The following is a 109,990-nucleotide window of genomic DNA, read 5'->3' as shown; positions in this document are numbered from 1 at the left end:
ATTTTTCTAAAACAAAACAAAAATAAATAAAATAGATCTAATCCTCATTATCAAAGTTGGCCATTTTCCTTTTTAATTACCTTTTATTTGTAGTCTCTGTCTCACAGACCAGTACTTGATTATACTCTGTCTTGTGTTATGCCTGAATTCTGATCTTTCCAGGAGATATTCAAGAGGACAGAATCCTGGAATCGTCAAATTGGAGAGATACTTAGAGGTATCTTCTATAATATTCATTATGTACAGTTACCCAGGCTCTGCTAGAATACTTCCAGTACAAGGAAACATTACAAGTCAGCCCATTAAGCTACTGGATAACTGTTAGGAAGCTCTCATTTATATTGAACCAAAACATGTTTTCCTCTTTCTACTTTCCCAAGAGAAACACTTAATCTTAAAGAAAGAAAAGAGTGTTGTGGGGCCACTGGGTGGCTCAGTGGGTTAAAGCCTCTGCCTTTGGCTCAGGTCATGATCCCAGGATCGTGGCATTGAGCCCTGCATCTGGATCTCTGCTCAGAAGGGAGCCTGCTCCCCACCCCCACTCCCCACCCCTCCCGCCTCTCTGCCTACTTGTGATCTCTATCTGTCAAATAAATAAATAAAATCTTTAAAAAAAAAAAAAAGAAAGAAAAGCGTGTTGTATTTGGAGCCAGAAGAAATCTTTTTTATTAAGGTGAAGTTTACATCACTGATACAATATTATGTCAATTTTATCTCAATAAAGTAAAAAAGAGCAAAAAAATAAATAAAATTGAGAACATTTTTATTTATTGTAAAAGACATAATTAAGACAGTGAAAAGGCAAGCTACAGGTTGGGAAAACAGACTTCTAATCCACGTAACCTACAAAATCTCATATCCTGTATAAATAAGGAACTCCTAAACTTGCAATAAAAAGATAGGCAACTCAGTATGTATGTCTGTGTGCACATACATACACATATACACACAGTAAAATATTATTCAGCCATAAAAAAGAATGAGATCTTGCCATTTGTGACAATATGGATGCCTTTAAAGGGTTTTATGCTAAGTGAAACAATCCGAGAAAGACAACTAACATATGATTTCACTTATATGTGGATATTAAAAAAAAAAAACCCAAAAACTCATAAATATAGAGAACAAAACTGGTGGTTACCAGAGGAGAGGGGAGAGGGGAATGGGAGAAATAGGTGAAGGATGTTAAGAGGTACAAGCTTCCTGTTATGATATGAATAAATCACGGAGATGAAAAGTACAGCATAGGAAATATAGTCAATAACTTTGTCATAACGTTGTATGGTGACAGATGGTAAGTACACTTATCATGGTGAGCATTGCATAACATACAGAATTGTTGAATCCCTATGTTGTACACCTGAAACTAATATAACATTGTATGTCAATTCTACTCCAATAATGAACAAATTTTTCTGAAGTCTGCATACATATTAAAAAAAAAGACAACTCAATTTTTTTAATGGGGAAAATACTTGAGAGGCACTTCATAAAAGAGTATATCCAAATGACATATAAGCATATGAGTAAGTGCTCAACATTATTAGTCATCTAGAAAACTAAAATTAAAATCACAATACACACCCACCAACATGGCCAAAGTTAAAAGGACTGACAGTACAAGGGGTTTGGCGGAAAGCATCTCAAATTCTCATACACCACTGGTGGAAGGATATATGTTTTCTATTGCTGCATAAAAAACTTTGCCACAAAGCTATCAGCTGAAAACACCACACATTTATTGTCTTCCAGTTTCTGCAGATCAGGAATCCAGACAGGACTTAACAGGGTCCTGGGCTCTGGGTCTCAGGAGACCCAATCAAGGTGTGTTTATCTCAAGACGATTAGGGAAGAATTCGCTTCTAAGCACACCCAGGTTGTTGTGAAATTCACTTCCTTGCAGCTGTAGCACTAAGGGCTTCAGTTTCTTGCTGGTTGTTGGCCAGAGGCCACTCGAAGCTATCCTGCTTTCCTACAACATGGCCCTCTTCATGGGCAGTTCACAATACTGCCACTTACTTGATTCTTCCACACCAGCAGGAGAATGAGAGCCCAAGAAGTGGTTTTACCAACATGGACTATAGTGGGACTATTATTTTTCTGTGATGAAGTCTACACTTACTTTTCAAAATTAGAATGGTTTCTTTTTCTGATTTAAAAAAGTACATAATCATTATAATACATTTAAACTGTACACAGAAGTAGAAAAAAAGAAGGTAAAAATCACCCAAAACCCAAACAAAGGCTAATCCTCTTAACAGTGTGGAGAACCTCCTTCTAGTCCTTCCTCAGTGCATACCCATAAACTTATACTATCATTCTTGGGATGTACATGTTTCTGTCACATGTTCTTACAGGGTGGCCTCTATGCTGAAGTCAGTGTCCCCTGCTACCTCTTATGGTCCTCCTACATTTCCCCAATTTAAAAAAAATTATTTATCTTTATAGAAGGAAAAAGAAAATATGAAAACCATAAACAAGAGGCTAAAATGCAAAAAAAAAAAAAAAGTAAAAGGAAACATCAGCCCACTACCCAGATAACACCATTAACATCTCTATATGTTTCCTTCTAGTCATCTCCACTACTCAGATAACACCATTAACATTTCTATGTGTTTCCTTCCTGTCTTTCCATCTTTTACATAACTGTATATATACCTCATAAACCTGGCCTTCCCTCCTGGCTTCTCAAAATCTCACTTCTCTACTCATTCCCCCTCTCCCATCCAGGAGAGCCAACCTCTCCCTCCATTTATCCTTCCTATCAGCTTCATGTTCTCCCCAGGGTACAGCGGAAGGGGGAAAATCTTCTAACCCTGGGTCACCCTTCAGATTCCGCCAGATCATCTTCCGTTCATAGCCCTTAATTTTTTTTCCTTTAAAATTTGTTTAACAGTATTTTACTTAACCCACCCAGTATATCCAAAATAATATCATTTTGGAATGTAATCAGTAAAAAAGTACCGAGATATTTCACAGTTTATTTAGAGAATAAATTTTTGCGTATTTTACATGCACAGCCCAACTCAGTTCAGACTAACATTTCAAGTGCTCAACAACCACATGTGGTGAGTTGGCCACCATACTGGGCAGCAGAGCTCTAATTCATTGCTCCATTCTCCAGCATCCTCTCTGCCCAATCCCCCACACCCACCAAGAATCATCTAGCACCCGCTACTCAAATGTGGCGAATTGTTAGCATCAGCATCATCTGGAGCTTGTTAGAAATGCAGACTCTTAGGTCCCACACAGGACTTACCTAAATTTGAATCTGCATTTTCACACTATGTCTAGGTGAACTGTTTACACATGAAACTTAAGTCTTTCTGGCTTCCAGTAGCAAGAAACTCCCCATCCCATCCCTAATTTTTAAATTAGTTCCCTTCTTTAAATTGTTCTAATTATTAGGAAAACATTTGTTCTTCCTTTATTGAGGGTTCTCTGTAAGCCTGGCATTGCATTAAGAACTTCACATCAGGGCGCCTGGGTGGCTCAGTGAGTTAGGCCACTGCCTTTGGCTCAGGTCATGATCTCAGGGTCCTGGGATCGAGTCCCACATCAGGCTCTCTGCTCGGCAGGGAGCCTGCTTCCTCCTCTCTCTCTCTGCCTGCCTCTCTGCCTACTTGTGATCTCTCTGTGTCAAATAAATAAAATCTTAAAAAAAAAAAAAAGAACTTCACATCAATTATCTCATTTAAGCCCAACACTCTATGAGATGGTTGCCAATTTTGACTCCTTTTGTTGTTGTCACCATTTATTGCAATAAAATATACGAAACATAAAAATCTGCCAGTTAACCATTTTAGGTGTACAATTCAGTGGCATTAACTACATTCGTAAATTTGTGCAACCTTCACCACATACCTCATATAAGTGAAATCATACAATATTTGTCTTTTTGTGTCTGATTTATTTCACTTAGCATGTTTTCAACATTCACCCATGCTGTACACTGTATCAGAATCTCCTTCCTTTTTACAGTAATTATTCCATCGTATGTATGCACCACATTTTGTTTATCCATTCATCTACTGATGGACATTTGGATTGTTCCCACCTTTAGGCTATTGTGAATAAGGTTGCTATGAACAGTGGTATACAAGAATCTTTTGAATCCTTGCTCTGAATTCTTCAGGGTAAATACCTAGGAGTGGAATCTGGGATCGTATGGTAATGCTATATATTTGACTGAAGGAACCACCATCCTGTTTTCCACAGCAGCTGTATCATTTTATCATAGCCTTTAAAAAATAGGAGTGATCATATGTGGAATATAAGAAATAGTGCAGAGGATCATAGGGGAAGGGAGGGAAAACTGAATGGGAAGAAATCAGAGAGGGAGACAAACCATGAGAGACTTTTGTTTCTGGGAAATAAACTGAGGGTTGCTAAAGGGGAGGTGGATGGGGGATGGGGTAGCTGGGGGATGGACATTAAGGAGGGCACTTGATGTGATAAGCACTGGGTGCTATACGCAACTACTGAGTCGTTGAACACTGTATCTGACTGAAACTAATGATGTGCTATATGTTAGCTAAGTGAATTTAAAGTAAATAATGAACAAATAAATAAAATTTAAAAATAGGAGTCATTGTGGTAATTTTTCTCATCAGAAAATTTTTTATTGCTGTTTTAAGAAAACTGGACTATAGAGAGAAAAAAGTTTTTTTAAAAAAATTGTAATCTCATTATCCAATAAAAGTCTTCACATGTTCATACAGATTCTTCCAGAATTTCTTTTTATGACAATTGTTCCTTAATATAAAAGTTGTATGGGGCACCTGGGTGGCTCAGTTGGTTAAGAATCTGTCTTAGGTTCAGGTCATGACCCCCGGTGTTGGGAGGGAGCTCTGCGATGGGGGTCCTTCCTCATCAGGGAGTCTGCTTCTCTCTCTCCCTCTCCCTCTCCTCCTCCCCACTGCTCACATGTTCTCTCTCACTCTAGAGTAAATAAATAAAATCTTTAAAAATAAATAAATGAATAAATAAAGGTTTTCTTTGTTGCCATGAAATTCTAAACATACTTTTGAAGGAACAATATTTTAGAAATGTACTTGCCTTAAAAATATACCATTTTTCTCCAAGATGGGATTGGGAGGGAGACAAACCATAAGTGACTCTTAATCTCACAAAACAAACTGAGGGTTGCTGGGGGGAGGGGGGTTGGGAGAAGGGGGGTGGGGTTATAGACATTGGTGGGGGGTGTGCTTTGCTGAGTGCTGTGGGGTGTGTGGACCTGGCAATTCACGGACCTGTACCCCTGGGGATAAAAATATGTTTATAAAAAATAAAAAATTAAAAAAAATACCTTTCAATACCACAAAAAAGTGAAAGAAAATAGTTTTAAATTTTGCTTTAAAAATCATGTATACACTCTCCTTTATAAATTAAATTAAATTAAAAATCATGTAAAAATATATATATATACCATTTTTCAATATGCAGCCATCAGAAATTATGTTTGTGAGGACTATGCAATCATAATTATAAGCTTTATCTTCTAGTGAATGTCTACGATATTCCAGAAACTTCACACATGCTGACTATAATTCTCACCACAACCCAGTGTAAGCTTTACCACTGGATGGGCCAGGTTTTGCCAGTTGTGTGGTCTTGAATAAGTACCCAACCTCCCTGTCCCTACCTTGCCTCATTTGTGAAAACAGAGAACCTTCTAGCACCTGCCTCTGGAGTTACTGAGCATTCAAACGAGGGGATCTACATAAGGCGCTTGGAACAGAGGGCTCCTTATCAGCACCCAAGAAATGTTCACCAACTAAATTTCAGGTTCCCTGACAATTTAAACATGCGAAATAAAATTGAACCATGACAGTAGTAGAAGAAAGTGCAGGTGAGCACTTTTATAATCTGGAGGGTGGGCAAGACCTTCTAAGCGCATTATCAGAGGCAGAGGTAATCAAAGCAAAGGATTATTAGAACTGAATACATAATGCAAATCATGGCTGAGAGACAGAAAACACCAAAAAGCTAGAAGATAAGCAATAATTAGGGGGAAATTTTTAACTAATTTGACGATTAAAAAGGTCTTTAATATACAACAAGCTTCACAACTAAAAAAAAAAAAAAACATACAAGCAATGGTATTTTCCTGGAAAAGTAGATAAAGGATAGAAATAGTCAAGCAAGACAGTTCAATGTGGCCAATTTATGCCTGGGGACATTTTGATGAGCCCTCCTGGCACGGCTGCCCTGACAGCTGACACAGCCACCGGTTTCACTGTCGCTGTCACGGCGCACCTCTCACCCTCCTTCTCTACTCTATCTCCAGTCCAGAGAACTCTCACTTTGTAGTTTAGTTCTTTCTGCATTATGTGCCTGTTCTTCCACAAACTGTTATTTCTAATAAAAAAGAAAAAAGAAAAAATATTAGGGCTAACCTCCAAGAGGAAACTAAAATCATCTTTCTAAGAGAAGTTTTTTAGGTTTTTTAAAAATATTTTATTTATTTATTTGAAAAAGGAAGACACGGTGAGAGAGGGAACAAAAGCAGGGAGAGTGGGAGAGGGAGAAGCAGGCTCCCACTAAGCAGGGAGCCCAATGTGGGCTCCATCCCAGCACCCTGGATCATGACCTGAGCCGAAGGCAGATGTTTAGCGACTGAGCCACCAGGTGCCCCAAGAGAAGTTTTAGGATATTAAATATAATGTTTGCATACTCAAATCCTGAGAGAAAAGTTGAGAATTTCATTGAGAATTTCCTCTACATTCTGACATTCTGGAGCTGAGAATAAGGAATCTTACATGTTCCAAATACCTTCCTTCTTCCCTTCCACTCAATGTCAATAGACAGATAGATAGATAGATGCAATTTATTCATATAAATTTATTCAAATGGTCAGGAAGGCCTTCTCTAATGTGGTAGTATTTGAGAAGAGGCATGAAAGAAGTGAGGGAGTAAGCTATGAGGATTTCTGAACATTCCAGGTAAAGAGAACAACAGGAAAGGCCCTGAAGCAGGAGATATGTTTGATGAAGCTTGAGGTCACCAGGGTGACTAGAGCAAAGGGATGAAAGGAAAGAGCAGTAGGAGATGAGGGCAGAGAGGTCATAGGTTAAGAGAGATCAGATGGAGCTGTGTATATTACAGTAAAAACTTTGGAATTTATTTTAAGAACCTGGGGAGGTTGACATAATAAGGAGAAAGCAAGCCTACAAAAAGCAGAGGTGTCTATCCTTTATATTTTTTAACAAAAAAGAGAGTAATTTCCATTAAAACAAATGATTCCTAGTTATATGTGATTATAGACCAAGTGGTGCCCAATCCCTAATCATCCTTCACTTCCCCATCACTGAGACCTTTACCTCAAATGGGCAGGGTTAGCAATAGGGAATTTGGGTTAGGAGGAAAAAGTTAAGAAAAAGGAGGAAAAAGTTAACATAGCAAGTTTGGTGGTTTTCTTCTTGCGTGTCTCCAAGAGGACCAGGATAGACCCTTAGGCAAGCCATGAGAATGTATGTGTCAAAGTGTACTTTATAATACCAAAGGAATGCTGTCTCACATTTAGGTCTTTCATCCATTTTGCGTCTATTTTTGTGTGTGGTGTAAGGAAATGGTCCAGTTTCATTCTTCTGCATGTGGCTGTCCAATTCCTCCAACACCATTTGTTGAAGAGACTGTCTTTTCTCCATTGGACATTCTTTCCTGCTTTGTTGAAGATTAGTTGACCATAGAGTTGAGGGTCCATTTCTGGGTTCTCTATTCTATTCCATTGATCTATGTGTCTGTTTTTGTGCCAGTACCATACTCTTTTGTTGATTACAGCTTTGTAATAGAGCTTGAAGTCTGGAATTCTGATGCCACCAGCTTTGCTTTACTTTTTCAACATTCCTCTGGCTATTCAGGGTCTTTTTTGGTTCCATACAAATTTTAGGATTATTTGTTCCAGCTCTGTGAAAAAAGTTGATGGTATTATGATAGGGATTGTATGAAATGTGTAGATTGCTCTAAGTAGCATAGACATTTTCACAATATTTATTCTTCCAATGCATGAGCAAGGAAAGTTTTTCCATTTCTCTGTGTCTTCCTCAATTTCTTTCATGAGTACTTTATCGTTTTCTGAGTACAGATTCTTTGCCTCTCTGGTTGGATTCATTCCTAGGTATCTTGTGGTTTTGGGTGTAATTGTAAATGGGATCAACTCCTTAATTTCTCTTCCTTCTGTCTTGTTGGTGTATATAAATGCAACTGATTTCTGTGCATTGATTTTATATCCTGCCACTTTACTGAGCTCCTGTATGAGTTCTAGCAGCTTTGGGGTGGAGTCTTTTGGGTTTTCCACATAAAGTATCATATCATCTGCAAAGAGTGATAGTTTGACTTCTTCTTTGCCAATTCAGATGCCCTTTATTTCTTTTCATTGTCTGATTGCTGAGGCCAGGACGTCCAGTACTATGTTGAATAGCAATGATGATAGTGGACATCCCTGCCATGTTCCTGACCTTAGGGGGAAAACCTCAGTTTTTCCCCACTGAGAATGATATTCGCTATGGGTTTTTCATAGATGGCTTTTATGATATTGAGGTATGTACCCTCTGTCCCTACACTGTGAAAAGTTTTAACCAAAAAAGGATGCTATACTTTGTCAAATGCTTTTTATGCATCTATTGAGAGTATTATATGGTTCTTGTCATTTCTTTTACTAATGTTATGTATCACGTTAATTGATTTGCAGATGTTGAAACAACTTTGCAGCTCAGGAATAAATCTCACTTGGTCATGGTGAATAATTATTTTAACGTACTGTTGGATCCTATTGGCTAGGATTTTGGTGAGAATTTTTGTATCCATGTTCATCAGGGATATTGGTCTGTAATTCTCCTTTTTGATGAGGTTTTGTCTGGTTTGGGGATCAAGGTAATGCTGACCTCATAAAATGAGTTTGGAAGTTTTCCTTCCATTTCTGTTTTTCAGAACAGTTTCAAGAGAATAGGTATTAATTCTTCTGTAAATGTTTGGTGGAATTTCCCTGGGAAACTATCTGGCCCTGGGCTCTTGTTTGTTGGGAGATTTTTGATTACTGCTTCAACCTTGCTGGTTATGGGTCTGTTCAAGTTTTCTATTTCTTCCTGATTCAGTTTTGGTAGTTTAAACATCTCTAGGAATGCATCCATTTCTTCCAGATTGTCTCATTTGATGGCATATAGTTGCTCATAATACGTTCTTATAATTGTTTGTATTTCTTTGGTGTTGGTTGTGATCTCTCCTCTTTCATTTATGATTTTATTAATTTGGGTCCCTTCTCTTTTCTTTTTAATAAGTCTGGCCAGGGATTTATCAATCTTATTAATTCTTTCAAAGTACCAGCTCCTTGTTTTTTTGATCTGGTCTACAATCCTTTTGGTTTCTATTTCATTGATTTCTGCTCTGATCTTTATTATTTCTCTTCTACTGCTGGGTTTAGGCTCTCTTTGCTGTTCTTTCTCCAGCCCCTTTAGGTGTAGGGTTAGGTTGTATATTTGAGACTTTTCTTGTTTCTTGAGAAAGGCTTATATTGCTATATACTTTCCTCTTAGGACCACCTTTGCTGCATCCAAAAGATATAATACCAATGGACTGATGATTCCTTTGTGTGCACCTAGAGTAATAGGCCATGCCATGCCATCTTGTTAGGATTACATTTGCACAAACACAAAGATAGATGATGCAAACCTGGTTTCGTTGTTGGGGTCAACACTGTTGAGGTCCTGAGTCTCCTGCTCTTGGCTAGTTATCAATAAGATGTACATACGTGACCAGCCCTCCCATCTGTGACCCAACCCCTGAGACTCAAAATGGGCTTTACTGGGCATAGATATTCTATATACATCCTTGGATTTCACTGCTATAAACCATTAAAAGGGAAACTAGAAATTCAATGAAAATGAACACATAACAACATAACAAAAGCAGTGGAATGCTGCCCAAGCTGTATTTAGAAGAGAATTTATAGCACTAAATTCCTATATAAGAAAAGAAGAAGGGCTTCAGATCAGTGACTCTAGCTTTGATCCTCATGAGCTAGAAACATTAGAAGAAATTAAACTAAAAGTAAGCAGAAGAAAGGAATTATTAAGATAAGGGCAGAAATCAATGAAATAGAAAACATGAAGAAATAGAGAAAATCAATGAACCCAAAAACAGGTGATTTCAAAAGGTCAACAAAATTTATAAACTTACATCTAGTTATATCTAGTTTCTCTCTCTGACAAATAAATAAACATCTAAAAAATTAAAAATAAATAAAAATTAAAAAAATTTTAAGATGTAGTTCATATATATAATGGAATATTACTCAGCCATCAGAAATGATTAATACCCATCATTTGCATCAAAATAGATGGAACTGGAGGGGATTATACTAAGTGAAATAAGTCAAATATTGAAAGACAATTATCATATGGTTTCACTCATATGTGGAACATAATGAACAGCATGGAGGACATTAGGGGAAGGAAGGGAAAACTGAAAGGGGGTAAAGCAGAGGGGGAGACGAACCAGAGAGACTATGGACTCCAGGAAACAATCTGAAGGTTTCAGAGGGGATGCAGTGTGTGGGGATGGGTGAGCCCAGTGATTAGGGAGGGCATGTGTTGTAATGAATACTGGATGTTATACACAAATAATGAATCATGGAACACTACATCAAAAACTAATGATGTACTGTATGGCAACTAACATAACATAATAAATAAATAAATAAATAAATAAATACACTTTTTGTACCTTAATGGACACTACCAAGAAAGTGGTAAAAGAACCCACGGAAAGGGAGAAGATATGTGCAAATCATGTATCTAATTATAGTTTAGTATCTAAAATGAAAAACTTTCACAATTCAACAAAAACTTAATCCAATTAAAAGGGAGTACTACAGGGCGTCTGGGTGGCTCAGTGGGTTAAGCCACTGCCTTTGGCTCAGGTCATGATCTCAGGGTCCTGGGATCGAGTCCCGCATCGGGCTCTCTGCTCAGCAGAGGGCCTGCTTCCCTTCCTCTCTCTCTGCCTGCCTCTCTGCCTACTTGTGATCTCTCTCTGTCAAATAAATAAATAAAATCTTTAAAAAAAAAAAAGGGAGTACTACAGGGACACCTGGGTGGCACAGGTAGTTGAGAAAACCACTCTTGGTTTCCACTCAGGTTCTGATCTCAGGGTTCTGAGATCCAGCCCCACATTGAGCTCTGTGCTCAGCACAGAATCTGCTTGAGATTTTCACTTGAAATTCAGCCATCCCCCCCAGATAAATAAATCTTTTTAAAAAGATTTTATTTATTATTTGACAGAGAGAGACACAGTGAGAGAGGGAGCACAAGCAGGAAGAGTGGGAGAGGGAGACGCAGGCTTCCCGTTGAGCAGGGAGCCCAATGCAGGGCTCGATCCCAGGACCCTGGGATCATGACCTGAGCCAAAATTAGATGTTTAACTGAGTGAGCCACCCAGGCACCCCTAAATAAATCTTTTTTTAAAAGAATAAACAAATACAAGTGAGTATTACAGGCAGAGATGGATATATTGTGATTATGAAAGGGATGAAAGGGAGAGAGGTAAATTTTGCAAGAGGACGTACAATTCTAAACTTTTATATACCTAATAAGAAAGCTTCAAAATACATGAAACAAAAACTGATAGAATATAAATGAAAAATAAACATATACACACTTAGAGATTTTAATACATCTTTCAAAAATTGATAGTAAAGTAGACAGAAAATCTTTAAGGATATATAAGACTTGATACTGTCTACCAACTTGGGGTGCCTGGATGGCTCACTTGGTTAAACATCTGCCTTCGATTAGGTCATGATCCCAGGCTCAAGTCATGATCCCAAGGTCCTAAAATAGAGCCCCACCTCAAGCTCTTTGCTCAGCAGGGAGCCTGCTTCTCCCACTCCCTTGGCCTGCAGGTCTGCCTACTTATGCTCTCTCTGTCAAATAAACAACAACAAAAAAACCCGCTATCTACCAACTTGACCTAATAGAAATTTATAGAACACTCAATGAACAACAGAACATACATTATTTTCACAAGTCCAGATAAGGTTTACCCAAATAGACCATATTCTGGGCCACAAAACAATTTACAACACATTTAAATAGTATTAGAATTATAAAACTTATGTTCTCTGAATCCAATGAAATTAAATTAGATTTTATTGGATTAAATTAAATCAAATCAGTATACCAAAGATTTCTGGAAAATCCCCAAATATTTGAACCTAAATAGCGAACTTTTTTAAAAAAGATTTTATTTATTTATTTGACAGACAGAGATCACAAGCAGGCAGAGAGGCAAGCAGAGAGAGAGGAGGAAGCAGGCTCCCCGCTGAGCAGAGAGCCGGATGCAGGGGCTCGATCCCAGAACCCTGGGACCATGACCTGAGCTGAAGGCAGAGGCTTTAACGCACTGAGCCACCCAGGTACCCTGAACTTTTTTTTTTTTAAGATTTTATTTATTTATCAGAGAGAGAGTGGGGGGAAGAGCGAGCACAGGCAGACAGAATGGCAGGCAGAGGCAGAGGGAGAAGCAGGCTCCCTGCTGAGCAAGGAGCCCGACGTGGGACTCGATCCCAGGACGCTGGGATCATGACCTGAGCCAAAGGCAGCTGCTTAACCAACTGAGCCACCCAGGCGTCCCTACCCGGAACTTTTTAAAAAAGATTTTATTTATTTGGGAGAGAGGGAGAGAGATAGGAGAGAGAGCATGGGGGGGGGCAGTGGGAAGGGGGAGAAGGTGACGCCCCCCTGATCAGGGAGCCTTGTCACTGGGCTCCATCCCAGGACCATGGAATCATGACCTGAGCTGAAGGTAGATGCTTAACTGACTGAGCCACCCAGGTGCCCTGAATAACAAATTTTAAATAACACGCGGGTCAAGGAAGAAATCAAAAAGGGAAATTATAAAGCATCTTGAATGAATATGAAAACAGCAAAAGGGGCTACTGGGTGGCTCAGTCATTAAGTGGCTGCCTTAGGCTCAGGTCATGATCCCAGCATCCTGGGATCAGGCTCCGTGCTCCAGAGGGAGCCTGCTTCTCCTTCTCCCTCTGCCTGCTGCTCCCCTACTCCCTGCTTGTGCTCCTTGTCAAATAAATAAAATCTTTTTTGAAGAGTAAAGGAAAACAGCAAAAATTGTGGGATGCAGTAAAACCCATGGTTAAAAGAAATTTTATAATAGTAAATACTTGTATTAGAAAACATTAAGGATCTTGAAACAATGACCTCAACTTTCACCTTAAGAAACTAGAAGACAAAGAGCAAATTAAATCTAAAGTAAGAAAACTTAAATCCAAAGTAAAGATGACAGAAATCAAACACACTGAAAATTAGAAGGAAAAAAAAGAAAGAAAGAAAAGCTGGTTCTTTGAGAATGTCAATAAAATAGATAAACCTCTATAGACAGACTGACCAGGAAAAAAAAAAAAGGAACCAATTAACCAATATTAGAATGGATTAAGAGAAAGAACATAAATTATACATCCTACAAATATCATAGCAGGTAGACTCTAAAAGAGTCCTTATTTATGCTTGTCTCCTGGTATTCATGCTCCTGTGTGATCCTCTCCTGTTGAGTGTGATCTGAAGTAGTGATTTGCTTCTCATCAACAAAAATACAATAAAGGTAGTGTGATATTACTTCCATGACCAGACTATGACTACCATCTTATTATAGTCTCTCTGTTGCTGACTTTAATAAAGCAAGCTGCCATGTTGGAAAGGCAGCATGGCAAGGAACTGAGGGCAATCTTTTTCCCACAGCCAACAGAAAATCAAGGCCCTCAGTCCAACAACCCACAAAGAACTTAATCCTGCCAACAACTATGTAAGTTTGGAAGTGAATCCTTCCCCCCAGTCAAGTCTTTAGATGAGGCTCTGGCCCTGGGTTATAGCCTTATGAGAGACCCTAAACAGAGGACCCAACTAAGTTATGCCTGGATTCTGGGTCTGCAGAATCTGTGAAATAATAAATACCTGTTGTTTTAAGCAGCTAAGTTTGCAGTAATTTGTTATGCAGAAATAGATAACTAATACAAGTGTTAAGATAAAGAAATAGTATCAACAACTTCATGTTAATAAATTTGTGAACTTTGATGAAAAGGAAAAATGGACAAACTTCTTAAAATACACAAACTATCAAAACTCATTCAAGAAGAAATCAATAACCTGAATATTCCCATTAATATTATAAAAATTAATTTATAGGGGCACCTTGTTAAGCGTCAGACTCTTGATGTCAGCTCAGGTCATGATCTCAGGGTTGTGAGATGAATCCAGGCATTGGTTGGGCTCCCTGATCAGCAGAGATTCTGCTTAAGATTCTTTCCCTCTGCCCCCCCACCTCTCTGCTCATGCACCTGCACTCTCTCTCTTTCTCTCAAATTAATAAATAAATCTTTTTAAAAAGCAATTTTCAGTTAAAAACTTTGTCACAAAGAAAACTTTGGGCCCAAATGACTTCACTGGTGAATTCTTCAAGCATTTAAGAAATAATTATAATTCTATACAAACTCTTCCAGAAAATAGAAGATAATAGAGTACTTCCCAACCCATTCAATGAGATAAACATTACTGTGATACCAAAATTAAAGACATTATAAGAAAGAAAACAAAGACCAATACTGCTCAAAAACTTAGATGCAAAAATTCTTTGTGAAATTTTAGCAAATTGAATCTAACTATATATACAAAGGATACTTCATCATAACCAAATGAAGGTTTATCTGAGGAATGGAAAGGAGGTTGAACAATCAAAATCACTGTAATTCACCACATTAACAAAAGAAAAAAGAAAAAAACATATCATCATCTAATTAGACACCAAGAAATCACTTGATGAAAGGCAACATCTTAGCATAAAATATCTTAAATAAAATCTCTTAGCACACTAGGAATAAAAAGGAATCTTCCTTAATCTGAAAAAAGGTGCATGCTCTCTATCTCTAACAAATAAATCCTTAAAAAGAACAGAGAAATCCAGCAATAAACAAATCTCTTTAATTTTGTTAAGTCCAGTAATACACAAATGTATTTGATAATGGAGCTCTTTATTTGCAAATTAGTAATAGTCTATGAAACACACTTTGGAAACCATGATTTTGTTAATCACTTTTGCTTTACTTGTGAGGAATCTGATACCCAGAGACAGTAACTCACTTAACCAAGACCACTTGTCTAATGATGTGTCCAGGCACAAATGCTCTGCTCCTTATATTATGCAACAGATTATCATTTTCATTAGGTATGGGTTATGTCTTGAAGGTTTCATAAGCAAGTACTGCTTCTACTTCTGTCCTTCCACTACTCCAGGGCCTGTCCCTATTATAGCACTTACCATCACATAGTACAGTCATCTGTCTTCCCCATTAGACTGAGCACTCCCTCTGCCCAGGGAATGTGGACTGATCATTTTTGTTTTGCCCAGTTAGTTCCATGACTAGAATAGAGCAGAATCTCAGTAAATGTTTCATGAATAAAAGGACTTGGGGTTGGGGAAGGACTTCCATGTGAACAGCCCAATAACAAAAGTACAGATATCTAAGAGAAGAGTACAAGACTCCAAGCTGGGGGGAAAAAGATACGGAGGAACAGTCATATAGGGGAGGGAGACAGGATTGGAGAAAAATTAAGAACAGTATTCTTACAACAAGGAATCAGGAAAGTAGACCCAATGAGATATAATGGTGTCACCAATGCACAGAAGATATTTGGTTCAGGACAGCTGGTGTGTTATTGCATAATCTCTAAATAATTAGCTGTACTAAATGCCAAGAAAATGCTCTGATCCATGCCAAAAGAAAAACACATTATGACATAACCACATTAAAATAATTATTTCAGGGGCATCTGGCTGGCTCAGTCAATAGAACATGGAATTCTTAGTCTCAGGGTACTGAATTCAAGCCCCACGTTGGGATGGAGCGTGCCTTAAGAAACAGATAAGTAATCATTTCTGTTGGATAGCACTGAATATCTATCATAAGTATCAGTTAAACATGTTGAGGGAAATCATTTCAAGCTTGTTATTCTCAAAATAAAAATCAAATATATGAAAACAAAATTACATCACAAAAAGAACATTATTGATCACAACAAGTTCTTAGCATACATAAGCTCATTTAGGTCAAATAACTACCCTGTAAACATGTAATGTAAACTTCCACTACATTTTACAAAAATGTAAAATTTCCCTGTTCATTTTAAAAAGATTTGAAGAGGGGTGCCTAAGTGTCTGCCTTCAGCTCAGGTCAGGATCCCAGAATCCTGGGATCAGTCCTGCACTGGGCTTCTTGCTCAGCAGGGAGCCTGTTTCTTCCTCTCACTCTGCCTCTCTCCCCTGCTTGTGCTCTCTCATTCTCTGTCTCTCTCTCAAATAAAGAAATAAAATCTTTTTGAAAAATAATTTAAAAAATAAAAAGATTTGAGGAACTAAATCTTCTCTTCCAAGAATCTGCATTGTCATAAGAATCCGGGTTGCCCAAATCCCCCCCCCCCAATAATTTCCAAAACCAAAGTTGTTCTAATGTGTTGAATTTCTCCAGTGACCTTAATTTTATAAAGAGAGTTTAATTTTCCTAACTCACATAGCCTCTTGTTGAGCATTTCAAAATGATAACTGGTGCATCATCTTGTTCAGAACAAACTGTAGGAATTCAAAACAGCTGCCTCTCTAAGGAACATCCAAGACTTTTAAGAGTTCCTAATATGGGGTGCCTGGCTGGCTCAGTGGGTTAAAGCCTCTGCCTTCAGTTCAGGTCATGATCTTAGGGTCCTGGGATCGAGCCCCACATCGAGCCCCACATCGAGCCCCACATCGAGCCCCACATCAGGCAGGGAGCCTGCTTCCCCGATCTCTCTGCCTGCTTCTCTGCCTACTTGTGATCTTTGTCTGTCAAATAAATAAATAAAATCTTTTTTAAAAAAGAGTTCTTAATATGGGTTTTATATCAAAATCAATTTGTAACTTTTCACAGGAAGAGAAGAAAAAGAGGAATGAATGCTTATAGAGTACCTAATAAATTCCAGATATTATGATAAACACTTTATAAAGTTTCCTGGATATAATTCCCATATCCTCCTTTTGAGATAAAATGGACCTTGCTTCTGGAATGTTTATAAAAAATTATGAGTTTTAAAAGTTAAAAAAAAAGGACACAAACAAGATAAATGTTTAAGGATGGAAATTAGTCATACATAAAGCAAACTTAAAGACAGCACTACTACAGGAATAAAATCTAATTTAGCTTTAAATATAAATTTCTGGGGCGCCTGGGTGGCTCAGTGGGTTAAGCCGCTGCCTTCGGCTCAGGTCATGATCTCAGGGTCCTGGGATCGAGTCCCGCATCAGGCTCTCTGCTCAGCGGGGAGCCTGCTTCCTCCTCTCTCTCTGCCTGCCTCTCTGCCTACTTGTGATCTCTCTCTGTTGAATAAATAAATAAAATCTTTAAAAAATAAATAAATAAATAAATAAATAAATATAAATTTCTGTTCACTTATATCATTCATTAACATTTTAAATAATAGTCCACAAATATAAGGCAAATATACTGATACTATTTGCTAACACCACTTGGAAATATTAGGTATGTTCTATTCTAGAAAACCTGTCACTTAGATGAGAGATCTTAAGATTAAGTTTAAATGGTGAAGTTTACCCTATGATCTTCGCTTTGGAACAAAGTAAATTTCATTACATTTATATTTACATAGATGCAGACAAAGCCGTGTTCAAGAACTCTATCTCAGGAAAGATTCATTTTAACACAGTTCTATATAGAGCAGGTGTTGGTCCTGCCTCCTACTCAACACTTAACAACAAAATTCAACCCATCAAAAGTTAAGGGCAGGCCCTCTGGTTTGAGATGATATAGTTTTTTAAGTCATTAAATTATTCCCCCCCGCAACTGCCTAAAATTTCGAAGCAGTCTTAAAATTAAAGTGCCCAGCTCAAACGGCTGGAAATTCCAGCCCTGTACTGGCTTTCCCATAACTGACATTTCAGGTATCATAAACTATATTAATCTGATCTTAGGAGGAGAATGGAAAGGGATGTTGAAAAAAATTAATATTCCTTTTGCATATGAGACCCTATCCCTAAATTCCTAATAAACAGCAGGATCAGAGGGTGACTCATAATTACACAGTTATCCTTTTTAACTGGTTAAATCAAATGACCCATCTGGCATTCACATTTAAAATCTGCAAGTCTAGACATTACATCAAAATTTTGATGTCCAACTTGGGGAAGCTGGACTCTGGCCCCAAGAACTACCACCCAAAGCAGATGGGAGTTCACGCTACCTAGTCTCCACATCGCCCTTTTTGCATTTTTCTTTATTTTTCTTTTCGTAAACTTCAGCAGAACTCCAAGATGCTGTGGAAAATTCTCGTAGGGCGCTGAAGTCCAGCAGGTCGCTGAGCTGCTTATTGATCTTTATGAGCGGCCATGCGCTGCTGCCGTGATTCATCTTTGGCCCCTTCGAGAATAGCTGAGAAGAGGGGCTCAGTAGGAGACCACCAAAGCCCAAAGTAGAGAGTGGGGAGATGAGACAGGGCGTCAGGAAAGAGGAAGAAATTTGGGGGCGCTGGGCTGACTTCCCATGTCCCCTACTCTTTCCCAACGCAGCGTGAGCAGGAGGCGGGAGAGCCCTGGATGGGTGAAGGCTCAATTCGGCGTCCTGCCAGCTGGACGGCGAGGACAGACGAGAAGTGACCCGCCCGCCGCACAATGAAAGAATTGACAAGTTTCAGGGAACATGTTTCCCGCAGCCCTGGGTCTGAGTTGCCTGCTCACATCCCCAGGCAGGTCTGCAGTCGGATAGCTTCCCTCTGCAGGTCCAAGGCGCGTTGTTAAAAAAAGAGCCACCGACCACTAGTGTCACTCTCGCCTGGCCTCCTGCTTTTGCTGCCCTGTCCCCGAGCGACCATCCCTGGACCTGCAGAGCCCACGAAGCTCGCAGCGCGCCAAAGCCACGTGCTCTCCCACTTGCCCCAGAGCCCCGACACCCGCCCCAGCCGAGTCCCGCCGCCAGAGGCTCGGGACCGAGAGTCGCCGCCCCGCTCAGCCGCGTTGTCGCCAACGTGGAGACAACTCCGAGTTCGGCACCCTGCAGAGGTGGCAGGGCCTGCCCCCACCCCCCGCGCCTGAAGTTGCCTGCCACCCGCAGGCCGCATCCAACCACCGGGATTAAAGTTCCTTTTGGCTGGGATCTACTTCGCGCCAAAGGGCTCTGGGTCCGAGGGAAGGCCGGCAGAAGTGCCCCTCCCCCGGGAACTGAACCGGTGGGTCTCGGGCGGGCAATTGTTCCCTGGGGTGGTCTTAGCCAGGGATTGGCCTCGGCTCCAGCTCCGGCGCCTCTTTGGCTGGAAAAAAAAGGGGGGGTGGCGGGGGGCTAGTTAACCCATTAGTCCCCAGCTCGCTGGCATCACCTGCGCTAAGGAAGTAGGGTCGGTGGGGGGACGCAGGAAGAGCGGACCTGAACCCGGAGGAACCGCTGTGCGCGCCTGGACAAAGCCCTCAGTGTTGGGAGGCGGGGCTGGAGGGAGAGGCTCGCAGGCCCCTGCGGAACGCAAAGCGGCGGGCGTGGGCACAGCCTGCCTCCCGCTCTTCTCACTCCTTACTCTGCCCGGACACGGAGCGAAGGAGAAGCAGCTGTGGACGCATCTGGATCCGTTGCCCGTGGCAAGGCCGGCTGTTGTCCCCCAGCAAGCTGCGCTGGATGCTGGAGATTCACGCCCCGGGAGGTTGCGCTGCGCTCAACGCTGAAGATGCGTGCATGGAAGATGGGAAACCAGGAGCTGTCGGCCCATCTCGGCCCACTCTTGGAGTAAGTTTTGGTTGGTCAAATTCGGTGCAGAACCCAACGCACAATAAAGGACAAAACCACCCTTGAACTCCACAAAGCAGTGAGGGGTTCATGCTTCCAAACGCTACAATCACTCAACCTCTTCCGTGTCCACAAACCATGTCCTCCCATCCGAATCCTGCTCAGGGCCACAAGACTGAGCAGTGGAACCAGTCTGTGGAAATGGATCAGGCCAACCCTTTTCATGTCACAGAGGTGAATAAGACAGGTCTTGTCACAAAGCCTCTATCTGGCACAAGTTTTGAACTTGGCTTTAGGAAGAAGCCTCAAACAGAGAAAGAAAACATTACTAAGCCTCTATATTATGTTCAATTCGGGGTTGGAAGTAAAGACTTCTCCACTGACAGCCAGTCACTTTTTTGGTCAGTGAATGCAATAGAACTACTAAGGCTCAAGCAGAAGAAACAGTGCAGAAAAAGAAGACACACCAGAGTAATAAATTCAAGGAAACAGTCATAGCTGAGGGCAATACCATAGCAAGAAGGAGCCATTGGTACTCTGAACTAGCTGAAAATAGGGAGGTAGATTCAATGGAAAATATATGGATATATTCCTTACAAAGGAAAGTGTCTGGAAGGGAAGGCAACTGTAGCTTGGGGATGGGGATTTCCAAGATATCAATGGCTAAACCAAGACCCTGAGACAGACCCTGTGCTAACTTCCCCAATATCCTCTTCTCCTTGTTGGTAACCACTTCCTGCTCTTGAATATTACATCCTTGCCTGACTCCCTTCTGATAAGTATAATTTCAATCCTAGGGAATTAGCACAATTCAAATCCAAAGTAATCAGCATAATCCCATTCCCTGCCATTGATTGGCTATGAGCTTGACCCAGCTGGGGCCAGTGAGTGTAGCAATTTCCTGGGGGATTTGGGAAAAGTTTTTCTTTCATGTTCTGGAGGAGTTTCAGAGGCAATCGCCTCTACAACATGTGCTCAAATAAACAGGAAGCCCCTGATATTGTGGGCAACTGTATCTCAACATAACAAAGAGCCAAGCTAAAATAAAGCAGACCTCAAGAAAACAGGCAGAAAGAAATCTGACTTTTGTGCCATTTTTGATCCTCTGAATAGTGGAGGTTTTTCATATCTATTATGGCCCAAAATATTTTATTTTATACTTTCTTTTCCTTATTAGACTGCAAATTCCATCCAGGTTTGAGCTGCCAGGCCTCATTCTAAAAGATACAACACAGTAGACACTTCAGACATTGGGGCTGGAATGATAACTATCAATCACATGACATTATAACAGAAATAATTTTTATGCTGTAATACAGTCTTTCCATGTGTCATTGTTAATGTTTTTATTGACATATTTTATTAATCCCACCAATGGATTTCCTATAATAGCTCTGTCCACTTGGGACTAGAAGGAACAATATGGCATAAAAATTAATAACAATGAAGTTCATGCTTTTAGTTCACGGCATACCAATCACCACTAAACTAAAATCCAAGATTGAGATCTATTCTATCATTAGCCAGCTTTAGCATTACCAACAATTCCAAAATGGAAACACCTAAATATCCATCAATTGATAAACACATTAACAAAATATGGTATAGCCATACTGTGGAATACTATATAGCCTAAAAGAGGATAAAATACTGATAAATGCTGCCACATAGATGAACCTTAAAAATATTATGTGAAGATGCCAGGCACAAAAGCCACATTTTGTGTGGTTAAATTTTATGAAATGTCAAGCATAAGCAGATAAAGAGAGACAGCAAGGAGATTAGGGGTTTATTAGTGCTGAGGGATGTTAGTGTTATTATGGCAATACTCCCCAAATTAACCTCTAGATTGAATGTAAGACCAGTCAAAACACCACCTGCTTCTTTTCTTTTCTTTTTTTATTTTTTCAGAAAGGGATGAGCCGGTCATAAAATTCGTATGAAATCACAAAGGACCAAAAAAAGCCAAAACAAATTTGAAAAAGAACAATGTTGGTGTCCCATGTCTCCATTCCAAAACATTCTACAAAGTTACAATAATCAAAAGAGCATGGTCTTGACATAAGGACATACATACAAGTGGAATAGAATTAGAGCCCAGAAGTAAGCCCACACAATTATGGTCCATTGATTTTTTACAGGGGTGCCACAACCATTTAGTGAAGAAAATTAGTCTTTTCAATGAATGCTGTTGGGACGAGTGATACCCACATACAAAAAGATGATTTAGTCCCCTGTCTCATACTATATACAAAAATTAAAACAAGTCAAAGACCTAAAACCATGATTTTCTAAGAATGAAATATATGCATAAATCTTGATGTTGGATTATTCGGTTTCTTTTTTTAAAGATTATTTATTTATTTTAGAGGGAGAGAGTGAGAGAGTGCACAAGCAATGTGGATGGGAAGAGGGAGAGGGAGACGCAGACTTTCCACTGAGCAGAGAGCCTGATGTGGGGCTAGATCCCAGGCCCTGAGATCATGACCTGAGCCAAAGGTAGCTGCTTAACAGACTGAGCCACCTAGTTGTCCCAGATAATTCAGATTTCTTAAATATGACACCAAACACACAACTAACAAAGGAAAAAAGTAGATAAATTGCACTTCATCAGAATTAAAAATGTTTGTACCTCCAAGGAAACTAATAAGTGAGAAGACAACCCACAGAATTCAAGAAAATATTTGCAAATCCTATATCTCATACAGGGCTAGTTCAGAGTACAGAAATAACTTTCCAAACTCAACAACAAAAAGAAAAACAATCAACTTAAAAACAATCAAATTCAAAGGACTTGAGCAAACATTTCTCTCAAAATGGCTAACAAACACACAAAAAGATGTTCAGCATCATTCCAAGGCAAATAAAAACTACAACGAGATACCATTTCACATCCACCATTATAAGTACTCAAAAAAAGAGAAAATAACAAGTGTTGGTAAGAATATATATACACATAAAATGGAATACTATGCAGCCATCAAAAGAAATGAAATCTTGGGGCGCCTGGGTGGCTCAGTGGGTTAAGCCTCTGCCTTCAGCTCAGGTCATGATCTCAGGGTCCTGGGATCGAGCCCCACATCGGGCTCCTTGTTCGGCAGGGAGCCTGCTTCTCCCACTGCCTCTGCCTGCCTCTCTGCCTGCCTGTGTGCTCTCTCTCTCTCTCTCTCTGACAAACAAATAAATTTTTAAAAAAAGAAAGAAAGAAAAAGAAATGAAATCTTGCCATTTGCAACAACGTGGATGGAACTAGAGGGTATTATGCTGAGCAAAATAAGTCAATCCGAGAAAGACAACTATCATATGATCTTTCTGACATGAGGAATTTGAGAGGCAGGGCGGGAGGTTTGGGGGGCAGGGAAGGAAAAAATCAAACAAGATGGGATCGGGAGGGAGACAAACCATAAGAGACTCTTAATCTCACAAAATAAACTAAGAGTTGCTGGGGGGTGAGGGGTAGGGATAGGGTGGTTGGGTTATGGACACTGGGGAGGGTATGTGCTATGGTGTGTGCTGTGGAATGTGTAAGACTGATGATTCACAGACCTGTACCCCTGAAGCAAATAATACATTATATGTTAATAAAAATAATTTTTGAGCTCTCTGCTCAACAGGGAGACTGCTTCTCCCTCTGTCTGCTGCTCCCCCTGCTTGTGCTCACGCTTTCTCTCTCTGTCAAATAAATAAATAAAATCCTAACCAAAAAAAAAAAAAAAAGACACTTTATTCTTTTTTATTTTCTGGGTTTTAAAATTATGAGTTGGTTCCCTCGCATTATTTTAGAGTATCAGTCTGACCTAATGCACTGAAATAGATTTGATACAGAAATTATGAAGTGTATTTATAAATTTGCCAATCTAAACAATTTCGGTGTAACAGTTCACAATTGGTTACTACTTAATTTTCACTGGAGACTGTTTCTAAGAGTTAAAATTCTGCTAAATGTAATTAAGACTGCCAGAAATGATAAGAAAAGAAACTCCATATGTAGGGAAGTAGGAAATGTGTAAGGTAGGTATAAGAAATGAGAACACATTTTGCTGAAGGAAAAAGAAAGTTGTAGAGGGTTTGTGAAGGGAAATCTTTGGAAAAGAATTTTACATGTGGTCAGGACTGAGATTGAAATAAATGGATTTTAAAAGTACAAACAAGCCAAACAAATGTTTTCTTTATTTTTTAATATTTAACGAAAATCTAGTTACTTGACTTATTTATGGCTTGACTCATATATTAGTGTGCATCATTAACCTATTAGAAACATCTGCCTCGGGATGCCTGGGTGGCTCAGTTGGTTAAGCAGCTGTCTTTTGCTCAGGCCACGATCCCAGGGTCCTAGGATTAAGCCCCACAAAGGGCTCCTTGCTGAGTGGGGAGCCTGCTTCTCCCTCTGCCTTCCATTTCCCCTGTTGTGCTCTTTGTCTTCCCCACTCTCTGACAAATAAATAAATTAATTAAATCTTAAAAAAAAAAGAAAGAAACATCTGCCTCTAGAGTGAGGCTTGCAAATAATGAACTAAAACGTGGCAGAAAAAAAGGAATAAAAGGTGATAACAAACATGAAATAAAATCTCTTAAGGAAAAATATGTATATTTAGTCCCTAATACTCTTTAGTCCTTAAGAATGTTCTGCTTCCTGGAACAATAATCTGTTGACAGCCTCTGGACAGTTCATTACCAGAAAAGCAAGGTAAGACTTGGTAGGAATAAGATAACTGAAAGCTTTTTGTTGTTAAGCTTCACTGGAGGTGGCTTACTTCTTATTTATCTCTGCAAGAAGCTTTTATTTATAAAACTACTCCCTTACTCCTAAGAATTATAAACAGAAAGTCCTTCTCTCCCAATCACCCAAAATTCCCTGTTTGGTTGGTTGGTGATATTTGTATTGGCTGAAATGTTGGAGTGAATTAAGCCATCTCATATATATCAAGGCAATTGATATATACTTTGAAGTACAAAAGTTTTCTTTAATTTTGGGGTTTTTGGGGGTGTTTTTTGTTATTTTTTAAAAGATTTTATTTATTTATTTGACAGAGATCATAAGTAGGCAGAGAGGCAGGCACAGAGAGAGGGAGAAGCAGGCTCCCCACTGAGCAGAGAGCCCCATGCGGGCCTCGATCCCAGGACCCTGGGATCATGACCTGAGCTGAAGGCAGAGGCTTTAACCCACTGAGCCACCCAGGCACCCCTCACTTTTGAATATGATGCTTCTAATTCCTATTGATACATTATAGAATCTCTCCCTTTCTCAGACAGACTGTTTGAAAGCTATTTTTCTAAGACTCCTAGACATAGGCAACAACTGTTTAGGAGGAAAACGAAGCATTCTCCAGAGAAACACTAGCATGTATTTTCAAATTTTTTAAATTTACCACGTGTTTTATTTACTTTAAGACTCATTTCATCCATATTTTGAAAGAAATGTAAGTCAGGTTCTATGAAATAAAGGTGTTTTTGATCAAATTCCATTAAGTAAAAGTAATTGCAATTCATAGTGTATTTGGAGTGAGGGAAGACTTCATTCTATGGAACAGTTGATGGGGGAAGCCACTCGCCCTTCAGATTACAGAGATCCCAGGCATGGACTGCTTAAAACAGAACTCAGTGTGCTTGAATCTATGTAGAGCTTACATGTTCTGCTCTCACGCTGTCTATAATCTACCATACCAAAACAGAAAACTGGTTTGCATGCATTTCTGTAGGCTATGTTAATTTTTCCTTTTGTTCATTTTGTTAATTGCGGGGAGAAGGGTATATGGATGAGGGCAGTTGCCAGATAAAATAGAGAACATGCTTATACTAAAAATTATTTATTGTTTATCTTGAAATTCAAATTTAACTGGGAGTCTTATATTTTTGTTTGCTAAATCTGACAGCCCTACTTATGAGTAGTGACTCATCATCTCCAGAAATTAAAAAGTGGCACTTCTTTTTTTTTTAAGATTTTATTTGTTCATTCATTGGACAGACAGAGATCACAAGTAGGCAGAGAGGCAGGCAGAGAGAGAGGAAGGGAAACCGGCAGAGAGCAGGCAGAGAGCCCAACGTGGGACTCGATCCCAGGATCCTGGGATCATGACCTGAGCTAAAGGCAGAGGGTTTAACCCACTGAGTCACCCAGGCGCCCCTAAAGCGGCACTTCTTTTTTATTTTTTATTTTTATTTAGAGAGAGAGACCACTCAAGTGGGGATGGGGGTGGGAAGGATAGAGGGAGAGAGAGACTCACAAGCATCCACCTTGCCAAATACAGAGCCCAACATCAGCTGATCCCTCAACCCCCAGATCACACCCCAAGCAGAAATGGAGTTGGATATCTAATTGAATGAGCCACCCACGCACCCCTAAAGCAGCACTTCTAGACTTTAATGTACATATAAACTATCTGGGGGTGCTTGTTAAAAACAAGATTCTGATTCTGAGAATCTGCCCAGGACCAGAGGATTTGCATTTTTAATAGCCGCTGATAATAATGCTGGTTTGCAGATCACCATTTGAGCAGATTGTGGTGGAAAATTGAGTGTGTGTGTGTGTGCATGTTTGTGCAAATGTTTTGGCTGCCCAGCATCTGAACTTTCTGCTCATAGGGAAATCACCGGTATATGATTCTTGGAGGAAAGTAGAGCCTGATTTCCACTATGGAAGCTGATAGAAGCTGTCAAATATTTATTTTACCAGCCTGCCTTGCAGCCTGGATTTAGCTGTATGATTTACACTGGATCAATCAGAAGCCCCTACAATGTGATCTGAATCAAGAATTACTGTCACATAAAAACTATGACAGCAGTAAGTTCTCTCTCTTGCAAGAGCCATAGTTGTGGCCAAAATGAGTTCCCAGAGCAGTAGGGTTGGTGGAGGAAGGGGCAGAGTCTAGGATGAGCAGGAGCATCAGTAACAGCACTCCTCTTGCAGAGCTGAATGTGCAGCATGATTCTAGGCATTGTACCTGACTGCATAGCTCTGAACTTGGTTCCTAGTCCTTATAATGAGTCTGTGAGCTGCTGGATTCCTTTCCTACCTCAGTCACTCAGAATTGATCTTTGTGGCTTGAAACGAAGACCTCTGTCTGATCAAGCCAAAAGATCTGCCAAAGGCTAGCTGGTTTGTATGGCCCTGTCAGTCGGCAGCATATGTGTGAGATACTATCAGGTCACTACTCCAAGTCATCTTTGCCTCACAGGGCGAGCTTCATTCCAAGAGAGAGGCAACCTCCACCCATGGGAAGTTTATCTATTTCTTGGCATAACATTTCTATGTCTCTTCTTTTATATTCTGGTGAGGATTAGTCTTGGCTTAATAAGACAAGGTTCATATACCAACCTTTCACTAACCAGTTATGTGATTTGGACAAACCACTTAAACTCTGTTTCCTTAGCTGTTAAAGGGGGACAAGCCTGCATGATTATACTGATGCCTTATTCACATTATTGCCTAATTTTTGTTTTTCTGCAACCTTATTGAGATACAAGATACACATCATAAAATTAACCCATTTCAAGTATACAATTTAATGACTTTTAGTAAATTTAGCAAGTTGTCCAACCATCACCATAATCCAGCTTTAGAACATTCCATCATCCCAGTAAGATCCCTGAGGCCCATTTACAATTAGTTAATCCCCATATCCACCCTCAGGCCTGGGCAACCACTAATTTACTTTCTGTGTCTATAGCTTTGCTTTTTCTGGCCATTTCAAATAAATAGAACCATTCAATCATAATTATTTGCTACATAGGTTTTTTCCGGCTATATATGAGTTCCCGAAAGGCCTGTGTCTGAGAGAAGAAATCAACAAAACTGAAAACAGAAAGACAATAATCGATGAAACAAAGAGCTGGAGCTTCGAAAAGATCAGTAAAATTGACAAATTTCTAGCAAGTCTGACAAAGGAAAAAAAGGGACAATTACCAATATCAGGAATGAAACAGGCAATACCACTACAGATCTGCAGACATCAAAAGGATAGAAAGGAAATATTACCCCAAAATCTACAAACCTGTATTTTATTTTATTTATTTTTTTAAAAGATTTTATTTATTTATTTGACAGAGAAAGACCACAAGTAGGCAGAGAGAGAGAGAGGGAAGCAGGCTCCCCACCGAGCGGAGATCCCAATGTGGGACTCTATCCCAGGACCCCGAGACGATGACCCAAGCCGAAGGCAGCGGCCCAACCCACTGAGCCACCCAGGTGCCCCCAAACCTGTATTTTAGAATTTAGATGAAGTAGACCAGTTGCTTGAAGATCACAAACTACCAAAAGTCACTAAAGACAAAAGAGTTACTCTAAATGCTCCTGTAACTAATAAGTAGTAATAATTCAAAATTTAAAATCTCCTCAAAAAGAAATCTCCAGTCTCAGATGGTTTTACTGAATAATTATACAAACATTTAAATAGAAATAATACCAATTCTACCCAGCCTCTTCCAGAAAATAGAATAGGAGGCAAAACAATACAAAAAAAGAACTTCAGAATAATATCTGCCATGAGCTTAGACACAAAAACTATCAATAAAATACTAGCAAACAAAATCTAACAGTTTATCAGAAGAAGTTTACGCCACAACCCTGCGGGATTTATTCCATGTACAAAAAGCTGTTTCAACATTTAAAAATCATTCAACGCAACCAACCATATCAAGAGTCTAAAGAAGAAAAATCCTCTGACCGTATCAATTGACAATGAAAAGTATTTGTCAAAATCCAAACTCCATTCAGAATAAAATCTCTCAGTAAACTAGGAATAGAGGGAACTTCCTTAGATCATAAAGTACATATACAGAAACCTACAGCTAATATTATACTCAACAATGATAGAGCATCATACTTAACTGTAGAAACTGAGTGCTTTGCCCAGGGAAGCACAGTGCGCCCATGTGGCCCCAAGAGAGGATCATCAAACCAGTCCACTCACCTCCCTCTGGCCCAGCCTCTGGGCAGTGTAGCAGCCCGAGAGAAACATTTGTCCTTTTGCAGCGGGGGTCCAAGGCTCTGGGGTCCCAGAGCCCTCGTCTGCTTGTCAGGCAGGATGAGTGGCAGGAGATTAGCCTAGGGCTAATGCAAAATCTCTTGATCCGCCCCACACTTGTTCCCCTTCCCACTCGGCATCCTTTCTTCCACAGCGTTTCTCTTTTGAACCTCCTCCAGTTCTGTACCTGGTCGTCTCAACACCTTGATATTTCTCTCTACAGCGAAAATGAATGAACAAAGAGGGTGTTTGTTAGAAGAGTAGTTAGCATTTCTGTCAAGGTTTATACTAAACGTTCCATTGCTGTCCAGGCTTTCTTAACAGATTGCATTTAAAGCGATGCCATGGAGACTTCTCAGTGAGAAGGGGGAAGGAATGCATCTCTCCTGATTCTTTAGCGACTCTGTGATGAACCCTTTCAACATTCTTGAGTGTTCTCTATTAAGAGAATCTTAAACTGGTGGATTCCTCACTTGGTTTTCAGCTGTGATCCATTCAGAGCATTTGATACATCTTTTACTTTTTATATCTGGGAGAGGGGAGAGCATCACCACTCCCTCCTACACACATTTTCAGGCTTATGAACCACAACTGATGTGTCCTTTTGAAAAAGGAAAATGCTATATTGTGCCTTGTTTTCTCACTTGCATTACATCCTCCTGAGACTGTGGCTGCCCTGTAGCCTGTGGTGTGCCTGAACTTGATTGCCATGAGTAATCAAGCTAGTGAGAAAGAACAAGGAAAGTGATATCAAACAAGTACATACAGGGACATTAGAACAATGGCTTCAGAGCCTGAGGACTTGGGGGACCGCTCTAACTCTGCACAGACACCCTCTGGGACCTTGGCCAAGTTAGATCAACTGGATGTATCTTCGCTTCTTCTTGACTAATTAAATTAAATTAAACTCTTCTTACCATTCTTTATCTCACTAGTATGTTATAAAAATAAACTTACATAATAAGTGAAAATTTCATGGTTTTGTTAGGCAAGGGAAAGGAATGGTGTGTGAAAGGAGCTGTCTGAATGGAGAATTCAGTAGAAGAAAGCCATTTGATTTTCAGTTTACAAGCCATTCATTTAATTAAATTCAATATGCATCTATTAAGCAATAACTCCATATATGCAGCATTTGGGGTCGTGTGCTATGTGATTTTCATAGGAGTTATAAACCAAAGGTGCCATACTAATACCTGGATACTCTGACCTTCACTTATGCCTCTGCCAGTTCACAGCCCTGAGTCTGGCCCATTTTCATTCTCTTTCAAAGGCTGCAGAGCATTCTAGACACAGGCACAAAATGGTGTGGAAGTTGGGGCCCCCCACTTGAGCCTAAGTTGTGGGTTGAGATTCAGACTTGTCTGATTAATCCAGTGACTGAGGAACCTCCTGAGAGAGCACATGTCCTCAAGGAAGAAGAAGCCAAACACAATAAGCTTGAGCCAAAAACAAAGACTAGGTCATCAGAAGGGAGAGATCCTCTGAGCCCAGTACTATATCCTGGCCCTTGTCTGAGTCCAGAGGGCCTTGGGGTGGGATGCGGTGAAGAGAAAGAAGCGGGAGGGGGGCTATAAGTAAAAGCTGAAGTATCTGTTTCAAGCTTTTAAATCCCAAACTTTATATTTATCACACATTTCTTACTTTGTTTGAAGGAGCGAGGCATCAACACAGCTGCAAACAATAGAATACCTGACTAGAAGTGACTTTTTTCAAAAGAAGAAATGTATTATCTCACAAAATAAGTTTGTGGGAAGATGATTCCAAGTTGGTTGGTTGAGTAGTTCAAGTACACAATCAAAGATCCAAGTGGACTTCTTCTTTCTACTCTGCCACCCTCAGAATAATGGTAATACCTCCTGTCAGTGCTACACCATGGCTTCAGCATTCCTGGGCATCAGATGCAAAGGGAGACATCCAGCAAGGAGGGGTGATGCCTCCCAGATCTGTGATTCATTCCCTACACCCTCTCTATCAACAAAGGACAGACAGAACTTTCAGGAGTCCTCTAGCAGAATTCCCCTTGGGTCCTGTTAGGCAAAATTGTGTCATACACGCATCCGAAACTAATTCCTTGTCAATGGAACAAGACTAACCATAATCAGTTCCTCATACCAAGGAGGAAAATCACCTTCCCAAAACATGCAATAGAGAAGGCTCCAAAAACATCAAACTTCTCCAGGGATAAGGAAAGGTAACTGTGGCTTAAGCCTCAAGTTCGTTCACCTTCCCTCTCCTCCACTTCAAAGGTTTATACATACTCCCTTCTACTGTAAAATGTTTGCGGATCTAACTCTCTTCATCACCTGCATATTTTTCTGTCTTCACCCAGATTCTGTACTATCTCAATCTGAGAGGTAACACCCCTCTGTTTCAAGACCTGACCCTCTGTGTACCTGATAGCTCCTCAACCTTGCTCTTGTCCTAGCCCCTCACAGTGATTCCTGAACCACACCTACAGGTTGCTCCACCTGGCACTCCATAACTGAAAATCAGAGAAGATCTGAAGACCTTTTTTTGGTACCGGATGAATACAGATTTAAATATTCAAGAGCATAGGGATGCCTGGGTGGCTCAGACTGTTGAGCCGCTGCCTTCGGCTAGGGTCATGATTCCAGGGTCCTGGGATCGAGTCCCACATCCAGCTCCTTGCTCGGCCGGGAGCCTGCTTCTCTCTCCGCCTCTGCCTGCTTATGCGCTCTCTCTCTCTCTGTGTGATAAATAATTTTTTAAAAAATAATAAAAATAATAAATATTCAAGAACACATTCAAACCTTATGAGGTGGGCCAGGAATGAGGGTAGAGAGGCGAGGACCAAGAACATGTTTTATTGTTTCCTACTAAGATTCTATACCCAAGGATTCTCTGTCCCACTCTAGTATGTAGGAGTGTCATGTGGTGTCCACAGCCACTTGACTGGGGTCTGTTTTAGGGCCCCCTCCTTTCCCCACAACCACAATCCATTGGAAATTGAGTTTCACTCTAATTTTCTGTGTCCCATCCTGGAGATCCAAAAATGACGGAGAATGACTGGGCTTGAACTTGAAACTTGTTTCATATTCTTACACTCCATTGATGTGTTTATTCATTCAACAAATGTTAACTCTGTTTCAAAAACTATGTGCTGGGGAGACACTGGTAAATGAATCAGCGTTCCCAACCTTCATGGAGCTTACATTCTGGTGGAGGAAATTGTTTCTTTCTGACTTGGCTTGAAATTCATGGCTCTCTGGCAGGGACCAGAATGGAAACAAAACCTAACACCAATGCTGAGTTATTAACCCAATATAGTATAACTCATATTTTAATCCTTCACAAACAACTACTATTGTTAGTCTAAAGTATTTCGATCTTTGTACAACTCATAACATATCGCATTTTTCACTGAGGGCGTTGTTTCAGTCAATTACAGTTTCTAACAAGATAAACACTGTAGGGCAATGTACTTGTGGTACAATATGCTTTATTAACAACATACTTTGTCATCTGAGTATGTGCCATCAAAGTTGTTACCCTCTCTCTGCTCCTGGTCAGGAATTGATCTGATTATGTAACAGAACAGTTTGTAGATGATTTTTTAGAAGATAAAGTATTTACTGTTACCTACCCACCTACCTCCTTTTGACTACCCTTACCAGAGAACATATGGTAAAATAGAATTTTATTTTCTATTTTAATGTTGCAAAATTCACCCAAGCTTGTCATTCCCATTTTTGCTCAGAAAAAAAAAAGTGTTTCACAAAAAGTGCTACACTATATGGAGATACAATACTGCTGCTTTATATTTTCTACTGACAGTAGTTTTGCTTCAGATAGTATCATGGACCCCGGTTTTGAATTTATTCTGACAGTGTCCAAAGTGGAACTAAACCAGTTCAGAAATATGAGCCGAGGAGATGGAAATGAAATGAGAACATTTAAATGAAATATGAACCCCAGGCAATCTGAATGAATTCTCCAGCACCTTGGTTCAGGAAAGAAACTATAAGGGTCTTACTTCACTCATAATGAAGTGTATGACCCCAAGCAAATCACTTAATTTATCTCTTTTTCCTGATGTCCCTGCTTTTACAATGAGGTTAATAGGACCAACAGTGCAACTGCACTTACAGGAGAAAAGAGAATTAATTACACCATTTCTGAAAGGTACTTGATAATTATCAATCAATTATCAAGAGGAATTTACTGAGCCTTGGGTGTACTCACCATTATATACCCAAAGCTGAGTACATACCTTATGTATAAATACTCAAGAAATCTTTGTTGCATGGATGAATAAGAAAACGAATGAATGAGCCATTTACTGAGTGCCAGGTCCTGTTCTAATAAAAGATCTAAGATGCATCCCTGCCTTCAAGGAACCAATAAATCTAATCAAACAAAACATGTATACATAAGTTATTTAGCAATTTAGGGTAGTAAGTACTAAATGAATGTTATAGTTCATCATCTTCAAACCAGAATTTCCAGATTCTCTGTTTCATTATGAATTCTTCCCTAAAATTTATCTGCTTGAGGATGCACCTATGATTTTATTGCATAGAAGTACTTGAGGATGGTTAATTAAAGACTTCCAAATATAGAAATATAGGTCATTAGTATAAAATTCTGTAGACAAGCATAATGAAAATATAAGGTAAACAGGAAAAAAGAAAGATATAAAACATTTCCATCACTCCCAAAGTTTCCTCATGCCTCAGTCTTGTGCATTTCACCCTTCATCCCCAGCTCCAAGCAACCACCGATTTTGCACATGGTCACTATAGGTTAATTTGCATTTCTAGGATTTTAGAAAAACGCTATCACACACTATGTACTCTCTTTTCTGGCTTCTTTAACTCAGAGGGGTGATTTTAAGATGCATCTATATTTTTCCATGTATTTATTATTTATTCCTTTTTATTGATGTATTCGATTGTATGGATATGACCCAATTTCCATTGTATACCACAATTTGTTTATCCATTCATTTGTTTATAGACATTTGGGTTGTTCCTAGCTTGGGCTATTATGAATAAAACTTCCATGAACATTTGTGTACAAATCTTAATAGACACATACGTTTTCATTTCTCATCGTGAATACCTAGAAGTGGAATGCCTGATTCATGTGGTAGGTATATGTTTGTTTGCTTTTTTAAATTTATGATAGGTTTATTTTAAACTTTTTTATTTGAGTATAGTTTGCATACAACATTACATTACTTTCAGGTGTACAACATAGTGACTTGACATATTTATACATTATGCTGTGCTCACCACAGGTGTAGCTACCATCTGTTACCGCACAATGCCATTACAATATCAGTGACTGTATTCCTTTTGCTGTGCCTTTTAGGCCTCTGACTTATTCATTCTCTAACTGGAAGCTTGTGTTTTCTACTCCCTTTCACACATTTTGCCCATCTTCCACCTCCCTCCCCTCAACTATCCATTTGTTCTCTGAATTTATAATTCTGATTCTGCTTTTTGTTTATTCATTTTTCTGATTCCACAGATGAGTGACATCATGTGGTATTTGTTTTTCTCAGTATGACTTATTTCACTTAGCATTAATTCCCTCTAGGTCCATCCATGTTGCAACGGATGGCATTATCTCATCCCTTTTTGTGACTGCATTATATTTTAGTGTTGTGTATGTGTGTGTGTGCGCACCACATATATAAATAGCACATCGTACATATATAGTATATATGTATATATTTATATATACCACATCTTCCTTATCCATTTGTCTATCATTGAACACTTCATATCTTGGCTATCACAATAAACATAGGGATGCATATATCTTTTTGAATTAATGTTTTCATTTCTGGGGGGCAAATACCCAGTAGTGTAATTGTTGGATTATATGGTATTTCCATTTTTAATTTTTTTTAAAGATTTTATTTATTTATTTATTTGACAGACAGATCGCAAGTAGGCAGAGAGGCAAGCAGAGAGAGAAGGGGAAGCAGGCTCCCAGCCGAGCAGAGAGCCCGATGTGGGACTCGATCCCAGGACCCTGAGATCATGACCTGAGCGGAAGGCAGAGGCTTAACCCACTGAGCCACCCAGGCGTCCCTCCACTTTTAATTTTTTTGAGGAAACTCCATACTGTCTTCTACAGTGACTATGCCAGTTGGCATTTCCTCCAACAGTGTACAAGGGTTCCTCTCCCTCCACATTATTGCCAACACTTGGTATTTTTGGTCTTTTTGATTTTAACCATTCTGACAAGTATAAGACAATATCTCATTTTGGTTTAAGTAACATGTTGAATAGAAGTGGTGATAATGGTATCCTTGTTCCTATCCTAAAAAAGAGTAATTCAATCTTCCACCATTAATTATGATGTTATGTGTTGGTGTTTCATAGATGCCCTTCATTCATTTGAGGAAGTTCCTTACCATTTCTAATTTTCTAAAAATGTTTGTCAGGAATAGATACTGGATTTTGTTGTGTACTCTCTGCATCTATTGGAATCATCATATGGGTTTTCTCTATCCTGTTAATATGGTGAATTACACTGATTGATTTTTAGATGTTAAATTAACATTACATTCTGGGATAAACCCTGCTGAGTCTTGAAGTATAGTTTTATATGCTGTCTCTTTTATTTGTTAATGTTTTGCTAAGAAAATTTGCCTCTACATTCATGAAGGATATTGATCTGCAATTTTTTAAAAATGTTTTTCTTTTTTAAGGTCTTTTATTTATTTATTTGAGAGAGAAAGCAAGTACAAGCAAAGGGGAGGGGTGGAGGGAGAAACGGACTCCCCACTGAGCAGGGAGTCCAATGCGGGCCTTGATCCCAGGACCCTGGGATCATGACCTGAGCCAAAGGCAGATACTTAACCGACTGAACCACCCAGACACCCCTTAAAATATTTTTCTTATATTTTGATATGAAGGCTATGACAGCCTCATAAAATGATCTGAACTGTGTTCCCTCTTTTTCTGTTTTCCTGGAAAATGTTTGTAAGATTGGTGTTATTCAAAGTGAAGCCATCTGGCTTTTTTTCCCTAACAAATTCAATTTGTTAAACAGATAAAGTGATATTCAGAATTTCTGCACCTTAAGTCTATTTTGATAAGTTGTATTTTTTCAAGAAATTTGTCCTTTCCATCTATGTTGTTGAATTCTTGACATAATGTTATTCATAATGTTTACTTCTTATTCTTCAATGTCTACAGGATCTATGCTGACAACCCTTAGCCATAATCATAATAATTAATATACATATATTATCATGTATTTTAATATGTAATAGATTTATTATTGTTAAAACAAATTAATAAATGATTTTTTAAATTCTCACACACTTCACTTAACAGAATTTGACTTAGGAAACACCAGTCCAAGACAACATGGTTCAAATTTCAGTTATCACCCTATATGGAAGGGAATACTATGCATAATTTATTTATTTATTTATTTACTTACTTAACTTATTTAAGTGCAAGAGAGAAAAAAAGCAGTGCAAGTAGGGAGAGGGACAGAAGAGGAAGGGGAAGGAGAGGGAGAGAAAATGTGAAGCAGATTCCATGCTTCCATGCTGAGGGTGGAGCCCCACATGGGGTTCAAACTCCTAACCAAGAGATCATGACCTAAGCCAAACCCAAGAGTCAGACACTTAATGGACTGAGCCACCAAGATGCTCCTATGCACAATTTTATGTGAACAAGTTAGATAATCTGGATGAAATGGGCAAATTCCTAGAAAGACACAAGTTATGAAAATGAATGCAAGAAGAAATAGAAAATTTGAATAGGCCTATAATAAGGAAAGAAGTTTATCTAGTAGGTCAAAATTTCCCACACAGAGAAGTCCAGGACCAAAAGGATTAACTGTAGAATTCTACCAAACATTTAAAGAAGAATTAATACCAGTACTTCACAAATGCTTCTAAGAAATAAAAGAGGATGTGATGCTTCCCAACTCATTCCATGAGGTCAGTGTTACCCTAATACCAAGACCAGAGAGAGACATCATATAAAAAAGAAGAAAAATAAAAGGAAATTTCAGACCAAAGTCCCAATGGATATAGACTCAAAAAATCCTCAATAAAACTTAAATAAATGGAAAGACATCCTGGATTCATGGGTTAAAACACTTAGTATTGTTAAGATGGCAATGCTATTCAAATGATCTATACATTAAATACAACCTTATCAAAATTCTAACTGGCTTTTCTCCCCCCTAGGAATGGACAAGTTGACTCTAAAATTCATGTAGAAATACAAGGGACCTTAAAATGACAAAAAAAAAATCTTGAAAAAAAAAAAGAACAGTTGGGGCACCTGGGTGGGTCAGTGGGCTAAGCCTCTGCCTTTGGCTCAGGTCATGATCTCAGGGTCCTGGGATCGAGTCCCACATCGGGCTCTCTGCTCGGCTGGGAGCCTGCTTCCCCTCTCTCTCTGCCTGTCTCTGCCTACTTGTGATCTCTCTGTCAAATAAATAAATAAAAATCTAAAAAAAAAAAAGAATAGTTGAAGGATTCTTCAGTAATCAGAGTGTGTGGATGACTCAGTCGGTTGAACATCCAATGCTTGATTTTGGCTCAGGTCATGATCTGAGGGTTGAGGGATCAAGCTTTGAGATGGGCTCTGCACTCAGCAGCATGGAGTCTGCTTAAAATTCTTTCTCTCCCTCTCTCTCTGCCCTTTCCCCCACTTGCACATGCTCTCACTCTCTCTCTCTCTCATATAAATAAATAAATAAATAAAATATATTTTAAAAAAGCTACAGTAAACGGGATGCCTGGGTGGCTCAGTGGGTTAAGCCTCTGCCTTCAGCTCAGGTCATGATCCCAGGGTCCTGGAATCCAGACCCGCATCAGGCTCTCTGCTCAGCAGGGAGCCTGCTTCCCTCTCTCTCTCTGCCTGCCTCTCTGCCTACTTCTGATCTCCCTCTCTCTCTGTCAAATAAATAAATGAAATCTTTTTAAAAAAATAGCTACAGTAATCAAGATAGTACAGTACTGTTATAAAGACAAACAGAAATGTCATTGGAATAGAATTGGGATCCCAGAAATAAATCTTTGCATTTACAGTCAACTGATTTTTGACAAGAATTTTTAACTTTCCATACTTGTTATTTTGATTATTCTGTCTTTTCCTGTAAAGATTATTTTCAGGACCGGTAGCAAAGGGCAGTATAGATGAGGAAGAAGAAACTAACCCAAATAGAAGAATTGGTAGGATTCAGTGACTGACTGAACTTGTGTGTGTTAAGGAACTACTGAAGGAAGATTTGAAATCTGGGTAACTTGAGAGCGGGACTACTGGTGCCATAGACCTTTTGAAGGTCTATTGGGAGAAGAAACTTTTTTACTCTTCAAAATATACATGTTTAGAAAATGTTTGTGCAAGTGGTATCTTGATGGATGTTTTTCTTGTTGATGTATATTTTCTTAACATTTTAATAACTATTCTAGACTTTTATATGACAAGAATAACAAAGAGATGCAAAGCTATATTATTTAAAACAAATTTGGTGAAATTAACCAATAATTTAAATAATCTGACTTTTGTTCCCTTTTACTCATCAAGTTTATGTCTTTGCCTCTCAGGTACAGTACTTCTTTTTATTGGTGTTCCTATCTCCTACACACAAGGAAGACCTGGAATTCACATTTTCATGGTATGCAGGCCAAATTTCAAGATTGCAACTCAGGTTGAACAATGAATTCACTAAGGAGATCCGCATCAGCGTGAGACCCTTACCCTGGCCCTCCCCCTACGGCCGGTGGCCCAGAGCGCACAGCCAGAGTGCCTCTGCCTTCGAGAAAGTGTAAGACCATGCACATGGCCGCACCGCCCTCCGTCGTCGGTTAGAAAAGAAACCCGGATGTGCAGGGGCGGGGAGGAGTTGGCGTCTACCCATGAGGCAGTGCGCGTAGTTATATACTTTTGCCTTGGTCTGAGGCGCTCATTCCGCGCTGGGAGTCGCCGCAGCCGCCACTATTTCTGTGGCCGCCGCCTAGCGTCTTCGCGCTCCTCCCTTTCCTCCTCCTCTTTCTCCTCCTCCTTCGAGTCCCAGTCACGGCGACCTGCTCTGCTCACGGTAAGTGATCCCCCCGCCCCCGCCTGATTCTTGCTGAAGCCGGCAGCGGCTCTGCCACAAGGCTGTGGCGGCATAGCTCTGAGGGTGGCGGCGCCGGCTTGGCTCTGAGGGGGGCAGGTTGAGGGTCCGGATGCCGGCGTGTGTTGCTAGGATCGCCCAGGGAGCGGGGGAGGGGACGAACTTGGCGCGGTGGCGGGTGGGCCACCATCTTGAGCCAGCCCCGGCGGGGCGGGGGCGGGGGGGAGGAGAATCTCGGAAGGTAGCTGCTCGGCGGCAGGGTTTGGCGGCCCTCTCAGGATTTGGGGGCCTTCTCAGGCCGTTGGCCCGGCGGGCTGCCGCCGCTGCCTCCTCACCACTCAGGGCCTGCGTGTCTGTCAGTCCTTAGCCTGGTTTTGGCTTTTCTTTCTGGAGGCAACTCCCTTTGGTCTTTTGTATATTTGATACCAATGTTTGGAGAGACCCGCCCACCCTCAAGTCTCTTCGGTCTTAAGAGACCAGAGAAGGTTCCGAACTTTCTGGTTTCTGGGCCCCTTGGGCCCCTCTTTTCAGTCCCGGTTCCCCCATCCAGATTACTGGTCATTCAGTGCTGATACCCTTGTTCTTGCCAAAGGGACTGTGCTGCTCGTTGTAGAAATCGTGCTCCATTCAGTTATTGTCTAGGAGAGAGGAGCTCTAAGGAGAAACATGGAGTTAGATGCACAAATTTTTAACAGTGAGCTTTGCGCGTTTTTCTGAGATGGAAAAATTATTTCATTTGGGGGTTTTATCCTTTTCTAGACACAGGGAGTTCCTCTTGTTATCTCAGTATAAGTGTTTTTTAAAGGAGAAATCATAGAAGAAAATGTCAAGTGAGCCAGCTTCTTCAAGCACAGGAGATCTTCATCCAAAGGATTGTCTTTGTTTGCAAAGATTTTTTAGTTTGGTTTTTTTTTTAATCTGTGAACTTAAATTTTGCCTTTATTGTTTTCAAGTGTGGACTGAATTTTAATGTGGTTTTGTGCCATTAAAAATAAAATTGAAACCAAGAAATAGAGTTTCAAACTACAGAACTCTCTTAGCATTTGTGAGATGTCCTGTTTGGGGGGTTACTGTAAAAACTCAAGCTGTCTACTTAAGCAGAAACTTCACTTGGGTTTATGAAGGAACTGGTTTGCATATAAAATTAAGTTAGGGCTGTGTGCCGTGGTGCTTTAACATCGGTACAAATTCCACTATAATTGCGTTTTTCATTTGTATATTCATTGATAATCGTTCCTTTTGAGGTGAGCTGTGGAGTGTTGGTAGAACTGTTTAGAAGGTGAGAAGACAGCCTCGAGGAGAAGACTTTCCCTGAGGCCACTTGGTTAGGAAGTGATAGAACCAGTTCTTGAACCTAGATCTTCTGACTTCTCCAATGCTCAGTTCACTGTATCATGCATGCCCCAATTCTCTTGGGAATGAGGTGGTCAGAGAGAATAAGCAATGACACTTTACCTTAAAAAAAAGATATTCTTCAATTCCCCTTTCCTTTATATTTTCATTTTAAGATCTTCATATCTTTTCAACTTTTTAGTATTTAAATGATATTATTATTTCCAGCCAGGTTGAAATGTTGAAGAATAGCCCATTCTTCCACTAGCACAGTTTTCCATCAGAAAAAGTTGTGATGTTGAAGGGCTCCAAATTTCAGCTTCCCTGTTAACCCATTTTCCTCACTTAAGTTTTCTACACCAGTCTGATTTCTTCAGCCCAGTGTTTTACTACCCAGCACCAGCTTTCTTAGTAAAAAAGAAGAGTTAAGTGGAAAGAGTATATAATTAAGTATTCTTGCTTCTCTTTGTTTTCTTTATTCAAGAGGACATTTAGAACCATACCAAAAAAAAAAATTGTTGTTGCTGCTGTTACACTGATTGCACAGGAAAAATATTTAGATGAAAAGTGTGTTTTGTGAATAGAAAGTAATCCATAGTTTTAGTGACTGGATATAGGAAACATATTGAAAACAGTTTGTTATTTCAAAAGTAACTTTTCAAAGAACAGAGATATTTATGATATATTCACTAATTAAATATATTACCCTGAATATTTTTTCTGTCCTCCCGCTTCAGAGAGGGACTTGAAAATGTTTGGTTTTCATAAGTTTTTAAATAATGACTCAGGAAGATGTGGTTTACTCCGTAATTTGTATCAAAATGTGTTTTTGATTCATTCTCTGCAAAGCAGTTTTCTTTTAAGGAGTGGTTTTATTAACCCACAATATGTCAAGGAAAATAGTGATCACTATCATCTAGATAAAGTGGACCATTTTTATTTTATTTTTTATATTTTAAGTCCTTTTACAAATAATATTCATAAAAAAAAATCAACTTTATTAAAAATTTAATAAGGATTGAAACATGGTGTACGTCTTTGTGTATATTTGGAAAAGATAAATTTCGGAAGCTGATAAAAGAATGCAGCTATCTTTTATTAAACAGATATTAAAGACATTTACAAAATGTATATCAGTGCCACTTTTTTCATTAAATTTTTTATTTTAGAATAGTTATTTTCATTAAAAATATTTATATGAACATGCAATGGGCTTATTACTACTTTAGATAAATTAATACATATTTAATTTTTTCTCATTTTCAATTTCTAATACGGTAAGTATCAATAGATATAATCTATATAAGCAAGCTCATTTGAGTCTTCAAGGTTTTTTTTGTTTGGTTGGTTGGTTTTTTTTGGGGGGGTGTCTTCAAGTTTTAAGAATGCAAAGAGGTCCTGAGACATCCTGAGACCAAAAAACTTGAGAACTACTGATCTAGTATACGTTATTGGTGACAGTATCTTAACAGTTCGTTGGGTTTTTTTTAAGATTTTATTTATTTATTTGAGAGAGAGAGAGACAGAGTGGGAGCGCATGAGAGGGGAGGTCCGAGGGAGAAGAAGACTTCCAGAGGAGCTAGAAGCCTGATATGGGACTTGATCCCAGGATTCAGGGATCATGATCTGAGCTGAAGGCAGTCGCTCAATCAACTGAGCCACCAGGTACCCTTTAACAGTTCTTTATATGAACTCGAATTTCGTTTTCTTTTAATGTTTATATTCATCAACTTGTAATACGAGTTCCAGTAAAGAAGGAAAAGTTGAATAAAATAATGTGAATAATTTTTCTTGTGCTTTATTTAATCTTCCTAAAAGTGCTGCAAGGAAGATACTGCTGTTTTTACTTTATAGGTAGTAAAACTAAGCTCAGAAAGGTTGATTAAACATCCTATAGGTTTGGCAATCAGAAAATGGTAGATTCAAAATTCCCAGTTACTCAGCCACTATGTCATGTGTTTTCATCATCATACTCTACTCTTACTTGACATTTTCCGTATTGGATAAGTTTTATTCCTATAAAATGTGAAGTAATTAATAATACTTCTTGAGGTTACTTTAGTTATTAGTGTTTATGAGTATCTTATGAAACTTATATAAAATATTTATAATTAATTTGGCTTTGAAAAGCCAATTTGTCTTTTCTGCAGATTATGCCTTTTATATATAATGTGCAACAAAAACATATTCTTGTAGGTAAATTCTTTACCTTGACTATGATATAAAAATTACTTTGCAGAAAGTAAATTTTATAGCACCCCACCCAAAAAACTAACATAAAAGAAAATGTTTTAAAATATAAGCAGTCTTTGCAAAGTATTATTCTAATGAACGTTAGTCATAGTGCCAACTAGCTACTTTCCACAAATAGATGAAATCTGGACGTCGACAGAGAAAAAAATTGAAAACCTAAATAAAATAAGGGGAAAATAGAGTTATTAAAGAAATATCTTCTCAAAATATGCCAGGACTTCATGTGTTCAGACTTTCAAAAAAGTAATTCCCATAATAAACAAAGAAACGAAATGGTGAGCCTAGGTTTTCCTTCTAAATTATATGTGATTTGTTCCCAAAACCTGTTTTGAGAGTTTGAATTATTTAGATGTCAATGTAATTGTCTAAGGATTCAAGGTGTAATGCAGTGTTTCTTGCATTTGAGTACTGTAGCAATTAATTTCTGTTATAAGAAAACATTTTCATAAACATCTTCCTACTTAAAATGTTTAAAGTATTTCTAGAGCTCTTACTCAATCATAAAAATATAATCAAATTGATGCTATTTGAATCAACTTTCTAATATATTGAGTGAATAATACCTTTTGATGAAACAAAATCACTGCCTACTTTTATTGCATTTTCATACCTATCTAAACAATGGCAAGATTTTTCTATTTGAATCTTTTAAAAACCATCATTTTTATAGCTAGCCATACTATCATTTGTCAATTTAGTGAAGATGCATCGTTTAGATATTGTCTTCCTATGTTCTTTAGTTTGTTATTAACCAGCAGCAGTAAAAGTGATAGTACTTGATGAAAATGCAGTAGTAAAGACAGACAAAAACAGCAGTACTGATGTGATCCAACAGTTTCCTCTTCTGCCTGTTTATCTGAAGGAAATGAAAACACTAACTCAAAATTATGTTTGCATCCTCATGTTCATTGCAGCATTTTTTTTTACAATAGCCAAGATATGGAAACAATCAAAGTGTCCATCATTCGATGAATGAATAAAGAAAATTTGGTATATAAATATAAAAGGGACTCTTATTCAGCCATAAAGAGGAAGGAAATCCTGCCATTCATGACATGCATGGACCTTGAGGGCTTTATGCTAAGTGAAATAAATCATACAAAGACAAATACTGTAGGATCTCATATATGGAATCTTTAAGAAAAAAAAAAAAAGGAACTTACAGATACAGAGAACACATTTGTGGTTGCCAGAGCTGGGGATTAGGGATGGGCGAATTTGGTGAAGATGGCCCAAAGTTACAAACTTCCAGCAATATAAGCCCTGGAGATGCAATGTATATCATGTTGATTACAGTTAATAAGATTGTATTGTATATTTGGAAGTTTTTAGATAGCAAAACAATATATTGCTTTAGATAGAGCTCTCTTGCACCATCTACAATATATCTTTTCCCCAGAGGTCTATTAGTTTGAAAAATATGGGGGTAATAAGCCACTGGTAAGTGTGTTATTACTCTCGAATGCAAGTACTAGAAACCTTGCTCAAGGTAGATAAAACCAAAAATGAACAATTATTCCTTCTCTTTTTAAAAAATTTTTTAAAGATTTTATTTATTTATTTGACAGAGACACAGAGAGAAGGAACACAAGCAGGGGGAGTGGGAGAGGGAGAAGCAGGCTTCCTGCTGATCACGGAGCCCAATGTGGGGCTCCATCCCAGGACCCTGGGATCATGACCTGAGCCAAAAGCAGACGCTTAACCAACTGAGCCACCCAGGTGCCCAATTATTTCTCCTGTTAACTGAAAAGTCTAATAGTTAATTTACTTCAAGAATGGCTAGCTTCAGGTATTTAAATGGTATTATCAGAATTTGAATATCTCCCTACCTTGCCCTCTCTTTCTCTACTCCAGAATCTTACAGCTTTTCTATTTTCTTTGTTGGTTTCTCTCTTGGACATTTCTTTCTCCACATAGTGACTCCATCACTGCCAGGCTTATATCCTACCAGCATATTATTTTCTTAACTTTATTAAGTTTATTAACTTTATTAAGATAAAATTCACGTAATAGGGGCCCCTGGGTGGCTCAGTTGGTTTAGGCTTCTGACTTGATTTCAGCTCAGGTTATGATCTCAGGATCCTGGGATCGAGCCCAGCATTGGGCTCCATGCTCAGTGGGGAGTCTGATTGAGATTATCTCTCTCTCCCTCTCTCTCTGCCCCTCTCCCCCCAGCTCCCACACTCCCTCTCTAAAATAAATAAATCTTTAAAAATTCACATAACCTCTAATTCAGCCATATGAAGTATACAGTTTAATGGTTTTAGTATATTCACAGTGGCATGTAACCATCACCATGGTCAATTCCCAAAAGAAACCCCATATCCACTAGGAGTCACTCCCCACTTCCCCCCCAACAGTCCCAGCCCTAAGCAGCCACTACTGTACTTTCTGTCTTTATGAATTTGCCATTTCTTGACATTTCATGTAAATGCAGTCATGCAATACATGGTCTTTTTGACTGGCTTCTTTCACTTAGTATGTTTCAAGGTTCACCTATGCTATATATGAGTATTTTATTCCTTTTATGACTGAATATTATTCCATTGTATAAGTATATCATATTTTGTTTATCCATTCATCAGTTGGGTGTGTGGGTTGTTTCCACTTTTTGGCTATTATAAATAATGCTGCTACACACATTCCGGTGTACAAGTTTTTGTATGGGCATATGTTTTCAATTCTCTTACTTGGAGTGGAATTTCTGTGTCATATGGTAACTATGTTTAACTTTGTGAGTGACTGCCAAAGTATTTTCCACAGTGTCTGCACCATTTCATATTCCCACCAGCAGTGTATGAGGGTTCCAATTTCTCCATATCCTTGCCAACACTTGTTATTATCTGCCTTTTTGATTACAGCCATCCTAGTAGGCATGAAATGCACATAATATACAATTTACCACTTAACTATTTTAATCTATTAACGTTTTTTGAAAGTTTTGTAGATTTGAACTCTTAAAAGGTAGGTGAATTTTAAGTATATAGAAACTGAAGCCAAAAATATCTAAATAGTAATTATAACCATTTATACAGGCAGTCTCCAAAAACTGGATTATATTCCAAGAGGTCTTTTGTTAGTTACTTAGAATTCATTTTTCCCCCATAGGAACAGTGTATTAAATATGGACATAGTATTCCTACCTGAGTCAACAGCTGAAGTGTGGAGAGTTCTTTGCCTATTTTGCAGATATGCCTATCTTGGTGCCAGCTCTGAGTTGCAGAACCTAGAGACCCTCTGGAGCTGATATTATGGAAGCTCTAAGATCCTCACTGCACCTTTTGCTGTGTATTCCATTTCTTTGAGAGATTACTTAAATCTCCCATATAATTCCTTGCACTGTCACCAAAACTCTGAAATTATGACTTGAGAGATTTTTTTGTATGTGTGGTGATAGTTTTGGAGGGCTTGAATACTTTATTGGATTGTGCAGCTTTAGATGAAGTTATGGTTCTAATGGCATCTGGGGATTTCTGACTTTTTGGAGTGTTTGTAACTACCAATTGCAGTTCCTTGGTGGCTGTTACAGGCCTCAAAATCCATCTCTGCAGTCATAGACAGTGAATATGAGTTGTTTATTAAACTTCTTTTATGTTTCATAATGATTTTAGACTATTTGTGCTAGTAGATATTTTTATGAGCATTTAATAAAAGTGTTATACCTGAGTCTCCATAGGCTATGTAGTTGTGACTCTTTAAAAAAATTGTGTTCCTGGTAGCAGTAGGTCTTTAATGCTAAGCAGGAATTGACATGTATTTATCTAATTGACATATGCATTACCTTAATTTGGTTTAGATTTCTGTTCAAATAATTGAGTAAAAAGAGATTTGAATAGTCAAACCTCAGACAGAACTGGGGAAATTTACTTAAGTACAGAATTCACTTGAGACCCTTATGATAGTAATTCAAACATTCATACCAATAACATCTTCTGGAGTTAAAATAGGTTTTTTTCCTTTGGTCTACTTCAGCCCAAATAATTTGGAATAGAAAAAAGCAAGAAAGCTTGCTTTTATCAGTCTGAAAATAAAGACAAATGTGAAGACTCAGCTCTGTTCATCCTAATACTTTAGATTTCTGATGACTAATTTTTTACATTTTTGTTTTATAACTGAAATAATTTTTTAAAGCACATTTATTTTGAATGTAAAGAATATGCATGTATGAGAATTCAGAACACAAATTCCTGCTTTAAAGAAAGCAATTCAAAAAACAATTTTTGATAATGTTTAATACAACAGCTTTTTTTTAAAAGCCCAAAGAACTGTAGATATATTAGACTGCAACCATCTGAATGCAAGGACTGTGAATTATTCATCTTAATTTTTCCTTCTAAAACTGAGCATATCACTTCAATGAGTAATTATTTTTTAATGAATTAATCTATGATGAAGTTTATCCAATTAATTTTCTATTCCTTACAGTTAGTGTTAATAAGAAATAAAAATACATAAACCAGAAGTCTTTTATATGTGTTTTTCTTGTAATAATTACATTTATTTCTGAAATATGGATAATAAGTCATGGTTAAAGAGTAATGTCATTTAGCATGTCAAAATTGAGATTGACTAAAACATGTAGTACAGGGTGATTACTCATATTTACACAGAGGTGCTTTTCAAAACTTATTTGTAATTTAATAATCCATCAGACTTCTTCAAATAATAAATGCTTAATACATTCAGCATTTTATTTACTACATTTTCATTTACAATTAGGTGAAGTTATTAGCATATGTGTATCAAACATATCAAACTCAAAAGATAAGCTTTTTGTAGGAGAAAATGATTAAATATGAATACTTTTAACAAATCCACCCTAATAGTAGTATCTTTATTTTATAGGGCAGAAAATTAAGACTTAATTTGCTCTTCTCTGGAGTCATATGGTGAGTTTGCTGAGATCAAAATTAGAACCGGAAGATTTCTGAATCCCAAGTTTCACATTTCAATATTTGGTGTTAAAGTAACTCATAAAATTGATTGCTGTCATTTGTTAGTGCCTAGGTGACTCTGCAACTTGATGGATGACGACAGCCCTTTTCAATCAAAAAGTAAGTACTGCTGCTGCAAATGGTACTAGTATGCATGACTTTTGTACTGATGACCTTGCCTCATGAGAAAAGGTAAAAGAAACAGAAGTATGTATATTTAAAAATAACACTTAATTAAAAAAAAAAACTAAGTTAATACTTGCTTGTAGTAAAAAAGAAGAATATACAATAAAAATCTCAGTAATGTAGAATGAAGTGTTTCTTCCTGATCTCCAGAGATAACTACTGTTACTGGTTTGGTGTATATAATCACAAATTTTTCTTCTTTTTATTCTTTTTTTAAAATTTAAATTTAATTAGTCAAGGTAGAGTACGTCATTGGTTTTTGATATAGTGTTCAGTGATTCATCGGTTCAGTGTAACACCCAGTGCTCATCACATCATGTGATTCTTAATGCCCATCACCCAGTTATCTGTACCCCCACCAACAAACTTTTTTCTATGCATAGTCAAAAAATTTCTAAGTAAGACCATACTATATATGCTATTAGGTGCCTTTAAAAAATTTTTTACTCAACAATCTTACTTGAATATATTGACAATGATAGTACCTTGTTAAAAAGAATGAGGAAGATCTATGGGTCAGATATGGTATCAACAGGGATACAAATTATTTTTTTATTATCTGTATACATGAGTGTCCCTCATTTTTTATAAAATTTGGCATTGCCTCACTGCCTTGTTTCTTAATTCATGGTTTATCATGTTAAGTGCTGATGCTTATCCAGTAGACTACTCTGTATAGGAGGAGATACAAAAGAAGAAGAAAATAAGTTCTTCACTCTGACTTTGGATCTTACTTTGGAGTTAGACATGTACAGTAAAGAAATAAACATTAAGAGGGGTGCCTGGGTATCTCAGTGGGTAGAGCATCTGACTCAGTCTCAGGGTCATGAGCTCAAACTCCACATTAGGTGTGGAGCTGACTTAAAAAAATACATATTAAGAAATAGTGAGCAGTTTGAAATCATATATAGTAAATCTTGAACTGAGTTGCATAGAATACCAAAGTAGTAAAAGGAGGAAGAAAAATATGGTCTACTGGTTTATTGAGGTAGTTGTAACTGAACCAAGTTGGGAATTAAGATTTTGTTGAGTATTTGCTGGAGGTTAGGTTAGGTACCTTATATGACATTTTTCTCAGTCTACGTTGCCACTTCTATTAGGTAAATATTGTACCTAGATTAGAGGTGAGAAAACAAGATCCAAGTAATTTCTCTAGAGTCACATGATTAGAAACGGTGCAATAAAGATTTGAACTATTCAATTTGATGCCAAGTCCATGCTCCTACCATACTTGAATAATGTGGACAGTATACGGTAAGGGGGAAGAATATTTTAGATAGAGTAAACACTACAAAGAAAGTCTCCAGGGGATACAATGAGGATGGTGTCTTCAGGTATTCAGAATATGCAAATGTTAAACTGTGAGTTACTCTCTTAATTATTTGACTTAGACCATTCTGTATATGTGTTTTTGAAGCAAAGTTAGAAAAGAAAGTTCATAAACTGGTTACATTTGGAAGGGTGAAAAGTTTTTTGTTTTGTTTTGTTTTATGTCTACTCATCAGTAGACCACTAAACAGCATTATGGCAAGAAATTATTTTGGCATCCCTATATAGACAAAATTAAATTTAAATAATTTTAAAGAATAGTTGCCTATTTGTTATGGTGTTTCTTTTGTAAGCCATCCCCAAATCATTGTTAAATGGCATTTAATCTAGTAAAATTACCTTTAGAAATGATTGCATTTAAAAAATAAAGATGCTATTGTCTAAAAAAAACAGATGATTATTTTCTAAGCCAGAATCCTGGAATTGTTATTTTGTTTTGTTTTGTTTTAGTTGTTCCTCCATCCACATCTCACTCCACGTATCGAGTACCACTTGTATCCATTCCCATTGCTAGTATATTAATTTAGGGGCTACCTTAATACTTTTTGAAGATTCTATTTATTGTAGAGAGAAAGAATGTGTGAGCACAAGTGGGAAAGGGGCAAAGGGAGAGGGAGAAACAGACTCCCCAGTGAGCAGGGAACCTGACCTCGGGTTCAATCCCAGGACCCTGGGATCATGACCTGAGCTGAAGGCAGGTGCCTAACCAACTAGCCACTCAGGCACCAGCCCCCCCACAATGCTTTTTTTTTTTTTTAAGATTTTATTTATTTTATTTGAGAGAGAGAGACAGTGAGAGAGAGCATGAGCGAGGAGAAGGTCAGAGGGAGAAGCAGACTCCCTATGGAGCTGGGAGCCTGATGTGGGACTCGATCCCGGGACTCCGGGATCAAGACCTGAGCTGAAGGCAGTCGTCCAACCAACTGAGCCACCCAGGCGTCCCCCCGCAATGCTTTTTTAAAAGCAGAACAATACATGCATAGTTTAAAAAAATAATCTGAAAGTTATAAAGTTGCATAACCACAGTTATTTGAAGCATAAGAGTGAGAGAGAGTGGTATGCATGTGTTCTGGGCCTGTTACTCCCTGTTTTTGCAAGGAATTCACTTTCAGTAGTTTAGTTTTCTTTTCTAATAATTATTTTCATATTTCTAAATAAATTTTTTTTTAAGATTTTATTTATTTGAGGGGTATCTGGGTGGCTCAGTGGGTTGAGCCTCTGCCTTCGACTCAGGTCATCTTCTCAGGGTCCTGGAATCAAGCCCCATGTCAGGTTCTCTGCTTGGCAGGGAGCTTGCTTCCCTCTCTCTGTCTCTGCCTGCCTCTCTGCCTACTTGTGATCTCTGTCAAATAAATAAATTAAATCTTATAAAAAAGATTTTATTTATTTGAGAGAGTGAGCACAAGCGGGGAGAGGGGGGGAGGCAGAGGGAGAAGCAGACTACCCACTGAACAGGGGGGCCTGATGTGGGGCTCGATTCCAGGACCCTGGGATCACAACCTGTGCCAGGGGCAGATGCTCAACCAATTGAGCCACCCAGGTACCCCTCCATATATCTTTTTTTAAAACATATACACATACTGCTGTAAGTCATCATTTTTTTGCCATTATCTAATAATTTTTCTATCAACAGAAAATGATGATTTTAGTTTTCTTACGCTTACGCCTCCCTCCACGCATCTCCCACTGCATTTATTTCTCAGTTTTAAATCATATTAAGTGTTTTTATTATAATGACCATAATAAGTATTGTTCACTGATGAGTATAGTACTATGTTGTTAATATGAATACATCTCCTTTTTCTCTTTTTTGTGTATACCCAGATATTTAGACTTTTAATTTTTTAAAAATTTGCTAAATTTTATTTTATTTTTTATTGACTAAAAAATTTTATTTTATGTTGACTAAATTTGCTAAATTTTATTAAAGCCTATAGCCAAGTCTTCTTACACCCTTCTGTAGCCTCTTTACTCAATTTTTCTACATGGTAAAACTTGTCAGATAATCTAACATTTTAATTTTTGAATGTGTGTGTGTCTGTATGTCTGTGTGTGTCTGTCTGTCTGTCTGTCTGTGATCTCCTGGAGACATTTCTCCTGGGAGTAATGTTCTCTTGCTCTGCTCTGGCTGATTATCTAGACCTATTGAACAGCTATTATCCTGGGACCTTCCTTGGTCTTTTTATTGTATTGAATGTCATGTTTTCTGCATTCTGTATCTTCCTCCTTCTTAAGTCCCATATTTTGGTGGATTCTTCCTAAGAATGAAAGAGTGAATGGGGTAAATTTTGCATGATGTTGGTGATCTTTATTTTTGATGAAAGAATATGTACTTCATGCTTGATGAAAACCTTGGCTGGGGGCATCAGGGTGGCTCAGTGGGTTAAAGCCTCTGCCTACGGCTCAGGTCATGATCTCAGGGTCCTGCAATCTAGCCCCGCATCGGGCTCTCTGCTTAGCAGGGAGCCTGCTTCCTCCTCTCTCTCTCTCTGCCTACCTCCCCACCTACTTGTGATCTCTCTCTCTCTCTCTCTCTGTCAAATAAATAAATAAATTCTTAAAAAAAAAAGAAAGAAAAAACCTTGGCTGGGGGGTATAGAATTCTAAAATGAAAATTATTTTCACTAATACTTTTGAAAGCATTATTCTGACTCTCTATCTCTCTATCTCTGTCTCTCTTGCTGATTTTAGGTTAGTTTTCCTCTCCCAACATTCTCAAGTCTCATGAAATATTCCTCTACTGTAGATTTTTTCTTGATTTTTGTGCTGGGTCCTGGAAGTACTTTTCAATCTGGACATTTATGTCCTTTAGAACTAGAAATTTCTTTTGTATTTTTCCTTTGATTACATTCCCTTTCCTTTTTCTTTATTATTATTCTGGAGCTTTTATTAGGTGTATTGTACCTTTCTTTTTTTTTTTTAAAGATTTTATTTATTCATTTAACAGAGAGGGAGAGTATAAGCAGGGAGAGCAGCAGGCAGAGTGAGAGGGAGAAGCAGGCTCCCCGCTGAGCCAGGAGCCAGATGTGGGACTCCATCCCAGGACTCTGGGATTATGACCTGAGCCAAAGGCAGCTGCTTAACAAACTGAGCCACCCAAATGTCCCTGTACCTTTTTTTTTTTTTTAAGATTTTATTTATTTATTTGACAGAGATCACAAGTAGGCAGAGAGGCAGGCAGAGAGAGGGGAGGGAAGCAGGCTCCCTGCTGAGCAGAGAGCCTGACTCGGGGCTCCATCCCAGGACCCTGAGATCATGACCTGAGCCGAAGGCAGAGGCTTAACCAACTGAGCCACCCAGGCCCCCCTGAACTGTACCTTTGAAATTGATTTCTAATCTCATCTGTTTCATATTTGTATATTTTTTGTCTTTTAGTTCCACTTATGGGACAGTTACTCAACTTTGGCATTTGGGTTTTTGGGTTTTTCTTTTACTGAATTTTGTCTTATTTTTAAACTTTTTATTTTCTGAATGTTACTTTTTATAACATTTATGCTTTTTATAACTTAACATTTATTTCTCTAAAAGTGCTAGTTACATTCTTTTTTTTTTTTTTTTTAGATTTTATTTATTTGTCAGAGAGAGAGAGAGGGAGAGAGCGAGCACAAGCAGACAGAATGGCAGGCAGAGACAGAGGGAGAAGCAGGCTCCCTGCCGAGCAAGGAGCCCGATGTGGGACTCGATCCCAGGACGCTGGGATCATGACCTGAGCCGAAGGCAGCTGCTTAACCAACTGAGCCACCCAGGCGTCCCTTTTTTTTATTTTCTTTTTTTTTTTTTTTTTTTTTTTTTAGATTTTATTTATTTGTCAGAGAGAGAGAGAGGGAGAGAGCGAGCACAAGCAGACAGAATGGCAGGCAGAGACAGAGGGAGAAGCAGCTAGTTACGTTCTAATAACTTTTGCACTCTGTGCTATATTTGTTTTATTGTTTTGGTCTTAAACATTGGAGGTTTAGTCATATTTCTGGTATTCAGTGGTTGTCTATCCATATTTATTTAGGAAGCACTGAAATGCTTCCTCGGAACTCTGAGTGCTTGGTCAGCACTCATAGGCTGGTGGTATTCACAGTATGTTCTTTGCTTAGTTTCTTCAGGTAAGAAATGCCTAATCTTCCTGGGCTGGAAAAAGCCTCACTTCAGTCCTCTATTTTCATTCTTGCACTTCATCCCTGCTTTGCTCTGTGCCTGGTGTTTATGATCTAGTTCAGTTTTTCTAATGTATCTCCAACCTGTTGCCTCTTATTCTTAGCTTATCTCCTTTTTGTTAATGTAAAAGTTTATGGGTTTTTCAGTTACAGTTAGGTACAATCCTTTAATAGATATAATCATATGCTGCTCATAAAATTGAAACTCCTTTTGATTGGATGTATTTATTCTTTTTTAAGTTTTTATTTGAATTCCAGTTAATATACAATGTAATATTAGTTTCAGGTTTATAATATAGGGATTCAGCACTTCAACAAAACACCTGGGGCTCATCACAAGTGTACTCCTTAATCCCCATCACCTATTTCAACCATCATTTCTTGCCCCCAGCTCTGGGAGCCCTCAATTTGTTCTCGATAGTTAGGAGTCTCTTTCTTGGTTTGCCTCTCTCTCTCTTTTTTCCCCTGTGCTCATTTGTTTTGGTTCTTAAATTCTACATGTAAGTGAAATCGTATGGTGTTTGTCTTTCTGTGACTTATTTCACTTAGCATAATATTCTCTAGCTCCATCCACATTGTTGCAAATGGCAAGATTCAATTCTTTTTATGGCTGAGTAATATTCCATTGTATACACATACCACCTTTTCTTCATCCATTCATCAGTCGATGGACATCTGGGCTGCCACATAATTTGGCTATTGTAGATAAGCTGCTATAAACACATGGGTGCGTGTATTCTTTTGAATTAGTATTTTTATATCCTTTGGGTAAATACCTAGTAGTGCAACTGCTGGATCATGGAGTAGTTCTATTTTTAGCTTTTGAGGAAACTCCATACTGTTTTCCAGAGTGGCCACACCAGTTTGCATTCCCACCAACAGTGCAGGAAGGTTACCCTTTCTCAACATCCTCACCAACACCTGTTGTTTCTTGTGTTCTTGATTTTAGCCCTCTGACAGACGTGAGTTGATAATCTCATTGTAGTTTTCATTTGTATTTCTTAAATGATCAGTAATGTTGAGCATGTTTTGTGTGTCTGTTGGCCTTCTGTGTATGTCTTCTTTGGAAAAATATCTATTTATGTCTTTTTTAAAGATTTTATTTATTTGATAGGGAACACAAGTAGGCAAAGCAGCAGGCAGAGGAAGAGGGAGAAGCAGGCTTCCTGCTGAGCAAAGAGCCCAGTGTAGAGCTCAATTCCAGGACCCTGGGAATATGACCTGCACCGATGGCAGACACTTAACTGACTGAGCCACCCAGGCACCCCTCTATTCATATCTTTTCTCCATTTTTTAATTGGATCGTTTTTTGGGTCTTACCGGTGTTTTACAGATTTTGCATACTAACCCTTTATTAACATTTCATTTGCAAATATCTTCTCCTGTTCCATAGTTGCCTTTTAGTTTTGTTGTTTCCTTTACCCTGTAGAAGCTTTTAATTTGATGACATCCCAGTAGTTTATTTTTGCTTTTGTTTCCCTTGCCTCAGGAGATATATCTAGTAAGAAATTGCTACAAAATGATGTCAAAGATACTACTGTGCTCTCCTCTAGAATTTTAATGGCCTCCTGTCTCGCATCTTTCATCCATTTTGAATTTATTTTTGTGTGTGGTGTAAGAAAGTGGTGCAGGTTCTGGGGTACCTGGGTGGCTCAATCAGTTAAGCAGCTGCTTTCAGCTCAAGTTGTTATCCCAGGGACCTGGGATGGAACCCTGCATTGTCTTCCTGCTCAGCAGGGAGCCTCCTTCTCCTCTTATTCTCTCTGTCTGTGCGTGCATGCTCTCTCTCTCTCTGTCAAATCAATAAATACGATCTTTTTAAAAAAGAAAATGGTCCAGTTTCATTCTTTGGCATATTGCTGTCCAGTTTTCCCAACACCATTTGTTGAGGAGTCTGTCTTTTTACCATTGAGTATTCTTTCCTTGGCTTGATTATTCTTTTTTTATGTTTCAAGTTTTTATTGGATTTGGTTATTCTTAAAATTTATTGGCAACTCCCAATAACTACTGTTTTCTCTTACTTAGCCAGCTAGCTTAATTGTACTAGTTTAGATCTTAGAGATTGAGTTGAGTTTACTTTTGCTACCATGTGCTGACTGCAAATATCAATTCAGTAATTAAAATTAAAATTATTAAAGTATATCTTTTTTTTAAAGATTTTATTTATTTATTTGACAGAGAGAAATCACAAGTAGATGGAGAGGCAGGCAGAGAGAGAGAGAGGGAAGCAGGCTCCCTGCTGAGCAGAGAGCCCAATGCGGGCCTCGATCCCAGGACCCTGAGATCATGACCTGAGCCGAAGGCAGCGGCTTAACCCACTGAGCCACCCAGGCGCCCAAGATTATTAAAGTATATCTTAAATATCGTACTATGCATTGCAAAGAAGTTATTTTAAAAATATAAGGTGGGTTTCTTTTCTTTCGGAAATTAGATAACTCAAAAATGGCAGAACTCTTTATGGAATGTGAAGAAGAAGAGCTGGAACCATGGCAGAAAAAAGTAGAAGAAATTCTGGATGAAGATGATGATGATGATGAGCTGATTTTTGTTGGAGAGATATCAAGTTCAAAACCAGCCATTTCTAGTAAGCATTTATTTCAGCCAAGTTAAGTTTTATAAGTTGCTGTTTCTAATAGAAAAACCTGTGGGTCATCTTATATGTCCTTGTTATTCTGCAAGGAGCTGGAGCATATAGGTCAGTAAGAATTTGTGAGACTCACAGGGAGGATGTGTTTGGGGACTTGAGTAAAGTGAGAGGTTAAAATATCATTTGAGAGAAAAGGGAAATGTTAACTAAGTTAACTAAAGGTTAAGATTACCATATCAGCATTATAGGCCTTCTGAAATTGGAAATCTTAAGTTTTAGGAGAGCTAAGTAGCCTATTCACCTGTTTGTTAATTTTTGTCTTTCTTCCTTAAGCCCAAACACACCTAGAAAAGGAAATGTTTGGAATGCTTTGCTTAAAATATTAGAACAGTAAATTGGCTTGTGTTAGTCTCTGATGGGGGTTCTCACATCTAGGCAACTGCCTCATCACAGTGTCATCTTGAATTGTGGCTACAAAATGAACAGGCACTGCATGATTATACAGTCTCTAGTATACCAACATGGGGTATAGTTTCTGGCCACACCCATCTTCCAACGACTCCTGATTATATTCATGAAGCAAGGAGGGTCTGGTCTTGACCCACTATGCTTGTACAACACAGGCAGTTAGCACACTAAATCCTCATGGCTTTCAGGCAGAACATGTCCAGTAATTTTGTAGATTGTTAGATTTCAGTTAGAGTTAGAATTGCCATTGTGATAATATTGATGATACTGATGACACTTGTTAAAATGTCTAATAAAAATGTGCAAAGTGCATATTTTACACTTGATGTAAATGTAGTGTCTTACACTACATGTAGTGTTTTACACTATACTACCTTTCTAGCAGAACATGCCAGTAATTGTGTAGATTGTTAGATTCTTCTGCAAAGGAACAACATACTGAATTTCAGCAGAGAAAGAAGAAATAGATTCCTTTTCATTATATTTACTTCTTTTAAGCCAGTAGAATTTAGCAAAGAATGTACCCAGCATACCAGTGTTTTCTTACCTACCATGGCAGTGCATTATATTGTGGTTAAGAGATGAGTTTTTAATTTCTTGAAAGCCCTGTTCTTGCATCTCTTAACTCTAGACTTACGATAGCACTTCTGTTCAGTTTTATCAGAGCTAGAATAATTTAATTCTCAATATCATTTCCTATGGCAAATTGAGAGGTGCTAAGTGGAATGTCACTTCAGTTATAAAATAGGTAAATATGTTGGCATGTTTGTTGCTGATAGTGGAATAGAATATTATAATTATTGTTTCTTATTTACTGTGATTATTTTTATCCCAAAATATTGTGATATTTCAAAATTATTATTCAGATCATCTTACTGCAAGCATGGCAATTCAAGTTGGGTTTATATCAACTGCAGATAATGGTTAACAGTACTCAATTAGAATAATGTGTATTAGTTTTAAGTGATTCTATAAAAAGAAAGTTGACCCCAGTGAAATTTCTAAATTAACTCAAAATCTATGTGATTTTATTGCTGTTTTATGTGTGAGCCATAAAATTCTTTTGTCATATGGAACATGAGCTAAATATTTATATAGAACCATATTAAGTTGGGGGATGGTAAAAAGTTGTGTTTGATAGACTACAGTCACCAAAAAGGACTATAGGTTTAACTCTTTAATGGCTTGAGTAAATACTTTAAATTCTGAATGAAAACATCAAGTTGTTTGAGCAGATTTTTCTCCTAGAAAACTTCTGTAGTGCCTTGTCTTAGAGAACTGAATTTCCATTATCATAAAACAACCCTACTTTTGTGTGACCCTTTACTTTATAGAATTATTCTATGAGATCTGTCTCTTTTCTACCAGGAGGGGATAAAGGAAATTTTTTTGAGGTTTTATGGGATTTTTAAAATGTTTGTACCTTTTCCTGATTAGCAATTTTAGGCGAATCTCTACTCTTCCAAATTTTTATTTGATTTCTCAATAATCCAGAAGTTATGGGTTGACATGGCTACAGGTGTGAACACTGATTCATAGGGTCATGTCAGACTCAGATTGACTTTTGGTATAGTAGTAGATTTGAGATACTCTAGTAAACTCTAGATTAAATGTAGTCTGCAGTCTTCAATAGTGTTCCTCTCAGAACTCAAGAGGAGTGGTACAGATAATGTGACCAGCTTATCCATAATGAAACTTCTAGACTTGTAGGGGTATGAATGTAGCATGGGAATTAGGGAAGGGTTTGATCTGGGGTCACCATTAAGAGAAAGAAATATACTTAAATTATTAGTTGTATGTGGATATATTTTCGAAAGTTTTTTATTTTAATTTACACTTAAATAATGAGTTTTAAAATAAACATATTTTTTATAGATATTTTGAACAGAGGTAACCCCAGCTCATCTTCAAAGGGAATAAAGAATGAGACAGTCACTCAAGGTATAGTATTATACCATTTTAATTTTAAAGTGAAATATTTTAACAAAATTGGTTGTATAGAAAAATACTCAATATGTTCTATCATTTTAAAATGCAGGTGTTACTGATCCGTTCAAGCCTACAAGTCAGCACTACAAAGATCCAACATCAAATCCAGTGGCTGCCTTGCCTAGATTTCATCCCGAATCTAAGTCTTCACAGAACTCTGTTATTGTTCAGAACGTGCCTAAACCTGTAAGTGTTTCTGAAACTACGCAATCAGCTCAGGGATGCATTGGATATTACAACACCCAGTTAGAATTGTGGACTAGTCAGCATTCTGTTAGAAGCATAATCACAATCACAGTCTGAAAATGTCACTATCTTTTTGACAACTCAACCCAAACCCAAAGTAGTAACTGTAGGAACTAACCAGCTTTTCAATGTATCAGGTAATATGCTTAAATAGGTATAATATTGAAAACTAGACTGTCTAAAGGTGAGTAAAAACATGATCAGTAATGAGTGTTGCATAATGGCAAAATTCTTAAGAGAGTAAACAGAACCAGGTATTCTTATTGGGGAAGATTGTTTTGAGGTCACTGTGTTGCTGTTTACTCTGAAAACATAGTTTCATGGCTTAGCTTTTAAAACTTTTTTTAAAGGTTTTATTTATTTATTTGACAGACAGGGATCACAAGTAGTCAGAGGCAGGCAGAGAGAGAGGAAGGGAAGCAGGCTCCCTGCTGAGCAGAGAGCCCTGATGCAGGGCTTGATCCCAGGACCCTGGTATTAGGACCTGAGCCGAAGGCAAAGAGGCTTTAACCCACTGAACCACCCCGGCGCCCCAGTTTTAAAAGTTTTAACAGCAGTAATAGTTAATGATAATATTTAACATTTGTTAGCCTATTATTGTGGGTAAGTCTTTATTCTAAATGTTATATATAAATTAATATCATTTCATTTGTAATATTTCTCTATGAGATAGGCACAATTATTATCCCCATGTTATATTTAAGGAAACTGAGACTCAGGCTAAATAATTCACTCAAGGCCATATAACTGGTAAATAAAAGTTGGACCTGGTATTTCAATCCAGGTTAGTCTGGAGGTTTTATTTTTTTTTTAAGTTTTTATTTATTTATTTGAGAGAGACAACATAATCAGGGAGAGAGGCAAAGGAGAGAGAAAAGCAGATGATGCAGGGCTCGATCCAAAGACCTGAGATCATGACCTGGGCCAAAGTCAGATGCCTAACCAACTGAGCCACCCAGGTGCCCCAGCCCAGAAGTTTTTAAATATGCATACATGCATCTGTTCATAATTTAATTTAAGCATAGAAACACTGCCTTAGAGCAACATTATAGTTACAGATCATTGGGGTTCCCTGAGACCCTTTCGTGAAGTTAAAACTTGTGGTAATTAAACTGATACATTTTCTCTCTTCACTCTGTCAGCATTTGCACTGATGATGCAAAAGCAGTCGAGGGTAAAACTGCTGGTCCCTTAATATGAATGAAGGCAGTGTCACCAAACGGTACTGGTAGTTTTTGTATTAGTGACCATCAAGCACTCACAGTAGAAAAATTTCACTTTCACTTGAGAATAACCTTGAAAAAGTAATAAATTGTTACTAATTTTATTAAACTCTCAATCCTTGGCAAATACACTTTTTTTTTTAAATAATCTTTGTGATGAAGTGGATAATATGCATAAAAGATTTCTGTATGTATAGTATGAAGGTTTTCTTGAGGAAACCACTTGAATTGCAAGCTGAACTAGCTGCTTTTTTTAACAGAATGCTATTTTTGCTTGAACGGATGGTCGACAGAGCACCATGTGTTAATTATTGCTAAACAATGGGGGCACCTGAGTGGCTCAGTCAGTTGAGCATCTGCCTTCTGCTCAGGTCACGATCCCAGGGTCCCAGGATGGAGTCCCGCACTGGGCTCCTTGCTCAGCTGGGAGCCTGCTTCTCCCTCTCCTTCTAGCTCCTGCTGTTCTCTCTCGTGAGGGCTTTTCTCTCTCTCTCTCTCTCAAGTAAATAAATAAAATCTTTTCAAACGATTATTGCTGCATAACAATAGTATCAAAAACTTAGCAGCTTGAAGCAATATACACTTATCTCGTGGTTCCTGTTAGGAGTCAGGTCATGGCTTTACTGGGTCCTCTGCTTCAAGATCTTACAAGGCTGCAATCAGGGTGTCAGCCAGAGCTGCCGTATCATGGTCGTTGGCAACACCCAGTTCTCTATGGGTTGTCAGAGTGAGGGCATGAGTTTCTTGCTGCTGTCAGCCAGAGACTGCCCTTAGTTCTTTGCCACATAAGCCTTCCTAACATGACTGGTTGCAGCTTCAAAGCCAGCAAGGGAAAGTGAATCCTCAGCAAAATGGGCTATATAACATAATCATGTACATTCTGTCGCATTTGCCATATTCTGTTGGTCAACAGCAATCGCAGGTTCCACCCACACCCAAGGACAAATTACACAAGGGTATAAATATCGGGAGGGAGTCATGGGGGCCACCTTTAGAATCTACCATGCAGTTTTTCATGCTTAAAAATGTACAAAGCATGTCTGTCATAGAAAAAAAAAATGGGGGCGCCTGGATGGCTCAGTTAGTTGAGCTTCTGCTTTCAGCTAAGGTCATGATCCCAGTGTCCTGCGATCAAGCCCCGCATCCAGCTCCCTGCTTTGCGGGAGCCTGCTTCTCTCTCTCCCTCTGCCTGCTGCTCTGCCTGCTTGTGCTATGTCTCTCTGCCAAATGAATAAAATCTTTGAAAAAATAAAATAAAAACTCTTTTAAAAATCAGATATTTGGAAAACTTGTATCTACATTCTGAAAGAATTAATAATAATTTGAGTCCTGGAGTAGTAGTCCAAGAAATCTAGATTGAAGATGAAAGACTTGAGTGTTGATTCCGTCTATTCCTAGCCAAAGCATTGTTATAACCTCAGTGGGCCTCACTTTCTGCATTTTTTAAAATGAGGATCTTTATCCAAACCACTGGATCTCAAACTCAGATCCTCTAAGCAACCATGGACTTTTTTTTTAAAGATTTTATTTATTTATTTGACAGAGATCACAAGTAGTCGGAGAGGCAGGCAGAGAGAGAGAGAGGGAAGCAGGCTCCCTGCTGAGCAGAGAGCCCGATGCGGGACTCGATCCCAGGACCCTGAGATCATGACCTGAGCCGAAGGCAGCGGCTTAACCACTGAGCCACCCAGGCGCCCAACCATGGACTGTTTTTAATAAAAACTTTATAGGTGTACCTGATAATGGCAGGCTGCCAGAAATACTAAAATTATTTTATTTCAACTGGAATCAGACTGATTCAATGGTTTTCTCAAGCTGTCATAGGCTGTTTGGCATTTAAGAAAAGCAAAAACAAAAAAAAGGGGGAACATGATTATTTACATGGAGATAGATGAAAATTATTCCTACCTTGGAACTAGAGAAGGAGAACAATGGAGGGGGTGGTAACTTTCATTTTAAAAAATTTAGGAACTAGAGCTCATTCAAACTCAGAATGTTTTGTTTTTCTGGGCATGATTGTTTAATCAAAGCTCCTCAATTAATTTCCCAATCCTAGGAAGCTTTTTTTTTTTTTATCTTTTTTGTTTGTTTGTTTGTTTATTTATTTGACAGACAGAGATCACAAGTAGGCAGAGAGGCAGGCAGAGAGAAGAAGAAGCAGGCTCCCTGCTAAGCAGAGAGCCCAATGCGGGGCTCGATCCCAGGACTCTGGGATCATGACCTGAGCTGAAGGCAGAGGCTTTAACCCACTGAGCCACCCAGGTGCCCCCCCAATCCTAGGAAGCTTTAAAAAACAGTTTTTGTTGGGGCGCCTGGGTGGCTCAGTGGGTTAAGCTGCTGCCTTCGGCTCAGGTCATGATCTCAGGGTCCTGGGATCGAGTCCCGCATCGGGCTCTCTGCTCAGCAGGGAGCCTGCTTCCTCCTCTCTCTCTCTCTGCCTGCCTCTCTGCCTACTTGTGATCTCTCTCTCTCTCTCTCTGTCAAATAAATAAATAAATAAATAAAATCTTAAAAAAAAAAAAAAAAGAAGATCGGGAGCCTAAGCCTGTCTGCTTCTATAAAAAAAAAAAAAAAAAAAAACAGTTTTTGTCATTTGATCTGGGTTGAGGCCTGGGCATGGTAGTTTTTTTTTTTTTTTTTTTTTTTTTTTTTTAACTCTCCAGGTGATTCTCATGTGAGCCAGGACGGAGAATGACGGATCTATATTTTCAAATAAATTGAGAATCCTACATAAGTGAATTTTCTCTGAAAAATTTAAGTGTTTTCTTCTCTTTACCACGACTCTTTGGGGCAGTCTAGAAGATAATTATTATTCCTTTTAATATTAGTGTGTTATAGATTAAGGGCATAGGGGTTTTTTTGTTTTGTTTTGTTTTTAAGTAGGCTCCATACCCACAGGGCTTAAACTCAGGACGCTGAGATCAAGAGTCAGGTGGACACCTGGGTTGCCTGAGTGACTCAGTCAGTTAAGCTTCCGGCTCTTGGTTTTGGCTCTGGTCATGATCTCCCTACCCAGTGTGGAGCCTACTTAGGGAAAAAAAAAAGAAGAGTTGGATGCTTAACTGATGCCACCACCCAGGTGCCCCAAGGGCACAGGATTTATTATCATGGCAACCTAGGTTCTAATTCCAGCTTCATAACAAGCTGGGTTGTATTGGGAACCTTACTTAACTATACTGAACTTTAGTTTACCTATTTATAAAGTGGGAGATAGTATTAGGCCTTTATTAGTACTGTTGTTATAACTACCTGATATGATACATGGACTGTAAAAGAGTCAACTACATTTTAAATAGACAATGATTGGCAGTTATTATTTCGGTTGGAAAGGCGAAAACTTGAATCTCAGAAGTGACTGGCCCAAGGTTCCAAAGTTAAATAAATAAATCCCATTCTATTGCCTCTCACACCTCACTGTTGTATTTTGTATCTTTCTGAACTATTTTATGAGATATAAAAAATTCCCAATTGGAAACTTATTTTAATAATTTATTTGTTGACTAATATGTCTACTCTATGAAATGATGGTACTTAATTGGCCAGAGTTATTACCTAGGAAGAGGCTTAAAGTATTAATTTTAGGGGTGCCTGGGTGGTTCAGTTGGTTAAGCAACTGCCTGTGGCTCGGTCATGACCCTGAAGTCTCAGGATGGAGTCCTTTATCAGTCTCCCTGCTCAGCAGGGAGTCTGCTTCTCCTTCTGACCCTCCCCCCTCCCATTCTCTCTCTCTCTCATTCTGTCTCTCTCAAATAAATAAAATCTTTAGAAAAAAATAAATATTAACTTTATTTGGAGGAACTTCTGTGAAAGAACTATTTGGAGAATTGCTAGTGAATTTTTTCATTTGTAAGTGCAAATATTTGGAGAAAATACTTACTTGCAGAAGATTATGCTTGGTTACAGTTAAGTCATAAAGTCATCATTGAGTCATATAGCCATTTTATATAATACATGTTAAGACTCGAATGCAGAAATCTGCCTGTAATGCTCAAATTCTAGGAGTGGAATGGTTTGGTTCAGTTAAATATCTGCCTCCATAACTTCTTACTAAGCTCATGTAAACAGAAAAATTAATAACAAAGTAAAATTCTTAAAACCTGATTTTTTTTCAACTTGTAAGCACAGAACATGCAAGCAAGACTCTTATATTCCTATTATAAAGGTGCTGTGTATAGGGGTGGTAGTTAGAAAGGAAACAGAAGACAATACATACTGTACTTTGATTTCGTTTTTTACAGGTGATTAGTGTGGTATATAGAATATATCAATCAGGATTACATTTTGTACACAGATATGAGCTCCTCTTTTTTCACTGAACTTCATATTGGAAACAGTTTTCTTTCTTTTTGGTTACTTTTCAAAAGCATGATGTTGCATTATAGCCTATCATTTACTTAATCATTCCTCCATTGTTGGGCATACAGGTTGTTATTTTTTGTTATAAATAATTCTCATTAAATATCTTCATTTCCTTAGTGTAAATTCATGTAAGTGGAATATTTGGGTCAAAGGATATGAACTTTTTAAATCCCGTGATAGATATTGCCAAAATTTTCTTGTGGAAAAGTTGTACCAAAACGTGTCTACTTTGCCAATAATATTGTCATTATTTTGTAATTGTAATTTTTAATTTCAAACTAATTTCAGATTTATAGAAAAATTGCAGAAGAAATCCAGAGAGTTCCCATATAACCCTTACCCACTAAATGCCAACTTAAACAGAGTAACAATTATCTTAGTGTTTTATAGCTTATCAGTAATTGAATTATTAAGGTGTTTATAGTATTGTCATACATTTAATTTACCTTTTTACAAGCTTATGAAACAAAGTAATTATAACTTTTTACAGGATTTTACAAAGAATTCATCACAAGTTGAATCGGATGATTCTTCAGAGTTACTATTTGACTTGACCCAGGATACAATTCCACTGTCCCAAGAGGGATCAACAATTTATATCGAAGGTTTGGTTTAGCACTTTTTTTGAAAATACTAAAAAGAAACTTGATGAATATAGATATGGAATGAATTTCTGTTTTGAGACCCATGCCTTCATATTAAGTTTTTCATGTACCATAAAATAGAAGCTAACACTCCCTGAATGCATTTCTTGTGTGATTTCTTTTTTATAAATTTGTATTTAATAATAGAATATTATATTTCTATTAAGTTAGCTAACATGTATTTTTTTAGCTCCTTCTCACTTGGAACCAGTCATGGCTGAAAAATCTTCATGTAATTTCTGTGAGTCCAGGAAGGCTCCTAATGACCTAATACTATCATATAAAAAAAGTATTAATCATTTAGAAGGCCATTAGTATGAGAAAAAGTACATGGTTATAGTTGATTTTTTTAATAAGCTGGTGTCTTTCTTTCCAAATAAATGATGTTGATATGATAGTTAAATATGATTATAGAGTATTATTATAAAAAGAGGGAATTTTAAAAAAGAGAGGGAGTATTACAAAAATGGTGATTTGTGCACAGTAAGTACTTAGTAAATACCCATTGAAGGAATAATGTGAGTTTTCAATTGAAGAACTACAGTTCTTTGTATATAATAACAAAGTTCTTCATTAACTTGAAATAAATTAGTATACCATGAAAGAATTTTATTTAGTTGAAATATTCCCCATAATCAAAGCAATTGCTGTTTGTATATGAGTAAATTTGTTATATTGCAATAATTAGACAGAGGTACATAAGCCTTTTTAATGTTTAAATTGTTTACTAACAGATTTATATACATTTACCAAACCAAAATAGAAAAAAATTATAGTAATATGTTTGCCAAAAATATTTTTCCCATTTTGGTAACATGTGGTTTGTTAATCACCTAATTGTCATTTATCTAATTAGTAAAATAGCCAAGAGCCTGAATAAATGAGGTAAAATAGTTGTCTGAAATCTGATTTTTTAATGTACATGGTCTTTATTCAGAGAAAAAGTCTGAATTCTTAAAGATTCTAGGGGGTAAAGACAGTGATGCCTCTTCTCTCTGTAAGTTGTATTGCAGGAAGGAGAACTTTGCCTTGATGGGAAATAGCGTTATAGTCAATTAGGAAGGTGTGGGTTTGAGCCTGTATCCTAAAGATGTTTGTGGCCTTTATCGAGTCACTCTTTACACTTCAATTTTCTCATTTTATTGAAACACAGACTTTTATCTTTCTCAGATAATACATTCATTCTCCAGACCTGAAGTCACCTTTTGGAGATATAATTTTAATTCTTGCTCTACTTACCTCAGGCCTTTTTTGAGGCTCAAATGAGATAAGCGAGAAATGAAAAATGCCTTAAACCTTTAAAGGACTTGACAATAAACAGTTCTTAGAATGATAATTATGAATGACAATATGTATTATGTGTTCAGAAACATGATTAATAGACTCCTGTCAAAGATGATGAAAAAAAAATGATGACAGAAGGTTCTTGGAGAAGTTTGGATTGGAACTTTATTTTGAGGAATGAGAATAGGATTTTTATTGGCACTGTTGAAGATAGTGAACAGCACAAGCCAGAGGCAATAGAAATAAACAAGTTAAAGTATTAGAATTTAAAACTATTGAGCTTAGAGTGATTTTATTTAACTTGGAGATTTACTCCTACTTAAAAAAATTGTATACAAAACAGTCTATTTTATGATACAGCCTGCTAGAGAACTAGTTGCCAAAATACCAGCACTTACTGGTTATTTAAGTAACCTAAGCATCTGAGAAAAATTTTAGTGATGATACAGATATTAGTCCCAAGTGCCTGTAGTATAGCTGTCAGTAACCATGTGCTAGAAGATGGAAAAAAATCATTTCTGTTAAGCCAAAGAATGATCTACAAATTTGGTAGAGGAGTCCACTAATGCAATGCTTTCCTTTTCTATGTATTTCTCTATTCTACGGCTTCTCCTATTAGTGTATAGTTGGGAGCATTGAAAATATGGTGTGCAGTTTTGGAATCTTTATCACAAAGTACAATTGTATGTTATTTTCAAAAGGAGTTTTGTTGTGTCTGGTTTTAGCCTAAATAGCCCCACTTGTTTTGCAAATGCCCTGAATTACATGATACCTTAGCCTTTAAGGTGATGGTTTTCAAACTCAGAACTATCTTTGGTAATGAAATCTCTTCAAACAAAATTTTATGTAAAAATCTAATTTTTTAAAAAAAGGTAAAAGGAGAGTTTTTCTATCTGACATGCTTAATAAATTCCCTAAGGCAAAACCATTAGCCTCAGGGGAATATAGTTTGAATACCATTATACTAACAAGACTTCATATGAAGGAGCAAGGTATTATTCAAGATTAGTTGTTTGTACTTGGTTCATAGGAAATAAACGGATAATTTAAACCCATCAGATTGTTAGTAAGTGGAAAAAGAACCAACTCAGAGTTTTCCATTAGGCATCTTAGTTTTTTAAGTATCTTAAAGGGTTTCTCTGAATTTTTAGAACAAAGGTTGTTTTGTTTCCAAGCCTAAATGTATTTAAGCATCTAAAGGTAAATTCATTTGTGCGAACTGAGCTTTGAACATTCTCTGTGTTTTCATTTTTTTTCTTCTTTTGCTTCAGATTCTTTTGGTCTGACTTCTTTTATACCTATTTATATATTATTTAAAAGTCTTTCTAGAATTTTCTTGTAAAAAAAGTTTATTCTGTGAGTTGTTCAAATATGTGTAGTTCATAATAGCTATTTGTATAATTTTTCTACTGATCATTTAAATTTTTCTTTTGTGATCATACAAATTTTGATCATTCTTTGTCATTTATATGATAGAATTCAATTATATTATCTTTAATTTAGCTTCAAGGTGGTTACTTAAATTCAAATATAAAGCCATTTTAGTAGCATTTGTAGGCAGTGTTCTATACTAAAGTATTCACAAATATTTTTCCCTCTATTATTTTAGGTATAAATGAAACTCTGCCTATATTAAAACGTTCTTCTGCTTCTAAAGTAAACAGTGTTACTCCAAAAAAGCCAAAGACCAGCGAAAGTGTTTCTGATATAAGTCCTTCTGCTTCATTGTCTCTAAGTAACTCTCCTCCAGTGACATCTTCCCATGTTATGATATCAAAAGGTAAATATGAATCTAGCATATAAAATAGAAATTATATTATTTATACGTTAATTTTATAAATTGATACGAATTTTTAAACTTTTATTACTGGTTGTTTAATGTTTAAAAAAGAATTTGAGTCCTGAAAATTTTTAATCTATTTTAGGTACAAATACCTCATCAGCTCACTATAAAACTGGAACATCTTTTTTAAGATCCTGTCCAAAGTGCAATGTAAAGTTTAATCTTCTGGATCCTTTGAAATATCACATGAAGGTAAAACTTTTTCAAAATTTGTCTTTTAGGGACTCTGGGTGGCTAAGTCAGTTAAGCATCTGCCTTCAGCTCAGGTCATGATCCCAGCATCCTAGGATCAAGTCCCACATCCATCTCATTGCTCATCAAGGAGCCTGTTTCTTCTTCCTGCTGCTCCCACTGTTTGTGCGCTTTCTTTCTCTCTCTCTCTCTCTTCCTCTCTCTCAGACAAAAAAAATAAATAAAATCTTTTAAAAAAAAGTTTAAAAAAGTTTTGATTTTTAAAAATATTGACAACTCTCTGAAAACATTAAGGATTGATATGTGGTAAATGCCAGTTTGTCCGGGTACTTAGATAAGAAATCTTCTCATTGGTATTTCTATATATAACCTAAGCAAAAATTTATATTTATGATGATTATCTTTATACAAGATTTTAAAATCTTTCCCAATCATGAAATCTTAAAAAAATAAGCTTATATGTTCTATAGTATATGCATATTGTATTTTTGGGGGGTATTAGAGAACACCAAGTAATCTTTGATAATTTTATTAGATGTGATAATGGCTTTATCAACCATAAAATTATTGGTAAAAGTATCTGTTTTCTGGAGCTGGATGCTGAAGTAAGGTGAAAGTGACAATGTGTGGGAGTTGCTTTACAGCTAAGGATGCTAGATCAAAGCTTTAGTTGTTGCTTTGTCTAAGAGATGTGACTGTCATTGAATTGATTTCTGAGGCTTGAGAGAATACATTAAACACAATATGTTGTATTTTAAGAAATGGAATAAATAGACCTACCTCCAAGCTCTTTAAAGTATTATATCTAGAAGACTTTTTAGAAAGTCTGGTGTTTCTCTTAGTGACAGCCCTAAGAGTATTTGTGGGTGTTGGAGTTTTCCCAGATAAGTCATTTCTTTCTTGGATCTTAACATTTCTCTTCATTTCTGACATTTTGCCACTTGTAGAACAGATGTCAATGGCAAATCTCATTTGTAAAATCATTTGCCCCAACCAGCAAAAACGGCTCAGCAGTAGGGGATCCCTCTCTGGGGCTGCCGGTAATTACATTGCTCTATTCAATCCCAAACAATTCCCAGATAAGTGAGTCCCGTGCATTACAGCCACCAAGTTGTGCAGGGGCTGCAGCCTTTGTCCTATAGGGTCCCCAGGCCGCTGGCACTCACCCTTGGCGCTTGAATCTCTGTGCATATTGTACAGCATCTGGGTGGGTCACTTGAGTATCTAACTTGATCTCCACTCAGGTCTTGATCTGATCTCACCGTGGTGAGTTCAAGCCCTGCATTGGGCTCCACACTGGATGTGGAACCTACTTAAAAAAAAAAGAATCTATGCATATTGTATTTTAACTTTTAATGAAAATAATATATTTTTCAGGATATTTTATTGACTAGGTAATGCCATTCAAACCTCTTATAAATCAGGCATTTTGTTTGGTGCTTAATCTTTCCTGTAACTTAAAAATTCCTTTTTTAACATGACTTTTTGTCTGGTGACATATGCATGTCACGTTACTCAAAATCTCAGTCTTGCATTTTAATGTTCAACACTTGGACGTAAACTCATAATGATAGAGCATTTCACAAGAAATGATAGTGTTAACTCAATCCAGAATGTAGTTTGTGTAATTGTTATAAATTTTAGCTTTATGTTGGCATAGGAAGCTCTTGAAATTTGGTTTTGGGTAATTTTTGAAGTACTAATGAAATATGAGGTCTAAGTATTATTCCGCTTAAAATATTTTGGTAGATATTGCAGCGTTCTGTTTGTCTGTGGAAAGATAATCTGTATTCTTCTTGCATGCCCAAATATAAATGGCAAGAAGGGAGAAAGGAGGCAAGAAAAAAGGCAGTGCAGATTATATTCAAGAAAGAGGGGATGAGAAGACTGCAAAGCAAAGAAGCAACTTAGGAAAAGTTAATTGCTTGCTATTTCAAAGATTGGCAGATTTTTCATTGAAATTCAGCATTTTACAAAAAATGTAGAAAGAAAAGAATTGTAAAATTCCAAACACAATTTCTTTATTCTTGGGCAAAACTGTGTTTGATCTATCACTTTTTCTACTTCCCTGAGTGTGATTCCTGTGAACTGGACTTTGGGATTTGGTTTTATATAAAAATTAACTTTTGCCAGTGTTTTCAATCTTCCTATCTTTGTGATATTATGTACAGATACTTGATGTTTTTTATCTTTTTAAAATTTTTATATGTTATAATATATAATAATATAACCTAACTATAATCTAATAATATATAAAATATTTTACATGTTATAAACATATATGATTTTTCATTAACAGATTTAACTCTTTATTAATGAAGGTCGAGAATCAGACACCACTTTTAAATTGTTGAAGGGCACAGAAAATTGAACAAGTCACCAGTAAAATAATCACTATTTACAAAGTGAGCACTTCCATTACAAGACTGCAGCTCCAGAAATAGAACACTCGAGTGTACAAGAAAGAGTCACTTCCCCAAATTGTCCTTGATTGTGACTTCTAGTTTTGCCTAGTCTTTAGCTTTAAATATGTCCACTTTTTCTTGTTTCTTCAACATCATGCCTGTGAAATTTATCCATTCTGTTGCATGTAACAGTGTTCCTTCATTAATATAGTTACTACAGTATTTTTTATATTTATAAAAAATAGAGTGTAGCAATGATCCTTCATTAATATACTCACTACAGTATTCTATTTATAAATACAAAAAATAGAGTTATCTGTTTTATTATTTTTAAAAATTTTATGTTATTTTTTCAGTGTTCCAGGAGTCATTGTTTATACACCACACTTAGTGCTCCATGTTTTAAGGACATTAAATGTCCTTAATACCCACCACCAGGCTCACCCATCTCCCCAGCCCCCTCCCCTCCAAAACCCTCAGTTTTTTTCTCAGAGTCCACAGTCTCTCAAGCTTCCTCTCCCCCTCCGATTTCCCCCAATTCACTTTTCCTTTCCTTCTCCTAATGTCCTCCATGTTATTCTTTATGCTTCACAAGTAAGTGAAACCATATGATAATTGACCTTTTAAAATTAACTTATAATGTATTATTTGTTTCAGGGGTACAGGTCTGTGATTCATCAGTTTTACACAATTCACAGCACTCACCATAGCACGTACCCTCCCCAGTGTCCATCATGTTTTACATCATAGATGGAAAGAGAAAAGGCTGAGTAGTTTAGTTACCTTTAGTTTATTTAATTTGGAGGGTAATGAAGTCATGTGATTCAAAAAGTCTAAGAAGGTGGGTGTTCATCATTCTTTACCATAAAGGAAATGCAAATTAAAACTACACTAAAATATCACCTAACACGTGTCAGAATGGCTAAAATAAACAGCACAAGAAACAAAAGGTGTTGGCAAGGATGTGTAGAAAAAGGAACCCTCATGCAGTGTTGGTGGGAATGTGAACTGATGCAGGAAACAGAATGGAGGTTCCTCAAAAAGTTAAAAATAGAACTACCCTACCACCAGAATTGCACTATTGGGTATTTACCCAAAGAATAAAGAAACATTAATTCTGAGAGATACCTTGCACCCCCGTATTCATAGCACCATTATTTACAGTAGCCAAGATGTAGAAGCAGCCCAGGTATCCACTGATGAATGAATAAAGATGTGGAATATATACACAATGGAATATGAATCAGCCATAGAAAGTGAAATCTTGCCATTTACAGTGACTTGGATGGAGCTAGAGAGTATGCCAAGAGAAATGTCAGTCAGAGAAAGACAAATACCATGTGATTTCACTTATATGTGGAATTTAAAAAACAAATTGAGCAAAGGAAAAAGGAGAAAGAGAGAGGCAAACCAAGAAGCAGACTTACAGAGAACAAACTGATGGTTACCAAAAGGGGCAGAAATAGCTGAAATAGGTGATTAAGGACTGCACTTGTGATGAGTACCAGTTGTTGTGTGGAAGTGTCGAATCACTATATTGTACACCTGAAACTAATATAACACTGTATGTTAACTAACTTGAATGAAAGTAAAAACTTTAAAAAAAGAAGAAAAAAGAAGGTACACAGTGAAGAATTCCACTTCATCTATTTGCGTAGTTCCCAGTAGGACTTGCAAAGGAAATCATTTTTTACTAATTTGTTTTATATCCTCTTTGACTTAATTTCTGAATGTACAAGCACACATGAGTGTTCTTATTTTCCGTTTTATACACAAATCATAGCACATTATATATACTTCTGTACCTGAAAAAAGTAGCAAAAATACTCTAAAATGTAGCTTTTATTTCTTGTAGCATTGTCATTAAAAACATAAGTGAGACTTGTACATTTTAGCTTATGCTTTGTTTTTAAAGGTTTTGCATTTATTTGTCAGAAAGGAAGAGAGTGTGCACACAAACAGGAGAGCAACACACAGAGGGAGAAGCAGGCTCCCAGCTGAGGAAGGAGCCCAATATGGGACTAAGACCCAGGAACCTGGGATCATGACCCGAGCCAAAGGCAAAGGCCCAACCACCCAAACCATCCAGGCATTCCACTACGTGTTTTTATATATCAGTTAAATTTACATAATAGTACAGTAAGGATTTCCATTTTGAAAAAAATGTGAATTTTAGTTTATTTGTGAATGATCTTTTGCTGTTACTATAGGTAAGGAGATAGGTATACCACAAAGATAATCTTTTCTTCCGGAGGAAGAATTTTTAGTGTTAGTTAAACATTCTGTTGATCTAAGACACTGTTCTAAGCTTTAAGGTATTATTTCATTTAATCCTTAGAAAATTCTTTAGGCTGGATCTTTTTCTCATTGTTTTATAGCCAGTTAATTGGCATAGCTGAAGTTGAAACCTCAGTCTCTTTGATGGCAAAGCCCAGGTCCTTTTCTCTCCATTTTGAAAATTATGTGGGCTGCTTTCTTGAATGTTACATAGAAACTTGAAAATAAGGGATATGATTTCTTTTTGGAGTATGGAATTGATAGTTATCAATCAAATCTAACATACTACTATGTTATGAGGTTCCTGTGTCTTCATTTATGTTCATCTGTTTGTTCTGTCATTTTTTGAGTAGGTCTCAAAGTCTGAAATTAACACTATTTTCTTTGATACCTTCTAATTCTGTTCTATGGCCATTACTATTTAGGATATAGATGAATTTATCTCTTTTAACTTCATTGTAAATGTATCCTTTAGCATTTTTATTAAGTGTTCCCTTTTTGACCTGGATTTTGTTTTGTTTGACATAGTTTCACAACCCTTGTTTTCTCATTATTACCATTTGTTGTTATATTCTTTGTTTAACTTTTTATTTTCAAGCCTTCCAAATCACTTTGTTTGGGGTATATTTCTTAATTTCATAGAGTCCTTTTTTCTTTTGTGATCCTGTGTGAAATTTCTTTTTTCAGTAGCTGAGTTAAACCTACCCATCTGTATTCATTGATAGGATAGATTTAATTGATCTGATAGGTTTGATTGGTCTTGATTCTGTCACAATTTTTTGTTTTTATTTTTCTAGGTTTTTCACTTTGTGGTTGCTTTGTGAGTATGTAGTTTGGGTTTTTAGAAAAGTTTATATTTTTAGGGGCACCTGGGTGGCTCAGTGGGTTAAAGCCTCTGCCTTCGGCTCAGGTTATGATCCCAGGGTACTGGGATCGAGCCCCGCATTGGGCTCTCTGCTCAGCGGGGAGCCTACTTCCTCTCTCTCTCTCTCTCTCTGCCTGCCTCTCTGCCTACTTGTGATCTCTGTCTGTCAAATAAATAAATAAAATCTTTTTTTTTTAAAAGAAAAGTTTATATTTTGCTCTCTATTCTTAAAGAATTCTTTAGTGAAATTCCACAACTGAAAATTGTATATAATAAATGAACTAGTTTTATCTCATTGAGAATTAAAACTTTATATATATGAAAGTATCCATATTAGGGTCAGTTTATTTGAGGTCTTGATTTTATTCATGAGGTTGATTTCCCCTTTACATATTTCAGCATTCTAGATAGAATGTGTTGAGGTTTTTAAATTATAACTTACACTTACCTTTTTGTGTCTGGTACATTTGCCAGTACCTTGAGTCTGGGGAATGGCAAGTTACCTGTGCTTATAGTCAAGTTCCAGCCAGGCTTTACCAAAATACTACTGTATTATTTGATAATTTAACGTGTACATAATGGCATATAAAACTACCTTTCTGGGACACCTGAGTGGCTTAGTCATTTAAGTGTCATCTTTCGGCTCAGGTCATGATCCTAGGCTCCAGGGATCTGGCTGTGCATTGGACTCCTTGCTCAGTGGGAAGCCTGTTTCTCCCTGTCTCTCTGCCGGTAGCTCCCCCTGCTTGTGCTTTCTCTCTGTCAAAAAAATAAATGAAAATCTTTTAAAAACATAAAATAAAATACCTTTCCTTTTAAGCTATATCTTGATATATGAAGTGAAAGGTTTTGGGCCAAGGATCAAATTATTAAAATATTTACATCTGAAAATTGAAATTACAAGGAAAGTGGTGTTAGGTATATAGCCATCCCTGGCGTCAGGTTTTTAATTTGTTTTTGAAGTTATTTTGTTATTAAGGTAAGAGATGTTTGAATTTTTGATTGTTTGCATTTTTTAGACTTTATAAAGAAAGAAGCCAACATTTTGGTGACTGTCTCTCCAGATATATTGCTAAGCATAGTTTTACAGAAGCTGGCCCTAGTTATAAACAGAGAATCGTTTTTTTGGTATCTAATTTTTTTAAAAGACCTAAGTAAACCTTACATATATTTTTTTTCTCTTTCAGCGTTGTTGTCCAGACATGGTAAATAAATTTTTGGAAATGATTAAAGCAGAACTTGCTATTACTGAAAATAAAAAAAACGGTGCAGAGAAAGGAAAATTGATCATGTTAGTTAGTGACTTTTACTATGGAAGACATGAAGGAGCTATTGATGATGAACAGAAGACTTACACAACCTTTAAATGCTTCAGTTGCTTGAAAGTTCTTAAAAACAATATTAGGTATGTAAATATTTATTTCTCTTTCTGTCTGAAAATTGGAATGCTACTGATATAAATATCATATCTTTATTTTTCTGTGCTATCCTAGATAAGCTATTTTAGGAGTTTGACACGTGGATCCCCTTCATTGTATTTCTTTAATACAACTTAAGGGCAAAATTTATTTTAACTTAGAGAAAAATCACTTGTCTATATTTATCATCGAATTCATAATTTTCAATGAGGTGTTTTTATTATTAAGCTTCTTTTGAATCTGCTTTGCCTATCACAGGAAGAGCTATTTTATCCATTTTGACCTCTTCCATGTTATTCTTATTTAATACTCTAGTTTTTCACTTCATATTATCATCTTTATCACATTAACCTTGCAGAGAAAGTGACACTTTTGATGATCTTCTTTAGAGAAGTGCCAGTTTATGAAACATGTCTGCTTTGAGTTTTTAATTTAACACATTTTAAAAGTAGAGATTTAATTTTTAGTTTTAAAGATTTTGAAGATTTATATGTTATGCTTTAAATTTTAGGAACTTTCACTTTGCAGTCTTTGAGGAATATGGCATATTATGTATCTACAATCCTAAGTAAGATAGCAACCAAAACAAAGTAACAAGATATACTGATTGGTATTTTTCATTGGTTATGTAGCCTGACATTGTCTTTTCAACATTTTTTTTTTTAATATTTCTAATTTTTTATTTTTTTATAAACATATATTTTTATCCCCAGGGGTACAGGTCTGTGAATCACCAGGTTTACACACTTCACAGCACTCACTAAATCACATACCCTCCCCAATGTCCATAATCCCACCCCCTTCTCCCAAACCCCCTCCCGCCGGCAACCCTCAGTTTGTTTTGTGAGATTAAGAGTCACTTATGGTTTGTCTCCCTCCCAATCCCATCTTGTTTCATTTATTCTTCTTCTACCCACTTAAGCCTCCATGTTGCATCACCACTTTATTATAAAAATTTTCCAATATTCCTCAAAGTTGAAAAAATTTTACAGTAAACATCTGTATAATTACTACCTTGATCCTACCATTAACATTTTACCTCAGATGTACCACACACCTGTTCACCAATAGACTCTATCTGATTTGTTTTACATTTTGGAGTAAATTACAGACATCAGTATACTTCCCTTAAACGAGATAGTCATATGTATGTATATTGTGCCACACACATATACACACATGCATGTGTAAACTTTTAAAGATATTTACCATTGATAACTATCCTTTGCAACTAGCATTCTTAGGTATCCTATAGGTCATTTCTAAGCCTAGCATTTATTTCATTGTCTGATGAATTCTTGAGTCCAAAATGAAGTACATAGAAAACCCCCGAAACGCATTGTAATATAAACCTAAAACAATTGTGAATGTTACATTTGTGGTAGTGCCTTAGAGTTTTCAAAGACCTTTCACATATATTTATATGAGTTTTCATACTTCTCTACCTCCTTTTATCAAGCCCTAATAGCCATTAGTTGCTTATGGCCCAGTAGCTTAAGAGAAAAGAATTGTGCTTTGATATGTGACACTGAAAGAGTGGGCTAGAACTCTGTGACCTGCTTCCATATCTTTACCTTTTTACAGTAAAATAATCAGAAAAGAAAATTGATAAATTGAGTAAAATACATAGAAAAGTGGGTCTCTGTTTAAGTTCCTTATTATACTTAAATGTTATATGATATTTGAAGTTCTTTCAGCAATAGCATTTTGTTTTTTCTTGTAAGATTAGTCCATTTACTATTTAACATGAAGTTTCCCTTTTTTTTGTTTTCATTCCAAAGGACTGGTTACACATTATTAGGATATCTAGAAGTTTTAAGCTAACCATATTTTATAACATTTAGAAATTTTGTAGCATTTTTGACATATTTTTAGTAAGTAAAACCTGAACAGTAGACTCTGGGTAACCAAAGAGGTTAATGTGTGTTAAATAATATTTTACCTTAATGGTAAAGTCTGGGATGGCAAATTGATGGTTTTAGAGGATGATAGAAGCTGATAGTTCAAGATTTCTACTCTCTGCCCTGTCAAGATATTGTAGGATTATTTTTTCCTGCATTAAGTGTCACTAAAACCAGTTAGGGATATTTTATTCTGAGAATTGTTTTGTGAGGGGGTTGCTTTTTCCCACATCTCCATCTGCTGGTTTGAGAAACGTGCACTGCCGATGGGGGCAGTGTAATAATTGAGAGATAGCTAGTTAGTTAACAGATCACTTTATACAGATAGATTTTATTTATTACTTAAAGTTATGAGCTGAAAGGTTAATGGCTTATGACCTTTATATGTAAATATTTAGCCAAAACTAGGACTTTTTTAAAAAACGGATTTTAATAGAGATGATGTTAAAATTAAAGGGGGTGGTTACCTGGCTGGTTCAGTTGGCAGAGCATGTGATTCTTCATCTGAGGCTCATGAGTTCAAGCCTCACATTGGGTGTGGAGCCTACTTAAAAAAATTAAAGGAGAAAAAAATATTTCAGAGTGTACCATGAGCAGGAGATGTAAAAAGATAAGTGTTAAAGCCTGTGTATTATGATTGCTACCTAGGTTGATGACACTATCACTTCAAGATTATATCCTTTTGGGACTCATAATGAGTAACTGTTAATATTTGACTCAGTATTAAAATTGTTACTTTGAATAACTTTGAAATTTAGTAAAAAGTTTTAATAAGCGCTCTGAAATAGATCTGCCTTTTTATATTTTACTCTCTGCCACCGAAGGTCACAATTCCTTCTTATAAGAAACCTCTTAGGGGGAGCCTGGGTGGTCCAGTGGCTTAAGCCTCTGCCTTCAACTCAGGTCATGATCTCAGGGTCCTGGAATCAAGCCCTGCATTGGACTCTCTGCTTGTCAGGGAGCCTGCTTCCTCCTCTCTGCCTGCCTCTCTGCCTACTTGTGATCTCTTTCTGTCAAATAAATATATAAAACCTTGAAAAAAAAGAAACCTATTAGGGAATCTGATAGTGGAATGTAGAGCTAAAAAGTGGACTGTGCTTCAGAGGGCATGGTCTGTGAAAAATGAAGTGTTTGTGCTCACAGTAAACCAGCACTATTAAATAAAACAAAAAGGTTCTTGTAATCAAGAAAAATCCTCATAATTAAAGGTATTAAAATTTCTACTACTTGCATTTAGAAACCAAAGCACAAATAAAAATATTAATTTGTCATTAGGCAGCTGACAACCTATTGTATATCTTTGAAAGATTTCTCTCGGGACTGTGTAGGTGCTTTTGGTGATAAGATTTTCTTTCCATAGGGATTTTATTTTCAAATGTAAATAGTACTTCGTGTATGGAAAAGAAGCCTGTTGTCCTTTACAAAATTTTTTAAAGGTTTTATTTATTTATTTATTTGAGAGAGAGATAGCGAGAGAAAGAGACAGACAGAGAGAAGGAGCGGGGAGAAGAGGAAGAAGCAGGCTTCCCTCTGAGCAGGGAGCCTGACTCGAGACTTAATCCCAGGACCCTGGGATCATGACCTGAGCTGAAAGCAGATACTTAACTGACTGAGCCACCCAGGAGCCCCTTTTTACAAAATTTTTTAAAATTTGAAGTAATGAAGAGTTCTAGCAAATTAGTGGTATTTCATATGAACTGTAGAAATGGATTGTTTTAAAACAAAGATGCAAAGAAAGTTGTTTACTGAGCCACTTAATGAAAGTGATTATTGGGACTAGTGGATGGCTCAGTTGGTTAAGAGTCTGCCTTCAGCTCAGGTCATGATCCCTGGGTCCTGGGATCGAGTGCCGCATTGATCTTGCTCTGCCTGCCCCTCCCCCTACTTCTGCTTGCTTGCTCTCTCTGACTGACAAACAAATAAATGTGGTTATTTCAAGTGCACACTTTTCTAGAGGACTCTAAGACTTTGGAGATATTATTTTGAGTACTATAACTGCATTTTTACCATTTAGGTTCAAATCTTTATTTAAGAGGTTTTTTCCCTTGATTATAAATCTGAATATTTGTACCTGTTGACAATCACTTACAGGTTTATGAACCACATGAAGCACCATTTGGAACTTGAGAAGCAGAACAGTGAGAGCTGGGAAAACCACACTACCTGCCAGCATTGTTACCGTCAGTATCCCACACCATTCCAGCTGCAGTGTCACATTGAGAGTACACACACTCCCCATGAGTTTTCTAGTAAGTCACAATTTTATTGAAGTCTTGAACAGTAATTTTTTTTTTTTGTCATCTAAACTATGAGGAATCCTTAAGAATTCTGATTAGAAACCTAAAAATGAGAAATGGACTTTGGATTTGAGGGCACAGTTTAAAGACAGGTTTTCACTTATATAAACTTTTCGATAGAGTTGCTTTTTAAAACTGAAGTCCCTCTTGTACATAGAAACTTCATTTGCATAACTCATGCGTTCATTATGTATAGGGGGCTAAGTTAGGGTTCTCTGGTTTGCAAGTATGAAATCGTTAGTCTTGATTTATACTCTCATAAGAAAAGTAACCACAATGATAATTAAAAATCACAGAGTCTGGGGTTAGCTAGGATTTAAATTCCAGTTCTGCATCTTAATATAGCTGTGAGATTTTAGGCAAGTTACTTAATCTTTCTGTGCCTCAGGTTCCTCATCTGAAAAATGGGGGTAAAATAGCAGTATTCTGTCAATGATGGCATGAGAGGTAAGCTAATATAAGTAGAGTCCGTGGAACAACATTACAGAGTTAACAACTATGGAACTATTGGAGCCATCACCACTGTTACTGTTACTACTTATTGCTATTGTTGTGGATGTACAAAATTACTCTTTTATTTATTATACATCTGTAAAATAGTAATGTGGTTTTTTTTTTCCTACTTTCAGCGATTTGCAAAATCTGTGAATTATCATTTGAAACAGAGCATGCTCTTTTGCAACATATGAAGGATACTCATAAACCCGGTGAAATGCCATATATTTGCCAGGTACACATACATTTTATCATGTACTTAGGTACTTGTTTTAGTTTCATGTGCTACAAAATAGTATTATTCTATTGATCTTTTTAATAACTGTTAGAATAAAATGAATTACTAAAATCTTCAATAGTGGAAGCTCCCTTGATATAACTCATATAGGTGTTGATGGTTTGGACTTGGACTAGAGGCTATGGTTTACTGACCCCTGTACTAGACAAACAGAATACCCTGCTGGAGAAGACAAATATGTGGATTTTCTTACCATGTACAGAAGAACATAGACATGGCAGAGAAATAGGAAATGCTGTTAGTTATGGGGAACTTAGCTAAATGCTTTGGAACTTGTATTTTTCCAGAATTTGAAGTGGTCCCCAATTAGATAGCAAGATAAGAAAAATTGCCTCTTGCCATAGCCTGGATGCTGTCTAAAATCCAAAGAAAAGAATATTCTATTTTATGTAGCAGGAAAAACTTTCTCAGACAAGAGATGTCAGAGTTTGAAAATTCAAGCAAGTTAGGGGGGATAGTACACCTGAAAAGAAGGAAATCTGGTTATATTTAGGAATATATCCCTAAACTTCAAAAGATAACTTTTCTTTTTCAAGGATTATACTTATTATTTCCAGTGCTAGAATTCTTGGTTGTATAGGCAACAGAGCTGAATTAGTAGTGCATGATATTCCTCTTAAACGAATGACTTGACATTGCTACTTTGATGTAATCGTGTTTCAGTTATGAACTTTGAAGTTAAACTAAACCCTCTTTGTATTTCTAGGTGTGCCAGTTTAGATCATCATCATTTTCTGATGTAGAAAGTCATTTTAGAGCATCTCATGAAAACACTAAGAACTTGCTATGTCCATTTTGCCTCAAAGTTAGTAGAATGGCAACTCCCTACATGAATCATTACATGAAGCATCAGGTGAGATTTAGCAGTTATTTGCTCATTTTGTCTTAGTAAAAAGGTAGATATATAAAACTTTGAGCATTGGTTAGATTTGTTCTAAAAGGAAAGTTAAGTGATTCCAAATGACACAATTAATTTACAATTTATGCTGAATGACTTGTGAAACTTCCACTTCTTTTCTTTGTCTGCCTCCCAGTGGTGATGAGGCTCTTGACTAGTGAAGATTCAGAAGCTTAGGTTAGAAATAGGAACCCTGGAGTGGAAGGAAAGAGGAAAGATGGATGAAATATTTAAGTTGACTATTTCAGGGATCTAAGAGTGGTGAAAATGGGAATGATTTTGAAGGTAGTTAATCAAGAGCAAGAAAGAGGAGGTGTTGGAACTAGAGATTAAGACTGAGGACTCATTCTTCTTTTTTCCTCCTCTTCAAACTTCATTTCCACTTTATAACTTACTTTTCATTATGAAAAGACATGTGGTTGTTATTAGCAACCCAGAATGGTCTTTTGTAGCAGCAAGTGACAAAGAAAACAGCAATGACACTTATTTCTAAATATGTGAACTATGCCAAAGAGCTACATTTAGGTTATAACTTGTTTCTGGTTGATTTTTGCCAGTTCTGCTATGTAGTTTCTGGAATACCAGTGTTAGTGCTTGCCCCTTTCTCTTGAATTCTCATTTTATCCTTGCTGGGTCTTTTCCTGACACAATTAGACCATCCTTTAGTTAGGCTGAAAACTATGATGAAACAGTAAGCCTATTCTTGAGTGTTTGAAAGAGCAGCAGTACCTTTGCCAAAATTAGAAGTCAGTGAGTTTACTAAATATGATTTAGTTTACTAAAGTTTACTAAATATGATTATGTAATCAAGTTTTGTCTCCTCAGCTCATTACATTTTCTTATTATTGATTGCATTGTCATGGCCAATTTACTCAGCATTGGTGCTAACATGGTTTTCAGTTCTAGTCATTAGATGATCATGAAATCAACTTGTTAATTGAAAAAAATTTACAAAATTAGAATATCCAAGTATGTTCAGAATCACCTATGTTATGACTGGGATGGTTCCAACATGCTGGCATGACATCTCACCCTTAAAGAACCTCAGGTAAAATCTTTCTATTCTGGAGTTTCCCCAACGGTTTTCCATCAGATGTTAATAGATGTCCCACTCTAAAATTGCTCCTGGGAAAAGAAATTCAGTAAATGGATAGATTTATAAAATTAACAGGTTTTTTTTTTTTTAAATTTTAAGATTAGAGCTTTTAAAATGCTGGAAAACCTCATAAATCTCCAAGGAAGGGATATTGTATAGACTGTCCCCAATACTTATTTAACCATTTATTTGCACAATACCTATTAACATTTCTTGAGAAATAGTTTGGAAAATGCGGGCGCCTGGGTGGCTCAGTGGTTGAGGCCTCTGCCTTCGGCTCAGGTCATGATCCCAGGGTCCTGGGATCGGGCCCCGCATCGGGCTCTCTGCTCAGCGGGGAGCCTGCTTCCCCCCCACCTCCGCCCCTCTGCCTGCCTCTCTGCCTACTTGTGATCTCTGTCTGTCAAATAAATAAATAAAATTTAAAAAAATTTAAAAAAAAATTTAAAAAAAATAGTTTGGAAAATGCTGGTCTCGGTTCTTTATTCCATCTTTTGACCTTTGATTTTGAAAGAAAGAATGAGATATAAAACAGCTCTAACTACTTCATTATGAAGCTTTTAACACAGTGCTTTCTGCCGTGCTTTCCTAAGCTCCAGAGTGAGGTATAGATGTAACAGAGTATTAGTATCCTTAGAAAGGTAAGAAAGAGATGGGTGGACCTGGTATGGGGACTGTGTCTCTTAAAAGTGGTTTACCTGATCTGTAGTCACTCTTCATACCCTGAATTGTATGTCTTCATTTGCCAGGTGTATAAGGAAGAGTTAACCCAGCAGGTGTGAGTTGTTCAAATCCTGTACATTTTCATAAGTACTTGCATACTTCCATAATTGGCCCTTGGCTAACTCCTGGAAACCGAGCCTTTGTTTTTAATTGATGATGGTTTTTCATGTCTGGAACCTAAGCCAAATTTTACCAGCTTTTCTGGATCATTTGTACCAAAAGTACGATTATGGTGAACACCTGCTTTTCCTCTGGGAGACTGAAGATTTGGTGACTAAACCTTGTTAACAAAACAAAACAAAACAAACCTCTGGCCTCTTAGACTCAAGAGAGCTTTCCTGGTAAAAAGCACTTGATACATGTTGCTGCAGTTAGTTGCTGGGGGATTGACTGAGTCATGTAGTCATGTACTGGGCAACTCCACTGGGAAAGGGTGCTTGGAAACTGGTGCTAGTATCCTCCAGACTCCACCCAATGCCCTTTAATCCTGCTCTGTATCCTTTCACTATAATAAATCGTTATCTATGAGTTTAACAACTTCTAAGTCCTACAAGTTCTGGGAGTAGTCTTGAGGACTACTGACACAACATTGGTGCCCAGTTTTTGAGTTTGGAGTACCTAAGAGTTAGGCGGTCAGCAGTCAACAGAGGAAAGACTCTATTTTTTTTTTTAAAGATTTTATTTATTCGACAGAGAGATCACAAGTAGGCAGAGAGGCAGACAGTGGGAGAGGGGGAAAGCAGGCTCCTCGCTGAGCAGAGAGCCCGATGTGGGGCTCAATCCTAGGACCCTGAGATCATGACCTGAACCAAAGGCAGAGGCTTAACCACTGAGCCACCCAGGTGCCCCAAGGAAAGACTCTCTGAATCAGAAGGATCATCAAGCATTTTTCAAAGCACTTGCAGTTTACATAGTTGTTCACAGAAGACTCAAAAACTGTCACTGAGCAAGATTATACTTGTAATTGAGATAATGTAAGTATGATTTTAAATATTAGGAATTATTGAATATATGGCTCATTTTATTCTTTTTAAAGACTTTAGTTGTAACCTTTTCCTAAAAGGAATATATTATCATGTCTGAAGTGATTTTAGAGCTAACAAATACAGTTCGCACAACTTTTAAGAAAGGATGAGGGACCTTAGATATGTCGAGTATTCTTACTAGATCTTTAAAAAAATTCAAAAGTAAATATATACTAATCACTTGCAGTATGACAGTCACAGTGTTTTTACTTCCATTATTTTGTTTTAGTCCTCTCAGCCACCCTATAAAATAGGTATGTGGTCATTTTCATTTCATCGATGAGGAAACAAAGATTTAGAGAGAATAAGTTACTTGCCCAGTGTCATATTCTCTAATAAAGCGCAAAGCCAAAAATAGACTTAAAGCCCAAGGTTTTACTAGAGTCATATCCTTTACTGAAGCTAAGTCTCAAAGCAGATGTTACAGATAGTCAGAATTAGCCTTCAGAATTCTTCAGATCACCCAAACAATACAGTGTGTTTGTCAGGAAGTTCAAATGAAACAAGTTATTCTCTATCCTTGAAACAGATCACCAATTTTTTGGTTGAATGTCGTATTATTTAAAGATGTACTATATTATCCTCCTTACCACATCTCAAGCATACATGCATTAAGATATGCAAGACTTGAGTCCAACTAAGGGAATAGTAGCTTAATGTCTCCCATCCCAGGGTGCTGCGTAAATGCTCATTCAATGAAATGGCAGACATTTTCAACTAGTTAAATTGTGCCTGCTTCTCTTGTGCACGCTCTGTCAGTCTCTTGCTGTCTGCCTCACTATTTATTTAACAAATACTTATTGAGTGCTTAATATATGCCAGGGACTGTTTCACAGAAGTGAGCAAAGCAAAGTTTGTGCTCTCTGGAATTTGCATTGTAGTGAAAAAAAGTATGTGTATTATGTCTGAATGTTTATGTATGCCAGCTGGTGATAAGTACTATGGGAAGAAAACATGTGAGGGCTGTGAGTGCCATGACTTAGGAGGTAAAGGAGCCATATCTGTTTTTTAGATGGGCAAAGAGAGCCTCTCCAGAGTAAATAAGGGGTTAGCTATGTGGGTATCTGGGAGAGAACATTCCAAGGAGAGGGAACAGTAAGTAGGCAGTGAGGTGAGCATATATCTAGATGTTCAAGGAGCAGCAAGAAGGCCAGTGTGGCCGGAGCATGGCAAACAAGTGGGAGGAAGAGTAGTAGGAAAGAAGATCATACCAGTAGAGAGCAGAGCAGATAGCGTAGGGTCCTGTGAGCCAGAGTTAGGATTTTGGGGTGGTATGGAAAGCCATTGGCAGCTTTAAGCATGTGAGAGATGACTCTGGGAACTATGGAGAGAATACACTGTTAGGAGGAAAGAGTGGAAACAAGAAGGCAGGAGGCTATTGTTAGAGTCCACGTGAGTGGTTTGGACTGATACTGTGGCTGAACAGGTGATCCTGAAGGTAGAGCTGACAGATTTTATTAATGAGTTGCTGGATGTGGGGTGTGAAAGACAAGAGTTAAGAGTAACCGAGTTCTTTTGTCCTGAGCCACTACCAAGAATGGTGTTCCCATTATTGAGATATTGGGAAGACTAAGCAAGGAACAGATTTTTTTTTTTCAGGGTGAACAGGGGAAAATTTAGAGTTCAATTTTGTCCATGTGGACTTGAAATACCTATTAGATATCAAGTAGTGATGTGGAGTAGGCAACTGGATGGATACTATTTAAAATCGTGAAACTAGGTGAGGTATAGGTACCAGCAGAGAAAAGACTTCCAGACTGTACTCTGGGGAATTTTCTTTCTGTCCTGTTACCTTGCTGTCTGTTTCTTGACTGAGATCTTTTTCCCTTTCTCCTCTCTTTTAAGCATGTATTAGGTGAATAATCTGTTTACATTGCCTGTACCTATGATATGATCTAATGTACCATACTTTAAAATTGTCTTTAAAATGAACCTAAAACAGTAATATAGAAACATATTTCCATATTGCTTTGAAATTTTTAAAAAAGATTTTATTTATTTATTTGACAGAGCACACACAAGCAGGGGGAGCGGCAGGCAGAGGGAGATGGGGAAGCAGGCTTCCTGCCGAGCAGGGATCCCCGGACCCTGGGATCATGACCTGAGCCGAAGGCAGATGCTTAACTGACTGAGCCACCCAGGCGCCCCTGCTTTGAAATTTTTAAAGAAATTTTATTTATCAAATGCCTGCTGTGCACCAGTAACTGCTAGCTACTTTCGTTTATTTTAACTCATTCGCTTCTCCTAAATGACTGTTTTGTGCTTAACATAGAAATAGTGACAGGCCTGTGGAGATGTAGCTTTGGAGAAAACATTCTTTTGCATTTGTATGTTCTAAATTTACATATAAATATAAAAAATATTTTTAATTAGAGCATATACATAAAGACTGTAATTGTTAATATATATTAGAAGACCCACTAGTTGTGAGCCAATGACTTAGAACTCTCTTGGGTCCCAATTCGCACCGATAATATAATAATAGGCCTTGAGAAGACCTAGTCAAGGGGTTCTCTGACAGTAGATTGGGATCAGTTGTTCTGATTTGTACTTCTACACGTGTGCTGTTCAGTATCACAGCCACTAGCCACCTGTGTCTATTTAAATTTAAATTAATTAAATTTTTTGGTTTTGAGAATTTCAACTTTTTATGAAGCAAATAGAAGTTTTAAAAATTAAAAATAACTTGGTCTTTTCTAGGATAAAAATACAGTATAACTCATTTTCATGGAATCATGTGTTTATACTTCAAATGTATTCAAATGAATACATTTGAACATTGAAATGAATGGTTTATAGAGGGCACATACCTCAATATCATCAAATCCATCTATGAAAAACCCACCACAAATATCATTCTCAATGGAGAAAAACTGAAAGCTTTTCCGCTAAGGTCAGGAACATGACAGGGATGTCCATTATCACCACTGCTATTCAACATAGTACTAGAGGTCCTAGCCTCAGCAATCAGTCAACAAAAGGAAATTAAAGGCATCCAAATCGGCAAAGAAGTCAAATTATCACTCTTCGCAGATGATATGATACTATATGTGGAAAACCCAAAAGACTCTACTCCAAAACAGCTAGAACTTATACAGGAATTCAGTAAAGTGTCAGGATATAAAATCAATGCACAGAAATCAGTTGCATTTCTCTACACCAACAGCAAGACAGAAGAAAGAGAAATTAAGGAGTCAGTCCCATTTACAATTGCACCCAAAACCATAAGATACCTAGGAATAAACCTAACCAAAGAGGCACAGAATCTATACTCAGAAAACTATAAAGTACTCATGAAAGAAATTGAGGAAGACACAAAGAAATGGAAAAATGTTCCATGCTCCTGGATTGGAAGAATAAATATTGTGAAAATGTCTATGCTACCTAAAGCAATCTACACATTTAATGCAATTCCTATCAAAGTACCATCCATCTTTTTCAAAGAAATGGAACAAATAATTCTAAAATTTATATGGAACCAGAAAAGACCTCGAATAGCCAAAGGGATATTGAAAAAGAAAGCCAAAGTTGGTGGCATCACAATTCCGGACTTCAAGCTCTATTACAAAGCTGTCATCATCAAGACAGCATGGTACTGGCACAAACAGACACATAGATCAATGGAACAGAATAGAGAGCCCAGAAATAGACCCTCAACTCTACAGTCAACTAATCTTCGACAAAGCAGGAAAGAATGTCCAATGGAAAAAAGACAGCCTCTTCAATAAATGGTACTGGGAAAATTGGACAGCCACATGCAGAAAAATGAAATTGGACCATTTCCTTACACCACACACAAAAATAGACTCAAAATGGATGAAGGACCTCAATGTGCGAAAGGAATCCATCAAAATCCTTGAGGAGAACACAAGCAGCAACCTCTTCGACTTCAGCCGCAGCAACATCTTCCTAGGAACAACGCCAAAGTCAAGGGAAGCAAGGGCAAAAATGAACTATTGGGATTTCATCAAGATCAAAAGCTTTTGCACAGCAAAGGAAACAGTTAACAAATTCAAAAGACAACTGACAGAATGGGAAAAGATATTTGCAAACGACATATCAGATAAAGGACTAGTGTCCAGAATCTATAAAGAACTTAGCAAACTCAACACCCAAAGAACAAATAATCCAATCAAGAAATGGGCAGAGGACATGAACAGACATTTCTGCAAAGAAGACATCCAGATGGCCAACAGACACATGAAAAAGTGCTCCATGTCACTCGGCGTCAGGGAAATACAAATCAAAACCACAATGAGATATCACCTCACACCAGTCAGAATGGCTAAAATCAACAAGTCAGGAAATGACAGATGCTGGCGAGGATGCGGAGAAAGGGGAACCCTCCTACACTGTTGGTGGGAATGTAAGCTGGTGCAGCCACTCTGGAAAACAGCATGGAGGTTCCTCAAAATGTTGAAAATAGAACTTCCCTATGACCCAGCAATTGCACTATTGGGCATTTACCCTAAAGATACAAACGTAGTGATCCAAAGGGGCACGTGCACCCGAGTGTTTATAGCAGCAATGTCCACAATAGCCAAACTATGGAAAGAACCTAGATACCCATCAACAGATGAATGGATCAAGAAGATGTGGTATATATACACAATGGAATACTATGCAGCCATCAAAAGAAATGAAATCTTGCCATTTGCGACAACATGGATGGAACTAGAGCGTATCATGCTTAGCGAAATAAGTCAAGCAGAGAAAGACAACTATCATATGATCTCCCTGATATGAGGAAGTGGTGATGCAACATGGGGGCTTAAGTGGGTAGGAGAAGAATAAATGTAACAAGATGAGATTGGGAGGGAGACAAACCATAAGTGACTCTTAATCTCACAAAACTGAGGGTTGCTGGGGGGGAGGGGGTTGGGGAGAAGGGGGTGGGACTATGGACATTGGGGAGGGTATGTGTTTTGGTGAGTGCTGTGAAGTGTGTAAACCTGGTGATTCACAGACCTGTACCCCTGGGGATAAAAATATATGTTTATAAAAAATAAAAAATTATTAAAAAAAAAACTTTCATGCTACAAAGGTATAGGACTCATCACATTTTAATGTAACTGATACAGTTTTCATTTTGATTGCCTATGTGGTAAGAAATACTTTTTTTTAAGATCTTTTTTCTTTTTTTTAGTAAATGTCTACACCCAATATGGGATTCAGACTTAAAACCCTGAGACCAAGAGTTGTATGCTCTACTGACTGAGCCATCCAAGCACCCCACAAATACTTTTGAAACACAAATACTAATGCAAGCAGTGTTTTTAAAAATGAAATAATATTTTGGCATTATTTATGATGGGATATGGTAAAATACTGGTTTTTTAAAAATCATTTAGCCGTTACAATTTAGAGCAACTTCAGGTTCCAGGATTTGTGGTGGTAGAAGTTATTATTTCTGATAGTATTTTTAATTTTTTTTTTTTTGTAAACAGAAAAAAGGAGTTCATCGTTGTACAAAATGCAGACTACAGTTTTTGACCTGCAAAGAGAAACTGGATCACAAGACCCAGCATCGGACCTTTATAAAGCCTAAAGAGCTAGAAGGATTGCCTCCTGGTACAAAAGTGAGTTTTAAATATGCTGTATTTTGGGGCATCTGAGTGGCTCAGTGGGTTAAGCCTCTGCCTTCGGTTTGGGTCATGGTCTCAGGGTCCTGGGATGGAGCCCTCTGCTTGGCAGGGAGCCTGCTTCCCTCCCTCTCTCTGCCTGCCTCTCTGCCTACTTGTGAGCTCTCTCTGTCAAATAAATAAATAAAATCTTTTAAAAAAAATTTTTAAAAATATGTTGTATTTTAACATTTTGTGTGATAATACAAGTAAATTCCTGCCTGGCTTTTTTTATAATATTAAAAATTAACTTCTGCTTGTCATTAAGATTTAATTTTAGGTTTTGTCATTCTTTTTTTTTTTTTAATTTTATTTGTCAGAGAAAGAGAACACAAGCAGGGGGAGTGGCAGGCAGAGGGAGAAGCAGGCTCCCTGCTGAGCAAGGAGTTCAATGGGGGACTCGATCCCAGGACCCTGTGATCATGACCTGAGCCGAAAGTAGACACTTAACCGACTGAGCCACCCGGGTATCCCTTAGGTTTTGTCATTCTTATGTTTGGAAAGAAAAACTAATACCCATTGTTTTTTGAGTTAATTGACACATGCTACATTGGAGCACATCCTTTGTAGTGAGTGCAGCTAGATTAACTATAGACTAAGTCAGTGAGTTGTCTTTGTGTCCCTAGCATCTATCATAGTGCCTTGAATGTCATCCTTTGTTGAAGCTGGTATTATTGAGTCTACTTTCCATTCCTTATATATTCTGTATACATGTCCCTTATTAGAAATACGACTTGCCAGATGCCTGGCTGGCTCAGTTGGTAAGTGCCTGCCTTTAGCTCAGGTCATGATCCCAGGGTCCTAGGATTGAGTCCCGCATCCAGCTCCTTGTATGCTCTCTCGCGCGCACTTTCTCTCAGACAAATAAAATCTTTTTTTAAAAAAAGAAATTTGGTTTGCAAATACTTTCTCTCATTCTGTGGGTTGTCTTGTCAATTTCTTAACATTGTCCTTTGAAATACAAAAGTCTAAAATTTTTATGACGTCCATTTAATCTATGTTTTTCTTTGGATGTTGTGCTTTTGCTATCGTATGTAAGGAGTCATTGCCCAACCCCAAATCATGGAGATTTACTCCTGTTTTCTTCTAAGAGTTGTAGTTTTAGCTCTTACAGTTGATACATTTTGAGTTAATTTTTGTATCTAGTATGAGGTAGGGGTCCAAATTCATTCTTTTGCATCTAGATATCCAGTTGTGCTGGCACCATTTGTTTGATTAGAGTAATGTTTCCTCCGCTGAGTTGTTTTGGTACGCTTGTCAAAAACCAATGGACTAAGGGTGCCTGGGTGACTCAGTGGGTCAAGCCTCTGCCTTCAGCTCAGGTCATGATCTCAGGGTCCTGGAATTGAGCCCCGCATTGGGCTCTCTGCTTAGCAGGGAACCTGCTTCCCCTCTCTCTCTCTGCCTAGCTCTCTGCCTACTTGTGATCTCTCTCTCTCTCAAATAAATAAATAAAATCTTAAAAAGAAACAGTGGACTATAATGTCGAGGCACACAGTGAACTTTTTAATATTAATGCGAGGATTAATTTTCTAAAATGTGTATATATATTTTGCCTTCTTTTTTATAGGTTACTATTCGAGCCTCAATTGGACCGCTTCATTCAAAACCAGTTACTTCATCTCCCAGTAGTAGCGTTCCAAGCACTTCTTCTTTTCAGCTCTCACCTGCAAAGTCTAAAAGTACAACTGCTAAGAATCCCACAAAATCTAATGCAAGTAAATCTAAGGCAAGTAAGCCTCATGCAACTAAACCTAATGCCAGTAAGCGAGGTAGAGGTGCATCTAAATGCAAGACTAAAACCTCTTACAAGCAAAAGAAACAGCGCAACAGAAAGAATAAAATCAGCATAGCTTTGAAGAACCTAAGGTAATATCTTCTATTCCTGATATGTAATACTAATTGAATATGAAATATTAAAGGTTTGTTTTAATATAATTTATCATATCACAAAGGTCCTTTATGTGGTTACTTCTGATCACTTGTCTGACATAAAGGCTAAGCAGATAATAAAAAGGTACTCTTTACAACCGCTGAGTGGAACTGGAATTGGTGTTCATTGTATAATTATCAATTCCACTAATCTATTTTGTGCTTATATCTTGTGATAGTTGAATTGATTAATGTGATCCCTTTTATTCCAGGGAAACATTAACTGTTTAATTTTTGACACTTATTCTCGCTTATTGTTTCAAATCAAATTTGAGCAACTTCAAATTATGTCTCTACTTAAAGATGTTAATTTAAACATCTTAGTTTCAGTTAATAAAACATTAATAAGGGTTTGCTTTATTATTTTTGTTTCATGATATGTTTTCATCTTTTTTTTCCTGTCTCTATAAGGTGTCGTCGGGGAGTTCACAAGTGCATTGAGTGTCATTCCAAAATAAAAGATTTTGCAAGCCACTTTTCAATATATATCCACTGTAATTTTTGCAAATACAACACTAACTGTAACAAAGCCTTTATAAATCATATGGTGAGGTAAGTTAAACACGTGTACCACCAATCAACATTCCATTTAAGATGTTTGTTTTTTTAAAACTTAAGTTGTCCTATTAGTTGTCACATCAAGGAGCTAAAAGGATTGACTAATAGGGAATTTCTAGGATATTATTTAACATTTTTTCCAGTGTAATAAATCATGAAATTAGGGGGACAGAAATTTTTAAGAGCAGTTAGACCAATGAAATTAGAATAGGTTTGTTTGGTGAATTTGTTTTTTGAGTTTGTTTTTCTAAGTCCTTTAAAATGTAATTATTCTCAAACATAAAATTTTTAATGTTTTCAAAATATTTATCAAATAAATACATGTAACCACATAAGTGTTATCTTCTTCAAAGCAGTCACTTTGAGAGATTCCCGGTTTATCCAAGATGCTAAGAATATTACTGGCGCTCGCATGAGTGCACTCTCCCCTACCACTCCCTCCCTTCTCCCCCTTCCTTTCAACCGTCTTTCTGTTCTTTAGCCATTTATCTTTACATTCATTCAATGAAATGTGAAATGAGAGACTATAGGGATATTCTAGTCATGATGCTACTATTAGAATTCCTTTTCATACATCAATTCAATTTGTATTATTTGAGTGCCTACCATGTACTGTAGCCTTGAGAAGGACTTCTGAGACCACATTACTTTCATTTGGACCTCATTAGTAGCAGCTTGCTTTATTCTTTCAAGAAGGATACTTTTTTTAAGATTTTATTTATTTATTTGTCAGAGAGAGAGAGGGAGAAAGAACGAGCACAGGCAGACAGAGTGGCAGGTGGAGGCAGAGGGAGAAGCAGGCTCCCTGCCAAGCAAGGGGCCGGATGTGGGACTCGATCCCAGGATACTGGGATCATGACCTGAGCCTAAAGCAGCTGCTTAACCAACTGAGCCACCCAGGCGTCCCAAGGAGGATACTTTTTTAATACATAAAATTGTTCAGATATAAATATGCTAAGTTGATTATTCAAACTGAGGTTGTTCCATTTATTTTCAGTCAGAAATAAGATATAACCAATAAAAGTGGTTTATCTTGCAGATCGTAACAAGACCTCTGTTACATGTTCTACCCCCTTCCTTATCACAGTCCCAACTCCGCTCTTCATATACAATATTCATTCATTTTGAATTCTAATGATTTTTAGAGTCTTGACCCTTCTTTCCAGTCCAGCAGCACCAGTCTGACTTCATATCAACCTCACCCTTAAGGTCATCTGTTTTGAATGTTGTTTGTTCTTTATCTTAGAATCCTTTACATCTTCAGACATGTTTAACCTTGCTATCCATGAATCTCTTATCCTTTTCGATCTTTCGCTGTGTTCCTTTCCAAACTACCAACTGCACTTGATTTAATTAGCTCTGAATTTGTGATTTTTAACTTTAATTTAGTTCTTTGTTTTTAAAAATACCTCTTTGTTGTTGTTTTTTTTAATCTACAACATCTTTTTAAATCATTTTCAATACCCTTAGATTTTATTCTGGTCTCTTGGTTTTTAGTCTTGTTCCTACTAATTACTCAGAGGTCATCCTTCTCATTTTTACCAAGATTAACTTTTTTCTACCTCAAGTTTTTCTCCCTTTATCGAGACATTAATCTCAGAAAAAGACATTTCTCACTTTCTGAAAGCAAATCCTGCCCCTTGTGTCTTCCATTTTCTCTATAGCCTTACTCAGTTATTTTGTATCTTCATTTCATCTCTTTCTTTCTACCACATTCCTTCTGCCTGCACATACTTTCAGACATTTTTTTAGGATGAACGAGATTTGCCTTCACTTTGCATATTTTCTTGTCTTCCTTTTACTGTCAACATTTTAAAGAGGTTTTTTTACTCTCTTATTTGCTACTTCTTTCCCTTTGTGATTTGAGTATCACCCCCACCTATTAGTTAAAGCTGCCCCTTTAAAAATTATCAGTCAGTCATATCCTAATCACTAAATGTACTCACTAGTTTTCATTCTTACTTTTCTGTGACTTCTTTAGAATATTTGATACTTTTGATCACTCACTTTTGAAAATCTTCTCCTCAACTTCTCTTACTATGTTACCATCATTTTTTCCTTCCCTTTTGGCTACTCCTCTATTTCATTACCTTTTCTTTTTTTGCCTCAGACATTTTTTTTTTCCTTTTAAGTTTTTCATTTAAATTCCAGTATAGTTGACATACAGGGTTACATTAGTTTCGGGTGTACAGTATAGTGATTCAGCAATTCCATGCATTACTCAGTATTCATCATGATAAGTGTGCTCTTACTCCCCATCACCTATTCCACCCATCCTCCACCCAGCTCCCCCTCTGATAACCATCGGTTTGTTCTTGGTCCTTAAGAAAAAAAGCATTTGCTTTTTTCTTAAATTCCACATGAGTGAGATCATACGGTGTTTGTCTTTCTCTAACTTACTTCACCTAGTATTATGTATATCACCTCTAGCCCATCCACTTCATTGCAAATGGCAAGATTTCATTCTTTTTATGGCTGATACATATAAACACACATACACACACCCCACATCTTTATCCATTCTGGACACGTGGGTTGCTTCCATAGTTTGACTATTATAAATAATGCTATAATAACATAGCAGTGCGTGTATCCCTTTGATTTAATGTTTTGCATGTTTTGGGTAAAACCCCAGTAATGCAATTATTGGGTCCTAGGGTAGTTCAGTTTTTAACTTTTGAGGAACCTCCATCTTGTTTTCCACAGTGGCTGCACCAGTTTGCATCCCACCAACAGTGCATGAGGGTTCCTTTTTCTACATCATCTTATCAATACTTGTTGTTTCTTGAGTTTTTGATCTTAGCCATTCCGACAGGTGTGAGGTGATATCTCATTGCAGTTTTGATTTGCATTTTCCTGATAATGAGTGATGCTGAGCATCTTTTCATGTGCCTGTTAGCCATCTGGATGTATTCTTTGGAGAAATGTCTGTACATGTCTTCTGTCCTTAAGTTTCTGAAGATTTTGGTGCTCTCTTGATGTGCCACCATTCATAACGGCTTCCTGAATGTCCACATTCTGCAATTTACCACTCTGCCTCCCAACTACTGCAGTTCTTTCTATACCTTGGTTGCTCTAAACCAGGCCCCAGCAAATCTTTCTCTCAGTATACTGCTGGGAAGAATGCTCATATTTTGCAAATTGAAGTATAATTAACATACAGTTACATTAGCTTCAGGTGTACAATATAATGATTCAACAATTCTGTACATTGTTCAGTGTTCATCAAGATAAGCGTACTCTTTTTACAGATTTTATTTACTTATTTGAGAGACAGCAGAGACAGAGCACAGGCTGGGCAGGGGAGGGGCAGAGGGAGAAGCAGAGATAACATTTGCAAATTTCTTCCCCCATTTAGTAGGATGCCTTTTTGTTTTGCTGATGGTTTCCTTGGCTGTGCAAAGGCTTTTTATTTTGAGGGCAGCTGGTGGCTCTGTCAGCTGGGCTTCAGACTCTTGGTGTCAGCTCAGGTCTTGATCTCAGGGTGGTGAATTCAGGCCCTGTGCTGGTTTCCACACTGGGCGTGGAGCCTACTTAAAAAAAAAAACCAAAACTTTTCTATTTTGGTGTAGTCCCAGTAGTTTAATTTTGCCTTTGTTTCCCTTACCTGAGGAGCCATATCTAGAAAAATGTTTCTACAGCTGTTGTCAAAGAAATTACTGCCTATATTTTCTTCAAGGAGTTTTATGGTTTCAGGCCTCACATTAGATCTTTAATCCACTTTGAGTTTATTTTTGTGTATGGTGTAGGAAATTGGTCCAGTTTCATTCTTTTGTATGTAGCTGTCCAGTTTTTGTAGTACCATTTTTCAAAGACACTGTCTTTTCCCCCATTGTATATTCTTGTGTCCTTTGTCATAGATTAATTGACCATGGAAGTATGGGTTTATTTCTGGACTCTCAGTTTTGTTCATTGATCTGTGTATCTGTTTCGTGCTAATACCATACTGTGTTGATCACTCCAGCTTTCTAGTATATCTTGAAATCTATTATAATTGTGATGCCTGTGCTTTGTTCTTTTTTAAGATTGCTTTGGCTGAGGTGCCTCCTTAGCACAGTAGGTAGTGAGTGCATCAGTCTCATAACTTGAAGATTGCTTTGGCTATTGGATATATTTTGCGGTTCCATACAAACTTTTGGATAATTTTTTTCTAGTTCTGTGAAAAATGTTGGTATTTTGACAACAATCACAAATGTTGGTCTTTTATTCTGTGCCAAACACATGGCTACTCCAATGGAGCTTTAATTCTGCCCCTAAATTATAGGACATTAAATTGGAAAATATTTTTATGATTCTTAAACCCATGGTCATTCTGTCCTCCTGCTTCACATTTTCCATAGCTTCTTCAACTGTCTTCTAGGCCTTCAATACCATACTATCCCAAAATATTCCCGTTGGCCTCAGACTTCCTTTATAACCTTTTCCTAATTTCCAGTGAGGCCCAACCTTCTACTGCATTGTCGTCACACACATGGAGCACTTATTTATTATTAGCCTCATAAAGAACTGGAAGTATCTACTTCTACTTTTCTAAGGGCCTTTGCCTTCCCTCTAATTCAGTGGCGTCTTGCTTACTTTGTTGCCTCAGGTACCTCCCCCTGAATGGTACACCCTGACCCAGTGTGGACTTTTGTTGTAGACTTGAGCTCTGTACCTACAGAGTCTTACTTTCTTAGAGGCTGAGTACCTTTATTCCCAGTCCACACCAACTCTGTAACAAGTCAGGCCCCCCAAATTAATTTCCCCAAACATATAGTTTGTTTCATATTCATATCATTTGTTTCATATTCAGTCTCTAAAGTGGTTTTCCTTATTCTTTGTTATTCCTTGGACTGCCCCTCTCCCTCCCTCTCAGTTTACCTTCTTCTGTGAAGAATCTGATCACCACAGCCACTCATAGGAATCATTCCTTCCTTTGAGTTCTATACCATTCAGCTCTTCTGCCTTATATTAAATGTGTCTGTCTTATCTACTTGAGAGAGCAGTTCTTTGTACTCGGCATGGTACCTATTCTGCAGCTATTTTCATGGGATTATTGCTAGCCAGTATCATTTTTTCCCGATGCATCCATGGTATGCTGGTGATAGTTACCTTTTGTCTAATGATAATCATTGACCTGGTGTGTTGGCTGGATTGGGTCTGTCGGTGCAAGCTAGGGCAGCTAGTATTTCTCAAACTTTAGCTTGCATATGAATCACCACAAAAACTTGTTGAAACTGATTTCTGGGTCTCACTGCCAGCAATTAATTCAGCAGGTCTAGAGTGGGACCTGAGACTTTGTATTTCTGATGAGTTCCCCAGTGATATGGATGCTGTTTTGAACCACACTTTTGAGTAATACTGTGCTATGCCAGTCCTGGCTAATCCTGCCTGACTTTCTAATATAGGAAAGCTTTCCTTATCAATTTAAAAGGGAGTAGTATAGGGATACCTGGGTGGCTCAGTAAGTTAAGTGGTTGACTCTTGATTTTAGCTCAGGCTATGATCTCAGGGTCCTGGGATCAAACCTCATGCCAGGCTCCACACTCAGCAGGGAGTCTGCCTGAGGATCCTCTCTCCCTCTTCCTCTGCTCCTCCCCCTGCTCATGCACACACACACACTCTCTCTCTCTCTCAAATAAATAAGTCTTTTGAAAATATAAAAATAGATGGGGGTATAAAAGCTATTGCCATTGGCTGCAAAATTTGGTTAGTGTTTTTTTGTTGTTGATGTTTTGTGCATAGAAGAAGTGTGGTTTTAACTCATGAGTTCTGCTTTGCTTTCCCTAAAGGCTCTCCTAATAATTGCAAAAGGTTCTTTAAATGTTTCCTTTTACTGATGGTAGGTAAAGGTAATGTAATTTAGCCCAAGTAGCATTTACTTCAAGGATCATTCAGATCTCCCCACTTGCTAAGTATATTAAGATAAGAAAGTGATAAAAAAAGATAAGAAAGTGATAGTTATTCATAACAATTTATATTAGAGCAATATGCATTATTAGCAAATACCTTTTAAATTATTTTCAACTCTTAAGAGTTGTAAAGATTTAAGTTGATGCTCTTTGCTTATTTAACTTTGAGAACTTTTTGGTTTTTTGTATAATGGTGAGGGTACCAATCACTTAAGAATATTCTCAGGGAGGGTGCCTGGGTGGCTCAGTGGGTTGGGCCGCTGCCTTCGGCTCAGGTCATGGTCTCAGCGTCCTGGGATCGAGCCCCGCATCGGGCTCTCTGCTCAGCAGGGAGCCTGCTTCCTCCTCTCTCTCTGCCTGCCTCTCTGCCTACTTGTGATCTCTCTCTATCAAATAAATAAATAAAATCTTTAAAAAAAAAAAAAAAAAAAAAAAGAAACTTTAAAAAAAAAAAAAAAAAAAAAAAAAAAAAAAAGAATATTCTCAGGGAAATATGTTGTTAGAAAATATATAGATAAAATGAAAAGTAAGATAAAAAACTTGAATTAAAACAGAAGAATAGAATTTAATAATTTAGATCATGACCTTTTAATCAAAACTAATAAACTAAATATGGACTTGGAAATATGGTCATAAAATTATTATGATTTATTGTATAATAAAATCTCATTTGTCTGTTGTCTCTCCAGCTCTCATAGCAACCATCCGACTAAACGGTTTTATATTTTTAAGAAGCATTCTGGAACTCTCAGGTAACTAGTTGATCTTTTCCATTCTCTCTTTTGAAAAATTACAGTAACTTCTTTTTAACCTGATGCTTAAGTATGCAGTTTGGAAAATGAATGGTTACTACCAGACATAAGACAGTTCTATTAATTATATCATAGATCAAAGAGGAAGTAAACCTATGTTTTCTGGCTAACTTTGTTTCAGTGGTATTAGGCATTAAGATGAAACTTTCATGGATTTGCATTATAAAATAAAAAAATAAGGCTCTCCAACGATATTTGAAGATTAAAAAGATGTTTAAGATATCTAGTAAGTTGAATAACGCTGGTTTTGATCAATATATAGCCTTCATAATTCTTAGGGTTTTTAAAATTTTGAAATAAGAGTGCACAACCTGTTTACAAAAGGAATTGCTGATGAACATTTCTAGGCATTGATGGTTAACTTTTGATTATACTACACACCATTGGCTCAGAACCCACTAAGCATCATTTTTTCCCACATTCTTCTGATTTCTTTTGACTTCATATTCCTTTGTTTTAATTATTTTGCTCACATTGTCATTGCTATTTGAAATTGCAGTGCCAAGATCTTGGTAGCACCAGGCTAAGACAAAGACTTAAATTTAGCCAGTACTTATTTTGATGCTTTGGCTTAGTGGGAAAGTGGAGGAAGGGATGATAGATCTCAGGATCTTTGTGTCTATTATTCTTTCTGCTTTATTGACTTTTCCCTAGATACCTGCATGGCTAGCTCTCTCACCTCCTTCAAGTCACTAGTCCAGTGAATGAGGCTTTCTTTGACCACTCCATTTAAAATAGCATTCTTGGGGCACCTGGGTGGCTCAGTGGGTTAAAGCCTCTGCCTTCGGCTCAGGTCATGATCCTGGAGTCCTGGGATCGAGCCCCACATTGGGCTCTCTGCTCAGCAGGGAGCCGGCTTCCTCTTCTCTCTCTACCTGCCTCTCTGCCTCCTTGTGATTTCTGTCTGTCAAATAAATAAATAAATCTTTAAAAAATAAAATAAAATAGCATTCTTTCCCCAGGGCCCCATTCCCACCAGTCCCTATCTCCCTTTATTGGTTTATTTTTCTTCACTTTTTACTTTCCAGCATGTTGTATATACTTCACTGTTTTGTTTATCATCTGTGTCTTCTCACTAGAATGTGTATGGTTTGGATATTTGTCTATGCCAGATGTTTTACTGAGCATTGAATAGTGCCTGACACATGGTAGGCTTTCTGTAAATATTTTGAGTAAATTAGTATATATGTTGAAAATTACATATGTGGATGGTGTTGGACCAACAGCTCATAGGCAGAGGAAAGTTTGATTCTATTGTAAAAATATATTTGTGCTATTTTTAAAATATTACTAAATTCAAGGAAGTAGAATTTTACTGAAAAATTTTATAAGAATGAAAAGGATTTATTAATTATAAAGATTAGAGAATTTAATTTGATTTTTACCTCACTGTTGTCAAGCTCAGTTGTGTGATTGGTGCTTGATTCTTGAATTGATTCTATGACTTTAAAGAGCAGAGATGCTTTTTTCTTAACTTGGGTGGGCCTCATATTTAAATAGAAAGTTGATTAATTTCTGTGTATGGGGCGTAGCATATTTATAATTCTATAAAACAGTAAATTTTGTAATTACTGTTTTGTTAAAATACAATGTTTATTTTTTATTTATCATACACCTATTACTTGTAACACAATGTAGCAGTTCCCCTTAAGTTGACAGTGATGAAGAAGGCTTGGTACCAACCTTCAAGGAATGTACAATTTATGATAAGGTGTGAATATAAGTAACTACAGTCATATAAGAAGACTCATAATAAGTGCTGTGTTAGTTACTGATTTCACAGGGAGGAGAGACTTCTACTAGAAGAAGCACAAGGGCATTCTAGTTGGAGGAAATAGTGTAAGTAAAAGTACAGAAAGGAAAGAGCAAAAGCCATACGCAGTGAATGACCAGTAGTGCAGTTTAGATGGAGCATGAAGTTTATGTAACGTAGTATTAAGATCAAAGTCTGGGGGAATAGTTTTGAGCTCAGATCTGGATTGTGGAATCCTTGAAAACTAAGCTAGGGAGTTTAGACCCTTTGGGAAAATTCTTGGTGTTGAATCAAGGAAGATCAATGTGAAGGATATAGGAGGTAAAATGTAGCTACCTGAGACACATGGACTGTTTAAGACTATTATGGTAGTTAAGATTGATTTATTAAGAATCTGGGTTAAGGTGATGAAGTTTATCACACTATTTAAGAACATGGACTCTGGGGTGCCTGGGTGGCTCAGTGGGTTAAGCCTCTGCCTTCAGCTAAGGTCATGATCTCAGCGTCCTGGGATCAAGCCCCATATCAGACTCTGTGCTCATCGGGGAGCCTGCTTCCCCCTCTCTGTCTGCCTTTCTGCCTACTTGTGATCTCTGTCTGTCAAATAAATAAATAAAATCTTAAAAAAAAAAAAAAGAAGAAGATGGACTCTGGAATCAAAGGACTCACTTCAAATCTAATTTTGGCCTTGGTAGATTATTAAACCCAATCCAGTCCTTTATAAAAAAGGAATAATTTTAATATCTACCTCTTTGGTTTGTTGTAAGATTTAGATGATATGTCTAAAACCCTCAGCCCAGCACAGAGTTAAGTGCTCAATAAATTATTAATATGATAAAATATTTGAAATACTTTTTGAAAAAGATAAGTTTGAGCCTTTGGTTGGGAGCATGACATCATCAGAGAGATTAGTTAGGAAGAATGGTTTTCAGGGGTGGGGAGGAAAGTACAATTTTAGTTTATGAAGATCATTTTTGATGTGCCAGCATGACAGCCAGGTATAAATATACAGCGGGCTGTTAAGACTGGAGCTGCAGTAGGAGCACCTGGGTGGCTCAGTCAGTTAAACATCCAACCCTTGGTTTCAGCTTTTGTCATAATCTCATGGATCTTGGGATTGAGTCCTCCTCAGCGGGTGGCTCAGCGGGGCAGTCTGCTTGAAAGATTCTCTCCCTCTACCCCTACCCCTAATCTCTCTTAAAATAAATAAATCTTAAAAAAGAAAAAGACTAAATCCACAGTGGGGAAGTCAATCTAAAGTAGGCTACTGGTTTTTATTCCTATCCAAGTATCCAGTGACTGTAAAAGCATGGTTATGCTTGTTAACTGACAGATAATAACAATAATTAAAGTACATTATTAATTTTTAAAACCTTCCCATTTTTTTCTAATTTTATCACCACTAAAATAAGATACCAGGTTATAGGCTCCACAGAGTTTACCCTCTTTTTCGTTCACTGTTGTATTCACAACACCAAGGAGTATGGAGTGTGTAAAGAAGGTCCTCAGAAAATATATATTGAGGGGCTCCTGGGTGGCTCAGTCAGCTAGGCAAAGCGTCTGTCTTAGGCTCAGGTCATGATCCCAGAGTCCTGAGATTGAGCCCCACATCAGGCTCTCTGCTCAGCGGAGAGCCTGCTTTTCTCTCTCCCTCTGCTGCTCCCTCTGCTTGTTCTCTCCCTTACTCACTCTCTCTGTCAAATAAATAAAATCTTTTAAAAAATGTATATTGAGGGGCGCCTGGGTTGCTCAGTGGGTTAGGCCTCTGCCTTCAGCTCAGGTCATGGTCTCAGGGTCCTGGGATTGAGCCCCGCGTCAGGGTCTCTGCTTAGCGAGGAGCCTGCTTTCCCCTCTCTCTCTGCCTGCCTCTCTGCCTATTTGTAATCTCTCTCTGTCAAATAAATAAATAAAATCTTTTAAAAAATGTATATTGAATGAATATTATATCCTTGCTTTCCAAATGGACAAAGGCACAGAAAGAATGTGACTTGCAGAAGCTATACAAATTGTTAGTGGAGCCACAGCTGGGTTTTAGGTCTCTTAACTCCTGTCTTTTAGCAACCAATATGAGAGGAAACAGTTTACAAAGCACTGACTGTTAGCATAACTTAAACATGGCTCTGTCATTTTCTAGAGTCCCATTTCAGGTAAATCAGGTTTATATAACAAAATTGGAAATAGATGGTCATGACACATAAAAACCAAATCAAGAGTTGTTACATGGAAAAATAATAATTGAACTTCTAGATGGACTTTCATAAAAGATAAAAAATCTTTGCTTTCTTTTTATCTTCATAGGGGCATTACTCTAGTGTGCCTTAAATGTGACTTCCTAACTGATTCTTCTGCTTTAGACCGTATGGCTAAACACTTGTGTCAACGCAAAACTCATACTTGCCAAGTTATAATAGAGAATGGTATGTATATATAATTGTGTTACTTTGAATTTCTTTTTTTTAGTAACATAAATTGTATTATTTGTTTCAGGGTACAGGTCTGTAATTCATCAATCTTACACAATTCACAGCATTCACCATAGCACATTCTCTCCCCAGTGTCCATCGCCCAGCCACCCCATCTCTCCCACCCCCTTCCCCGCCGGCAACCCTCAGTTTGTTTCCTGAGATTAAGAGTCTCTTATGATTTGTCTTCCTCTCTGGGAATTTCTTATATTTATTCCAGTATTCTTGATCAGCCACAATATGGGCTCTTCTGTATTAAGTTAATAGTCTTACTCATTATCTATACCATTTTAAACGTAAAACACTTCTAATTTCAGTTCCCGAAAGTACCTCAACTTCTGAACCCAATTCTGAACCCAATTCTGAACCCACTTCTGAGTAAGTTTAATTTTCATTTGGTGCATTTTTCTTTGATGTATTTTAGCACTGTTGCATTTTTAAATGTATCATTAATAGAAGTGAAAAATATTAAAGTATTTTGTTTTTGTTTTTGTTTTTAAAGCCGCTTGTTGAAATAGATTCCTGCTCTATGGAGCTCGTGCAACCTGGTGCAAGACAAGTTGGAATTTCCTAAGTTCAAAGTTCTGAAGTGTTTTCTTACACAAAGGCAGTTTCCTAAGTTCAAACTTCTGAAGTGTTTTCTCACACGAAGGCGGTTAAACAGCCAAGTTCATGACACTAGCTCTGATTCAGCTCTTTTCAGCTTTCAGATGGCACTAGATTCTTATTCCACCTTATCTTTGTGTCAGGTTAACATATCTTAACATATGCTTTTTTCTCCAGTTGGCTTTCTCCAAAAATAACTTTTGTTGCTATGGTCTTTTTTTGCTTTGCTTAAAATAATTTGTGTTTTTCTCTGCTGTACTTGCCTTCAGAATATTGCATTCCAAATGACATGGCTATTCATTTTCTTTGTCTGTTTTGTCTGGTTTCTTAATTTCATTTTTAGGTCAGATAGCTGTCTTTTTCCTCTTTCCTTGTCTGTCATTGTTCTATTTTTCGTATTTTTCAGATGCAGAAGCAACACAGAAATTTCAAAAAATGTCCAGGATACTCCTGGTCAGTGTCCCCCTTCGATGGACACAACTGATGCCTGTTCTCTCTTTCCAAGGAATGTGAATTATTTGACTGTGAGACCTCCTCTAGATTGTGGCCTTAAGAAATCAGACCTTGGGGAGAGTCCCTTCCTTCATGACTGGCCTCCCATAAGGCTGATGCTAATTTGGCCAGAGATGACCTCAAGGCCCGCCAAATTGAGCACAACTTCCCCCTGGAGGCTTTGGTTCTTGAACTTATATTTATGGGTTCATTCTAACTAAGAAAGACCCATCAAATCTGTGCTTCAACATCCAAGTTGAAGTTTAATCATTTTGGCTGCTGCCCTTTAATATTTGTCTAGTATGCATGCAGTCCAAGGAATATAAAAACTGGTTGTGTAGGGAACCAAGGTTACTTTCATGTTCTTGGAAAACAAGTTTCTAAAATTACAGTTCCAAAGTTATAGCTATTTGTACCGTCATTTGAAATTTTATCCAGTATTAACCCTAGGAGTTTTCAGCAATACTAATATTCAGATTTTTTAAAGTTTAATTTTATCTTGGTTTTATGTTGTCCTCCACCAAATTTATTAATGTGTGTTTTGTTATGTCCACTTTTATCTCTCCTCTTTTTAAAACTTTTGTTTTGTGTTTGTTTTGTTTTGTTTTTAAGAACCTCAAGAAATTCTTTAGAATTCTCTACAAATTTCATGTAGCTACCTATTGATAGCTTCTAGATTTGGGTAATTATTCAGACCGTTAGACATTACTACATCCTCTGTCTTGGGACTATCATTATCTTAGTGATTATGAGTTTAAAGACATAAAGAATTGGCAAAAAAACACTTCCTACAGACCTTAAAATAAATTTTAAAGTTATGTTTCTGTACATCTAATACATATCTTCTTAGCCATTAATGTAATTCCTTTGGATAAAGATAATATATTCAGAAAATATTGGGACCAAAAAATGCACTTGTTTCTTGCCCATATATATATAGATGTATATTTTTTTTATTTTGGTGTTTGTTTATTTTGGTTACATTGAATATAGATTTGCTGAACAGTTTGATGTTATTACTTATTTTTTTAATAAAATTTGTATTGGTAAAGTGCCTCAGGAGTTATTCATGTAAAAGCTGTTAGATTTTATCATGTTAGTGGGAGCATTGCTTTGCTTCTTACATGGAAGCCTGATTACTTGGCCTACAGACTGAGAGCTTTACCAAGTGCATCTTGCAGTCTTTCCTCCAGCACAGTTATAAGCTCACTATGTATATTTTACTAATTTCTTGAACTTCAGAGACTGGCAAAGTACCTTTGTGATCTTTAATAACCATTAAGGTGGTCAGGCTCTGAAGTTGTTTGACTTAGTCATGAGTAGTTTTTTCATCTTAACATCAGAACTTGTGCTTTGTACTTACAATTGTACTTTGAAACTGTCTCAGTCCCTTTGGGCTGCTATAATAGAGTATCACAGACTAGGTATCTTATGAACAACACAAATTTATTTCTCACAGTTTTAGATACTGGAAAGTCCATGATTGAGGCACTGGCAGATTCAGTGTCTGATGAGGACCCACTTCCTGGTTCGTAGAAGGATATTGCTATATCCTCCCGGCAGAAGGGGTGAGAGAGTTCTCTGGGGTCTAATTTAGGAGGATACTAATCCCACACATGAGGGTTCCGCCCTCTTGATGCAGTCATCTCCCAAAGGCCACACCTCCTAATACCATCACAATGGGGATTAGGTTTCAACATATGAATTTAGACATTCAGCCTATAGCAGAAACATATTGAAAACCAGTTTCAGTGACCAGCTCTTCCGTAGTCTACTTCTTATAATACATAGTCAAAAAAGTTGAATCCATTAGTTTTCATTTTCCAGACTGATTTCTGCTGTAAATGATTTTCCAAAATCTCCAAAAGTGTTGTTTCTTAGTAGTGTTTCTACTACTATTTGTTTCTTAGTAATAGACTTGGCAATGTTCGAATCTTTATTTCTGTGTCAGTCCCCAGAATGATTCTTCATCTACCATCTATTTCTCCGTTTTTTTTTTACTTTTCAAAAATCATAATGAAAATATATAACATGACTTTTGCGGTCTTAATCATTCTCAAGTGAAAAATTCAGTACTAATTACACCAAGTTTGGTCCAGATATAAATTCTTTGTGGTTTCAATATAGATTCTCTTTTTATATACAGATATTTCCCCTGGCTCTGTTATAGTTTGAGAATATGATAAACCACATTCTTGCTATAGCAGTATTTTAGGTGGGGGTACATCTTTTTGTTCTTCCATAGAATTCTATTTCTGACAGTATGTATTAGGTTCATTTTCTTAAAGTAAAATACTCTTAAAGTTCTGTGTCCTGTAGCACCATTTTTTTTACTTTCTTTAAATAAAACATTTCAAACAGTAAATATTAAGCTTGCTTATTATAGCTAGTTAGTTGACTTTTGCTTATTATAGGCAGTTAGTTGACTCATTGGTGCAAATGAGTTTTAGTTTGACATTTTGATCCCATTATCCCCAGGCTTTTCTAACTAGTTCTTTCACTTGATTCAGAAATAGCCATCTCTTGCATTTGTGCTTTTTAAAAGGTTACAGCTGAATAAAATTTGTGATTGGCTCAGTTTCAATCCATCCCCATTCTTAGAAAACTAACTTCTGAACTACAGAGACAGTTTCTTGCTCCTTTTTGCCTCACTTTGCCAAAACATCTCCTTGGGCCTCACTTACTTGTTCAGTAAATACTTATTAAGCACTTACTATGTGCCTAACACTATTCTAGGTGCTGGAAAAGACAGACTGAAATCTCTTCCCTGGTGGAGCTTACATTTCAGTGGTGGAAGACAAGACGTAAAAATTAAGAAAATTAAGTAGTATGTTAGATGATGATCAATGCTATGGAGAAAAATAAAGTGGGCAAGGAGGATGGTAAGTATGGGCTGGGGTGGGGAGGTCGCCATTTTAAATTTGGTGGTCAGGATAGGCCTCTGCGAGAAGAGGACATTGAGTAAAGACATGAAGGAAGTGAGGAAGTGGGCCACTGGCTTATCTGTTGGAAGAGCATTCAAGAGAGAGAACAGCAAATGCAAAAGTCCTGAAGGGAAAACTGGAACCCTCACACATGGCTGAGGGGAACGTAAAATGGCTCAGCAACTGCGGAAAACAGTTCAGCAGTTCCTCAAGACGTTAAAACAGAATTACCATATGACCCAGGCATCCTGCTCCCAGGTATATATCCAAAAGAATCTAAAGCAGGGACTTATACTCATACGTGCATGTTCATGGCGGACTACTCACAGTGGCTGAAAGATGGAAAGAGCCTAAGTATCACCAGCAGATGAAGGAATAAATAAATTGTAGTGTATTCATTACAGTGGAGTGATATTTAGCCATAAAAAGGAATGAAGTACTGATTCATGCTACAAGGTGGATGGACATCAAAAACATGCAAAGTGAAAAAAACCAGTTGTAAGAGATCACATATTGTATAATTTCTTTAATGCGTAATATCCAGAATAGGTAAATCCATTGAGATGGAGAGCAATTTGGTGGTTGCCAGGGGTGGAAAGGGCAGTGGGGAATGGGGAGTGACTACTTAATGGGTACAGCATTGACCTTGGGGTGTGATGAAAATGTTTAGGAACTAAATAAAGATGGCTATACAACATTGTGAATATACTAAATGCCACTGAATTGTTCACCTTAAGATGGTTGACTTTTTAATTTTTGATTTTAAGGTATGTGAATCCCACCTTTAACAAAAAATAAAAACCCTTAAGCTTAGCAAATTAGGAATATGAAAAAACCTTTTTAACCTAATGTAATAAAAATCAGCTAACATAACGATGAAAGGTAGAAAGAACAAGTCCTGAAGTAGGATCTTGCCTACCTCAAGGAACAGCAACAAGACTGTTGGAGCTACAGTAGAGTGGGGGCTGGATAGGGGAGGGTATCGTAGGAGATGGCACCTGTGAGGTAATGCCTCCTAGGCAATTGTAAGGATTTGGCTTTCATTCAGAGATAAGAAGCCATTAGTGGATTCTGAATGGAGAAGTCTTTTCTACCTTGGTGAAAAACAAAACAAAAAAAAAAATTCTCTCCTTTTTTTTTTTTTTTTTTTTTTTTTTTAAGTAGGCTCCATGCCCAGTGTGGACCCCAGTGCAGGGCTTGAACTCATGACCCTGTGATCAAAACCTGAGCTGAGAGCAAGAGTCGGACATTTAACTGACTGAGCCACGAGGTGTCCCCACAAAAATTTTTTATTATAGTCTGAACAGGATCACCCTAGCTGCTGTCTTAAGAACAAGCTGCAGGGGGCCAAGGGCAGAGCCAGGAAGATGAGCTGGGAAGCTATTGTAATAATCCATTTGGGAGTTAATAGAGGTTTAATTAGGATCATGAAAGTGTAGGTGATAAGTGGTTCAATTGAGGGTATATCTTGAAGGTTGAACCAATAGAATTTGCTGATGGTTTGGATATGAAGTATTGGAGAAAAAGTGTTGTGGACGGTACAGTCATTAGCCTTAGCAACTGGAAAGGTGATGTTATTAACTGAAATGGAGAAGACTAAAGGAAGAGTAGATTTGGGAGGAAAAACGAGGACTTTGATTTGGGACACGTTAGCATTTGGGTTGCCTGATAGATATCCTAGTGGGAATGTCCCAGACATCCTGATGTGTGAGTTTGGAGTTTAGAGAAGTCCAGGCTATCAGTAACCTTTAAATTTATTAAAGAGTCACAGGACTATGAGATCACCAAGGAATAGAACAGGGATAGAGAAAGGACCGAGGTCCACCGACCGAGCTCCAGGTCATGCTAACAATAAGAGGTTAGAGAAATGAGAGGAAATCAGGAGAGGAGACTAAGGAGTGGCTGGTATAAATTGTTAGGAGAAAATTAATTCAGAGTGCCACATACGACTGTCCCTAAGAGCAGAAACAGGGACTCTTTCAACATTGAGAGAACAAAATATCCCAATTACTCCTAGCCCTGGTTAACTCCCCTCCTGGACTCTTACAAAAGTAACACTCTTCTATTTGTCCAAAAGAAAGTATCTAGATCTGGAATGAATGTCCATAATTTGTAAATGGTCTGCAGTATAAAGGTGCCATGGCCAAATAAATGTAGGAAATACTGGATTACAGTTGCATAGATTCTTTATTATGGGATTGCTCAAGCTACATGTGGTCTTTGGTTCTCTAGGAGAATTTAGTGAGCACTTACTGGATCCTGGAATTCCCACCCCCACCCCCATCACTTAATAACTTCTAAGCCTTCATCTCCAGAAGATACAATGTAGAGAATGCTGACCTAGATTAATTATTGTCTGATTTTCTGAATTGAAAAACAAAAAATAGTTGATTGAGGGCGTTGACTAAGATGAACTTCTAGACATTTCATTCATGTTCATGAGTCATTTGTAAGGTGGCATATGTAGCTGGAGGCTAGTAATATCCATTTTCATAGTCTTAGAAATCATATCAGGAAAAAAATCATGTGCTCATTTTTATGTCTGTAAGACCTCAGAAATACGTAACTGGAACAGACCAGTAATTTGTGTTGGAGGGCATTGTCATCTTACATCATTTTAAACTCCAGAAGCTTCAGACTCTTACCGTAATAATGTCTAGCTTCTCTCTACAACTTATGTTTAGCTTATCTATCCACCCACTCGCCTACTTTTCTTGAAACCATTACTATCTTCAGCCTATTATTAAGGAGTTTCTTACTCTGTAAAGTTTACTTGCTGCTTAAACTGCTTCAAAAGATCTTCCTTGATACTAAGATTTTGAGCTTCAGTACTGGACTCCAGAGTAAACCCTCCCTATACCTTCAAGGGGCAGTGTGGTTGGGGGTGGGGGGGGCGCTATGAGTCCAGGCTCTGCAGCAGACTGCCTAGGTGCGGTGGGGTTCCTACCCTACCAATGACTAAATGCATGTGACTTTGAGCTCTGTGTCTCATTTGTAAAAATGCAAATGACAGCGCCTACTCATAGGACTGAGGGAATTAAATGATTTCATAGTGTGTGTTTAGCAGTTGGAATGGTGATTGGCACGTGGGAATCATCACCATGGTTAAACTATTGCTGTTAGTTCATTACCACCCTTCCTGATTTTATTTTTGTTTTTTTTATTTTGTTTTTATTTTTTATTTTATTTTTTTATTTTGTTTTTTTATTTTTGTTTTCATTTTATTCAGATAGAATAGGTCTATTCACCCTATTTTTCTTTTATTCATTCATTCATTCATTTAATTTATAGAGAGAGCATGTGTGCAAGAGCAGGGGGAGGGAGAAGGAGAGGGGATCCCAAGCACACACACTGCGAATATGGAGCTGGAGGCAGGGCTCAAT

At 37.4% G+C, this 109,990-nt stretch overlaps 1 protein-coding gene across 4 annotated transcripts; it reads left to right on the top strand.

Moving 5' to 3' along the window:
- The first annotated feature begins 38,677 nt into the window (after positions 1-38,677).
- ZNF280C (zinc finger protein 280C) lies at positions 38,678-104,737 on the top strand. Of its 4 annotated transcripts, none has more exons than XM_059157416.1 (21): positions 38,678-38,826; positions 41,689-41,841; positions 47,275-47,318; positions 47,437-47,483; positions 55,455-55,607; positions 57,954-58,019; positions 58,117-58,253; positions 64,386-64,500; positions 67,433-67,603; positions 67,749-67,858; positions 74,593-74,810; positions 78,816-78,973; positions 79,651-79,751; positions 80,521-80,667; positions 89,004-89,135; positions 90,748-91,046; positions 91,521-91,661; positions 98,248-98,310; positions 102,422-102,540; positions 102,903-102,963; positions 103,088-104,737. In XM_059157416.1, exons 4-21 carry the CDS (start codon positions 47,453-47,455, stop codon positions 103,101-103,103), a joined length of 2,238 nt encoding a protein of 745 aa, XP_059013399.1. In that variant the 5' UTR covers positions 38,678-38,826; positions 41,689-41,841; positions 47,275-47,318; positions 47,437-47,452; the 3' UTR covers positions 103,104-104,737. The 4 variants fall into 4 exon arrangements, with proteins under 4 accessions (XP_059013399.1, XP_059013397.1, XP_059013398.1 ...); XM_059157414.1 differs by having other exon boundaries at positions 47,430-47,483; XM_059157415.1 differs by lacking the exon at positions 41,689-41,841.
- The last annotated feature ends 5,253 nt before the right edge of the window (positions 104,738-109,990 follow it).

This window comes from Mustela lutreola, chromosome X, assembly GCF_030435805.1.
Source record: "Mustela lutreola isolate mMusLut2 chromosome X, mMusLut2.pri, whole genome shotgun sequence".
In the NCBI taxonomy this organism is placed as follows: Eukaryota; Metazoa; Chordata; class Mammalia; order Carnivora; family Mustelidae; genus Mustela; species Mustela lutreola.
This window is presented reverse-complemented; position numbering and strand designations above follow the sequence as displayed.

Bases quoted from the DNA above. Each gene is read 5' to 3' on its own strand.
- ZNF280C (XM_059157415.1), top strand. From the start codon at position 47,453: ATGGATGACGACAGCCCTTTTCAATCAAAAA. The intron at 58,020-58,116 runs GTATAGTATTAT...TTTAAAATGCAG, and splicing joins GAATGAGACAGTCACTCAAG to GTGTTACTGATCCGTTCAAG. The intron at 80,668-89,003 runs GTGAGATTTAGC...TTTTGTAAACAG, and splicing joins ATCATTACATGAAGCATCAG to AAAAAAGGAGTTCATCGTTG.